At 41.8% G+C, this 111,710-nt stretch overlaps 5 protein-coding genes and 3 non-coding genes across 16 annotated transcripts in view; 5 read left to right on the top strand and 3 right to left on the bottom strand.

The window, feature by feature from the left end:
- Positions 1–23,957, bottom strand: part of HIRA (histone cell cycle regulator) — a 65,787-nt gene extending 41,830 nt beyond the window's left edge. Inside the window, exons 1-8 of one of the 2 annotated variants that reach the window (XM_032777007.2) lie at positions 14,437–14,446; positions 10,728–10,759; positions 8,930–8,987; positions 7,205–7,315; positions 6,309–6,399; positions 5,691–5,785; positions 3,169–3,264; positions 1,959–2,119 (exon numbers count right to left, since the gene is read on the bottom strand). In XM_032777007.2, the coding sequence (XP_032632898.1) occupies positions 1,959–2,119; positions 3,169–3,264; positions 5,691–5,785; positions 6,309–6,399; positions 7,205–7,315; positions 8,930–8,987; positions 10,728–10,759; positions 14,437–14,446 (654 nt within the window). Of the gene's footprint in view, positions 1–1,958; positions 2,120–3,168; positions 3,265–5,690; positions 5,786–6,308; positions 6,400–7,204; positions 7,316–8,929; positions 8,993–10,727; positions 10,760–14,436; positions 14,447–23,872 lie in introns of those variants that run through there. The other variant, XM_032776999.2, reaches the window with a different exon arrangement.
- A 3,233-nt stretch (positions 23,958–27,190) lies between these two features.
- MRPL40 (mitochondrial ribosomal protein L40) lies at positions 27,191–32,307 on the top strand. The gene is made up of 4 exons (XM_032777020.2): positions 27,191–27,334; positions 28,354–28,437; positions 29,402–29,557; positions 31,776–32,307. Exons 1-4 carry the CDS (start codon positions 27,261–27,263, stop codon positions 32,083–32,085), a joined length of 624 nt encoding a protein of 207 aa, XP_032632911.1. The 5' UTR covers positions 27,191–27,260; the 3' UTR covers positions 32,086–32,307.
- On the bottom strand, positions 32,152–36,822 carry C22H22orf39 (chromosome 22 C22orf39 homolog). Of its 5 annotated transcripts, none has more exons than XM_075060161.1 (4): positions 36,494–36,822; positions 35,163–35,330; positions 33,589–33,710; positions 32,152–32,765 (listed from the first exon to the last, which is right to left on the bottom strand). In XM_075060161.1, exons 1-4 carry the CDS (start codon positions 36,554–36,556, stop codon positions 32,747–32,749), a joined length of 372 nt encoding a protein of 123 aa, XP_074916262.1. In that variant the 5' UTR covers positions 36,557–36,822; the 3' UTR covers positions 32,152–32,746. The 5 variants fall into 5 exon arrangements, with proteins under 5 accessions (XP_074916262.1, XP_074916263.1, XP_032632942.2 ...); XM_075060162.1 differs by lacking the exon at positions 36,494–36,822 and adding an exon at positions 36,076–36,240; XM_032777051.2 differs by lacking the exon at positions 36,494–36,822 and adding an exon at positions 35,732–35,999.
- A 538-nt stretch (positions 36,823–37,360) lies between these two features.
- On the top strand, positions 37,361–37,476 carry LOC116823001 (U5 spliceosomal RNA). The gene has a single exon (XR_004373299.1). It is a non-coding gene; the product is annotated as a U5 spliceosomal RNA (small nuclear RNA).
- Positions 37,477–52,569: 15,093 nt separating this feature from the next.
- On the top strand, positions 52,570–52,687 carry LOC116823004 (U5 spliceosomal RNA). Its single transcript, XR_004373301.1, has one exon. It is a non-coding gene; the product is annotated as a U5 spliceosomal RNA (small nuclear RNA).
- A 4,211-nt stretch (positions 52,688–56,898) lies between these two features.
- On the top strand, positions 56,899–57,014 carry LOC116822996 (U5 spliceosomal RNA). Its single transcript, XR_004373298.1, has one exon. It is a non-coding gene; the product is annotated as a U5 spliceosomal RNA (small nuclear RNA).
- A 2,351-nt stretch (positions 57,015–59,365) lies between these two features.
- Positions 59,366–72,961, bottom strand: UFD1 (ubiquitin recognition factor in ER associated degradation 1). Of its 2 annotated transcripts, none has more exons than XM_032777056.2 (12): positions 72,613–72,961; positions 71,250–71,382; positions 70,464–70,496; positions 69,895–70,016; positions 69,389–69,519; positions 68,681–68,753; positions 67,489–67,557; positions 66,673–66,738; positions 66,248–66,295; positions 64,048–64,136; positions 62,100–62,181; positions 59,366–61,078 (listed from the first exon to the last, which is right to left on the bottom strand). In XM_032777056.2, the coding sequence occupies exons 1-12, from the start codon at positions 72,613–72,615 to the stop codon at positions 61,004–61,006; spliced, it is 924 nt and encodes a 307-aa protein (XP_032632947.1). In that variant the 5' UTR covers positions 72,616–72,961; the 3' UTR covers positions 59,366–61,003. The 2 variants fall into 2 exon arrangements, with proteins under 2 accessions (XP_032632947.1, XP_074916078.1); XM_075059977.1 differs by having other exon boundaries at positions 71,276–71,382; positions 72,613–72,896.
- A 179-nt stretch (positions 72,962–73,140) lies between these two features.
- Positions 73,141–93,757, top strand: CDC45 (cell division cycle 45). 3 transcript variants are annotated; one of them, XM_032777076.2, is made up of 19 exons: positions 73,141–73,545; positions 75,780–75,839; positions 76,179–76,271; positions 76,883–77,020; positions 77,712–77,855; positions 78,750–78,805; positions 79,409–79,457; positions 80,457–80,518; positions 81,994–82,044; positions 83,048–83,167; positions 83,698–83,829; positions 84,218–84,316; positions 84,837–84,998; positions 85,195–85,333; positions 86,117–86,200; positions 87,487–87,605; positions 89,376–89,452; positions 90,272–90,338; positions 92,110–93,757. In XM_032777076.2, exons 1-18 carry the CDS (start codon positions 73,495–73,497, stop codon positions 90,334–90,336), a joined length of 1,701 nt encoding a protein of 566 aa, XP_032632967.1. In that variant the 5' UTR covers positions 73,141–73,494; the 3' UTR covers positions 90,337–90,338; positions 92,110–93,757. The 3 variants fall into 3 exon arrangements, with proteins under 3 accessions (XP_032632967.1, XP_074916055.1, XP_074916056.1); XM_075059954.1 differs by having other exon boundaries at positions 90,272–90,342; positions 92,330–93,757; XM_075059955.1 differs by lacking the exons at positions 73,141–73,545; positions 75,780–75,839; positions 76,179–76,271; positions 76,883–77,020 and adding an exon at positions 77,187–77,247 and having other exon boundaries at positions 90,272–90,342; positions 92,330–93,757.
- Positions 93,758–111,710: the final 17,953 nt, after the last annotated feature.

Here is a 111,710-nt window from a genome sequence, read left to right as displayed (position 1 = left end):
GGGGTTGCCTTATATATTAAAATGTACCCCTTGACTGAGGTGGAGATGGACATGGAGACGGAGTATGAAGTCTCTGGTAGGATAAAAGGGTAAAAAACAGGGGAGTCGTGCTAGGAGTCTACTACAGCCACCTAACCAGGTGGAAGAGCTGGATGAGACTTTTTTTAACAACTAACAAAATCATCCAAAGCCCAGTTTGGTGGTGATGGGGGACTTCAACTATCCAGATATATGTGGAAAACCACCACGGGCACAGAGATCCAATAAGTTCCTGGACGCATTGCAGACAACTTTTTTTCGAGCATGAAAACTACTAGGGGAAAGCTGTTCTAGACTTGATTTTAACAAATAGGAGGAACTTGTTGAGATTGAAAGTAGAAGGAAGCTTGGTGAAGTGTCATGAAATCGTAGAGTTGCAATTCTAAGGAAGGGTAGAAGGAGTACACGCAAATAGAGCAATGGATTCAGGAAGGCAGATTCTGGTAAGCTCAGAGAGCTGATAGGTAAGATCGCATGAATCAAGACTGAGGGAAAACAACTGAGAGAGTTGGCGTTTTTCAAAGGGACACTATTAAGGCCAAAGCAAGCTATTCCAAGGTAGAAGATGGAAATGTGGCAAAAGACACCTTGGCTTAACCACGAGATCTTGCATGCCTACAAATAAAAGGAGTCATATCAAAATGGAAACTAGGTCAGTACAAAGGATGAAATAGGCAAACAACACAGGAATGCAGGGCAGATTAGAAAGCAAAGGCACAAAATGAACTCAAACTAGCTATGGGAATAAAGGAAACAGAGCTTTTATCAATACATTAGAACAAGAGGAGAGACCAAGGACAGGGTAGGCCCATGCTCAGTGCAGAGGAGAAACAGTAACAGGAAACTTGGAAATGGCAGAGTTATGACTTCTTTTTCGGTCTTCACTGAGAAGTTTGAAGGAATGTAACATAGTGAATGCTTATGGAAGGGGTAGGTTTAGAGATATAAAAAAAGAGCAAGTTAAAAATCACTTAGAAAGTTAGATGCCTGCAGTCACCAGGCCTGTGAAATGCATCTAGAATACTCAAGGAGTAAATAGAGGGGTATCTGAGCCTCTAGTATTATCTTTGGAAAGTTATGGTAGACAGGAGAGATTCAGAAGACTGGAAAGGGCAAATATAGTTGCCCATCTATAAAACGGAAATAAAAACAATCCAGGAATACTACAGACCAGTTAGTTTAACTTCTGTGCCAGGGAAGATAATGGAGCAAGTATTAAAGACATCATGCAAACACTTGGAAGTGGTAAGGTGATAGGGAACTGCCAGGAAGGATTTGTAAGAACAAAGTGTCAACCAATCTGATAGCTTTCTTTGATAGGATACGAGCCTTGTGGCAAAGGTTAGATAAATGTCTATCAGGGATGGTCTAGACAGTATTTGGTCCTGCCATGAGGGCAGGGGACTGGACTCGATGACCTCTCGAGGTCCCTTCCAGTCCTAGAGTCTATGAATCTATGAATAATGTGCCTCTTTACAGGGATAAGGGAGGGTAGGTGCAATTATTTAGGTTAAGACAGGCTATTCACAAAGGTTTGTTCATATTGTCTGAACACAGTTATTTTATGTTCCCAAATAGTTGAAGCCCCCTTTCTGGACAGAAAGTCACAGGAGAAGCAGAGAGCTAACTTGTACACATAGGTGGTACTAGCCCATCAGGAGCACGAATATTTGTGTGTGCGCGCGGGCGCGAATAGGGGGCCCTCTTGAGCTGCTCGAGGCCCTAAGCAATTGCTTAATCTGCTTATGCCTAGCATCAGCTCCGCTTGTAGAGTTGGGAACTCCAAGAGGGATAAGAGCAGGCACGAACCACACAGCAAGCATTTCAGTCCTGTTTAATTAGCTAATATCTGTACAGACCAGAAGTATTATGAGTTTTTTAATTTGTTCACTATGTGCTCCTTAACGCATGACAGATACCTCATCAAATGGTTTTGTGATGCTGGTTTCTAACTGCCAGTCCATGGTCCGCCACACCTTCAAGCTTCGGTCATCAGCCTGAGAGGCTATATATTTCCCAACAGGATCCCAGGTCAATCCCTTCACCAAGCCAGAGTGTCCCTTCAGAGTGGCAAGAATTTCTGTGCACAGCAAAAAATTAAGAGATAACACTTGGATGCTACCATTCCCTTAAAAAGGTCATTTAACCATAGACAAAAAGTCTAGCGGAGATTTCTAGGATCCTTTTGAAGCACCATATTAAAAGCAGCCTGACATTTTTGTTGGATGGTCAAATACCAAGGTACTAATCAAGCTCAACCTATGTTCAAATTAAGCTTCCTGTACAAATGAAGCAAGAAACAAAAAGGGTATTCTGACAGCATAATGAATGGAAGTCATTGTGCAAGAGATAAATAGATCCAGACCAGCAGAGACCAGCTGATTACAAAATTTTTGTCAAGCACTGGAAAGAAAACAGCAGTTTAATTGGAACCTAGTTAAAATATGCACTTATTCCTCCCTCTGTTCTCAGTAACCATCACAATAGCTTCAACTTGGGGCATTTGTATACATGATCTATGTCCAGGTTACATATTAAGTAATGTTTAAGCCTGACAGGCCCACTAACCTAGGGACAATGGTATTTATACCACCGTGTTGGACAGTGTTCAACTGCCACTCCTGATCTCTTGGCTCTCAGATTGTTTAAGAAGAGGCTGAGAGCACTGTATAACAGCATTTTCAGCTTGGGAGGGTATCACCTCACATCAACTCTTCTAGCCATTTAAAAGTGAGCCTTTGATGGGACCATGTACAAAAGCAGAAAATAGGAAAAGAAGGCATTCTTAGAACTTCTTCAGGATTTGAAATATATATATTTATTTTATGTTTTAAAAACAAGCCAAAAGAGAAAATACAAGTAACGGTGATGTTTATGCAAAATCAGCAGCACGATCTGAACACAACAGCTCTTTCTAGCAGTGGTGTACTATCCTTCTCATTTTCAACATCTGTGACAACAGCTGAGCAGATTCCAAGGTATTAGTCACTATAGTAAGGACAGGATGCCTGCTCCAAAATACACCCTACCTGTTCATAGTCAGTGTCTTTCATTGACACAAACAGCAGTCAGTTTTTGTCACTGATAATTATATTTGTATATACATATCTGAATTAAAAAAGTTCCCACCTGGGAATTTGACAGCATTCCAGATGACAACAGTGTTATCCACACTGCAGGAGGCCAGCCAGGCATCATGAGGAGACCATGCCACATCCATGACATCTATTAAAAAAAAAAGTCCTCTATCTATGTGACAAATTGCACTAGAGCTACAAATTGATGGCCAGATAGATTTAACTGATTTAAGCAATAAGTGCAGCCCCTGTTTCAGAGATGAACTTGCTATGCATGTTACATGAACACGATCTGATTTGAGACTCAAAGAGAAGCTATCACCACTATGGTCCATATAAAGCAAATGAACCAAGGGAGTGAAAAGGGAGCCTTCCTTTGACTGAGCCATACAATAATCCCTTATATCACATCAAATTATTTATATTATTTCCATATTTAATATCTGATTACAAAATGGTTAATAAAAACCATAAGCTATTTCACCTGTAGAACTATTTTTCATTGTTCTATTCCCCTCGAGGTATTCTTTAGTCAAATCTTATTTTTTTAACTTCTGGACAGATCATTTAAATAAGCACAATCAAGTTATATTATATGTAGCTCTGTTACCATCTAGCAGTTGATAGAATACATTTTTATTTTGCTTTTGACAAAAAGCAATAAATATAGAATCAGATTATAAACTCAGCCATAATAAGATTTCCCATCCTGGTGATTTTCCTTTTATTGAAATTCTCTTTTTCCAGTTTCCTCTAATCTTTGTGTCATCTTTAATATGAGACGCAAAGGAAGAGAGAGAGTTAGAAGCAGCTTTACTGCCATCTGAGAAACTGTGCCAGGTTGCAACCCGTGCTGTGTGCTGAGATCCTTCTACATACTGTGTGTCCCAGTTGAGCTGCCAGCAATTCCACAAGAACACTAAAGGTTGTTGACCCTAAAACACACATCTCCTTCCCCCCATATTTCACTTCAACTCCTTTAGTTAAGACAAAGTTGCATTTTTGATTACTTCAAAATTGGTCGCAATATACTGAAGGGGAGGAAAGGTGGTCTTGTGGTTAAGGCACAGGACTAGTTATCAAGACCTCTATTTGACAGCTTCTGCTCATTCTGGTCTAAAATCTTAGGGAAACTAATTACAGACATTCATTACTTGCAGGTTTGTCTGCTTCTACTTCAAAGCTTTTATGCAAACAGGAAGGGTAGTCCAGTGGTTAGGGCACAAGCCCAGGATTTGGAAGATCTGGGATCCAGTCAGTGCTCCACCACAGACTTCCTGTGTGACTCTGGGCAAGTCACATACTCTCTGCCTCAGTTCCCCATCTATTAAAAATGGAAATGACAGCACTCCCCTATCTCACAAGGGTGTTGTGAGGATCAATACATTAAAGCAGGGGTCCCCATTGCGGCACCTACAGGCACTACTGCGCCCACAGGGGCATCTTAATGTGCCCACGTCCTGGCCACCAGGAGAGCACCCGCCGAAATGCCGCCAAATTTCAGCGGCATTTCGGCAAGGACACCTCTCGATGACAATCTTGTCGCCAACAAGTGATGTCATTGACAGGCGTCGCCCCCGAAATTCGGGAGTGACACCTCTCGATGACACCACTTGTCGGCAACAAGTGGTGTCATCGAGAGGCATCGCTCCCGAATTTCGGCGGTGATGCCTCTTGATGACATCACTTGTCAACGGCAAGCGGTGTCATCGAGCGGCGTCGCTGCCGAAATGCTGCCGAAATTCGGCAGCATTTTGGCAGGTGCTCCACCGCCGCAGTGGTCCTTCCTCTGGCGCCCGCAGAGGACCACTGCATTAAAGATTCAGAGGCACTCGCAGTTATTTGGCTTAATGGGGGGCTGTATAAGTACCTAAGATAGAGAGATATAGAAACACGATGGCCAGGGTGTTTACAGGAACCAGAATCTCCTCTGTACAAAGGACCTGATTTGCATTTAGTGAAGCAGCAGCAGGAGATACAACAACACAATATTATTCCAACCCAGATGGAAAATAAGGTCTCACTACCACAGTCCACTGTGAAACACTGATGGAAACCACACAGCTCCTCCGGACAATTACAAAATTAACACATGCTTGTCATTTTTTATAACCAACTTTTTATAATTCATGCCAAAATAACATAATTCCACTATAATAAGATAATAAACAGAATACACTGGTTAAAATAATACTACTAATAAAAAAGTATTATCCACATTTTACAGTTGAGCACACTGACTTGCCCCAGTTAATTTATGTTCTCATCATCACAGAGCAAATCAATGGTAAAGTCAGGAACAACATCCAGGAATTCTGAACCCAGTCCCCAATTCTAGCCATTAGACACATTGCCTCCCTTAAATAAAAGCCACCTTTTTCTCCCCCCTTTTAAGGCTCCTGACACTTGATGTTATCTCCTCATAACCAGTTTTAATAGTTAGTGATTAGCTGTGTAGTGAGGAGTTCTATGACCAACTGATTATATTGTGAACAAGAAAAGTATTATGTTAATTAATACAAAATATTTTTTCAACATGCTCTATTCAGATTTATTCTACACCTTTTCACTTACCCCCTGAATGGCTTCTGAGAATTGAAACACATCTCCACTGTTCTACATTAGCAAGTTTACTACTGGAACCAAACACAGTGCTAGGTCCAATGTACCTAGTTAAAACAGGACCAGAAGAGTTATTAACAGAAACCACCTCAACAAGTTACTCATTAACGGTTTGTCTTAGAATATAGTATAGCTGTACAAGTCTATTTTCTGCTCAGATATTATCACAATGGGGAATGAGACGAAAATAGCAATACTGTTTTAGATGAAAGTGAAACATATAATACGTTTAAAAGCTACATAAATATACTCTATACTACTATACTTCCTGAAGCAAGTTGATAATGCTAATACGTAAAATATCTCTTTGAAGAGTCTAATAATGAAGCTGTCTAAAACCCATGGAGAAAATGGCTCACCTCCTACACACAAGAGAGAACACACTTATGGAAACAGACTATTGTTCAAGACACAGGTTATCAGAACAAAATTCCAATGTATTGATCTGCAACCGTGACTTTCTCCCTGCAAGCTCTTAAAGGAAGGAGCTGGCACTGGAGGAAATTTTGTGAAAATAGACAGATACCTGCTAAAATTAAAATACAAGTTGAACAGGAAAAACATGCTTACGCAGCTCGTTTCCACACCATGATCAGTTTGTCATCGCCCCCTGAAGCCAAATAAACCCCATTGTTTGACCACCGCACACAGTTCACACAGGCTAGAAAATGGAAGAAAAAAAAGTTTATAAGATGAAAAGCCAACAACAAGAAAAAAATGGTTCCATAATGAGAGCAGATTTCATTTTAAACAGAGTTTGGCAGGAGATGCTTGGAATTTGTTAAATAAGCTCACTCCACTCAAAGCAGTTACTCTATCTGCTTTAGATAAATGGATTGGCACTTATCTTTCAATGCCAGTTGAATAACTTATCTAAGTTTCAACAACAACCTATTCTGTCTAAAAAAATTTAACAAAAATACGGTTTAAAGGGGAAATAGTACCTGACTAAGGAAATTGTTTGTGATAAATGAAATTGTATTAAATTACAAGTGCAACCTGGAAATGGTACAATTTTCAAGAAAAGCAAGGAGCATCTTATTCAGATGAGCTCATTTCAAACATTTTGCATGCATGGTACACTATATCTTAAGACTACAATCAATATATTTTATATGGCATCTCCTCTCTCTTCATTCCTTCTCCTGCCCTTCTCTGTAATCCTACTGGTTTACAAAAATTTGTTCTACAAGTTATTTTTTGGCCCCACCAAATTAGATGGAAGAGACTCAAGTGCAAGGGATTTCCAGATGTATCTGAAGAACTGTCCAAAACATATTCTATAGCTTGATGAGGTTTTCTGCTGAACATCTAAAGAAGGCATGGTAGCTGAGGTCTGAGACCCTCTGCAAAACATCATATATTCTTTACTGCTGAACAGAGATTTATATTTTTAAATTTCAAACAGATGTACTAACAGGTAATTTGCCAAGGCTCAAAACCTACAGAGAACCCTTCTATGTTACCTAAGTGATTGTCCATCTGACAAAGCATCTTGGGAATATTTTCATTCTTTTCATCTTCCTCTTTGAGGACAGGAGCCATACTCCAAATCACCACCTTCCCAGAATCCTGTCCTAAAGACAAAGAAGAAATCAATATTTTATAGAGAACAAAAATTTGTCTGAACTCATCTTCAATTTCATAGAAAATATTGGCTCTCTGATACTGCAACAATAGGTGCCCTAAAAATCTTTTTAACACAAAGATATACTTTTAGAGTTCACATTCATTTGCTGGTACTCAAACTGTGCTTTGCTTTCATTTACCACAAAGCTATTACGATGATCACATGTAATTATTCAGAAAAAGTAAAAGTCATACTGTATATAACAGTAATATTTTGACTGTGATTTGTCATGTACACAAAAATTAAATTTAAGTTCAAGGAAAGGGGGCATTTAAACTATTGTTACCCAGTATTATATACAATAGCAGTTTTACACACAACACCAACATTATACTTAATATGACATATTGTATTAATGTTTTGCATAACTATGAAGTGTATGAATATTAAGCTTTTCTCAAAATCCTGTATAATTATGCAAGGACAAAATGTATAATCCATACTTCCAGCATCCTTTGTAGTTAAGCCAAGCCTCTTCTTGGTACATGTAGGTACTGTCAGGAACAAGATGTACTAAGGTACAGAATGCGAAGGATGGATAGTATGGAAATATATCAGAGTGGCAGTATCAAATGGATACTCTTGTTGATACCTACCCAGCATGCATCCTGTACCCAGGTATAGCTAGTATAAGATGCCTATAAGGTTTGGTGACTTCTGGAAAACTATGTTCAAAACTGATAAGAATTGGTGTGTGAATCTTAGGTAATATCTTGAAAGTCATAACCCTCTGGGATATAAATAAAGCAGAAGTCAGCCCACAATTTCGGAGCAGATTTGAAGACTCTGTGGAGCTTCCATCCAGACTTATGAGATATTAACCCTTGCTTTTGTGTACTGGGCTGATCTATCTTTGATTAATAAACTCTAATTGAGCCAAGTTATCTGATGTTTCATTACTCAATACACCTCTACCCCGATATAACAATGAATTCAGATATAATGCAGTGAAGCAGCACTCAGGCGGGGGGAGCTGCGCGCTCCACCGGATCAAAGCAAGTTCGATATAACACGGTTTCACCGATAACGCGGTAAGATTTTTTGGCTCCCGAGGACAGCGTTATATCGGGGTAGAGGTGTAACTGAAATTGAACTCTAACACCACCAAATTCTATTTGTGTATATTAATATATAAAATATTTATGTTGTGTATAAATATATATAAATTTATTAAAATGTTTAATCCCAATTTCCACCAGCTCTCAATATAAAAGGCCAAACTGCATGTTTTATCCCTGTCTAAACAAGAAGATTTTTGGCAAGTAATTCTGTGGAATTAAATACCAATATTAGTAGCAGCAGACACAATACAACTACTGTTCTCCAGTGATGCCCAAGAGAACAAGCATATGAGCATGTCAATAAGCATGAACTTGCCTTAGAAGTCTAATTTATTCACTGTAGCATTTTAAATATGCATATTCAGGTCTTATATCTCCAGGGAATAGATAGTTTTCCTAAATTATGAGTTTAAAATAAATGGATAAAATGAGAAAAATGTGACAAAGACATGAGATTATTATGGCCCAGATCTCTTTCGTCCATTAGTGTGCAAACATACCTTGTCCTCCAGTTGCAAACTTGGTCCCATCTGGGTGAATATCAACTGAAAATATTGGCTTTCCTAGACACAGAGAAAGAAAAACACACACACTGAGATGGACCCATGTTCCTGAGAATACAGTACTGTCAACTGAACCTCAAATGTTCTGGTTAGTCAAGTAGCAATTTTCTTCTTCTAAAAGTTCTAATCAGCATATAACAAATACAGATGACTAGAAAGTATAAAACATCCAACATCATAACAGAAACTACATCTTACCAGATTAAAAACCTCACAGGAATATAGGATCTCTCATACCAGAACAAATCATATCCTGCCTCTGCAATAGCCTAATGCTTCAAAGGAAGATAACCTCCTCCACAATGCACCTGGCCAATCATGTAAAGCTTGGGAAAGAACTTCTTTCTGACCCCTATCAAACTGATGACCTGAAGCAAGAGATTTGGTTTCCCCCTACTTCAGCTTAACAGCAAATATTATTGTTCATATGATCTAGTTCAATTTAAATCCTGCTTTAAATATATACAATCCTGTAACACCCAGAGACTTATCGAGTTATTTATATGGCTTCTATCACCACAATAACAAAGCACTCCATTGGGATACAAATATTAGGAACAAACCAATTCAATCTTAAATACTCAAGTTAAGGTCCCCTAACACCTCTCCTTTCAAAGACAATAATCCTAGTTTTTGTATCCTCTCTCAAGGTCACCCAAATCACTGGCAGAGCTAGGAATAGAATTTGGGAAACAAACAGCCCTGGCTCCCAATCCGCACTGCCCTGCCTGCATCCCTGCTGTAAGCACTAGACTCCCTCCATTCCACCATACTATCAAACAGTTATAATAACCTTTGCAGAGAACATTTTTTAACTTGCAGCCTCCCATGAGGCCAATAAGGATTAGCTGGAAGAAACTGAATAGGAAGTGGACACAGTGGAAATTCAAGCAGCAAAATTCAACAAAAACAAACAAGAGTAACAAAGGATTTATATAGTCAAACAAAACTTCATGCAGCAACTGAAAGATGTCTAAACTTTTTTAAAAATTAAAAATGCTGCCACATGTCAAAATCATCAGCATTCCCGTGGAAAGGAGGGCAATGATGTCATAACCACTCTGTAAATGCTAACCAAGAGTATTAGATTTGGACATTTAAACAGTTTCCCATATTGGTGGAATAGTTATACTGTATCTTCATGATACGTACAAACACAAAAGGGAAAACTAGAGGGACTTATCCATCTTATCTATCCAAGGTATTTGAGTTATTATCCATCATCATAGTATTTGAGTGCCTTTCATGTAAAAATGATAGCAACAGCAAAGCCCATAGTATGTTTTGCGAAGTTTCTGATATTCCTGTTATTGGGGTAAATACACTCCTTAGGGTAGGGCTGTTTATTTGTGTTTGTTTATGATGATTTGTTTCAGGGTAATTTAAAAAAAATATTTATTTTATTCTTTTTGAAATGCTGATGTGATCCCAGTAACATCCTACAGGCAGCGAGGCTGAAGTACAGTAGGATGGCACCCAACTTGCATTCTTTCCAGATCCAAGTCCCATAAAGCACATAAAACACATGAGCTGTAACTTTAAAAACTGTGGCTCTTCTTCAGAGGGGTATGCTTTCATCTGTCCTTTACTCTGCCAAACTGCATGTAACTTTCAGAGATAACCCACATATTTTGGGAAGCACAGGCAGCAAACAAACTTCTGTAAAAAAAATTAAACAAAAAATGGATCTTCAAGGCTCTAAGATTAGAGAACTAGGAGACTAAACTATTTTGACCTTGCCCACATGAGAAAGTTGCAAAGGTTTAACTTAAGGTGTCAGTTAAACTGGTGCAAACCACTGAATGCTTATTTCAGTTAAAGGAGTTTGTAGCAGCTTAACTAACCAAGTTTAAAAACTGATTAAGCTAAATTGACGTAACTTTCTCAGGTATACAAGTTCCTATTCTATTAAACTAATTGTCAGCAACACTTTGCTTGCCTGTCAAACCTCCATCCCCTGCCCCCAACACGCCCCCAAACAAAGGATGGGCACCTGATAAGAAAATTAGAGTTACAGCCAAAGCAAACAATGAGAAGTTTCTTTGATTGGCAGCCATGTTGCCTTCTCCTTTAGATAAAATCAATATGTTAGGGCATTCTGATGCATAATTATAGTATCTACAATTGTGAAACAAGCTGTTCTACTTCTTCCTTTGCTGAAATTACTGGCATTACAATATTTCATATTGTGTTACATAAGATTACCAGATAAAATTTGTTTCTCCTGTGGAGTATATCTGTGAGAGTATGCATGGTTTATCATGAAAAACTATCAACCTGCAGAGTGACCAGTTGCGGGCTACAAAGTCAAACTGCAGCCTGGGGACACGATTGCCCATGAAAGGTAATTTTTTTTTTTTTTTTTTAACACAAAGGACAAATTATGTGAACTAAGCACTTTTTAAAAACTGAGGAAACAGGGTACAATTCTCTCCTTTTCCTTCCCCTGTCACCCTTGCTGCTTCTTAAGCTATCTTAATGTTGCCAATTTCTGCTTTATCCTTAGAAGCAGGGTTTCTTAAGCAATAGCAGCCAGTTTCTGGGTTCTGGGTTCAGGTACAGTTTTGCTGCCAAATTCTGTGCAACTTCCTGTGTGATATTTATGTAAATTATTTAATGAGCTATTCTGCATATATGGAGTTATCTGCATATATCTAAACTGTCTTTAAAAATGGTGTGAATTTCTTTCTGGTGAAAAGCAGCAACGGTGTATGAAGTCATCAGTTTATCTACAAGGTAACAGCAGGCAACTTCCTCAGTGACCAACAGGAGTAGTTCAGTCTCCACAGCCCATTTAGTGTTGGCTTCTCTGCCAAGTCTGCCAGTTAGTGCAAAGCATGACAATGAGTTTGTGATGTGGGAAATGGAATGGAGACCCACCAATCTCATCTCATATAGGAACCAAATATCCATTAGTTGGGAACAACTTTTAATTCGTACTGAGTTAACTGGCTTCAGATTGGTTACCTACAGGCAAAAGGCTGTCATGCTCGTTAGCAATGTCTAGAGGCATCCAGGTTCCTAATAAGTGTTAACACACTTTCCAGAGTCAGGTTTGATTTATGGAAAGCTGTGTTTATTTAATCAAGTTCTAATGTTTTGGAAATTTACACAGGCAGATAGGCAAGCAGCAGACACCACCACCATGCACTGCTGTTGCACCAGAACAGAGGCAACCAGCTCACCCCTCACTGAGTGTAGTGGTCAGCAGCCGAAAGGAGGAAAGCTGAGGCTGCATTCTTCACAGCACCCTGTCTGCGGGGCCAGGTGAGGAAGCATGGGATACGGGGGGAGGGGCAGACAGAGCGGGGCACACAGGGCTGCTGGGGAGTCACAAAGACTGGGGATCAGATGGGCTAGTGGGAGGGCAGACTGAAGCAGGGGTTGAATGGAAGTGGGGGTGCAGGGACGCATGGGGACAGGAGTTGAGGGGTGCAAGGACACATGGGGCAGAGATGTGCCTGACTGATTGGGACAGGTGAGAGCAGGGGTCGGCAACCTTTCAGAAGTGGTGTGCTGAGTCTTCATTTATTCACTCAGATTTAAGGTTCCGCAGGCCAGTAATACATTTTAATGTTTTAGAAGGTCTCTTTCTGTAAGTCTATAATATATAACTAAACTATTGTTGTACGTAAAGTAAATAAGGTTTTAAAAATGTTTAGGAAGCTTCACCTAAAATTCACTTAAAACGCAGAGCCCCCCAGATCGGTGGCCAGGACCCAGGCAGTGTGAGTGCCACTGAAAATCAGGTCACGTGCCATAGGTTGCCTATCCCTGGGTTAGAGGTCAGCCAGGGTCTGCATGAGGGAGGCTCCCCAACTCCCTAACAATCCCCGTGCCCCTCCTCCCCCCCCCAAAAAACACATTTCATACTTCTCGCACCCACATCCAACAACCTCCCAGGCTCTTTCCTGGCAATTACTTCCCTCTCCCTCAGCTCCTTGTTACCCCTGACTCCTCCAAGCCTTTGCATTGTTTCTGAGGAATGCAGGAAATAAGTTTCTGTAATGTAGTTTAAATGAATTATTACTCAAATTCAGTATTAAGCAAGGAATCTGTTTGTCAAAAAATATTTCCTGAATCTTTTCTGTTGTATGTATTGTTACAGACAAACTTGTTGACAGACATTTTGAAATAAATAACCAAAATAATTGAAACTAGTGTGATTATATTGTGTTATTTTGACAAAATATGCAGAACTTTGCAGAATTTTGATATTTTTGGTGCAGAATTCCCCCAGGAGTAGTTAATGAGTGTACAGCAGGAAGGATGTTGCAGAAGTCAGGAGTGAATGTGTCACAAATTGCATGCACAGGTATGAAGAGATGCTTGTCAATTGTGCTGGTAGTGGCACCTGCTTCAATCCACTTTATCTGTGTAATCCATTTTTGGAAACTGGTGAACAGCAAGGACCAAAACATCTGTAGCAGGTGACCTAATGACTGTGGTCCCTTCGACACCTAAAAGCCATGTTGGCACATGCAGCATGCAGAAGCATGCTTGTGTCCGTTTCCTTTTGAGCACTATACCAGTCTTGGGCTTCTTCAACACCTCTACTGGTAATGGACTTTGCTACTTCACCTTTGGCAAAGCATCCAATAAGGAGAAGTGTTTGTACTGGGCGTGCTAATACACTCATGTTCATTTTTAATCATTTATTCACAGAGGAATTTTACAAGTGACTATTGGTTAGATGCCACATTTAGAAACTTTTTCCATGGAGGCACAGGGCATTCACCAAACACCTGGTGTTTCTTGGACTCAGCCTTAGATCCTATCCCATGCTGTCCTTCTATAGTTTTCACAGAGTTATTCTCGTCATATCTGTGTCAAAGACATGGTTTATAGAATTAGCTTTGTCAAATCCTTTAAGGACCTGCCTCAAGTACTCAGCAGCCAATTCTCTAAAAGTGTGGAATTTGTTTCCAGCTATTATTTTATGACTCTGATGTATGCTGTGGTTTCTTTGTTATATGCTCTTAGCTCATGGATTCTTTCAGCTTCAGCTTCCAGCTGATGCCCTAGTTCAGCTTTCTATGTTCTTCTCATTGTTCCATCAGCACTGAAGAGGAACATGGGGCAGGTCCTATTAGGTGACTAAGAACAGTTGCCATTGAAACCTCATTTCTGCATCTTGACAAGGATCTGCGGGAAAAAAGAGACTGGCAGCTGCTGTGAATGTCCTTCCCTCACACACTGCCCCATAGCATAAGGGAAGGTGCTCTGAGCTGCCAGCCTAGAGTCCATTGGTTCTAATTCCAGCTCTTCTATGGACTGTTCTCAATATTTGTATGCACTTCATAGCCCTTATTAACCAAGGCCTTAGTCACCTACTTTAGGGAGTCAGCTATTATTCACCCATTTTACAGGTAAGATAACAGAGGTTGAACAAGGCCACTGCAAGCAGAATTAGGAATAAAACCCAGTTCTCTAATATGACAAACCCAGTTTCATCCATTTTGCCATGCTATCTTTTGGAGAGAAGGGCCCAAATTATGTGCTATTTAACTCATGCTAACATGGTGGGGTTTTGTCCCTCTTTAGTCTAGACCACATATAAAGGTTTATAAGTCTTCTGCTACCTTCATGCTAATGTACACGGTGTTTTAACTCAAGCAGTAGAAGCTCGTTATTTTTAAATCCAAAAATTGTAGTTTCTCATACTCTCACACAAATTTATGACACCTTACCAGGAATGCATCACACACATGAAAATGCAGGAGTGTCACATCATGTCTGGACACATCTCTCAATTTTTTGCATGGCAGTCCCAGCAGTCCCTTTAAAGACCCACATAAGCACTGCTATGGATTCTGGAGTGGCCTTAAGGACTAAGCAGATCCTATCACAAAGATTTGGTGAGGAACATTCTTCCTGACATGTACATTTTCTGTACTTCAGTGAACCATGAAAAAGTAAGAGCTCCTCACAGCATAGGCTACCTCAGAGCTTCATAGAGTTTAGTCACCTGACACTGTCTTGACCAACTGGACTATGTTTGGTGATTGACGAGTATTAAATATGCATAAAAAAGTCAGGTATGAATGACATACAGAGTCTGCAGCAGCAAGAATTATACGGCAGCTGCAAAGCCACTTTCATTCAAAATCTCCCTTTTCATTTATTTGAACTGAAACAACAAATACTTGAACTCAGACCAAAGGGTGAATTTGTTGGAATATTTCAGAAGAACTTATTCAGTTCTTTGAGTTATGCAAGTGAAATGTGGAGGAAATAAACTCCTTTTAACTTGGAAAAGCTGTTTCAATTTTTTTTCTTCAAAATAATCCCTTACAAAATGGTTGAATCTACTGTAGAGAAATGGTTAAAAGAATATGAGAGGCTTTGAGTACAGAAAAATTCACACACCAGTTACGAAGACAGATACTGAGATGTTTGATTCCCTTTTACATTCAAGACTTAAAAGTACATTCACTTGCCAAAAAAAAAAAAAAAAGCACACTTGCCCAATATTTTGAAATATTACATTTAATAGATATGCCTGATCTGTTACAAATGTGTAATCAGAAGTTTCATTCAATTTAATTAAATCACTAGACACAACACGCCTTTGGTGTTGTAATGATGCTCACTCTTTAATGTGGTAACACTTAGTTAAACAGGGAGATCTGATTACTATACTCCTGCGTAATGTATCATTAAACAACAGCTCACTGTTGTAATGATTGTTGTTTTGCCATCTTTTTACATGGCAAAGAGTTGTAAACCTCTCAATACTTCCTAAATAAATAGTACCCCAAAAAAGGCTGACCGTTAAATATGAACTATGGTTAATCTTCAGTAAGGAGTCATCATTTTGACAAATTTAAAAAAAACATATCAAAGTTATAATCTATTACAGATTTTAATTGGCATAAGCACAGACTGAAATTACTGCTACGATTTTAGTGGGATAGTCATATGCACAAGCATAGTTCGACAAAACAAATGTGCACCTTCAGAACTCCAAAACTAGAGGTTCTGGGTCAGCAGTAGCAAGTGCTGGATTTCTGAAGCATATTAGAGAGATTTTCCTTATCACCTCAGCAGCACAGTTCCAGGGCTGTGCATTCTCACAATTGCTTCAGTATGGAATCAGACTGTTACTGTGTTATTCTTTGATTAAACTGGATAAAATCAGTACTAAAACTGCACACTGTGAATGTACATTAATTCCTTTACCATACAGAGATTCCCTTTAGATAATGGCACCTTATCTCTGTTTTGTTGAGTTAGACCCAGTAACACTTGGTTCTTCTCTATCCCTTAAAATACGGAACACTTCAACAATCATCAGATTCTCTATCTTCAGTTTTCCAATCATTTCCAGTAAGTACATCTGCTTCCAGTATTATGAAGTTACAGATGTAAAATGATTTAAAAAAGAGAAAAATGTATAAATGTAGTACAGGAAGGAAACTCAGCAAGACAGAGTTGTTGCCATCACCATGCTCTATTTCTTTTGTCTGTTAAAGTTATTATTCACTTTAGTGGGCACCATGAAATAAAGATTAAAGCATTTAAGAACTGCTTCACTGTATTTGTGAACAGTTTACAAACCACATTGTCTCATTTTGTCAAAATTACACAAAAAAGAGCCATTATTAGATTTGTTAGTAACTGCTTTCTTCCTGAATTCTCTCTGAATTACTTTGTTGTATCCTGTTGGAATTAGCCAAAAGGTAAAGTGTTCCTGTTTGCAAGTGGATGAATGCTTTTCCTTTTGCCAGAAACTCAAGTAACTGGTGGGAAATTCAGGACTTCTTCATTAATGAAACAACAAACCAAAACACCAGGGACATATTAATGTGGGGAATATTTAAATTTGACAGACTAAGTTCCAGGATATTTTTTATACAGTTACAATGATCTCTAACAGTTTAAACGATCAAAGTCCCAAAATCACATGGTGTTAAGAGCCAAACTAGGTTTAACTAAAAAAAACTTTCCTAAGGATTTTTCTCAAAGGATAAGGAGTCCAAAACATGACAATACAACTTAGAAACTTCAGGAGTCAAAAGGAGCTTGGAAAATCTTATCATATAGATTTTGGTTTTTCCTGAACTTAAGGGAATTTAAATTACAGCCACCACAGCTAAAGAAAACACACTCAATTGTTTGCAAACACGTCTCTTTTGTTGATAAACTTTAAATGGACATCTTTTTGTTTAGCTTGAGGCACAAATAAGTGAAACAAAGTTGTCAACATCCTGTGTGAGTTTCTACCATAATATGGGTGAGTTTCCATTAATTTTATTTCTCTCCAACCCTTTTAATATAGAACATTCAACAAGATTCACAAATCTATTCAAATATTTACATTCAGTGAGGTGGCTTGAAGAGGTAATAAATTGTATGCCTAAATTAAACTAAAGTAGGGATTGGAGGAGGACTGAGTTTATGAGCTCTTTTTTTAGGCATGTTAAGTTTGATCTGACAGCTAGACATCCATGAGGAGATGTTAGAGACAGGCTGAGATTTTAGTTTGGACAGAAGATGACAAGTCTGGAGTAGAGGGGTAGATCCGAGAGTTGTCAACATAGAGATAGTAGTTGAATTTGTGTTTGTGGATAAGATTACCCAGAGATAAAATGTAAAGGGAGAGAGAAAGAAAAAGGGATCAAGAACAGAGCCCTGCAGAACCCTCAGAAGGTTGTGAGGGGGGAAGAGATGAAGAGTATTCTCCAAAGCAGTGCTTCTCAAAGCCAGTCCGCCACTTGTTCAGGGAAAACCCCTGGTGGTCCAGGCCGGTTTGTTTACCTACCGCGTCCGCAGGTTCGGCCAATCATGGCTCCCACTGGCCGCAGTTTGCCGCTCCAGGCCAATGGGAGCTGCGGGAAGGGCGGCCAGCACATCCCTCAGCCCGCACCGCTTCTCACAGCCCCCATTGGCCTGGAGCGGCAAACCGCGGCCAGTGGGAGCAGTGATCGGCCGAACCTGAGGATGCGTTAGGTAAACAAACCGGCCCGGACCGCCAGGGTCTTTCCCTGAACAAGCGGCGGCCCGACTTTGAGAAGCACTGCTCCAAAGGACATGCCGAAGGATCGATTAGAGAGAGGAAGAGGAGGAGATTCCTGGTCTCTTGCTTCCCCAGCAACTGCTATGGAAGGAGCTCTTCTGATAGTGGGGAGGAAAAGGTAAAAATAGTCACCTAAGGTTTCTGATATATACAGCAGAAACAATTTATGCCTCCTATCCAGTCAACACTAACACACAAGTAGTCCTGTTAAACTCACTGGGATTACTCATATGCCTCAATGTTTGCAGGATCAGGATCTTAATATTACATTTAGGTTGTAAAAGCTACATTTGTAATACTAACCTAGCAGAACTTTTTAAAAGGAAATCAAGCCAAGTATCTCAAATGAAAATGCTTTCACTTTCTTTCAGATCAATGTGACCTTTCATTTAGAAGATATGTTTGCTTGGTAATTAACTGTTTCAAGATGAAAGTAAATATTTTTAATGTACACTGATTAAAAGTTCTCTTTATATTGAGGCTACACTCATGCAGACACTTACCCACATGCTTAATTTTACTACCATTTTCATTTACTTCAATGGACCACTCAGTAGTGAATGAGACAAGTATGTCCAAACTGGGTCAGAGTAATGGTCCATCAAGCCCAGTATCCTGTCTTCTAGCAGTGGACTGTGCTAGATGCATCAGAAGGAACGAACAGAACAAGGCAGTTATGAAGTGATCCATCTTCGTTGTCCAGTCCCAGCTTCTGACAGTCAGAGGTTTAGAGATACCCAGAGCAAGGAGCTGCATCTCTGACCATCTTGGCTAATAACCATTAACATATCTCATTCTTTTTTTAACCCAATTATACTTTTGGCCCTCACAACTTCCCATGGCAATGAGTTCCACAGGGTGACTTCATTTTGTTTGCTTCAAACCTACTATTAATTTCACTGACACCTAGTTCTTGTGTCATGTGAAAGGGTAAATAACCCTTATTCACTTTCTCCACACTACTCATGATTTTGTAGATCTTTATCATATTCCCCCTTAGTCACCTCCTTTCCAAGTTGAACAATCCCAGTCTTCTTAATCTCTTCTCATATGAAAGCTATTCCATAGCCCTACTAATTTCTGATGCCCTTTGCAGTACTTTCTCAAGATGGGGTGACCAGAAGAGCATTCAGTATTCAAGGTGTGGGTATACAATGGATTTATACAGTGGCAATATGATATTTTCTGTCTAATTATTTATCACTTTGCTAATGGCTCCTAACATTGTTAGCTTTTTTAACTGCTACTGCACATTGAGCAAATATTTTCAGAGAACTATCCATGATGACTCAAAGATCGCTTTCTTGAGTGGAGGTAACTAGTTTAGACCACATCATTTTGTATGTATAGTTGGGGTTATGTTTTCCAATGTGCATTACTTTGCATTTATCAACAGTGAACTTCATTTCTCATTTGGTTGCTCAGTCACCCACTTTTGTCAGATCCCTTTGTAACTCTCTGCAGTTTGCTTTGGATTTAACTACCTTGATTAATTTTGTATCATCTGAAAACTTCATCACCTCATTGTTTACTCCATTTTCCAAATCATTTCTCAATATGTTGAACCTCCCTGGTCCTCACAGATCGTTGAGGGACCCCACTATTTACCTCACTCCACTGTGAAAACTGACCATTTATTCCTATCATTTGTTTCTTGTCTTTTAACAAGTTATTGATCTGTGAAAGGACCTTCCCTCTTATTCCATGACTGCCCACTTTGCTTAACACCCTTCGGTGACAGACCTTATCAAAGGCTTTCTCAAAGTCCAAGTACACTACCACTGGATCACCATTCTCCACATCTTTCTTGTCCCCCACAAAAGAGTTCTAATAGATTGGTGACTCATGATTTCATTTTACAAAAACTGTGTTGACTCTTCCAAAGTATTTTGTTCATTTATGTGTCCGATAATTTTCATCTTTACTATAGCTTCAACCAATTTGCCTGGTACTGAAGGTAGGATTACTGGCCTGTAATTGCCAGGATTGCCTCTGGAGCCTTTTTTAAAAATTGTCATTACATTAGCTATCTGCCACTCATCTAATACAGAGGCTGATTTAAGCAGTAGGTTATATACCACAATTATTAGTTCTGAAATTTCAAATCTGAGTTCCTTCAGAACTTTTGGGTGAATATCATCCTGGTGTTTGGTGACTTATTACTATTTAACTTATCCATTTGTTTCAAAATCTGCTCTATTGATGCCTCAATCTGGGATTGTTCCTCAGATGTATCACCTAAAAAGAATAGCTCACATGTAAGAATCTCCCTCACATCCTCTGCAGAGAAGACTCATGGAAAGAATTAATTTAGCTGCTCTGTAATGGCCTTGTCTTCCTGGAGTGCTCCTTTAGCACCTTGATCATCCAGTGGCACTACTGATTGTTTGCTAGACGTCCTGCCTATGATATACTTCAAAAAAAATTGCTGTTAGTTTGTCTCTTAATAGTTGCTCTTCAAATCTTTTTTGGTCTGCCTAATTATACTTTTGCACTTGACTTGCCAGAGTTTATATTCCTTTCTATTTTCCTCAGTACGATTTGACTTCCAATTTGTAAAATATGCCTTTTTGTCTCTAAACACCTCTTTTACTCTGTTGGTTAGCCATGGTGGCTGTTTTATTTTTCTTCCCATTTGGGTTATACATATAATTTGAGCCTCTGTTACAGTGATTTTTTAAAAGTTTCCATCCAGCTTGCAGGCATTTTACTCTCGTGACTGTTCCTTTTAGTTTCTGTTCAACTGGGCTCCTCATTTTCGTGTAGTTCAATGCTACTGTGGTGGGCTTCTTTGACATCCTCCCTTTCCCCCGCCACCATAGAATATTAAATTAATCACATTATGGTTGCTATTACCAAATGGTTCAGTTACAGTCACCTCTTGGACCAGATCCCGCGCGTCACTTAGGACTAAATCAAAAATTCCCTCTCTGTTTGTTGGTTCCAGGACTAGCTGCTCCAAGAAGCAGTCATTAATAGTGTCTAGAAATTTTCTCTCTTCATCCCATCCTGAGGTGACATGTTCCCAGTCAATATGGGTTAGTTGAAATCCCCCATTATTATTGGGTTTTCTGTTTTTATAACCTTTCTAATCTCCCTGGGTCTTTCACAATCACTGTCACCATCCTAGTCAGGTGGTCGGTAGTATATTCCTACTGTTGTACTCGTTTTATTCAAGCATGGAATATCTATCCAAGTTAAGCATGTCTGTAAGTGTCTGCAGGATTGAGGTCAAAATTAATCATAAAACCTACAATTTAACTACAGTTTTATGCTAACTTAGAAGACCAGAAGAACTCTGTGAAGCTCAAAAGCATGTCTCTCTCACCAACAAAAGTTGGCCCAATAAAAGATATTACCTCACCTACTTGGTCTCTCTAATAAACCATACAATAAACCAGCTTTAAGAACCCCAACATTGTCCAATTTGAACAATACTCAGTTTACTCTAGATATCAGTCACCTGAAAGAAATGAGTTCAAGTTTCTAAAACTTTATATTATGGTGTAAATTGCATTGTCAAAATAAAAGTATATGCAGAACAAATTATAAAAAAGTACCTGTATATGGGCAGAGTTTGAACATGCAAAATTAACTCTTTACATGACCAATACTTGTTCCACTCACATCATTGTGATGTAATAATTTAGACACTAAGTTGTTTGTTTGCTACTGATTGTACTCTGATAAAAAAATGTTGGTAAGAAATTACAGCATTCCTCTGCAAATGTACATTAACTTATATCTCACTAGGAACACTTTATTCTTGAAGATCAAGATATATCATAGCTCGCAAACCACTATGAGAATGTAATTACAGAAGTGGCAGACAAGACAGTTTAAAAGCAATGACTTCTTAATCTTAGTATAGAATCTGATGCTACTGTTCATGTGCACATACATTCTGAAAAATATATAGTATGTGGGGCAATATATCAGGATACTATTCTTCCACAACTATGTATTATGGGCTGAATTACAGGAAGTATAATGGGCAAGTGCAGCAACTTGACACATCTGGAGACATAAATATACAAAACAACTGATTAAAACAAAAATTATTTTGGTGGCCTCAGGTTAGTACCCATTTGTGCAGAACTTCTATAAATTTTAAGCACAAGGCCCAGAATGGAATAGAGGTATGTGGAAATCTGTACATCTCTTGCATGCTAATTCAAAGTATGCTTTGTTCAACCGACTACTCTTCACTTTCATAAGCACTAAATTCATGAATATTTGTACTGAATACTTATAACCAGCTCAGGCTTCTTACAATGCAGCCACTGAATGACACCATTTCACTATCCAGTGTGAAAGCCAAGAAATCCACAATTTGGTGCCTTTATATTCTTTTCACTATGTCAAAGGTTTCCCTGAATGAAAACTGCAACTATGCTTGTGAAACAAAATAGAGTACATCATTCTGTTTTTCACAGCAGTAGTTCTCAACTAAGGGTCCGGGGCCCACTGGAGGGCTACGAGCAGGTTTTGGGGATCCACCAAAATAAACCAGAGATCGGGGCTAGGTTAAACTTTCTGGGGCCCAGGGCAAAGAGTCAAAGCCCAAGACCCACCAACAGCTGAAAACTGAAGCCAGAGCAACTTAGGGTATGTCTGTACTCCCCACGTTACAGCACGGCTACGGCAGCATTGTGATGTGGGCAGAGTAGTCACGCTTTATCACTGGGGGAGAGCTTTCCCGGTGATTAAAAAAAAACCCACCCAGAATGGTAGCTTTATCACCAAGAGCTGCTGTCTAAAACTTTTGTCGCTCAAGGGGGTGTTTTTTCACACCCCTGAATAACTAAAGTTTTAGCGCTGAAAATGGCAGTGTAGGCACAGTCTAAGCTTCACGAGGCCCTCTGGGCAACTGCCCTGCTTCCTATCACCTAACGCTGGCCTTGGCTTTTAATCTACTGGATATGTAGGAAAACTGTTGTTGTGGCACAGATGGGCCCTGGAATTTTTTTCAGCATGTTGAGGGGCCTCGGAAAGAAACAGATTAGCCCTGCTTGACAGAACAGCTCACAGATCTCCTGGCAGACATTTTTGCTATGCAGAGTTGCAAGCCAATGTCTGAATTTTGGAAACCATGTTTCTCTAGCAAACATAGTTTCGTTTTATTTTCATTCCATTTACTTTAGCAAGCTATCTGCATCTTATTTCTCTCAACCTTCCAAATGTATAAAAATCCACAACGAGCCAAGAAAAGCAGATTTCCAGACACTTTACTCATGCCAAAGAATGTATCCTTATCTTGTTATTTGGAAACAAGCTATACCACATCTCTTCATATCTGCTACAGTGTTGCAGCTGCTAAAAACAGATGCGCTTAGGGATTAGTTTACGCTCAGTAACAGCTACATCTCATTCGCTTTAGAGGAAAAGCAAAATCACAAACCCCATGGGCTATTAAAGTGCAAAACGCTTGTAAATGTTTAACTTTAACTAAGAGTAACAAAGTAGCTTCAAATCTGCACAGTGCATTCGTCTTTTCACACATACACCCTCGCGATCAAAGACTGGCATGCCCCTTAACCACGAAGATCCTATCACGACAGCTTTCCCCACCAAACCAAACTGTCCCTCTTTCCAAGCGCAGCGTCTCATCCTCCAATGAGAGTCGCTCTCGGGGGGCGCACAGAGCACTGGGGCTGGAGTCAAGGGCGCTGCTTTGGGACACGGGGCGGGGGGTTGTTACTTTCAGCGGGTTCACGGCGAAGTTCACGCGCGCAGAGCCCTCCCCGGGCCCGGTGCCCCCGCACGCACCCACGGGACTCGCCCCTTGGGGCGCCCCGGCACCGGCTCCGCCCCGCCGGCCAGGGACAACGAGCCCGGGACACCCCGGGCCCCGCACTCACCATTGTGATTGACCCAGGTCGGCTTCAGGAGCTTCATTGTCCCCCGGCCCGTGCCCCCCCCCCGGCCCGTGCCCCCGGGACCCCCGGGCGGCGGCGGCTCCGGGCTGTCCGAGAGGCGGCGGCTTGCTCAGCAGCAGCCAGCAGCCTGGTTCGCCTCGCTCCGCTCTCCGCGCTGGCCGGCCCCTGCCCCGGCCGGAGCCGCCTTAGCGCCGCTCCATCCCCAGGCCACGGCCCCGGCCCCGGCCCTGCCCCAGGCACCTCCTCCCGGCCGCATCCCCCGCTCGGGTCCCAGCGGCTCCCCGGCAACGCCGGAAGTCTGCGCCGGGCAACCGCCTAACTGGCCCGGCGAGAAACAGCCGCCCCGAGCCCGGCTCCCCCCGCCTGCAGAAGGCGGGAGAAACCAGCGCCCCGGACCGCCGCCGCTCCCGCGTGGGGCCAGGGGTCGGTCTGGGCGGAGCGACGCGCTGCGGGGAGTCCGGCCCCAGTGCCCCTCCCGGGCAAAGATGGGGCGGGTCCGGGTTGAGGGACCCCCAACAGCAGAGATGCACAGGTCTAGGTTGGGAGGAGTGACACCCCCTCCCCCGAGCAGAGATGGGGCAAGTCTGGCTTGAGTGACCCCCCGGCAGAGATGAGGGAAGGTCTGAGCTGGGGTTAGAAATGGGGGCAAATCTGGGGGTTGAACGATATCCCTCTCCCCCTGCAGAGATGGGAGAAGGTGTCGACTGATTGACACAAACATTCCCCAGGCAGAGATGAGGGAAGATCTGGGTTGCGTGACCCACCCCTGGGGCAGAGATGGGGTGTGGGGAGGTCTGGGCTGAGTGACCCCCCGGTACAGTTGGCGGAAGATCTGGGTTGAGTGACAATTGCATTGTGCTGTAAGTGAAACTGACTAGTCCATTGTCACTGGCAAAGCTGAGAGAAATGCAAAAATCAAACCAACAACATGAACAGGAAAAAGAACATTTAGATACTAAAAGGAAAATAACTTTCAATAACCTGGACTTCAATCCTGCAAACACTACACTCCTTCAGTTCACGGGGACCACAGGTGTGCAAGTGTTTGCAGGACCAGGGCAAAAGGTGAGGTATATGTTGAATTTTTAATTATGTAAAACAGTGTCCCTTTATCATGGGTCTCTAAATAGGCCGAATTTAGCAGCACTAGGTAAATATCCCTATAATGGGACATTGGGTACCCAGTGTGAAACTTTATGCTACCACATACATCATTATGTAACTGTATCAAGAACATAATAAACTTGCCAGTACATACTCTTAACTATGTCTAGACACAAGATATATGTTATTACCTTTGTAGCTGATGCTCACATAATTTACTTTGCTATAATGTTGTTTTCTCTACAGTTATTTCATAAACAAAAATGTTTGTTAGATGAATAACTACACTTTGCATTTACTGTTCTTTTTTCATAAGCTAGGGCAATTTTACTTTCTTTAGGGAAACTTTGTGATTGTCCATAAATTGTTCATAGTTCTAAGCATCAGAAAATCAGAGACAAAAACACGCAGTAGATCATCTAGTCTGCCCTCTTCTGCTTGCCTCTCTCTTCCCCTACAAATAATGTACAATGCTGTGAAGCTGGAGGAGTCTGGTTGTTTACTTTTTCATGAGTGGCCTAAGTAGCATATTAATCACACTCACTTTTAACTCTTTTGTAGCATATTCCCATTAATGTGTTGCCCTGTTTTTGCATGATAAAAACTTTGGAATTGTGCAAAACTTTAAATCATGTGATAAGACTCTAGATTTATCTCCCTTAAAGTCCTGTGTAAATAGGTATTTATGCTCTATTTATTGGTGACTGTCCAGTGCTAGGTACTGGTATTGGAATTCAGGGGTGAAATCCTAGTCCCACTGAAGTCAGTGGCAAAACTTCCATTGATTTACATGAAGCCATGATTTAACTCCAGGAATGGGATGTCAGACACAATTTTAATTTATGCTCCAAATTCTGTATTTTCAGTTATCTCCATTTCAGCTAAAGAATCCTGCACAATGAGTTTCAATGAAGTATTTTGAATTCTTCCTTTTTTTATATTTAAAAAGCTGAGAGCATTGTGTGGAGGAGGAGGAAGGGAAACTGACTTTGAATACTTATACATCATCATCCAAATGGTAGGAAAAAAGTAGGTGTGTTGGAACATAATGTGTCCAGCTACAGGATTAAAGAATTTGTGTGCCAGTCACGTCAAAGGGGGTGGAGGATTATATGTAGCATCCCAGCATTCAATTCTCTAAACACAGATGTATGTGAGTGATTATGTACACAGTTAAAGTCTTGTGGGGTCAGGCCCTATATTTGGTAACCAGTAGCTCAAATTTGATCCCTTCAGTGGCTTATTTCCAGAAAGCCAGTTTGAAAACTGCTAACTAATTTCAGAAAGGCCTTCAGTGAAGGACTTGAATTATTCAAATATTTTGGAAGAGCAGTTGAAGGAAAACGTTTTTATTTTGATACTCAGGATGAATTAGTGACCCTATTGGCATTACAGTCAATACTCCCATTTACTTGAATGGGTTCAGGATTTCATCTGTGGGAGTCTAATCTGTGCATCGTTCATAGTCAGATATTTAATTAAGATTTTTTTCCATGCAAATATATTAATCCTCTTGATTTTTTTTAGCTCATTCCACCTCCCTCAATCACTGTAGCCCATGAAAGCTTATGCTCAAATTAATTTGTTAGTCTCTAAGGTGCCACTCCTGTACTTTTCAGATTGTCACCTGATTCCCCACCCACACCCCCTCGGTACTTGCTACTAGCTTTTGTTTTATTTCAAATATTAATAGCTGTGTTTGGGGACACCCTTGGAGTACAAGGGTAAGACATGCTGTATCATATTCTCAAACAGGGGCAGCTACTGACTGCAGGGGGTTTAGGGAGCCAAGTATTTGGTGATTACTCCAGAGGCATTGGGTTTAAGAGGGTTTCAGATGTCCAGACTGCAGGGACTGGACTCTAGGGTTCCGTGTGTTTGGGCTGCAGGTGGGTCAGTGACCAGTCACTAGAGGAGTTGAGAGGATTCTAGGTTTTCAGGATCCAGGGGTTCAGCATCAGACTCGCCTGTACTTTCTCCTCGAGCGCCCCCTTCAGCCCCACGTGAGTCCTGCACTGTCCCGTAGCAGCCCTGCTACCAATGTAAAGCGCCTCTTTCCCCCGCTTTAAGCCACTGGCCCTCCTCAGGCAGTGAGATTCTGCGCCGGCTTCCCACGCTGCTCTGCGCCCAGGGCCGGATTCCTCGCGAGGCGGAACTAGGGGTGGGGGGGATCAGGTTTGCAGCCGGCCGCAGTTGCTGGCGCACCGCACTGGCGGGGCGCTAAGAGGAGCCGCTGCTGGAGAGGTGCCCAGGCCCCGCACGAACCATGCTGGCGGCAGCCTGCGGGGCGGTGCGCCTGCTCCCCAGAGTCCGGGGCGGAGCGGGGAGCTCCCTGCTCAGGTAGGGCCAGGGATCCCCCCGGGCTCCTGCCCTGGGGCTCGCCGGCCGGTCCCCACCCTGGCCTCCTCTAGCCGGCACATGTGGCCGCCGTGACACCACCTCCTGCCCGGCCCGAGCCCCCCGGCAACGCCCCCTCGCTGCACGGGGTGTCCTGGCGCGAGGAATGCCGGGCACGCGGGGCCCCCTTGGGCAGAGCGGCCACGCCCGTGAGTGATGGAGAGGCGTAGTAGCCACTAAGCCCCTGCAGGCGATGCTCTGATCCGAGCCCGGAGCCAGCAGGGCCCGCCCGGGCGTCATGTCCCGCCGGTGCCTTCCATAAGCGCGGCCCTGGTTGATATTCCTGGCCTTTCGTTTGGTGCACCGTCTGGATCTGCCTGGCTATCCTCACTGCCAATTGTGGGTGTTTTGCCTTCCTGGAAGCAGCAGTCCCAGCATGTGATACATGTTCCTTGTCATCAGGATGGAGCTTTTGGAAAAGAGTTGGACACCTGCTTGGATTGAGAGGGACGGTCGTGGTACCAGCAGACTTAATCTGTGCTTAAGCAGAAGGGCACAGACAAATTGGTGACCCAAACTTTGACAGATTGTGTTTCTTTTGTAGCAGACTTCATATCCTCTGTAGACCTTGAGAAACTGCATCACTCTGTTCCTAAAAATGAAGCTGAAAATACTGCCTAGTTTGTAGAATCAGTTATTTTTATTTTTCAAATACAGTCATTTGAATTTGAGACATAATTAAGTTGTGATTTTTTTTTTAAAAGGGATTTTCCCCCCTTGTGGTTTTAGACTTTCATACAGTGCAAAATTTGGACTGTTATTGAGCTGAAAGGGTTAATGTTTGTTACAGTTGAGTTTGTGCCATGCCCCGCTACTGGCTCAAACAGTTGAGGATGGACTGAAGCTTATTCATTATAATGTATGCCTGCAAGTGGAATCACTAATAAAAGGCAGTATACAAAAGCTATATATTAACATAATTTGATTCTTCTCATGCTTTGTATTCCTTTTTGTCTTTTTAGTTTTCAGCTGTCCTGGACCATTCATTTTCGGGGAAACCATTGGCAGACTTCTATGCTGGCATTTCAGGCGTCCCTCCCCATGAGGTAAAATGCAACTTACATTGTCTTTCATAGAATAGTTTTCAGATGTTCCCATCCTCCTTACAGGAAGTTAGGAAAATTTAAATTATTCAAATGAATATGTGCACATATATATTTCTACATTATGAGGCATAGGTATTAAAAAAGGTAGAACTATTAGGCTCAGTGTAGTGTTTAATTCCCATATATGTAGCTAATGCTCTGAATAAAATTTTAGTTTACAGTTAGTTGTATTTACTCATAATTCCTCAGTTATGAAGGCATGTAATGTAAAAGTGTATGTTTGGAGATTTTCTGGTTTAAACAGCATTCCGGTTTTTCCATTTGAACAGTAGTTGAAATGTGGCACTAGTTGCACTAAAAAATATTTTAATGCACTTTTTTACATTTATAGATGTGTAGTATCAGTTTGCATGCCACCCTTTTCTTAATACAACTTGGTTAAAATGACTCTGTAGTTAGCAGCTAAAATACTGTATGACTTCTGTTTCAAGCCAACATCTAAATATAAAACCTGTCTGCCTATACTGTGTGTGTGGTACAATCCACCAAGCCTGCTGCTTCCTTAAACACCAACCAGGAACACGGGAGTTCTACGACTGACTGCCATTGACTTATTCTGTAGCATTGTGCAAGTCACTGACCCACTCTCTTGGTTTCCCTATCTGTAAAATGGGCATGATACTTCATAGGAGTGCTGTGAGGACTACTTTGTTAATGTTTGATTGTAAAGTGTTAAGTATTATTCTTCTGTGTATAGATTGATATAAGAAAAGGTACTATATTACAGTTTATATTGATTTGCTGCAAGAATGCTTCTCAAATTTCCAGTATGTATAGAAAAATATTCCCTATTAGACACAGCCTTTTATTCTGGGATGGGTTTAATATAGAAATGAAAATAAAGTATTAAGTATTACATGTGTATACACAGATACAAAATTTTTAAATTAATTTCCTCCACTAGAGCAGAACCGAGGAAGAAAAAGAAGGTAGATCCAAGGAGAGAACAAGCACAAAAGGACCGTATGAAGAAAAAGATAAAAAAGATGGAAAAAGCTGCCCAGGAAATGATTCCCATTGAGGATTTTGTAACACCATTCAAGTTTTTGGATGCTTCACGGTATAGAGAACTGCCACCTTTTACCTTGGGGTTGATAATGAACTGGAGAGGTGCAGATAATAGTGAACTACCCCCTACAGTAACTCCTCACTTAATGTTGTAGTTATGTTTCTGAAAAAATGCAACTTTAAGTGAAACGATGTTAAACGAATCCAATTCTCCCATAAGATTTAATATAAATGTGGGGGGTTAGGTTCCAAGGACATTTTTGGGGGGCAGACAAAGGCATTATATACTGTGGTGGGGAGGTGCCCCTGTCTAACCCTGGGGTCGGGGGTGCGGGGTCTGGGAAGGAGTTAGGGTGTGGGAGGGCACTCAGGATGTGGTGTGGGGTCTGGGAGGGAGTTAGGGTGTGGGAGGGTGCTCAGGGTGGGATGCGGGGTGTGGGAGGGTGCTCAGAGTGGAGGTGGGGGAGGAGGCTCAGGTCTGACATAGGCAGGAGGTGCAGAGCACTTACCTGGGCAGCTCCTGTTTTGGTGCTGGGCATGTGCAGGTAGCTCTGCGCAGTGCGGCACCGCCCCTATGGCTGTGATTCTGGGAGCTGCCCCCCACCCCCAACAGGCAGGGCCACCCAGAACGCAGGGGCTTTAGGGGCTGCAGGGCCCTCGGCTAAGGGGTCCCTGCCCTGCAGCTCTAAAGCCCCTTTTGGAATGCAGTCCTGCAAGCACAGGCCAGAGGACTTTCTCCTTCAAAGCACCACTTCTCTCCGGCCAGCTTTGAAGGTTGAAAGCGCCACTTCTGTCCGGCCGCTGGCTGCACGGCTGCCCCTGCTCCTCCTGAGTCCTCTGGCCCATGCTCGCAGGGCCGCATTCTGAAAGGGGCTTTAGGGCTGCAGGCCAGGGCCCCGGGGTCCCCTTAGCCCAGAGCCCTGCAGCCCCTAAAACTCCTGCGTTCTGGGTGGCCCTGCCTGCCGGGGGAGGGGGCAGCTTCCCCGTTCGCTCCCTTCCTCCCTCCTAGAAAGTCCCCAGAAACACCTGGGGACACTGAGTCCCACTCCCTCTGAATGCAACCCACTAGAAAACAAAAAAAAAAAACCAAGAAAACCCCCCACTCCGTCACAGGGACCATTCAAGATAGAGAAGCCCATTAACACCTATGCAGTCATAAAACAAAAATATGGGGTTAATGCAGTGGGCAGCCTGTGGGCAGGCTGTATGCAGCCCAGTTAGCACAGAGCTGTAGCCCAGCTGCATGCTAAAAAAAATAAAAATTCAAAATTTGCCATTCTGGTCTGAATGGAGGCAGGTCTGGCTGAGGGGGAGACAGCATCTGGCAGCCTGCTGGAGCACTTCTGCCAGCAGGGGGCTGGTGAGTGCTGCAGGGGACAGGGTGTGGAAGAGCAGGTCTCTGGGCAGGTTTGTGGGGCTGGGGGGAGCACTGGAAAGTAGGGATTTGTGAGGGTGCTGCAGCAGGCTTTAGGCAGCCGAGCCTCATGGGGTGCGGGTGCCAGCTGCTCGCTCCTGTCCCCCCTCTGTGGATGGGTGTCTGGGCAGGGGGTGCTGGGCAAAGGGGATTTTGGGTTGGGGAGGGGCGCTGTGGTTCTCAAACTCCATGGGCCCACAATGATAGATAGGTTGAGAACCCCTGGGTTAGTGGGTTACAGATTGTTATAATGAGCCATAAATCATTATTTGTAGAATCTAGCAGAATAATGAATTTAAGCTCCCTTACATTATGTGCTAACTACTTATGCTAAACCATCTGTTCCACCCTGCATTTTTCTGTGACCTGGGAGTTCCTTTCCCAGACCTGAAGAAAAGCTGTGTGGCTTGAAAGCGTATATTACCTCACCCACCTGGTCTCTCTAATTACCTTGGGCAAGTCTTTAACCTCCTGTTTTCTTACCTTTAAAAAAGGTAACTACCTCAGGTGTATTGAGGAATGTTTGTAAAGGAATCTTGCAAATTGCCACAAAATGCATCAGCTTAGATACAAAATCTTCTCACCCACTCTCCCTGTGGTGGCAATTGAAATAATATGAATGATATGTTACTTGTTCATTTAGAAACAAACAGATCAATGGGCAAGTGGAATTTGCTCTTAGATAGTGCTGTAGTATCCTCCAATGAAAGACCCTACATAAAGGCAATCCAGAGTACTGTGTGTTTGGGCCAACTTGCCTTTTTGTATCTCACTGTAGTTTTTGTTAAATGCTTGCTCTTTGGGATGCGAGCAGCTTCTGTGTTATAATGTTATCTTGTTCTTTCATGTTTGTCAGAGTGCGAGAGATCTCCCCATTGTCCTTTGAGGAGAATGAAAGGCGAGCCCTGCTCCTGAAGAAATGGGCCCTGTACAAGCAGAAAGAACATGAGGCAGAGATGGAAACACTGAAGTCTCTTATGGCAGCTCAGCAGGAGGCACTAGAGGAATTGCGTCTCGAATCAGAAGAACTTTACCAAGCAGCAATAAGACGAGATAAGGACTTGTTTCCCTTTGAGAAAGAGGGGCCTAGTTACACACCACAGGTTCCTGGCTATGAGGCTCCTGAAGGGAAATGCATCGACATTACCAAAGTGTACACACAGTGAGATCGGAAGAGACTGCCATGCAGCTGACAGGAGATACGCAGTGCATTAAAGGATGACACAGTGGGATGCGACTAGACTATTTATTTTGCTTTTTCAAACATCCCTAGGCAGATGGCTGTCAAAAGAAAAGAAAAACACCACCTGTCCTTGTTCCCTTTCTTCTTATAACTGGCCATCTTGACAATAAAACTTCCAATAAAAACAAAATACTTTAGAACTCCATTGATCTAACCTTCCCTTAGCCGGCTCTCTGCATTTACCAAACAATCGTGACCCCAGGGCCAGAAGTGGGCAATCTCTCCTGTAGCCATTAGATGGTGCTGCGGCATAGCATTTTCCCATTCCCTGGTTTATTCAGTTTTGATTATCTGATCTGGCCCTGGTCCCAATTAGACCAGTTAAACAGGGTTCTACAGTACTGTATTTTTGTGCCAGAAACTGAAGCACAGTCCCATGTAGAGAACTGTGGCTTTAGTGAACATTATTTTTTCACTTATAGAATATTTTTTCCCCTTTCATTTATTCCTGAGTAACAATTCCTCACTCTGGACAAACCATAGTTCCTGAGAGTATAATTATGCGATGAAGAAAAATTGTTAAAGCAATCATGTCAGTCTAGTGTACTGGGAAGATAACTGTCAATTTCTCCTTTAGCTCCAATTCAGGTTTTGTTGAGATGCCTGTGTACAAGTCAAGGGGAAAACAGATATGATATATATCACAACAAAGTAAATATAGCTTTTCATACTGCATGTGATAAGAGATTCCATTTAACTAATTTGCTTAAAGCCATCAGACTTATCTTTGAAAGTCACTGCAGTCTTTATTTTTGTGATAACTTTTAATGCTTTCACAAACATATTTAAGAACAAAAACAGCCTGAGAATAACTTTGCAGGGGCAAACAGCTGGTATAGGTCAACTTTATTTTCTGTCTGCTGCCCCATAGCACTCTGTTAAGGATGACAGTAGTGCATCTGTACAAACTTTCAAATACCAGCTGCGTGGGCTGTCCTGATGACTCTAATCTCTATTGCCAATGGAGAGGGCTAGCTTGGTTTTTTAATTCCTCATCTGGCTAGTCTGGTCTTGGGCATGCCATAAATGGCAGCATGCTTAGCCCATGTGAAGCAAGTGAGGGGTGGGCTCTAATAGCAAGATCAGCCAGGCTCCGTGAATGTGTGCTGCTTCAAAGCAGCAGGCATTGTCCTTGTCTGGATGAATGGGAAAGGCAGAGGACTGTAGTAGACAAGAATTAAACTGCGCACCTGAACTATCCTTTTAAAATATTTACATCTCAGTAAGACATTTCTTAAACACCATTAAATGTACTCCAAAATAGGCATTAATGAGGTGAGGGACTGCTGTGAGCAGAAGTATAAGCTGAGAAGTTTTTCTCCTTTAGAGGCTACAGTCTTGTTTCACCGTCACATGGCAGAAAAATAGCATTGGCCTCACATCTTCTGGTATATGAGGGCCAAAATATGGTAGGTAGTCTTATTACTTTGGTTTATCTTGACCAAGAGGAAGGTACCAGTCCCTTGGTGGGCTCTTCCTCAGCTGCCACACTGGATCATACTTCTGTTTTTCCAGAATCCGGACTCTTTCACTCTTGCATAGGGATTCCTGCGATGCATGACAATATAATACTCAGCATTCGGTGTGCTGCATTTTCAAAGCACATTATAAACATTAGCTACTCACACACTCAAGTTACTTCTACCAATGATCTTTTTCCAAGATGCATATAAAATTAATTTGCCATATTAAAATGAAAGCAGCTTGGAATGGCAACAAAAGGAAAGGTCATAGCAGAAAATGTTTGCTATTAAAAGTTTAAAAGCATACACAGATAGCAAAAGGCCAAAAGTATGACTATTCCTGTACAAATAATTCTTTTTTATGGCAAAAACCCAAACCTTAAGGCCTTCATGTTCAAAAGTAGCTATTGGTTTTGAATGCCTCAATTTTGGGGCATTCGGTGTCGATGCTTTCAAAGTGCCTTGTTTTCAGACAGTGCTGGATGTCCACCCTCTTAAAATCAGGCCCCTCTACTGTCTCAAGTTGGCAACACAATTGTTATTTTGAAATTTTAGGGTTAATGATTCTGATAAACAAAACTTTAATAATAGTAGCACTAACACCACTATGATTTATTTCTGCTTTAATAGCATTCTATTAAGTTAGGGTGTGTTTTTTCAAATTCTCTTTTCATTGGCAAGACAGTACAACTGAGGTTTCTAGGAGAGATTTGAATGATGCAAGAAATATAGAGAACTGATGTGAGATTGTGAGCACAGGCGATAGAAGCATAAAAAAGGCAGGCACTGGAGAAGGAAACGGGAAAATTAAGACCGACATTGTTTATGGAGTGGAAGGGAGAAGGTGGAGAACATGAAAGGTTCCAAAGTCAGAGCTGTATACTGTGATGAATGAATGATGGATGTTGGCTCTTAAAAGCAATGACAAAAATTTTAATTTGAAATAAGATAATGGGGAGCTAGTGGAGAGAGATGAAGAAGGGATGATATAGTCAAAACAACAGGAGAGGAAGATGATTTTAGTGGCAACATTTTGTGTGGATTAGCATGGGGAAGAAAGCAAGACATTTTCCCCTCTACAGTTTTGAAGAAAAGGTTGTGGATTGAAAAGGACAGTGGCAGGCAATTAGGCTCAACATTTTATTATTTTTAAAGGATTTGTAAAATCTTAAAATATTACAGTTGTTAGTCCCCTCTCCCAGAAACAAAACAAACCCAAGAGTTACATGTATTGGAAAATTATCCAACATCTACATAGTACCTCACAAACATGGAAACGGCCTGTTCTCATCACTGACATAACTATTCTTATATATATATTACACCAGCCTTGTGACATTCTTGCCCACTCAGTTGTGGAAGTACTTTATATTGATAAATTAGAAAAAATCTACTTCTTTTTCTTTACTGTGGTATGAGTGGCTGAGTAGATTTTTTGTGGGGGAAGGTTAATGCTGATGACCATGTTGCATGCATGATGCACAATTTATTTTTTCTACCATTCTTAATACTGTCTTCAGTTTGGCATTCATCATACCTTAGCATCTGGACTTTTGCTTTTTTCCCACTTTCTGCAATTGCCATAGTCTATTTTCCACTGTTCACAGGAGGGAGCTTCCCCATACGTATAATAATTATGGAATAAATTACGGATGCCCTTACAGTGTTTCCATTCAGACCAATAATCCTCACATGTTCGTGGAGGCTGGTAAAATAGCAAAAAATACATTAAGAAGACACCTGCAGGAGAAGAATCCTGATATTTGATCTTAGTAGTAAAGAACAAGAGAGTTTAAAAATGCCTGATCTATGTTGTCATGGTGGGAAATCAAACCTGTCCCATTCATTTCAGCTGCCTTGATGGGGGTATTTTCCCCACATGCCGTCTCAGTGTATTGTGTTTTGAGGTTAAATACTGTGCTGTTGTTACATCTTTACTCCTCTAACTGGAACCAAGAGTCCGACTGTACAGAGGTTGGGACAAAGCGGCCCTGTCTCGTGAGGCGGTGCCATAGGCTATTGCATTACTACCAATTCAGTGGTAAACAGCTCAAGGTAAGACTCTTTTTTTTAAGGGACAGAATTTGGATACTAATATTCTTCTACCTTATCAGCTTCATCCTGAAACATGCAACAGGGAGTTTCCTACTGCTCAGAACACCTGAGCCAGTAGCCAGAGCGCTGGGCCCTGTTCTTGCACCCTCTGCACACTGGGGTAATGCTCCTGCCCTCGCAGGAGCGGGGCTGGCAGCCCGCATGGAGGAGGTCAGGCGCCCGGGGGCAGTATTAGCAGGAGTCCCGTGACCCCGCTGCAGGCCACCGCGCCCAGCTAGGCCGCTTAGAGACGGAGGGGGATGGCCTGGCCCAGGAGCGGACCCCTCCCCCCCGCTGTCATCACCACTCGACGGGCCCCAGGCGGTGCGCGCGTCCGCACGCCCCCGTTCACTCACCCTCCACGCGCCGCGGTCCGCCATGCCGCTACCCGCCACCGTGAGCCCAGCCCCACACTGAGCTCATCGAACCAATTGGACAAGGGTGAATGACGGACAACTCAATTCCAGCCAATCGCCAGGGAGCGCGTAAAAGTACGTTTTCCGGCCGCGTGAGCCGGTGTGGCCTGAAGGCCGAAACTGAGCCCGTTGTTGCCACGGTTACCTATGCTCCGCCCTGGCTGGGCAAAGCCACTGAAGAGACAAGAGCGCCTCTGAGCGACACAGCGCTGAGCCACTCAGCATCCTCCTGCCTCTGGCGTGGAACAAACAGGAGATTGGGCAACCTGGGCAGAGGTAGAATGATACGAAGCGTGAGTGGGCGCTGCGCCAGGGGCAGATGCCATGTGCAGCCTTATTAAAAATATTCATTGTCTACCTCTTTGTCTAGCCCCAGAGCAGTGGGGCCCTGATCCTGATTGGAGCTGCTGGGTGTAGCCATATTAAAAATATTAAATAATAGTCATTAATAACTTGCTGCGCCTAACTGCAGTTCTTAGTCTGAGAACCCTGGAGCTAGACTGGGCAACCATTACCTGGGTGAGCACTTACGTGAGGAGTCCTAGTCAGGAACGTAAGTGCTCATAACCGGAGTAACTATTGCAGAATCAGCCCCAAGAGACCATTTCCCGGAGCCTCAGAGCACGTTGCTGGGCACAAGCCGGGAGCTCTCTGCTGCTCCGGGCGGGCTGTACTGATCACAGGGGGCGGGACCCCCTGCAGGCTCCGGGCAATGGCCGGTCCGGCCCTACCAGCTCACTGGCCCTTGCACTGGCCCTTTCCCGCGGGCAAACGGGAGCGACCAGCGCCCCGAGCCCGGCTGCACCGCCCGCCCCGCAGGCTCCCGGCCTGAGGCGTCTCCCGCGCGGCCCCGGGTGCCCCCGGTAACCAGTGCGCGGGGCTGCGCCCGGGCAGCTGCTGGGATCCCGGGAGCCGCCGCCCCGCCCGGAGCCGCGTCCCAGGAGCGGCAGCCGCAGCTCAGAGGCTGGGCTCCTCCTGCGCTCTCCCACCTCCCCGGCAATGCTAATTTCCATCCCCAGAATGCATTGCGCACCCTCCGCCGCCGCCCTGGTGCGCGGGCCGGGTTTGGTCCCGGAGAGCCTGGTTCCGAGGAGCGACCGCGCGGTGTGATCGGGCCGGTGCGCTGGGCTGTAAACAGGCGGGGTTCCGGCCGCGGTCAGTGAAGTCACCGTGAGATGGTAAAATGTGGCTCTTGCCCTGGCAGCCCTTCTGCGGAGTGCGAGGTATACTCTGGTTTCTCTTCAGATCGCATAAATCTTTCGCCTTTTACTAAAGATTTCCGTGGAGAGGAACATTTATGAGTTTCTACCCAATTTTTTGAGGTTTCATTTCGGTGAAGCTACCCAATGTTGTTAAAAAAACAGAAAAAAATGTGTCTTTTACGTTGAAAGAAGTGGTGTTTGTTGTAATATGGTTTTGTTTAGATAGAATAGAGGAAGTAAGCAAAGACAAAAGTAATAGTCTTTTTGGGTCAGACTGTGTTATGTAAAATACATGGAAGATTTCATATATTACAGAGCTTTTTTCTAAATGGGGTGTATTTTGTGTTCCATATTGCTGTTAGGTTGAACATGTGTTCTTTAGCATTGATTTACCAAGCCAATGCTCGTGTAACTAATAACTTGCACATCTATTTTAAATGGTGCATTGTTTCATTTCCAAGTTAAGGATTTAGAATATTAACTAATCACTGTCTACTAGGCACAGAATTTAACTCTAGTTGCATGTTTTGTGTTATTTAATGGTGGAAAAAAATATTCATATTGGCCTAAATCAGGGGTCTCAAACTCCCAGCCTGCAGGCCAGCTGCAGCTCGCAAATTTCCCTAATGTGGCCAGTGGGACTCCAGCACTTTTGGGGCTGGGTTTCTCCCTTGGCCCCACCTGCTGCACCCTGGCACTCCCCAGAGGATTTACCAGGGCCCAGGCAGTGCAATATTTGCCTGCTCACTCCAGGTGTCTGCCGGCCTCTCCCTATGGCCCCAGGGTGGGGTGGGGCTGTGCCTCTGTGCGCTGACCCTGCCCCAAGCACTCCTGCAGCCAATGGGAAGCTGCAGGGGCATTGCCTTGGGGCAGCAAGGCATGGAGTCCCTCCAGCCTGCCCCACCTTAGAGTGCCAGGTAAGCGCAACAGTCTCCAACCCTCGCCCAGAGCCGGCACCCGCATCCCCTCAGCACATATCTCCTCCTGCCCCCCTCCTCAATCCTGCACCCGCACCACCTCCTCCTGCACCCCTGCCCCAGCCCAGAGCCTGCACCCAGCACCCAAACTCCCTCCGAGACTCCTGCCCCTCACATTCTTCTGCAGCCAAACTTCCTCCCAGAGCCTTAGGTAGGTAGGGGGCGGAGTTAGGGGGGAAGGAGTTTTGGGGGCAGGCTCTGGGTGGCATGAGTGACGTTATTGGCCCGCTGGGAGGATTTGAGGACTGGCACTGGCCCTAAGGTAAATTGCATTTGAGACTCCTGGCCTAAATTATGTTATGCAGAAATCACAATTAATTCTTTGACCCCAGATTTACCTGTAAGAACATCAGAACTGCCATACTGGGTCAGACCAATGGTTGATCTAGCCCAGTATCCTGTCTCTGATCGTGGCCAGTACCAGAGCTTCAGAGGGAGTATGCAGAACAGGGCAGCTGGAGTGTTCCCCTGTCTTCCCCCTCCCAGTCTCCGTAGTCAGAGGTTTAGGGTTGCCTCAAGCATGGTGTTGTATCCCTGGCCATCTTGGCTAATAGCCTGTCCTCCATTAACTTATCTAGTTCTTATCTGAACCCAGTTATACTTTTGGCCATCGGAACAAACCATGGCAATGAGTTCCAGGGGTCAGTTTAATTGCATGAAGGCCCCTTTCCCTCTGTTTTGCTTCTTTGTTTTTTTTTATTATGGGAAAAGGTGAATAATACTTCTCGATTCACTTTTTCTACACTTTTCAGCATGTTATAGACGACTATGAGATTCCTCTTTAGTTGCCTCTTCTCTAAACTGAACAGCACTAATGTTTTTAGTCTCTCCTCATAGGAAAGCCATTCCATGCTCTTCATCATCATTGCTCCCCTGCTCTGAATGTTTTCCAGTTCCATTATACCCTTTTTCAGGTGGGGCCACCAGAACTGGGCACAGTATTCAAGGTGTGGGTGCACCAACGATTATATAGTGGCATTTCGATATTTTCTCTTATTTTTCTGTCCCTTTCCTGATAGTTACTAGCATTCTGTTAGCCTATTTGACTGCTACTGTGCGTTGAGCTGAAGTTTTCAGAGAAGTATCCATGGTGACTCCAAGATCTCTTTCTTGAGTGGTTAACAGCTAATATAGAACACATCATTTTATATGTGTAGTTGGGATTATTTTTTTCCAATGTGCATCACTTTGCATTTCTCAACATTGAATTTAATCGGGCAGTTTGTTGCCCACATTTGTGACATGCCATGCAATGCTTTGCAGTCAGCGTCGGACGGGACTGTCTTGAATAATTTTGTATTATCTTCAAACTTTTCCTCTACACTGTTCACTCCCGTTTCCAGATCATTTATTAATATGTTGAACAGCACAGATCCCAGTGCAGGTACAAGCTGTACTTATACTGATTGGTTGATTTTAGATCTTTAACTTTGATTGGTAGCTGAGAAGATGGTAAATTGGACAAAAAAAGCCTCAACAAACCTCTTCATGTCCTTGTTATTTCCTGACTTCTTTATAAATTTCCTTTTCCTTATTTCCCAGCAGACTGATTATATGCCAGTTTTGGGTGCTAGCAGGGGGACCTGACGGGCTCCTTATTTTCTTAATTCTTTCAGATGCATTGAACTTGCTAGGGCACCATTAGATTCTGGGTGCTGAGGTGTCTCAGCTTTATTTCTGTTTCTTAGCTCTTTGGGGAGATCGATTATTGGTCTGACAATGCATGATCCCTGCACTAGTAGGTGGGTAATGAGGCCGTATACCTTGGAAAATCACTGACAATCAAATGAAACCTGAAGTCAATAGAAGACCCTGAAAGGCCCTTGGGGAGTTGAGTGCAAGTTGAGGAAGCATGAAGTTGAGGAATCCTTCCCTACACAGCTTACCTCTCAATTCTTGTTTTCCTGAGTTGAGTGAAAGTCAGGAATCAGCTCTACCAACTGTGCAGTGGTTAGACAAGAAACAGCAAGGGACTGGACTGGTAATGAGTGAAACTGCAAATATCTTATGTATGCCTGATGACTGTATGTTTGAGATTGATATGTGAGAGCAGACAAGATCATTGGGGCTGTGATATAGCACTTGCATATGTTCTCTTTGAACTGTTTTGCTGTAAGAGTTAACAGTGAGAGATTGCTAGTCACAGGTCAGCGGGTGGGTTTATGCAAATTAGGAGTGTGTGGTGACAGCCAGGGAAACCTGCAGCAGCTTGTCATGGTGAAGTGGAAAGCTTTGGGGGCAGTGTGGTGGTGGTGAAGCATGCCAGCTTTTCACTATTGCTTCTCTGCTATTTTTGTCTAAGATCAAGTGGAGGTGTCTGCTTTTATCAGTTGTCCTTTATTTGAGAACTGTATATTAAATTGATTTTTAATTAAGTAGAATAACAGCTTACTCTGTCCACCATGTGCATCAACCTGATACTTGAGTACTTCTGGGAATGGTACATCTCCTTTTGAGGGAATATTTTGGTTAGAAAAACAGAAAGAGTTTCACCGTGGAGAAGTTGTTTTTGTTTGGCTTTGTTGAAGTAACTTTTTACAGTAGTTGAAATGCATTGGTTTGTTTATGATGAAATGTAGTTAAAGTTTCTTGTAGTGTACAGTGAATTTATAGATGTGAGTTTCTTTGTTTTACTGGAGACTTGTTTAAAAAGCTGGGCTTTTCCTTTCTGCTATGAATCCTTTTGACAATATGAAGAATTAATGCTTTCCAGACTTGAGGGTCTGTGGGGGAGTTTTTCTTTATTTTTGTTGTTTGTAATGTTGACTCTCAGGTATATAAATAACTGTCCGAGTTACACAGACTTTTCCCCATCCAGCACATGCTCCATGTATCTTGATTTGTAAAATCAAGTGAAGGCACTAGGTGTCATGCTGCACCCAGCACACAGGGGTCGCAGTCCTGATGAGATTTTTTTCAAACATACTCTAATGTCAATTCTAACTAATAATCCTTATTGGTGTTGCCAACCCTCACCATTGGAAATCATGAGTAACCCCCCTGAAAATCATGAGATTGGCTTAAAAATCATGAGGATTTTTGTTTTTTAATGTCACATGGGTTCTCTTCGTTTCCCTTCCGGTTTCTGAGCTTTTAAGGTGCTCTCAGGTCCCGTTTACTTTTACTCTGCCACCGGGGAAGCTAGAAACTTACCTTTCTAGTACAGCCAGAGCCCCAGAAAGCAGGAGCCCGGGCACCCGGGGCTGGCAGACATCGGGAGCCCTGGGCACCTGGGGCTGGCAGACAGCGGAGCTCCTCGCAGTTGTATATTCTATATTTAGATTTCACCAACCAAGTATCAAGTGTGAACTCCTCAGGCTCTAAAACAGCCTTAAAGGAGTCCACGACAGGGTCCCTTTGTGCACGCTGGTCTATCTGCACCCCAGATTGAGCTTGTCTTGTGACAGCAGTGGTGCCTACATTAAAAACGAAACAGCATTCGGGTCATTCCGGTCACTCTCTGCATCAATATGCCCTCAATCTCAAACCGCAGACAAACTCATAAGCATCTAATAAACTAACTAAATAGTTATTAACTAGGAAAAGAAATAAGAAACTTATTTACCAAGTTAAAGCAGGTAAACATACACACAAATGAAGCCTTATTTTGATGAGATTGCTTTCTGATGTAAAAGATACAATGATTTCAGGAATTTTATCATAAGTTAATGAGGTTTATTGTCCATGCAGAAAATGAAAGGAACAAAGTTTGTGCTCGAAGGTTTCCCTTGTTTTGGGTAGATCTTTTTAGGAAATTACATAGCATAACTGATGCTGCTGAAAGGCCTTGTTCAAAAACTATTTATTTTTGAATGAGATTGTAGGTAATATCTGACATTAGTTCTAGAATTCATGGCTGAGAAGTTCTGGGCAAACAGCTTGCCGGGTGGATTCAAACTGAAGCACTGATATTGCAGAGTCTTCCATTTCTGCCAAAGCGATAGCCACAGCAGCTCATCTATTTGTCTAGTGTAGCAACTTTGTGATTTTAATGTCACATGGGTTCTTTGTGAAGTTGCTACACTACTTACTCCATTTATATTTTACTCCTGAGGGAATTCTGTGCTACTGCTTGCATGCATAATTAATGTGCCATGTGTATTTTTTATTTTTTTGCACAGAGAAAAGCTTCTGCCAAAATGTTATTGCAGTTCCACCTTTTTCCCACCAGAGGGCCCTGTGGTGATCAAAGAAAGCAGCAGCTCCCGGCCAGCTAAGGAAGAGAGAGCCTGCATTCTTCAAATCTCCTGTTAGGCCAGGTCAGGAGACAGACAGCATGGGGTGTTGGGGGTGTGTGTGTCAGACTGGGGCTCTTAAGGGCTAGTGGGGGAGGACAGATTGGGTAGGGGCTGAATGGGAGTGGAGGCACAGGGCCACAGAGATTAGGGAAGTGCAGGGCCACATGGTGATGGGGGAGGGGTGCAGAGCTACTTAGGAACAGGGGGTGGCTGGCTGGGGGCAAAGAGACACATGGGGCCAGGGGGAGGGGGCACAGGGATATATGGGGACAGAGTGACTGGGTGGGGGCACATAGACACATGGGGACAGAGGGAGGGAGGATAGGGACAGAGGAGTGGCTAGGTAGGGACACAGAGACACATGGGGCTAGGGGAGGGGGGACAGAGATACATAGGGACGGGATGGCTGGGTGGGGGCACAAGATACATAGGGACAGGGGCACATAGGGAAAGGAGTGTGGCCTGGGTGGAGGCAAAAAGACACATGGGGGAGCGGGGGAGGGCTGCAGGGCCACATGGGCGATGGGGGGAATTTGCTGTCTGAGGGGGTGTGGAGGGAACCCTGTGGAACAGAGGGGTTCAAGGACACATGGGGGTGCATGTGTATTTCATGGGGACAGGGGCAGATGGGACTGAACTGAATGGGGAGGCTAAGGTCAATCCAGGGTCTGCATGGGGAAGCCCAAAAAACCCTCCCCGCCCCTCTAAAAAACATGTTCCAAAACTTTTTCCACCCAATCCAACAACCCTCCAAGTTCACACCGCAGGTCTCTGCGCAGCAATTTACTTCCCGCTCCGCTTGAGGCTCCGTGCTTGTTGAGCGTCGCTGGGAGCCTCGGCAGGCTTTGCACTGGCTCGTCTGGGTTGTTGGGAATACGGTTCCTGGGTAATGTATAGGTAGGAGGAGTTGAGGTTATTTACGGTTCATCAGGTTGCTGGGTGTATGTAATTGTTATGATCGCCTAGTGAGGAATCTGTTGTCAAAAACATTTCTCTGTGGTTCTTTTTGGGTGTTGTCCTGTATTGTTACATGGGGAGCTATGTGGGTTAGGATACCTGCTGAAGGGATATGGTTTGAGAGAGGAGATAGATTGGTGCGCATGGGAAATTATTATTGAACTACTGTGTGAATTTATTTTTTTGTGTATTTGGGAAGAATGAGTGGGTTTTGCTACGGGTAGATTAGATGAGGTTGTGCATATTGAATTGGTTATTTTTGGTTTGCAATCTTGGTTTGTTTTGTAGTTTGTTGTATTGGTTACATAGTGATGAGCACCAGTGAATGTTCTCCCTTGGTGTTCTTAGGGTATAAAGTTTTTTGGTTTTTTTTTTTTTTCGTTGGGGGAAAGTGCTGGTTTTTTGGCGTCCCAAATAACAAAAAAGTGCGTTTTCAGTGGACTCCTGGTTACGTACTGAGAGTTTGGATGTTTCCTGGTGGTTTATGTCAGTCATGGCCCATTGTCATTGTGGCGACTGAGTATACCATAGGTTACATGGTTAGTGTGGTAGCAACATATACAAAAATGGCACACGTTCCGTTCTAGCGATGCAACTTTAACGAGAAGGTCTCTTTGCCGCTTTTTTTTTTCTCGGACTTTAAGCCATGAGAAATAACTAAAGCTATACCTTGCAGCGTCTCTCAGCTGTGGTGTCTGGCCTGACAGCATAAGGCAGTGAATGCCTCCTGGTGGAGTGGTGATTCCTGCAATTTCAGTTCGCGGTGGAAGGAGAATCCAACAAGAACTGGGGGTAAGAGCGCAGCCCTCTCCACTGGGTATCGTACTTCAGAGGGATGAGTGATTATGGGAATTCTCTACGCGTTAAGGGTCTAAGCCAAACGGTGTCCTTTGGTGGTGGTTCGTATGATGCTCTTTATATGTAAGTATCATGTCCTGGGCGAACTTTATTGCAACACAGCGTTCGACTTAAACGCCCAAATAGGATATAACAGAGAGGCAATACGTCTCTCCAGTTGGCAGCACGGCGCAACTGTGGTTACAGTTTTTATTGGTGTAGGCTCAGAGGCGCTTTTCCTCATTATGAGGTTGCTTTCCTTGCTTGTTTAGTAGTGCATAGCTAAGTGATCTGCTGCTAGAAACAGCAGGGATGATCATGGAAGTGGGAAGGTTTACTTAGCGTTATGGTGGTGTCTTCATTACCATGGCGTTTCGGGCGGATTGGCGGCAGCGATTGTGGTGCCAGGGCGAGGTTATTTGATTATCATGTCTAGTTAGACACGATATGAATCATTCCACCAGTCGCTTCTTGCTGCCATGATTCAACTCTCTTTATTCTCGCAGCTGGGGTCCGCAAGTAGACGCAGCGGCAAGCGGAGTCGGGATTGGGGGAACGGAGCTAGTTGACTCACAGTAGTGAAGACATCCACGGGCAGTTTGATTCTAGGTTTTATGTTGCGTCTGTGATCTTTCATGTCGTGAGCGTTAGTCGATGGTTGGTTAGATGTGCGTACGTAGATCTTATTTTCCTCAGTCTAGGGCGCGCAGTGTGGACCAGACCTTAAAGATTGGGGCCGGCAAGTGCTGAGTTGTTGAGCGACTCATATATAGTTTATCGACAATATAGTGCAAGTAGTGCTTTAGAACAGGCTGGGGAGTTTAGGTAGGGGGTGTTCTTGGATTCCTATTGTTGACTTTGTCTGTATTGTTATCGCTTTGTCAGTGATTTTTTGAAGCTGTCTTTCCTTGTCTATCCATGTTCCCGTGATCCTTGTATCGGTGGAGGTATTAAGATGAAGAGGCTGGGAGCTGCGGTGCGTGGTGCCTCTGCAGCTTTGGGTGCTAGGAGCGCTAGATATTGTAAGGCCTTCTTCAAGTTCACGAGCAAGGAGCGAGGAGCGATCCTCTGCCAGTTGTTGCCATAGTGGTGGCTAGCCTATGGCTTCCGTCCTCTGGGTCGCTGGGCAGGAAGCGCGAGGTTGAATGTGGGATGGAAGCAGAGAGGCTGGTCTGATGACACAGCCCTGAGACGGTCGACTCAGCATTTCTCCTGGTCGCGTTGGCGTGGAACAGAACAGGGAGATTGGCAAGCCTGGGCAGAGGTAGAATGGTGCCAAAGGTGTGAGCTTGGCTGTGCGAGGTAATCGACGTGCTGTTCTCTCAGCAGCATTGGTGCACGTTATCCAACACAGTGCCGTGGCAGGTGTGGGGCGTGCCGGTGGTGTGCATGTGTATGTGTCGGGCTGTGGAGTGTGGTGTAGCTGAGTATTTGGGAGGGATGTTTTGGCGCTGTTGGAGGTCGCTGTGGCTTGTCTGGGGGTGAGAAATGCTCTGTGCCGGTGCTGGGAGAGAGAGGGGTGCCTCGGCCGGTGGGGTGATCCGCAAGGGGCGTCTTGGCAGGGGGAGGGGCACTTCCGGGTGGTCTGAGGTGAGTCTTTCCTTCCCAGAGTGTCCGGCTAGGGCGACCAGCCCACAAGTCAGTTCCGTGACTCGTTCCTCCACTGTTTGGGTTCGTGTGTTGTGTGTGTTGGTTGGGGCCCGGTGAGTGGGGGTCTTTTTGTGTGTCGAGAACTGCGCGCTCTGGAGTGATGTCATTTGAAGGTATTGCCGATGTGCATGCGGGTTGCAACTGCGATGCTGTTACAAGTTGCAGAAAAAGTTTTTCCGATTTAGGACGGCTAATTGTGTTGGGCCGGTCACGCTGTGACCTGGGGTTGGGTTGTGCTAAAACTTTGCGGCTCGGTTTGGTTGGGGTAAAGGTTTTTCTTGGAGTGATTGGTAGCTGGTTTGAAAATGATCTTAATGACATTAGTCCTGTCCGCTACTCTGGGAATGCTGGTCGATAAGGGAAGCCATGCAGATTAATAATGAGGTTGGGGCGAGTGCTTGTCTGTTGAAATCGCTGGTACTTGTGGTTGTGCTGATCTTTTTTTTAATGAGGAATGGGGTGGTTGGTCTTCTTGTAGCCTTTTTAAGCTCGTCCCTTGTGCTGGAAATATGCACTCTACATAAAAAAAAATTCCTTAGGCAGTATGTTATTACCCGAACTAAGATAGAGTTAAGCAATGAGGTAGGCTAGTAACTCTGGTGTGCATTCTGATTGTTTGGAATTAAATTCAATTATTTTGCGCATGCTTTTCTCGCCATTTGAAATTCAGGACCTTAGTCATTAATGGGGGTGGGGGTTGTGCGGGCTGAGGCTTGGCCCCATTGCGCGCGGGGTCAGGCGGCGAAAAATCGGGCAGGAACGGATGGTAGTCTTTGGTGGAACGGTGAGAAGTCAGAAAAGGAATGCGGCTTCTGCTCGGTGGGTGTGACTCCGTAAGTAGGAGAGAGATGTGGCCGGGCTAGGCTACAGCTGTGGGATTATGATCGGATCGGAGTAGCTAAAAGGTTTCTTAAACTGAATATTATAGGAACTCTTGGAGTGTGCGCGTTTGGGGGTCTACGACTAGGGTGCATCGTTAATTCGATGGTGGTGGGGCATGCGCAGGGTCTCGAGGGGTCCTGAGGCGTCGATTTGCTGGGGCGGTGGACGAGGGGCGGAGTGAGGAGGCTGATTTCCGTAGCTGGATCCATAGTTCGTCTGTCCTCGGCCCTGCTGTCCTTTGGAATGCTGGGTTTTGAGAGCCCGAGGGGCGGCTGACTGGGCGGCAAGTGATATCGGTAGTCGTGGTGGTGGGTTCTGGTACAGCCTTCACCCTTTCCTTTGTGGGAAAGGGTTCACTAGATCTCGAGGAGCGCGTGTGTGGTGCGGTGCGCTGCTGTGGGTGGTTCCTGGTGTGTGGAACTGAGCACGACTGCCATGCACAGCAAGTCATGGCACTCCTGCTGAAGGATCAGTGAACTCTTGGTGGTTGGGAGACGTGTGGTGTAGACGAGCCTGTTGTGGTCGCGCACTTGGGGGTTTTGTGGTAAGGTTGCGTGTGGTGGCAGGGGCTTTTGGGGGTGTGTGGTGGCTGTGTGGTTGGGGGTGGGTATCTGTTGTGTGTGCTGGTTGGGATTTTTTGGTCTCGGGTTGCTGCTATGCTGCTGGGAGGGCCATGAAACTCACATAGGCAGGAGAGAGAGGAGCGAGGCAGCTACGGCATGTCCGGCGGACGAGAGCGAATGATGACAGTGGACTACGTTTTGAATTCGTGCCCAACCATGGGCCCTGCGTGTGGAGCTACTGCTGGTAATGGGGTCAGGTGTTCTACTCCAATTGAACGGCGATTTTTGGGACATGGGAACAAGGCACAGACTGGGGAACCGTGGCAGTAGTTGTTTGCAGGCGTTGTGTGGGAGCGGATTCGCGCGTGGTTCGCAGTGAGAGCGTGTTCGCGATGGTGTAAGGAGGCAGCTGTTCTTGAGGGACTTGTGGTGACATGCGTGTCCCGGCTGTCGTCGGAAACGCCATAATACTAAGCTGAGCAGGCCCTTCACCGTGGAGTATGGCGAGGGTGCACTGATGCGCTTCTGTGAGAGCTTCATGGTGTTTGGTTGTACTGCGCAGCAGGTACGCGGGTTGCAGTTCGGTTTTTGTAATTCAATTTGGAGTTGTGGCAATTCTACTTGTGGGGGTGCTGTGATGCAAGTAAGCCAAAGGCAATGCGGTTAAAGTTGGTTCGGGTTCTGCTGTCTACGAAATGGTCTTTGACTTCTTTGGTAAACATTGCGGTGATTAGTGGATGGCTGTTTGGTCTGTAGATGGAAGTTCCTAACTGGTGGGGCTGGGCCAGTAGATGGAACCGATGATCCTATCTTTTTTGGCCAGAGCGCTCAGGGGCCAGGTCTTCCGAGTTATCGTAAACCGAGGTGGTACTTTTGCAGTGTGCTGCAAAGCGACTGGTGATCTATCAGGGACGTTTCACCAAATCCACGTGTTTGGGATTGTGCTCAGGAAGGGTTCAAGTGACGCTCGCGTCTTTCAGGAAGCACTACTTTCGTTTAAACGGCTGCAGGCAAGGAATTTACTCCACAGACCAGAAAAATATACCGTTTTTCCTATACCGTCGGATTGTTGAATTAGCCGTTTCGTTATGCGCTGAAGGGCCCAGTCGCTCTCTCTTGATGCTAGGGCTCAATGAAGCCATACACAGGAACCTGACAGTGGTCAGAGCGTCAACTACAGCTGACAAGTGCAGGAGGGGTTAGATGTGCATTTGGCCGTTTAAAAAGGGAGGCTGGCGAACATTACTTACTTGGTCCGACCTTAATTTTTGGCAGTCCAAACCAATTGCATTTGTTATTCGCTGCTCTGCTGTGTGCTCCACAATCTCGTGAGAGTAAAGGGGGAGACACTTTATGGCGGGATGGGAGGATGAGGCAAATCCACCTGGCCGCTGAGTATGAGCAGTTCCAGAGAGACTAGGGCGATTAGAAGGTCACACTAGGAGTGTTGTTGTGCTACATGAGAAGTGTGCCTGAAAAACCGGAGTTTTCAGTCCAGGCCTATTGGGTACGGGTGGAGGCGTGGGCTGTGGGTTTGTGGGCCTGCCTTATGGAAGCGGGGCCCGTTGGGGCCCCCGGTGTGTTGGATGTGACTGGGGTCATTCGGCTGTAGCGAGCCACGCCTGCTTGTCCCGTTGACTTAGCGCTTGCGTGAAGGGAGATAAGCGAGTGAGTCTGTGGTTAAAAAATCATGTGGATTCGTTGAGTGAATGACAGTCATGTCAGTATTGTTTAAGAAATGCATGTAGTTTGGCTTCGATAATAGTAGGTTCATTCCCTTCTAAACACAGGGCGCACTTCTCTTCTGGGTCCCCTTGGGATGTGTTCTTTATGAGGAATAGCTAGATGTAATAAGAATGAGGCAGAGAACTTAAATCAGGTGATTTCAGTCCGCCTGCGGTGTGCTTGGTGTAGAAGGATATGAGTAGTAAGGAAAAGGGCTATTATAGCTCTTGGTCACTCGTACATGACAGTCCTTTTGCGTTGGATCTGGTTCTCTAGGTGGGGGGTTGTAGTGGCAGGTGCAGAAAGCCTGTCTCCCTCTACGTGGTGTTTTGGCAGTGTCATGAGCATGTGTTTGTGTTAGTGTTTGACGTCCGTGGTGAGTGTAGGGGAGAATATGGATACGGGTGGGGTAGCTTTGATGTGTGTGTTAACATGGCTGCAGCGGCACTTCTGTCAGCTCCGCTGCCTTCTGCTGAGTAGTTCACGATTTGGTTTGGAGGTATTATCAGTGTTGATTGTGCACGCAGTCAAGCTGCATTGTTGTTGCGTGGGTTGTGGTGTGCGGAGCATCTTTCTTTCCGCCACCTGGAGGTGTGCCTGATTTGCGTTCTGGCCTTTTATTGCGGTGGGTCTGGGTCTGAGCGTCTGGGCGTCCTAGCCCTGCGTTTTGGGTGTGGTATTTGGTTTGTTTTTTTTTTGGTCCGTTGGTCCTGTTGTGGTGTTTGTGATTTTGTTTGGCTTTTCGTTTGTTCCGTGTACTTTTTTTGCTAGCCGGTTCTTTTTTGGTGTGGTGATGTGTGGGTGGTTTTCACTCATTCTGATTGACGTCTCGTCTATTGCGTGTATCTTGTGCGAATGATGTCCTGAGAACAGTTCATTTCGTGCGGTTCTCGGTCTTCTTCGCTTTCCTTTCGGTTATCTGAGCTATTGCCGTCGGGATGGCGTAGGAGGCGACATTCTGTAGCTAATGTTTTGGCGGGCCATGGAGGGAGGGTGTATACAACAGGATGAGAAGTAAATGTTAAGGAGATAGATATGCATTTTATTGCTAGAATCGAGTATCGGTGCTTGTACTTGGTTGGGTGTCTTGCGGTACAGTGATATAGACTTGTATCACTGCTACATTATGACTAAATAATGTGATGGGTTCATCTACAAGGTCTGCATTGGTTGCATGTGTCGTTTGGAATGTAAGTGTGGTGCTCTTGTGGCTTTCGGTGGTGTTGCAGGGAGTCTCGAGGGCGATGCTGCATGGAGTTGCGCAGGGCATCCATAGTATTAACGCTTCGCATTGGCAGGCCATGGTAATAGTGCGGTTTTCTTGTTTGACGTGGCTCCTGCGTTCATGTGGGTGTGTTTTGATACAATGCTAGTTTAGCTATGTTGGATGGGAACGCAGCATTATATCTCCTAAATGGCCCCCCTGCTTTGCTCTCGCTCCCCCAGGCGGTTGCAGGTGCTATCAGTTAGATCACTGGTAATCGGGTTCGTTGTGCTTGTTAGCTTTTTTGGGTGGTTGGAAAGTGATGTCTCTGGGCTGCCATAGCGCTGATGGGATATATACTTCGGAGCTTGGCTATCAGTCTCGTGTTCCCCGCCTGGTTTTGGTTGTGGTGGTTTGGCTGCTGCTTTTTTCTTTGCTACGAGCAAGGAAGTAGGAGGTGAAGACGGATGCGGCGCGATGGGTGGCACTCCGTGTCAGTGTCGCCGTAATTAAAAATTTTAAAGAGGTCACAAAAAGAATAAACATTTGTATAATTTAAAAAATTTAATAAAAATAAATAAAAAAAGACAAAATATAATAAAATTAAATAAGAAATTATTTAAAAAAAGCGGCTGCCCAGTAGGAAAAATCGCCCATGTCTGCCCCCTAATTAAAAGTCCTGAAATTTCAACAAGTTACAATAAAAATGATATAACTCTCTGAGAATACCACCGCAGGATGCAGAACGTATGTTTCTGGGAATGCCAGCAGTCACTGGGCCATACGCGCTGTGGTTCAGTTTGAGGAGTCTTGAGAAGGAGGAAGATGGGGATCTTAAGAGATTTTGTATCCCTTTTCCTCCCTCACACTTTGTATAACACTTGTCTTCTTATCACTGTATGCGTCAGGGCAGGAACTTTTCTACCTCTTTGTCTAGCCCAAGAGCAGTAGGGCTCTGATCCCGATCGGGCTTCTCGGTGCATTGCCAAAAATATTAAATATAGTCATTATAATTTTGCTGTCCCATAACTGCAGTGCTTAGTCTGAGAACCCTGGAGCTAGACTGGGCACCAATTACATGGGTGAGCACTTACGTGAAGGAGTTCCTATGCCTGGTCACACTAACGCTGTTAAACCGCTTTTAGACACGTTAAATCGATTTAAAACGCTGCTCCCAATCCACACTACCACTGCTCTTTAATATGATTTAAAGGGCTCTTTAAATCGATTCTAATACTCCTTACACGAGAGTAAGTGAACGCTAAAATCGATGGTTTCATTACTTAATATCGGATTAGGCTTAGTGTTTGGATGCAAATCGACGTTATTGGCCTCATTATTTTACAGTAGCTACCGCACAGTGCACTGCTCCAAGAAAAATTCGATGCTAGCCTCGGACCATGGGACGCACCCAGCGAATTAATGTGCCTAGTGTGGACGCGATTCAACTTTATAATATGTTTTATAAAATCGGTTTAAGTTAAATTGGAATTTGTCCTGTAAGTGTAACGACCACAGAACGTAAGTGCTCAATCACGGAGTAAACTATTGGCAAAGAATCAGCCCCAAGAGACCCATTTCCCGGAGCCTCAAGAGGCACGTTGCTGGCACAAAGCCGGGAGCCTCTCTGCTGCTCGCGGGCGGGGCTGTACTGATCCAGGGGGCGGGACCCCTGCCAGGCTCGGCAAGGCCGGTCCGCCCTACCAGCTTCACTGGCCCTTGCACTGGCCCTGTTCCCGAGCGGGCAAACGGAGCGACCAGCGCCCCGACCCGGCTGCACCGCCCGCCGCGCAGGTCCCGGCCGAGGCGTCCTCCCGCGCGGCCCGGGTGCCCCCGGTAACCATGCGCGGGCTGCGCGCCGGGCACTGCTGGGATCCCGGGAGCCGCCGCCCCGCCGGAGCCGCGTCCCAGGAGCGGCAGCCGCAGCTACAGAGGCTGGGCTCCTCCTGCGCTCTACCCACCATCACCGGCAATGCTAATATTCCATCCAGAAGCATTGCGCACCTCCCGCCCGCCGCCCTGGTGGCGCGGGCCGGGTTTGGTCGCCGAGAGCCTGGTTCCGAGGAGCGACCGCGCGGTGTGATCGGGCCGGTGCGCTGGGCTGTAAACAGGCGGGGTTCCGGCTGGGTCAGTGAAGTCACCGTGAGATGGTAAAATGTGGCTCTTGCCCCTGGCAGCACCTCCTGCGAGTGCGAGGGTATACTCTGGTTTCTCCTTCAGGATCGCTATAAATCTTTCGCCTTTTACTAAAGATTTCCGTGGAGAGGAACTTTAGATGTTTCTACTTTCATTTTTTGAGGCTTACTTCGGTGAAGCTACGCCAATGTGCAAAAATAGAAAAAAAGCATTTATGATATCCAAAAATTTTGTTTATTTTTATAAGGTTATGTTTGTTGTTATTGGGTTTTATGTAGAAAAAAATTTTGTAGGCAATCGGGGGGTTTTGAGAGAATTTTTTATATTTAACAGATTTAAATGTTTATGTGGGATTATTTAAATAATAGATGATACAAAAGAGTTTGATAATGTCAGTCAGTATCACAGGGAACATACAGAGTATGGGGGGATGCTTGGTAGTTGGTTATGGTTAGGCATATATGATATGTCAGTCTGTAATGTCCCCAATGCAGGGTGTATGTTGGGGGGGTCAAGATACAGGTAGGGGAGCCAGTGAGGGTACATCACTCATATAATGGCTTACCGCTCAGCCATGATTAAAGTAAGCGGGTTGGGTAATGCGGACAAGGATGACTCCTCACATGGTGGGGATCCCAGGTAGTTGGGTTAGGACTACAGGGGATATATGTTTAGTGGGGGTTTTAGAGGGTTCTCCTCCCCCTGTGGGTGCGTGAAGGCACATCGCCTCACTCCCTGGTATTGGCAGGGCCGGTGATGTGTTCAGATGTAAATGTCCCAGGAACCACCAGATAGTGTCCGAGACCATCAACACGTCTCATGAGTCGCACAAAGCGACGGCCCAGCCCAGAGGCCCTAAGTATAACGTTATACAGGAGTCCCAGGCGCCTAGCGCCCGAACGATCAGGCGCGTCGTGTAAACCTTGTAGGCCGTTTGCTGCCAAGTGTCAGTCAGGGGGGCGTATTTTCGAGTTTATGGGCTCGGGCTTCGCAGAACGCCGGGTCCTGTTTCTCGAACGGGAAATCGTCACGCTCGACGAGGAGCATCTTTTTCCGCTCCTCGTCCGTGACGACGATGTCTGGGTGCAGCGGGCTGTCGGTGTCGGGGATGGTATAAATACGTTTAGAATTTAGTGTTACTGAGGTTGTTTCTAAACTGGGTCTATTTTGTGTCCCCTGTTGCTGTTAGGTTGAGTATGTTTGTTTAGTATATCAACACGATACTTGTATAATGTAAAAATAACTTGCAATTTATATATTAAATGGTAATTTTCTTTGTGCATTGTTTCATTTCCAAATTAACTAATCTGTGTGCCCTAGGCACAGAATTTAGCTCTAGCTGCGTGTTTTCTCTTATTTAATGGTGGAAAAAGAGGTTACTCATATTGGGCTAAATGAAGGGGTCTCAAACTCTCAGCCCAGAGGCCACCTGCGGCCCGCAAACCTCCCCAACATGGTCGGCTGGGCTCCAGCAGTTTTGGGGCTGGGTCTCTCCCTTGGCTCCACGTGCTGCCCCCAGGCACTCCCCTTCTGCCCAGGAGGTTTACAGTGGCCCAGGGCCCCAGCAGCACAGCTGAGCAGGGTCTACCTGCTCGCTCCAGGTGCCTGTCGGCACCCCCCTGCGGCCCTGGGGCGGGGCTGTGCCTTCGCGCTATTGCATCCTGAGCACCCCTGCGGCCAATGGGAATCTGTGCCCTGGCCCAACCCACCTTGGAGCCCCAGGTAAGCGCTGCCCCCACCCGACCTGCTCCCAGAGACTGCACCCTCCTCCCCACATATCCCCTCTTGCTGCCAAACTCCCTCCCAGAGCCTGCACCCCGACCTTCTCCCTCCCAGAGCCCAACCTCTCACCCTTTTGCACCCAAACTCCCTCCCAGAGCCTGCACCCCAATCACCTACCCCAGAACTCTTCCCCTACTCAAGCTCCCTCACAGAACCTTAGATAGTTGGGGGGCAGAGTTTCGGGGGAAGGAGTTTTGGGGGGTGGGTTCTGGGGAGCATGAGTGACATTTTTGTCCAGCTGGGAGGATTTGAGGACCGGCACTGGCCCTAAGGTAAATTGAGTTTGAGACTCTTGGCCTAAATTATGTTATGCAGAAATCACAATTAATTCTTTGACCCCAGATTTTCCTGTAAGAACATCAGAACTGCCATACTGGGTCAGACCAATGGTTGATCTAGCCCAGTATCCTGTCTCTGATCGTGGCCAGTACCANTCACTTTTTCTACACCTTTCAGCATGTTATAGACGGCTATGAGATTCCTCTTTAGTTGCCTCTTCTCTAAACTGAACAGCACTAATGTTTTTAGTCTCTCCTCATAGGGAAGCCATTCCATGCTCTTCATCATCATTGCTCCCCTGCTCTGAATGTTTTCCAGTTCCATTATACCCTTTTTCAGGTGGGGCCACCAGAACTGGGCACAGTATTCAAGGTGTGGGTGCACCAACGATTATATAGTGGCATTTTGATATTTTCTCTTATTTTTCTATCCCTTTCCTGACAGCCTCTTTGACTGCTGTTATGCATTAAGCTGAAGTTTTCAGAGAATTATCCATGGTGACTCCAAGATCTCTTTCTTGAGTGGTTAACAGCTAATTCAGAACACATCATTTTATATGTATAGTTGGGATTATTTCTTTCCAGTGTGCATCACTTTGCATTTCTCAACATTTGAATTTAATTGGCCAGTTTGTAAACCAGCCCCCCCTCCCTGGCTGACATCCTGAGAGCGATGGGCTATAAGGTGCAGACGGACGCCCTGATTGTCGAAGCCCTGGGCACCTGGGACCCCTGCAACGAGCGTGTGCTGCGGACCTGCGGGATCGGTTGCATTATGCACGGCTCATGCAGCCCCTCATGGTCTCGGACACTATCCAGTTGTCCAGGGACATCTACATCGTACACATCACTGGCCACTGACAGTACCAGGAGGTGTGAGCCAGAGCGACATTGTTCTTTGACTATGAGAAAGGGACCAAGAGGCTTTGTCTGTTGGATCACATTACCTGGAACCATAAACTCCCTGAACATTAAATCTCACCAAATGAGGGTCAATCCATCCTCGTAATCATATGCACTCATTATATTCCACACCCAAACATAGCCATTATATGAACAACATACCCTCATATCTCAGTGTCTATACTTTGATGCATCAACCTTTGCCCCCCAATCAGGGATATTACAGATTATGTATTCCTTATGCCACCTGTTCTTAAACCAGACTTCGCATGCCTCGATAATCTGTATGTTATTCCCTGATAACCAGAAATTTCTATGCTTAAACTCTGTACCGTTCACTTTTTTTAAACATCATTTTAATAAAAATTTTAAACTTAAAATCTCAAAGCTGTCCTAGTGCCTCAATTAGCTGGAGATCAATTGATCTCATGCTCAGGTTTCAAGAGTCCTGACAGGAGGAGAGGATTTTATGGGGATTTTTAAGAGATTTTGTCTCCCTTTCCCCCACATTTTGTATAACACTTGTCTTCTTTCACTGTAAACTCTGCGGGGCCGGGACTTTTCCTACCTCTTTGTCAAGCCCCAGAGCAGTGGAGCCCTGATTGGAGCTGCTGGGTGTAGCCATATTAAAAATATTAAATAATAGTCATTAATAACTTGCTGCGCCTAACTGCAGTTCTTAGTCTGAGAACCCTGGAGCTAGACTGGGCAACCATTACCTGGGTGAGCACTTACGTGAGGAGTCCTAGTCAGGAACGTAAGTGCTCATAACCGGAGTAACTATTGCAGAATCAGCCCCAAGAGACCATTTCCCGGAGCCTCAGAGCACGTTGCTGGGCACAAGCCGGGAGCTCTCTGCTGCTCCGGGCGGGCTGTACTGATCACAGGGGGCGGGACCCCCTGCAGGCTCCGGGCAATGGCCGGTCCGGCCCTACCAGCTCACTGGCCCTTGCACTGGCCCTTTCCCGCGGGCAAACGGGAGCGACCAGCGCCCCGAGCCCGGCTGCACCGCCCGCCCCGCAGGCTCCCGGCCTGAGGCGTCTCCCGCGCGGCCCCGGGTGCCCCCGGTAACCAGTGCGCGGGGCTGCGCCCGGGCAGCTGCTGGGATCCCGGGAGCCGCCGCCCCGCCCGGAGCCGCGTCCCAGGAGCGGCAGCCGCAGCTCAGAGGCTGGGCTCCTCCTGCGCTCTCCCACCTCCCCGGCAATGCTAATTTCCATCCCCAGAATGCATTGCGCACCCTCCGCCGCCGCCCTGGTGCGCGGGCCGGGTTTGGTCCCGGAGAGCCTGGTTCCGAGGAGCGACCGCGCGGTGTGATCGGGCCGGTGCGCTGGGCTGTAAACAGGCGGGGTTCCGGCCGCGGTCAGTGAAGTCACCGTGAGATGGTAAAATGTGGCTCTTGCCCTGGCAGCCCTTCTGCGGAGTGCGAGGTATACTCTGGTTTCTCTTCAGATCGCATAAATCTTTCGCCTTTTACTAAAGATTTCCGTGGAGAGGAACATTTATGAGTTTCTATTCAATTTTTTGAGGCTTCACTTCGGTGAAGCTATCCAATGTTGTTAAAGAATAGAAAAAATCTTTTTGGTTTGTTTGGTTAAAGAATTACCTCAAATATGTTTGAAATTTAAAATATGCATGAGATTCTAAACTGCTAGTATTTTGTTATTTGTGTTTCTGTTAGGTTGAATATATTTGGTTAGTACAGTAACTTTCTTGCTCAAATAGCACTTTAAGGGAAATGATGGTAAGTGAATTCTATTTTCCCATAAGAATTAATGTAAATGGAAAAGAAGGTTAGATTCTAGACAAATTGTCTTCACCAGACAAAAGTCTTTCTCTCTCTCTCTCTAACTTTTAAACAAACAATTTAAGACTACACAGCTATGATGCTTTTGAAGCTTGGTTGAGGTGGTGAAGTCAGAGGGTGGAAGAGGAGGAGTATTTCCCAGGCAATGCCTTGCTGTTAAATGATGAACTAGCACTCTGCTGAGCCCTCAAGGGTTAACCCGTTGTTCATGTAACCTCACACTCTACAAGACAGCACAAATGGAGAGAGAGGAGATAGCATGGCAGACAGGGACAGAGAAATACATTTTGTGTGAGAAAGCGATGCACATTGCTCCTTTATGTACGCTGACCCCACTCTAAGTACGTTGCCTTTTTTTGTAGATCAGCAAGTTGAGACAGCAGCTGCTGCCAGCAAGCTCCCTCCGTCCTGAACCCTGTGGTATTCCCCCCTGCTCTATGGAGATGGGGTAAGCTGGGTGCAGGATCAGGGGGAAGAGGGACACCCTGACATTAGCCCTCCCTCTTCCTGCCTCTGCACAGCAAGCAGGAGACTCCCAGGAGCAGCTCCAAGGCAGAGGGCAGGAGCAGCACATGACAGTGAGGGGTGGGACAGCTGAACTGCTTGACAATTGATAGCCTGCTGGGCAGCTGCCACGTGGGGAGCTGACAGGGGGGCTGGCGGTCCACATTGACTATCTAGTTCTTAGCTGAACCCAGTTATACTTTTGGCCATCAGAACAAACCATGGCAATAAGTTCCATGCGTCAGTTTAATCAGGTGAGGACCCCTTTCCCTCTGTTTCATTTCTTTGTTTTTTTGTATTATGGGAAAAGGTAAATAATACTTCTCTACTCACTTTTTCTACACCTTTCAGCATGTTATAGACATCTATCAGATCTCTCTTTAGTTGCCTCTTCTCTAAACTGAACAGCGCTAATGTTTTTAGTCTCTCCTCATAGGGAAGCTATTTCCATGCTTTTCATCATCATATAAAAGCAGCAGAGTCCTGTGGCACCTTATAGACTAACTGTTAGCCTTTAAGGTGCTACATACTCTTTGTGGCTTTTACAGATCCAAACTAACACAGCTACCCCTCTGATACTTTTCATCATCATAGTCCCCCTGCTCTGAATGTTTTCCAGTTCTATTATATCCTTTTTCAGATGGGGCCACCAGAACTGGACTCAGTATTCAAGATGTGGGTGCACTAAGGATTATAAAGTGGCATTATGATCTTTTCTCTTATTTTTCTATCCCTTTCATGATAGTTACTAATATTCTGTTAGCCTCTTTGACTGCTGCTATGCATTGAGCTGAAGTTTTCAGAGAATTATCCATGGTGACTCCAAGATCTCTTTCTTAACTGGTTAACAGCTAATTTACAACACATAATTTCATGTGTGTAGTTGGGATTATTTTTTCTAATGTGCATCACTTTGCATTTCTCAACACTGAATTTGATCATCCAGTTTGTGACATCCCCTGCAATGCTTTGCAGTCAGCGTTGGACGGGACTTTCTTAAATAATTTTGTATTATCTGCAAACTTTTCCTCTTCACTGTTCACTCCCGTTTCCAGATCATTTATTAATTACTTCTCCAAAGTAACACATGCAAGGAGTCATCTAACTCCCTCTGCAGCTCTGAGAAGGCATTTATCCTTCCCATTTCTGCATAGCCATATCACCACCAGTGACCCATCTCCACAGCCTGGGAAACAGGATTGCCAAACCGGAAGACAGGAAGAGCAGTTAGGAGATGTCATCGCCGACAGGACTATAGACTAAGAAATAGGGGATAATGCTTTGGCCAGAAGATCCATGAGGGGCAATAGCCTTAGAGCTGAGAGGAGCCACATGACTGCGTAGCCCAAAGGGGAGCTCTGTTCACACCAGGGAAGATTAAACAAATGTTATAAAGCACTTTGCACTATTGCTCTGTTCAACAAAGTACTTCATATTTGATATAGTGGGAAAGGGCCCTGCTGCCTTCTCCCCTCACCCCAGACACCTGTTTTCCCCACAGTGCACAGATTCAGCATCCACGCTAAGGGATGTTACATTCACCCCACAAGGAAAGACTTACTACAAAGCAATTATAGCTCAAACAAAATAACTTGTTATAATGTTTATTATATACGCTTAATTATAAATTGTTAGCAAAACCTATAATTAAAATGAAGTTTTTCATGAACCACACACAAGTTGCAAACCTTTGATTATGTGGTCTCCTTTGATAAGGGTAAAACTGCCTTACTAAGAAGATTTAAGAAGTCTTATAAATGCAACAGGCATGGCTAACAGAGATGAGCCCAAAGCAAACTCCCCAGCTCCAGCTATCGCTGCACTCCAGGTCACTTCAGACCTGAACGGGGTAAATCAGGTCCATTGCTTTTGGTACCAATCCTCTTACTCAGCAAATGAGAGTCACTGTGGGGAGATAAATGTTGTTTTGCTTTTGGCATAACAGATAGATCCAATTTCTAATATGTGATGAAGGAAGTGGTTGTAGGCAGCTATGAATGATCAGTCACTGTTGTCTATTATATGTTTCTAGGTTGTCAGTTCTGGCAGATGATTGCACCATTCTTGTTATGACTCACCTCTGGAGTGATAAAGGTAGTAGCCCAACTCCCACAGGCCCGCAGATGTGGAATGGTTTTTATCTAAAAACAGGTTCTTTCAAAATGCATGTTTTTCTATCAACCTTCTCTTGGTGTAGGTCACATTGTAGGGAAATAGTGTGTTGGCTTTAGAGAAGGGCAGGATGCGGTGGATTTTTCTGATGTAGCATTTTTTTAAATGTCTGTTGCTTTATTAGAGAGTAATCAAACATGGACAGCCCCTGGGCCTTACCTTAAGGCAGGCTTGAGGAAAAGGCATAGCTGAGTAAAGAAGAGTTTCACCATTTTTAGGAGGCTGAACACACTAGATCATGTCAGGAAGAGGAAAAGAAGATTAAAGAGCCTGTGTGTCGGATGCGGGAAACACACCACTGTTCTAAAAGAAGAGGGAGCTGGATGTCTGTACTTAGTTATCCAGCACAACTCACAAGAAGCCATGTCCTTACCATCCATACCCATGCTACTGATTCACTTGTAATTGCTGGGTATTATGCTGACCTGTTGTGTCTTAACAATTAGAAGGGTATGAAGCCATGTATTTAATTACAACTGACAAGGCAAGTATTTGGTTCTCTGTCAGAGCTTGCAACTTCTTTAGGTTTGTTTCTAACTTAACTTCTAAGAAAACAAGATTAGATCAAAGTCCTCCCATGGAGATCTTATGCCACCTAAACATGTGCCTTGGTTTGTGGATAACATGGCTTTCGAAAGGTTGTTTGAAAGTGTGGTAAACAAATGTACAAGGAAAATTAACAAGCTCAGAGCAACTTGATACCATCCTCATAGGGGATATCAATGAAAGTTGAATGTAGTCTTCAGAATTGAGCCAGCAGAAACACATTGACCCTTTGAATAAGGTACAGCTTGGTGGTTTTGTTTCTTAGGTTTCTCTAACAAATTCCCCTCTTTCCAGCATACAAAATAACCACTACAAGCTCCTGGAGCTTAGTTTTCAATTGAAAAGTAAGAATTCCTAAATTGCTAACTTGACTTTAAAGTAAAATCAAAGCCAAAGGGTCCCTGTGTTACATATGACCAATAGCCTCCCTCCTCTCAAACCCAATAACTAAAGTCCAATGCGCTGCAATGTTATTTTATTCTCCCCAATTGGCCAAAGGTTCCATAACTTATGGTTTTCTTCCCTTCTTGCGCAAGGACTGGCCTTCTCCTGAAAATGCAATGAACCGGCTGCCAGAGTCATCCTGAATGTAGGAGGGAGAAGAGACATTTGTTTAGGTTCAGCTTTTGTTATTACTGAACAAAGAGAAGACCTGCTTCAGTCAACATTCCATCATAAAAGCACTACTGCACTGGCTATTGACATTTCACATCCATAGTTTACACAGAAAACAGTTTCCTTCCCCAAAAGTTGCTAGTGTTTCAGTGACCTTTTGTAGATTTAATTCAAAATCCCTTTGTATCACTTCCATTTTATATTTTCCTCCTCCAGGCTTATACAAGGCACACCTTTTTATGTCAGCTAATAAAGATCAGAGCTTTCTGTCCTGTAGATAGTATTCAATATCATTGAGTAGTTTTAAAATGTAAGTTCTCCATGAACAATCACAGGCTGTGAATTGGCAAAGCCAGGGAACCTAAACATTGGATCTGATCATGCTCAGCAAGAAGCTCTTGATTTTTACTGCCAGTAAGCCCCCCCACAGTTATTCACCATTTCAGAGATAAAAGAGATTAAGATCCATCACACTAAAATGCTACCATACAGACTTTTAGTAGCAAACGTGGGTGACTGCACAATAGTTACGGTGCTACAAACGGGCCCAATTTTCCCACAGGGGACAAATAACTCCCACTGCTTTGAACAGGAGTTACTCACACCCTATGGTGGAAGAGAAGGGCCCAGCAGTTAATAGTCCCCACTGTTGAAGATTTATCATGAGATAAGGGATCACATGCTAAATGGAAGCCACACATCAAGGACCACAATATTCCCTAAAAAACCCTTCCATGAAGGGAACTTTGCTCATGAAATTAAAAAATTATTTAAACTAGGTTTCAGTGATTTATAACACTTAACATTAGCATATTTTTTCTTAATTGTTCTGACCTAAGATGGGTCTGCAGCATCAGAGTCAACAAGCGTAGTATTCGAGCAGGTTTGCTGGAGCTGGGGCCCACTAGCAATGCAGACCCTTTCAACAACTGTTACTTTCACTGTATTAAGTTCTCTACAAATATGGCTAGGTACAGAGGTCTACTCACCTCTTCAACTTTCTTGACTAGTGGTCGTGAATTTCTGATGAATGTGATCCTACCGATTCTGAAGTCATAATTGGGTATTCCTCTGGGAAAGGAAGATTGAGCTGTTAAGGTACTGAATAAACCTTTAGAGTCTTGTCATGGGAATAAATGTGACAAGCAATAGCAAGGACTGTTCTCTACGGTGGTTTTTGTTGTTTTTCTTGAGTCTCACTCTAACCATTCCTTTTGAAGAGCTGTCATTAGGATTATTTTGCTAGCACATCAGACTCAGACCATTGATTTATTTACTAGAGCTGAGCAAATGTTGTAAAGAAATATCTGTGATGATTCATTTTAGGTAAGTTGATGCATGCACATGGCTGCAGACATGTCTGCACTTTCCAAGAGGGATCAGATTTTACTGGTACAAGCATATGTGGAAAATGAAGGTCGAAGCTGGATGCACACATCTTCATAGGACCACTACTATACTGAGTATTAATTCAGAAGCAGGGTGGATGAAAATTGATTTTTTTTAAAATTTCAATTGGAAATTTTTTATTTAAAATAAATATGGTTTAAAAATAAATCTATTTAAATTTTTTTTTGAAATTGATAACAGAATAAGGCCTAAATTCACTATAATCTACTAAAATAATTTAAATTAAATACAAAAAATAATATTAAGTAGCACGTTTGTTGCCAAGTTTTAAAGAAAATCAAATGATTGACTTGGTGGAAATCACTGGCTAAGCATCTGGAACCAGAGTTTGTTTAAGTGCTAAACCAGCTTTTGACAGCAGTGGCCTCTTCTGCAGTTGCAGGGAGAATATTTTCGTAAAGTTCAGTTTATTCAACTAATTCAATCACATCTGTTCATCCAAAGTTGAGAGACCAACTGGAAGTTAAAAAGCAAGAAAACTTGTTTTCCTGTTCTAATCTATGAATAAAACTAGGTGTGAGAGAGTAAGATCTACTAGTTCTAAAATTTTGAAGGAAATATTACCGAAAGAATCACATCAATTCCTTACCTACACACAATACTTCCTTTGTTTAATAAATATATTAGTTTTAAATGTAAAATATGTTTTGATAAGCCTTTTGATAAACTTTTTTCTTATGTATCCATCACTTTTAAGGTAGTTTTTTAATTAAAAAAAAATGCTGCTGTTGTGCATTTTTAATTGAGTTTGAATTTCCATGCAGCTAGAACTTGATACAAATGACAAGGGGAAAAAATCATCTAGTAAATAAGAAATGCATCTTTCACAGTTTTCTAAAATACTAAAAACAAAAACAAAAAAACTCGTAAAGATGAAGAATCTGAATAAATGTAAATTAAGCTATAGCCTCCTCTTTAGAAAGAACCACCAAATTTAGTGTAAAGTCTATATTTAATTGCAAATCAATATGTTTTAATGGTTATCATTCTAGGAGAATCAACTTTTCTTTAGGAAAATAACTAAAAGTACAGATGCAAAATACAATTAAAATTGAGGATTTAAATCAAGGTTTCCTGATTGCTCATTTAAATCCTGATTAAAATTGGTGATTTACATTGCTTTGAATTAAATCAATCTGCCCTGTTTAGAAACGCTTGTGCAGTTATCCTGTCAGGAAATAAAACAAGACCATGGCCAAGTTTTGTAAAAGTATTTATACTGATAGTTGATGGGATTTATACTCAAGTGCCTAAATGCCTTTTGAAAATGAAATATAGGCTCCTAATCAGTTAGGCGTTCGTTGTAATGCTGAGAGCAGCAACATCTAAATACCTTTACAGATCTGAGTCCATGTGATTTATCTGACCACTCTCAAAGCAACATATATTACATATTTGGCAATCAAATACATTTGGGGAAATCAGGATCTCATGGATATTATAGCAGCGGACAAATACATCAAGAATGATTCATTCTGCTCAAACATTGACCTTCCACCTGTAGAATCCTGAAGGAAATGGGCTAACCTTCGAATGTCTCCTGGTTTAATTGGCGAGGGACTAGGCTCAACACCTTTCTTCTTGCCATCTAGCCTGTTCCCAGAGCCAGAGAATGCCTACAGGTACAAAGCAGAAAGTCATTTCTACACATGTTCTGCATTATTGTTGAAGAAGAGCACTGCAAGCATGTGTTTTAGTTTTTTTAAAAAGCCTGATCAAAGATTGGTGCTGATCTAGTGGACTAGAGTTAGTATTCTGCACTGCCATGCAAGAGATTAGAATGGTATTTCAGTTCCCATCACTTGGCTCCTCAGGCACAGTAGAGAGCACCCACCATCACCTCTCCAGCCAATCAAAAAGCATTGACTGCTTATAGAATCGTAGGACTGGACGGGATCTTCTAGTTCAATCCCCTGCACTTAAGTCAGGGCTCAGTATTATCTAGACCATCCCGACAGGTGTTTGTCTAACCTGCTCTTAAAAATCTCCAATGACGGAGGTTCCACAGTCTCCCTAGGCAATTTATTCTAGTGCTTAATCACCCCGGATAGTTAGGAAGTTTTTCCTAATGTCCAACCCAAACTGCCCTTCCTTGACTGAAAGGACAGTGACTACAGTACAGAGTCTAGACAACTGGACTGGGACAGAGACTGAAGGCCAGGGGCAGTGATTTTTTATAGGGCTGTGATTTGTGCCCTAGCTTAGAACACTGGAAATTTTCCCACATTATTAATCGCATGCAATTTGCACGAGTACCTCTGTAAAAGTATATACGGGGGTCTGTTCTACAATGTGCACAGATCCCTGCACAGTACTGGATGGAATGTCAGACTGGCTTAAAGATGTTTGTGGCTGAATCTCAGAAGGGCTAAACACATGAATACTATAAAAGCATGATTGTTTCACAGGTCAGTCCATCATTTTATGACATTTACAATGGAAGAAAATTTTACTCTAAATTTTAGTTATTGATATGCAAGCCTCTTGGACAGTAGTGCCGATGCTAAGCAAGTCTCCAGAGGGGACGCCTAGTTTGTGCTCCCGATAACATTTTATCAAACAATTTACTTCCCTCAGGTACTGTTAGATACTTAAGTGCTACTTCCATTGCTCACAAGCCATCGGAGTCTTGAGTAGTAATATTTACTATGGATTCAGAACACAAGTTACTGCTGTTTTTAACATTAGAAACTCCTGAGAAAATGCCTTGCAGTGAGAACGTATTACACAGAATCTTACAGATTTTGTTTGGGACGTGCAGCAACATGATTAGTGCCTGTGATTTATTTATTTTTTAAATAAATTTTTAAGATTTTTTTTTTTAATAGTTTTGTATTATTTCGTTTAATTCACGCTAGAGGGGGAGATTGCACGTTTGCCCCCGGAGGGGTTGGGAGGTCCTGAGGTGGGGCAGGGGGTTGCAGACAGTGGGAAGGGGGGTTGCAGAGCAAGCCCACCCTGCACTCACCCTGCAGCAGTGGCTCCTGTCCTGCAGGGCTGGGTCAGCTGCCCGCTCTGGGGATGACATGATGACAGAAGAGTGAACGGGCCAAACGTGAGCAGTGCTGCAACCCCATGCACCAGGTCACATCATCACTCACTCAAATCATGATAGAAGGGTGGCTGGGCCAAACGTGAGCAGTGCTGTGACCTCTTGCACCAGGTTGAAATGCCTGGTGCAGGGAGCCAGACCCTGTCCAGTGGGATAGAAGTCACAGGCACAGCAGCTCCAGGATGAGTTTTTCATTTTGTATGTTTTTCCATTTTATTTTGCGTTATTTCCTATTTGTGAAAATCACAGGGCTCCAGTGTTGGTCCTAGGGTGCATGTGCATATCTCAGTGTTCCAAGGCCAGGCTGTCATGTGATTACATATTTTAAGCAGCATCTGCTACAAACAGAGGCAGCCTAGCCTCAGGAAAGGAGGACCTAAGCCCAGGAAAGGGGCCTGTCACACCTGGAAGTTCTGAAAAGGAAACACCTGCAGCAAGCAGGAGCTGGCTGGGAGAAGCCTCATCCGGGAAAGGCTGGGAAGCCCTGAGATGAAGGCTAAGACAAACCTCTGTGAGGTGGTGACACTGGGTCTTTGTTTCTAAGTAAAAGAGAAGCCCTGAGCAAAGGAACTGGATTTGTGCAGTTGTACGGAATGGGTTTTCACCTTCCCAGCTGTTAGATTTGCCCACAAGCTTCGAGCGTTCAACACTACCAGACCAAAAGAAGATACTTACACGAAATCCTAGGTCACTCACATAGCCACTGTGGTCTGCTTCAACATCCTAAGAAGCAGAGGAGAAACAAGCTGTTTCATTACATTCATTCTGTGTTATGCAAATTAACATGAATGGTTTCATGGATTTCCTACAGAATGAAACTTTTACAGGTATTTTATAAAGTTCACTGAACATGAATTTTTTTGACAAAGTTTTTGTCCTGGAAATAGGTTGTTCTACATGAACAATCTCCATAGGGTGGGATAAGGGAGGAATATAGGCAAGAGCATCTTGGAAATACAATTTATGGCTGAACTGTCTGATCTCAAGACCTTTTCAGAAAGAGGCTTCCATTAGTGATCTTTGCTCCATAACAGCCACAGTAAGACGAGAAGGCAACTAGAGAGAATACACTGTAGAGAAGAAGAAGGAACTTAACTTACTGTGCTCTCCTCATGTTGTGTGTGTCTTTCTGGTTCTTTGTATCCCAAAGGTGCATCAAAATCCACCTATTTTTATAGCAAGAACAGTTTTGTTTGTTTTTTTTTAAACAGATCCACATTTTTTTTAAATCATCATCATCATATGCTATCCCTAAAATCTCTACAAACTCTACCATTCTAGTTTGAACTAGAGGGAATGGATCTTTTAAAAAAAGCTCAATTAGCAAAAATGTTACAATTGGAATGTGGGAGACTCATGTCTAAAGGGTGCTTCTCCAGCACATGATTTTAACATGCTGGCAGGGCAGCATGGAACATCACACTGCAGCTGTTCTAACTTTACAGTCTCCAGGCTGTCAAATGGGCCACCATCTTTCATAAGTACATAAAACAAAGTGCCCAAGAGAACAATTTGCAAGTAAGGCTCTACAAGAATTCTAGGCACTTCAGACACCTCCGGGCATATGATAGGGTTGCCAACCCTCCAGGATTGGCCTGGAATCGCCAGATTCCTGGTAACTTTTGAAAGCAATCCAGAAGATTTTAATACGATATTTTAAGAACATGACATTCCCTCCTGTTGAGGAGAAAAAAAAATCTCCCAGAATAGCTTCAGTCAGAGTTGGCAGCCCTAGTATATGACCTGTGGTCTTCATCTTGCAACTCACTTCTGGTTACAGGATCTGTATTATCGAATGCTCACCTTTCCCACAGCATAGATAATGCTGCATTACAGAAATGTCATGATCAGATGCCCCTTCTCAAAAGAATAATTTAAGTGAAAATAAAGATCCTGCCACAAAGACTTCAACTTACATTCATATCACACTCTATGATGGACACAGCTTTATCAGGCTTGGTCTCCATTACCCGAAGCTCGTAGATCTGAAACAGGAGCATGTATAATATAAAGCCATTCCTCTTAGTATGCGAATTAATGATTAAAGAAACTTGGGCAAAATTCTCCCACCAGAGAGCTTTAGTTTCAATGAAGAGAAAGCTCTTCAGATCAGGGGCTGTGTCTACCTCTGTGATTTGTACAGCATGTAGCACAACAAGGCTTCAGTCAGATCAGGGCCTCTGGGTGCCACTATCATGACTATATTTCAAAATGGAAGACTTCTTCCACATTAGAGATTTTCATTGCCCCTCAACATAGCTGGAGGGATTTATTTGGTCAGAGCCCAGTTATCTGGTTCTGAATCTCCTGACTTCCAGTTTCCAAAAAACCAGCTCCAAGTTGGGGTGAGGTAGGATATATGTACGGTCTTGTACTCATTTACGATAAAATGGTCCTTTATAGTTTTACTGTTGCTAAGAATCCCTTTTGCTCCTAATAATCCTTTGTCTGAAATGGTTTATGATTTACCCATAAGTTATCCAAGCTGAGCCAAAACATGGCAAATAAGTACTTTTACATTTTCAAATTTTGTTTCTGGGCAAAGTTGTTCAGTAATCAAAAGGGTCAGAGCTCAGAATTTAATATTAAGACCAGCACCAAGGCTACTGAACTGATTAATGAATTCTGAGAATGAATAATGCAAAGACCTTTTAAAAAAAAAAAATGTAAGTGAAGCTACTACAGAATTTTGCATTTGTAGCTCCTGAAAATCTGGGTCCCACTTGCCATGGGGTACACAAGGCCCTGGGTAAGGTCTCACCTATGAACCTGCCTCCCTGAGATGGCCGAAGTCCCTCTGTGGCTGTTTTCAGAACTCTTACATCTTTCCTGTCTGCGTCTGTTTGCTCTTGACATTTAGCTCCTACTGTGTCCATTTATGCATATGTGCAGAAATATGGATGGACCAGGATGGTGGTTTAAGCTGAACACATGGTGTGTCCCATGTTCAGCTACTACTGACACTCAAATGAGAGTATCTGTAAATTATGTGATTCTATAAATGTCTTTTTAGGGTTCCATGTGAAACATATGCAGAGTTGGGATTTATGTTTCCTGGGACTGCACACAGGTTTAGTTACATAGTGTTATTTACATTAGATACTGTACCTTCTCATTGTAGTTGATGGCAATAACATCCCCAGTGGTTAGACAAGCAAAGTTTCTCAAAGCATTTTCTAATCTTTGAATTATGTTAAGAAGAACTGTATAGTTGTTTTCAGTGTAATATTCAAGTTATACATCAACAAGTTCATATTTTCTGGTTCCAGGTCTATCTTACATGTGACTTAAAATATAAGTACCACAGACAGTTTAACAAGCATTAAGCATTGAACATCCCTTATAAAGTTCTCTAGATAGTAATAAATAAATAAATAGAATAAAATAAAATTGTCGACAGTTAGGCTCCTGAAGCAGTGGCCTGATTTTTTAGATGCGCCAAGTACCTAGCTGCCTTCATTAAGTAATTTTAAGGAAAAATCCTTTATTCTTTACTTTAGACTTTTATTCTTTGGTGCAAAAACTATTTGCCTGAGCAAGGACTACAGGATTTGGCCCCATTTCATTAGGCCTTTATTTAGAAGAATGCTAGACTTCCTGCAGGGAATTCACATCTCTCCTCTCTTGCTCTGGCTCCTACCAGATTCCATCCTCTTACCTCTTAGTTTTCAGAGGTGGCACTTGTAACAATAAGCTGGTATTGGAAGTATATGAGCAATGCTTGAAAATCTGTCCCACCCTTTCCTCCCCTGTTTAGGGTAAGCTAGTGCCAAAAGCCCCTTCTGTTGCTTCCTCTGGGATGAAGTGAAAGGATACACAGCTTTGGGATTGGTGATGTCAAGGAAATCTGGACTTTGTGGTTGGAATTTTGAGTAAGTAGCCACTTGAAGGTTAACACTCTCTACTTGCACCAGGCCTCCTTCCTCCAGAAGCAAGTTCTGCATCATCTGCAAAGAAACATTGGTGACAAAGACAGAACACTATACCAGTATCTATGCAACAGAAACAGGTAACTTTTAGATGGAACTTCCCTTGAGAATATGGAAATATATTGGGCCATATTCTGCCCTGAATTCTGTGGGTTTGCACTGGGTATAATTACAGGAAAAACTTAGTCCTTTATTATGTCTCAGTAACAACATAGTACATGCAGCAACTTACTTTGATTAACTTAGAGGAGAGCTTTAGCTGTGACTGAAACACTAAAAACTGCTGACTGTGCAACTGAAATGCAATTTCAGCAAATATTCTACTTTAATATTAACCAACACCACACTAATCCTAGACTTTAAATTCTGTCAGTTTGGCGTAAGGCCACTTACCCAGTGTGGAAGGTAACAAATGCCTTCATCAGCCACAAATTCTAGCACACCACAATGCGTCATTCGATCTGAATTTTTATTAGTCAGCTTAAATAACATAGGGTATGTAATGTTAAGTCGACCTGGCAGAAGGGGAAAAAGATACAATTTGTTATAAAACTCATGGCACATTTATAAAGTTGCAGAGACTGAACATTAGCAGGAGACTGAGCCAATATCCTGGCAAACACCAAATTATTTGCAACCATCAAAAAAAATAAAGGCTGATCATTTCATTAATGTAAATGTTGATACTTACATTAATGTAAGTGTCAAACAGCTGCTAGAAAGCTCACACTGTCAGCCTAGCACCTGAACTGTGCATAGATAAGGGAAAATTAAACCCTTTGACAAAAAAAATGTTAAAAGAACAAACAACATACAATTTTTACCCTCAATATGGATTTTCCTGGTATATCTTGATTTAAACCACATCTTAATGGATACATAAAGCACTTTTTGATGTTTGCCTACACATATATACAGCACAATATTTCTAGTGTTCTTACAGTAGAATAAACATTACTTACTGAGTTGATCCAAGGCGGATGGTGGCATAATTACTGCAGAAATTAATCAGAAAGTTACAGTAAGATTAGGAACATCATGGCTATGGAAAGCAAATGCAGTGTACAGTTTTATCATTCCTTCTTGGCAGACAGCATTTTACCCTGGTTCCGACTTTGTGAGCTACAAAATCTATTGGAATCAATCAATGTAGACAAGCAATATGTGGTACTTTTAATTCAAAATGTAGATTCTGAGTGAGGCAAATGCGAGAAGTTAGTGTATTAGGTTTCGTAAAACTTTCTAACAAAAATATTTCCCAAAAGTCATTTGGTTGTTTAACTATAACCAAATAAAAGTGCTGACAACTCAAACACAGCATTGGACTAACATATGGGAGCCTGAAAGTGGAGCGGACAAATCTATTCTCCTTATTCAAGCTGAGTGAAGCCTAAAGAGGAAAAAAAACATATATGGCGAAGACAGCAGATTTTTAAATCTTATTTGCTTAAATGGCTTATTTTATTAGTGACAGGTAAAGACATTTGTTTTTAAAAATAATGGGCCTTCTAATTTACTTGTAGGTAAATCAGGAACTCCAACATCAATTAGATGATATTAAAGTGAGAAGAGCATTTATTTAATCTGAGAGTGCCCTTTTAACTCAAGTCACAAAGCCATCAATAAGTTTCCATGCTTTATGTTTGTGGCCTTATACTGTTTCTGCAACCACCTGCCATAAACAATACAACTGAACAGTCACATATAGTATTCAACAGTGTATTATTCAAAATAAAACATGCACATACTCTTCCCGCCTTTCTCCACATCTGACCTGTCATTAGGTCCTGCAAGCATGGACACTGAGAAGCAACGATACTGGGTTGAGAAGCGGTTCTGGAAAACCCGGGGGATTGGATGATCAAACATATTAAAAGAAAACTGGGGGAGGAAAAATGACAGTGTGTTAGCAAACATCGATCCACTTTACTACAACACCTGCAGACTAAGATTTTCAGGAGGTTGTTCTCTAATGCAATCATCATAATCAATGCTGTGTGCTTATTTTTCCTAATATAAATATGGTTTAGACATATATATGTATCAATGAAACACATAAAATAAAGTGAAAATTCATCTGTAATTTACCACCACAATCAATTTTGATTGATTCTACAAACTGTAGAACAGACATGGACTTCAATATGAAATAAGCATACACATCCTAAAAACCATTTATCTGCACAGTGCTGCAGCGAGTGTACAGTACAGATTATTAATTTAAATTCAACAAGGAATACAAGTGATTGTCATTTCTTTAACTCTTCAGCACAGGACAAGAGATATTCAACACAGGGGTGGCAGAAGGATGTTTTTGTACCCTTGCACTTTTATTTTAATGATTAAAGAGATGACAGTGCACATAGCCTATGGATAAACACAGACTGAAGTCTTCATCATCCCTGAGAGAGAATCATTCCTAGGTATCCAATGGGGTAGCAGCCTCACTTGTAAACCAAAGGCAGAGGAGAACGCTGAGTCAGCACCTCCCAGGAAATGCCCAGGATCGCACAGGATAAGGGATGAGGGAGCCTCAGATTGTAAACTCTTTAAGATTATGCCATATATTACTACCATACCCCACACTTAACCATCTGTGAGAGAGCGGGGACACTAAATTGGGGGGGCTTTATTAAACCATTCTCTGCTGTCTGAGAGTAGGGTTACCAGATAGCAAGAGTGAAAAATCGGGACAGGGCGTCGGGGTAATAGGAGCCTATATAAGAAAAAGCTCCATATACCGGGACTGTCCCTATAAAATCGGGACATCTGGTCACCCTACATGGGAGCAAAGATTTTGCTGGGGGGAGGGGAGGCTCCAGAGAGAGCTTTAAAAATCTCTCCTCTCTCAGCTGGCTCCCTCTGAGAGGAAGGGCTGGGGGGACCTTACATATGTCCCAGACAGACACCCTGAAGGGTCCCCCCCCCATTGCCCTAGAGCCAGGGGGACAAACCCCGACCCTGTCGCAGAGCAGTGCGGTCTTTGGTGCGTAGCTGCTCCCCGAGCGCGTCCCTGTCTGTGTAAACAATCCAGCCAGGATGACTCCGCAGGTTTCCCCGGCTCTCCCCAAGCTCTAAGACACCCACACAAGGGCCCTTTCAGGCACTTACCATCCTGGCGGCTGTTACTCCTGCCCCCGTCTCAGAGATCTCAGCAAGGGACACCAGAGAACCCCCTTTAGACGGCTCGGAGAAGGATCAATACAGCAGCTGCTTCCCCTCCCCCACAGGAAACCGTCTGGCTGAGGGAAATGGTGGGCAGGGAGGGGGAAATCCCTTAGCCCAGCCCCTCTATTTTAGGGTGACTTTTAATTTCTACAGACGTGGCGCTATTTTCACAGTGGTGAATGTGGTTAGCAAAAACGAGCACTTTCATCGCTAGCAAAGGAGCGAAAAATGTTTGGGGTCTTTCGCCCTCTGTCCCGACAAAACCACATTTCCCAGAATGCAACGTGTTTACACTGGCACCCATCGAGGAAGTAAAGAAACGTCCGCTGCGGCCATTTTAGGAAAGGGCGGAAGGCGGAACTTCACAGGCATCAACATAGTTTTTTCTTTAAATAATTCATTTGCCCATTCACTCCCGAAACGGTTATATTTTTATAGCCAATGGTTTGTTTATACCTTATATGTGGGGGGCTGGTGTAGCTGATTTGCCCATATCAAAAATGGCGCTGTACACGGCCGAACAAAATGGCGGTCCCAGGAGGACTTCGTATGGATTGGCCCATCGCCCAGCTCAGTGATCGCTCTAATCGCTATATGGTTGGTGGAGGGCTGAGATGATCGCAAAGCTAGTCCAATCAGCACTGTAGAGATACAATGTAGCGGGATTCTATTGGATGGAGGCCTGGAAGCTGAGACCAATGGCAAAGGACGCGATTTGGCGCCTGCTTTGACTGTGGCGGAGAACGGACCAGTCGCCGCTGCTGCAGCCATCCCGCCACTGTTCTCGGCTTCTCGTAGCGCGGCGGTAGCGGCCCGGCTTCGGCTATGTTCCTCTCCGACTTCCGCAAGGAGTTCTACGAGGTGATTGTGGCGCAGGTGAGCGTTCTCCGGGCAGGGGAAGCGGGGCTGGAGGGGACGCGAAACTTGAGCGGGGCCTGCCTGCTAACCCCTCGCCTACGAAGCGAGAGGCCGCCTGGCTAGATTGTGGAGGAACCCGCGTCTCCCTGGTGCTCCAGCTTCGCGCCTTCCTTCTCACAGCGCTTTGCCACTGCGGGCCCCGGTGTCCCCGTAGGCCGGGCTGGATCCTCGCTCCGCACGGCCTAGACAGCGCGGGACTGTGTCACCCAGGGAGCGGCCACACGGAGCCGGGGGCAGAGCCCTGCTCCTGGGCTGGGCATTGCCCTGCTTTCAGCTTCATGGCCAAGCTGTGGTAAGCGCTAGCCCGCCCCCATTCCTTCGTGCTTGACCCCACACACCAGGGAGAGCGCGCAGCCCAGCACCCTGCTGGCTTCACACCGAACTCCACAGAGCAGGTAGGTTTGCTTTGAACATCTGGCTCCGTAGCCCTCGGTAGGGTAGTGGAATAGGAGTCCCCAGCTAGGTACATCGCAATTCAGAGTGTGCTTTGCTTTGTTGTATGGGTTTCTTATAGTGCACCCGGAGCAGAGGCTCTAAAAGTGGCAGAATCAGCGACGATGTTTTGAGTTGGTGATATGGACATAGCGATCCTCGGAAGACAAGGAGCTGGAGCTGTTACTGGGTCTAGCTAGTTGAGATTGAACACAACTAGCTATATGAAAGTGAAAGCTACCAGTGCCTTGTGTCCAGTAGGATTTTACGTTGAGTTAGCTGTCTTGATGTAAAAATGCCTCTTTGTTTTCAGTGAAGACATAGGCCACAGTACAGGGTAAGCTCGATGTAAGCTGCCTTGCATTGACTTAGCTTTGGAAATGTCTTCACTTAAATTTGGCTTGCAGCACCCATTGATAAGTGCTTCTCTATGTCGATTTCATAGTATCACCTCCCTGAGTGTCAGGCACAGAGTCACAGTTGATGTAATTAGATCAATACAGTGTCACTGCATTGCTTACATCGACAGTTATGACTTTCAGGAGCTGTCCCATGGTGTCCCACACTGACAACACAATCAATGCAAACACTCCTGGTAAGGATGTCCACCGCCGATACAAGGAGCCAAGTGTGCACACACACAAGCAATTTTATAACTGCAGTGGCTGTATGCCAACCTCAGTTAGGTTCACATAATTTTGTAGTGTAGACATTTCCAAAGTCTGATTGCACTGAGAGATCTTCAGTGCTATAAAATGACACTAACTAGTTCATGTGCACTAAGCACTGTTGAGGGTTGTCCATTTTGTTGCAGATTATCATGATCCATTAAATTAGGATTAGAAATTACTTATTTGAAAGATACACTTAGGTTGCAAAATGTTTAAAGAACAATCTTGTAATAAAATTAATTTACAATTGTCATAAGATTACCAGCTTTTGATAAATGCTTAACATAATTTCAGACTAGTGAATGCTGAAAATGTTGACAGGTTAATCTTTACATTTTGAGATACAGAAGAACAGATTTATTGAACTTTGTCAAAGGGTCGATAAATCATATGTCAAAGCTACTGTCTGTGATAAAACAAGGATGCCAACTAGAAACTGGCAAGCCTTTTCACAGTGGAGACCCTTTTCTTATGAGTTTAGAGCTTCTGGTTAAATCTTTCTTGCAAAAAACATGATGTTGCTAGAACTTCTTTGAAAAACAATCCTGATTTAGTTCCCAATGCTGCAATGATCTCTGTCCAGACAGACCCCCATTGATTTAAAGTGGCTGTGTGCATGGATTTGCCTGCATAGAGCTCATTGCTAGATAAGCCTTTACTGAGCAACCCAATACAATCAAACAAGACAAGATGATGGTTTGCACAGGTTTGTTTACTCTCTGCATTCTGTTGAGTGATTCTTCTAGGCTATGCTAACAAGCTAGATTAAGCAGAAATAAATATGTCTTTGGAGACATTAATATGAAACATACCATGTGAAACAATTATCAGATAAGGGACATCAGTGATAGATTCCTCTTTTAAAAATTACTCTTCACTTGTCTAATTGAGTACCTTATATAGATAATGGTAATATGAGGCTCTCATCTTTACTTTATTTCGTTTGTATTGTTTGTTGCACTGAAAGATTTTACATTTTACTGGTGGAAAATGATGCTTTTGCAAATGACCTAGTATGCCTACATTTCTATACAATAGCAAGCCATATGCACTAATTAATATATTAATACTGTCTTCAATTTTTTTCAGCGTGTTCTTCTTCTTGTTGCTTCAGATGTAGATGCATTATGTGCTTGTAAAATACTCCAAGTAAGTTTAACTATAATTATGTACCACAACAGAAGGGGAGAGGGGCACATTTAAAAGATATATACAGCACTATGTAGAAAGAAAAGTGACAGAGAAATTTTTATAAAATTAGTTCAGTTTCAAATGTTGTAATTTTTTATTTTTCTAACTTTTTTACTAATAATTTTTTCCTAACATGATACTGAGACTTGATAATTCATGCCTAAATATTTATATAGAAATGTAGTTTGGGATACTTTTGATGTACCTCTAAAGAGCAATAGGAGGACTTGGATGAGCCAGAGTTGCAGTAGTTGCTGCTGCTGTTCCTCATCTGTTAAAGCCTTTCTTTCTTTCTAGGCTTTGTTTCAATGTGATCACGTACAATATACACTTGTCCCAGTATCTGGGTGGCAAGAACTTGAAACTGCATTTCTTGAACATAAAGATCAGGTAAAAAAAAAACATAGTGCATAGAGTGTTCTATATGATCCTACTATATAGTTGTAATTTTTAAATACACTTTTTCCTCAGATCTAAGTTTTAGGTTGAGATTTAAGTGGTTGCCCAAATAACATTGGATAAAGTTAGATGTACGAGGGACAAATGCGTGGCAAGTTCCCACACCTTGTTCTGCTAATGTGCCATAATTCTGGTTTAGCAAATATTTCTGCTATTTTAGATATGGATCAATTCTAAAGAGAACTGCCAAATGCATCCTAGTGTGGTGGTTTTATGAGGTGGGCCAAGACAACACGAGTAAACTAATTTCACTTTTGATCTATATAAACTAAATTTAAACCCATCTTCAACTATGAAAGGTTAGATTATTAGCTCTCTTAGCAGTCTCCACACCGCAAACCCCAGCACATTTTCCTTGTATGCAAAACTTGTTTATGTTTTCCCTGAGGTGTTGTAGATTAGGAGTCTAATGTAAATTGGTACAAGAGAAAATGCTTTGTAGACAGAATAGTTTGCAAAGCTTGCTTTGTTTGGGGAGTTTGTTAGTTTGGAAAACAAACGATCCGCTAAGTTAGGTACGATATATTGTTTTTCTTTCGCAGTTCCAATATTTTGTTCTTATAAACTGTGGTGCCAATGTTGACCTCCTGGAGATCCTGCAGCCTGAGGAAGATACATTTTTCTTTATCTGTGACACCCACAGGCCTATCAATGTAGTGAATGTTTACAATGAGACACAGGTAAATCAAGCTGTTCAACAGAATATGCAATATCCTGTACTGAGCTAGGTGATCTACCACTCTTCTATACCTTTCAACATAGGTAACTTCCACAGTGCTAGCAGGAAAGCAGAAAACAAATTATTACTAATTTGCAGTAGTAGTTTGTATGGTCAAAAGGGGGAAAATCTGCTATCCCCCAATAAAAGGTGCCTGTGGTAGCTGTTATGAGTTTCACAGAGATGAATGTAAGTTCTGTACCATTGAAGAGGACATGTTACTGTTAGGTTGATTTCTTTTAGGATGTAGAATTTATTATCTCAGTAACTAGTGACATCATATTAAATGAAGAATACTGACATTTTGTTTATAGTCTAAAATTACTTGGTAATGTTCCTTAAAAGATGTGCTTTGTTTTTACAGTGAAAGTCATTATAATTCCAGTTTCTTTTATAGTGCTACACTTACCTTGTGTTGATACAGAAGAATAAACATATTTATCTTAAGTCATGGATACAGTACCATTGTTCTAGCCCGTGTATATGGATTCTAATAGAGTGACATTTTGATGCTCTAGTATGAGTAGATCAAAGCAAGAGTGATTGGATTAGTCTGTTGTACTAAAAGGAATAAGTGATGTATATTTGTTGGTTGAACAATTTTTTCAGTTGTTAAAATGAGTTGTTTTATTTAAAATACACTTTGTTGTTAGATTAAGCTGTTGGTTAAGCAGGATGATGACCTTGAAATTCCTGCCTATGATGATATCTTCAGAGATGAAGAGGAGGATGAAGATGACTCTGGGAATGAAAGTGATGGATCAGAGCCTTCAGGGAAGCGCAAACGATTTGAAGAGGTGTTTTTCTTACAGCTTTGTTGTGAAAAGGGAGAAAAATCCATATGCATATCCTGATGTAGTTCAGCAAATATGATAACACCATTTGGGCTTTAGGGGCAAATGAAGCCTAAACAAAAGTCAGTGCTGCATTAGAAGATCAAAAGGCCTAGATGCAAGTTTAACGAATAAACCAAGTTGAAAGGATACTCTAGCATATCTCCAGACAAAAAAACTTTAATGTGAAGGTCAGGTTGAGAGTATATATCAATTTAAGGATAAAAATCTTCATAGTTAAACAAAAAATTTAGAGTTAATGTTAAACTCTCAAGAATCTGAACATTTGAATATATAGAAATTCATAGATTGGATAAACTAGTCTTAATTTTGCCCTTGTACAATGCCCTAAGAAAAGTTTAAAAAACAAAACCTCAGACTACCTCATCCCTTAGTGTAGGAGGAGGTGGTTTGGCTTTTTAAAATCTTATAGTGAGCTCAAAACTCAACACACATGCTTTACTCTTAGTTGCACAATAGGTGTTCTGTCTTTGACCACCTTTATGGCCAGGGCACAAACTCTTGTTCAGACAATATACCGGGTTGTGAAAAGGTGAAGGCTCTTGGCATCCTAAGGGATCAGTCCTGTAATTCTAAATGCCAGCCAGTTATCAAAATATCATTTAAAAACTTCCAGCTTACAAAATTATAATATAAATTACACTATAGAAAGGTGCCATTTCTTTAATCTTGTTACTGTGGAAATGTTTTGAAAATACGTATCCTATTAGGTTTACTAAATGTTTATTTTGACAAAGCCTAAAAGTTGTGGGCCTATACTGACTGGATTGGCACTTACCTTTTGAGCAATTCTGTTCTTTGGCCATCTTATGTTTTGATATCTAAACCTATCTGCAGGATATTATGGAGAGAACAATGAGAAGAAGACAGAGGAGAGAGTGGGAGGCACGTAGGTAGGTGTTTGTACTCTTGATGTTTTTTATACCTTTTTTCTCTCCCTCCCCTTTTGATAGTAATCTTCACATTGAGACCACAAAAATCTATTCTTTACTGCTAGACCTGCAATAATGCTGCAGTTCACATTTCATTCAGAAATTGGAAGGTAAAAGTTGTGTAAGTCATATCTAGCAAGTAATCTTGCTATTTTGTAGTATAGCTGTAAGTTTATTATATTAATAATTTTGTAAATTTGCATTGTATGTACCCTTTATGTCATCTATCATATGACCACATCCTGCCCTGATTTGCTCCCTGTGCAATCCTATGTGTCAATGGGATTGTATAGGTTGCTAATCAGGGAAAAATGTGGATGATATAATTTGATAAGATCGCTTTTAAAATAGAAGCTACATTGCAGTCTCATAAATTTCAGTGTTACTAAAGCATAACTCCCTTACCAAAAAAAGTTTGGTTTAGCCCTGAGTTTGATTTCATATTTGCAGTATACTAATTTTAAAACAATGTAATTGCTACTTTACTTTTTTACTTCCTTGTATAAGGAACTTGAAGCAAATCTTGCTACTTAAGCAAACACTTTTTCCCTCCCCCCCTTTTAGACGAGAAATTCTCTTTGATTATGAGCAATATGAATACCATGGGACCTCGGTAAGTATGAAGTGCTGCTTGCTGTAAACGCTAAACTACCACAAAGAAAGTATCCTCCTGCAATAGGAATACAGTATCTCCAATATGTTGTAGAAAGTTCTTTGACTTATTTATACTGCATTAAGTTGTTGTTGCATTATGTTTCATTGGTTTACTGCAAGGTGTAACAAATAGCCTCTATGGTATATTCTCCTACCTATGCCTCTATTAATCAATTCTGAGTTCTGGGATTTCCTTAGGCATTCAGAGACGTAAACTAGAAATTCTGTGGCACAGCCATCAGTGCCACAACTTGCCAATAGTGGGTTTCCATGAGTTCCCATCTTTGCACGACTAATGAGTGTCACCTTACCACATAAGTCTTAATGTTAAAATACAAAAATTGCATCCCAAAGTACTTCACAAATAATATGTACAGCAGTGAAGTGCAACCAAACTGATGCATAGCATGCCCCACAATAGAGAAGAAGGAGAAATTTTGGCTGACAACAGGTCAAATAAATCCCTAATAATAAGCTTTCTGTTGTACGGGATCTTTAATGTTTATTAAAAAAAACAAAAACATACGGGGCCACCTTCAGATCTACTCACACATGCATGGCCTCAGTTTATTTTTTAGAAAGAGAAATAAGGGTTGATATGACCTTGCTTGGTTTTATTCCTCTATTTTCAAGGAAAGTAGGTATTTCAAACCCAAAGTTTAGATTACTGAGCTGTTTCTCAGAACTAGCATATTATCTATCAAATTATTTTAAATCTTGTTGTTAAATGCAATTTATATGTAAATAGAGAAGGATGATTGAGTCATAAAAGGCACTTTTGCTCTTCTTCCCGGTTTAGGGAGTAAGAGACTAGAATTCAGATTAAAACTTGTCTGTCCTGCAGAAGATCTGCTACTAAGCTGGTGCATGAGAGATTTTTCAAAAGTGTTCTGCTATTTTTTTTCTCCTAATTGTGAAGTTTGATATGGCAATTCATCAGCCCTCTGTTCTCTTGTAGTCTGCCATGGTGATGTTTGACTTGGCATGGATAATGTCTAAAGACTTGAATGACATGTTGTGGTATGTAGTCCAGTTGTGGTGTCAACGTTCATTATTTATAGTAATAGTACCAGCTAATTCCATAGTAAAATCTACAAAAATCCTCAATAGTATTTGTATCCAATGTGTGTGCATGACTTTTTAATTTTATGTTGGAGAAAAATTATGTCTTAGGCTTGGGGAAAGGTACTTCCACTACAAACCGAGCTGTTGTATTTCAAAAATTTACTATGTGGGACCACTGAAATTATTTCTGTGGCTATGTATGTGAAGTATCTTGTCAAGTAAAAATACAGCTATGTTCCCATGTTGTCATAAGTAGATAGGTAAGGTAAGGGTTAAGTTTCTTTTACCTGGAAAGGGTAACCAAACACCTGACCAGAGGACCAATCAGAGAACTGGATTGTTTAAAGTCAGGGGCGGGAATTTGTATACTCGGGGTCTTTGTTGTTTTCTCGGCTATGGGTAAACAAGTTTCCTTCTAACTCCCTCTTATCTCAAATATTCTACTAAAAGTCTGTGAGTACAAAGGAAAGCAAAGTAATTCGGCTATGAAGAGCTTTGTGTTGTATGTACAGATGTGGATTGCTGTGTCTTTGTTGCTTCCTCGGCTGTGAGGGACAAGCTTTCTTCTAACTCCATCTTATCTCAAAGTTTCTCCTAAACATCTGTGAGTACAAGGGAAAGCAAAGTAATTCGGCTATGATGAGCTTTGTGTTGTATTTACATGTATGTTGATTTGTTGGACTGGTTTAATCGGGCTATCTTTTAAATCAGACTGTTTATTTATATTTTCTTATAAGCAAGAGCCTGTATTGAGTTTCTTAATGCAAGATTGTTGTTTTATATTTTCTTTCTTTTTTTTCTATAAAGTTTTCTTGTTAAACCTTGTGGAAGTTTCTTTTCCTAGTGAGGCAGAGGGGGGAGGGAAAAGCCCAAACTCTGTGTCTCACCTTCCTATTGTCCCAGGGCGGGAAAGGCTGCAGGACAAAGGGAGGGGGAATCTCTTGTGTGAGCTGACTAGGTGAATGCCTAGCCTCGGGGAAGCTAGATTGCCTCTCCGGTTGTATTCAAGGAGTGAAGTATAGCATTGCACCGGCTAACCCAGGAAAGGGGGGGAAGCTGGGAGAGGAGAGAGAGAGAGAGACCCAGGGGTCTGGGTCTTGGGGGTCCCCCAAAGGAAGGGTTGGGGACACCAGAGAGAGAAAAGGGGGGTCAGGCCCTATAATTCCTGATCTGGTGGCAGCGAGAATATCCAAGCTGGTAGTGAGCTTGGGGGAGTTTCAGGTAAGCCCCAGATTTTGGACGCTAAAGTCCAGGTTTGGGACAGGAGACTATTACCACACATGTGAACATGTTCTGTGATTAATTTAGTTCAGAAGTGTTTGTATACCTGCTGCACACAGTCCTCTTCTAAATGTCGTAGATGTCTGTTCTTTGATGTATTTATAGTTTTTTCCTACCTGACTTTTTTCCCCTCCCCCCATTTTTTTTAGGTGGGCTATTGTTGGGCTTACGGACCAGTGGGTTCAAGATAAAATCACACAGTAAGCAAGCTGTTCGTCCATTTTTATTTAATAGCTAATATGCATCAGGGAATCTGCATGTTAATGTACTCAGCAACACGAGTCAGGCTGTTGTATTAGTGAGTGAATGTGGTGTACGTATTATTCAAACAAATTGTATTTTTAATTGAAAAAAGCATTCCAACAATAGAAAGCATTTCTAATCAACTTTATTTTCTTCCAGATTATTCATTTTATAAAATGATCACTGCTAATATTCCATAGAAAAGCAGGGCTTAACTGTGGCTAATTTAAAGATGTCTGTTTTTACAGTAGCTTCATTAAAGGAAAAATCCCAGTATAGTCTATAGTTTTGAAAGTTCTCTTGCTTGTTTCACTTTTTAAAAGCTTGAACCATTTCTCTCTAACTCATTGTTTTTCCTATTTTTCAGATATAGATCTATCTCCCGATAGCCACTGAGTTTCTGTATCTTGCATTGTACAAAATTTTGATATGTATGATAGATTTCAGTTTGTGTATTCTGCTCTCCCTACACCTACCTGCATTCATATCTCTTTTGTGAGGTTGAGAGTAATTTTAATAACTACATCCACTTTTGTATGTGTTATATTGGAATAAATACACTTCTACCCTGATATAACGCAACCCGATATAACACGAATTCGGATATAATGTGGTAAAGCAGCGCTCCGGGGGGTGGTGCTGCGTGCTCTGGTGGATCAAAGCAAGTTTGATATAACGCAGTAAGATTTTTTTTTGGCTCCCAAGGACAACGTTATATCGGGGTAGAGGTGTATATTTGTTTTAATTTACTTTGTATACTACCAAGTTTTTTTTGAGGGGTGGAGCTGATCACTAAGTGGTGCCAATTTTTTTAAAAAACATATCTTTTATCTTTTCATAATAAGATTTCATTTTTGTGAAGCTGGCTAGCCAAGGTTTAAGTAATAGGAAAGAATTTTATAGTCAACGAGGCTACAAGTACCAAGGGAAAGAAAAATTACTATTTTTTTTCCTTTAAAGAATGAAGTATGTGACTGATATTGGAACTTTACAACGTCATGTGTCCCGGCATAACCACCGCAATGAAGATGAAGAGAACTCCCTTTCTATTGATTGCATGAGAATAGCATTTGAGTATGAGTATCCTTATGTCTGATCTATAAATATTAAGGGTTAAAAAAAACTGGCCTGATTTGACAGACTGAAGGCTTAATCTAGGAAGAGGAATCTTATTAAGGCTCCCTATGAGGTAGAAATTGAATTGGAAGAAACAGATACTTGAATGACTTTTATTGCAGGTGAATCCCTGTTCCAATATTTGAGCATAACTCCAGCAACACAATCTAACCTTCCAGAACTGTGGAACTGGACTACAAATGCAAACCCTGGAAAAACAGAGGTGGGGAGGGAAATGACAGCTACACCAGTTAGTCCACCTGGAAAAATAGAGGCGGGGAGGGAAATGACAACTACACTGGTTAGTCCTCACTGTGATAATCTTATGCACATCTGGAAATTTTTATTCCAGTGAGGTGTAGTTAATGTAGATTTAAATAGTATGTGTGGGGAGGGAATAATAAACAATTGTTAAGTTCATTACTAGTTTGTAAATATATAAATATATATGCTCTAAATCACTATTTTTCCCTAATTCCTGTTAATGTCCTCAGTTTGCGCCTGGCTCTTTATCAACATTGGTCCCTATTTGAAAGCCTCTGTAATACTTGTTATACTTCTGCCAGTCTCAAACTTTGGTCTGTACAAGGGCAGAAGAGGCTTCAGGAGTTTTTTGCTGACATGGGGTGAGTTATAAAGATTCGTTGGGAAAAGGGAACACTACATTGTACTTTTCAATAAGGAAGCATATGAAAAATATTCAGGACATAACAGTAAAGATTAGAATTTTGAGGTGGGCGGTTATGTTAAATATGGAAATGTTGTTATGGGCACAGGGTGGATTGCCCTTCCACTGCATTACTTCTGCTCTGCTGACACTACTGTATTCACTAGTTTTAAGATATGTGCTTTTATTGGACAGTAGATATATGAAGTGACTCTTGCACATCCACTCATCAGTGTTTCGGGTAGATGAATATGAAGAGCTGTTGAATGCTTATAGGGCAATCTCCTTTCCATTAGGTGAAGACATGTTTAACTGCATGTTTAAAAAATGACTTTCTCATTTTGTAGTTTGCCTTTGAAGCAGGTGAAACAAAAGTTTAATTCCATGGACATTTCCTTAAAGGATAACCTACAGGAAATGATTGAAGAATCTGCTAGCAAATTTGGGTAAAATCCTATTCTATTTATTAAATTTCTGTTAACTACTATTGTGTATTAGAAATATTACAAAGCTTCACAACAGCCATATATATATAATCATTCATACTGATTGTACAGACTTGTAACCTGATGCTGAGGATCTGACTTTACAAGATGCTTAGGCCCCTTACTTCATTTGACCAATTATAGAAGCTTAGCATCTCTCAGAATCAGGCTTTGAGAGACTTCCTGATGGTATCACATCAGGTATAAACCCAGAACTTCTGACTCCTAGTGCTGTGCTCTAACTATTAACATGCAGTTTAGTAGTTTACTAGCAGTTTAAAGAGGATGCCACAACTTGTTTAAAAAGGCATAACAATAATGCTAGATAGGAATAAGACTAGTCAGAAAAGTTAATGTGAGATTTACCCTTGTGCTTCTAATTTCAAACTTCTTAATGGATAGCAATACATTTTAATAGTATCATATAGATTATAAGAAGTTTGTCATAACTTCTTTCCATTGATTTGGTCCGCTTTTACAGAATGAAAAACTTAAGAGTACAGACCTTCAGCATTCACTTTGGTTTTAAGAACAAGTTCTTAGCAAGTGACATTGTCTATGCAACAGCTTCTCTAATGGAGAATATAGAGAAAGATGACCCTGGAACTGATAATTTTATCAAGGCTTTGGATAGTCTTTCCAGGTATTGTGCATATGTTTTCTCCCCTCTCACAATTTTTCTTAATCATTAGTTATGAAAACCATGTTAAGTTGATGAAAATACTTCTCTCAGAAGATTCAAAGCAAATATCTTTATGATTAGTATTTAGAAATAACTCCATTTAACAAGAATTTTCTTTTTATTTGAAAATATTTCTCTTCTCTATGTACCATTATAGGAGTAACCTGGACAAACTGCATCAAGGGCTGGAACTAGCCAAAAAACAACTTCGTGCCACTCAGCAGACTGTAGCCAGCTGTATTTGCACCAATCTTGTAATCTCTCAGGGGCCTTTTCTTTATTGCTATCTAATGGAGGTCAGAATTATGTACTTGTTCCTCCTCATTTGACTTCTTGTACTGTAACTGTCACCATTGGTATGTCAAGTAGATATGAAAGCTTGATCAGAAAGCTTGGAAGAGCTTAGCTTTCTACATTGCACTGATTTCGAATCAGCCTATATTGACACTCCTTCTCCCCTGACTTTTCCCCATTTTAAGAATCAGTCTTGTCATGGTACTATCTTGATATTCAAGTCAGCAAGGCAATCAATCCCTCTGGAGTTTTGCCTTGTAAAAATTAAGGCAAGGTTCCTTAGGGTTATTTTATATGCAAATGAAAAGTGCTTTTAAAGTAGAAACACTTTTTTTTGTTAATGTTTCTAGAGCAGGGGTAGGCAACCTATGGCACGTGTGCCAAAGGCGGCACACGAGCTGATTTTTCAGTGGCACTCACTGCCCAGGTCCTGGCCATCAGGCGGGGGGGCTCTGTATTTTAATTTAATTTTAAATGAAGCTTCTTAAACATTTTAAAAGCCTTATTTACTTTACATACAACAATAGTTTAGTTATATATTATAGACTTATAGAAAGAGACCTTCTAAAAACATTAAAATGTATTACCGGCACACGAAACCTGAAATCAGAGTGAATAAATGAAGACTCTGCACACCACTTCTGAAAGGTTACTGATCCCTGTTCTAGAGTGTCATGAGTTTTAGTTTTGTTTTTTATTTTTAAACTGCCATTCATCCTAAAGATGAGCTGAGAATGTTACTATCTCTTGTTTAGATATGATTGAGTTAACTTTTCTTTTCCCAGGGCACTCCAGATGTGAAACTGTTCTCCAAACCAGTGTCTCTGTGCCTACTCAGTAAATATTTACTCAAGTCTTTTGTTTGCTCTGTAAGTAAATCAAAGGCTTACAGCTGGCTAACTCTTGCTCTGAATTCATAGTTATAATTATTCTGTGGATTATTTAAGAAATAGATCACCAGATAAAGTATTAAAATATACAAGTTACTTTTTCAGCTAACTGAATGCACCAATGTACAGATGATGCAATGTGGAAGATTCCAGTTTGCAGACCTGTTTAACACTAGTGAGAGTTTTCATCTGAGATGCTGACATCCAACAATAGAGGGAGATCATAGTAATTACATTTACAATTGTTATACCTTTTTTAACAAACTTACTGTGGCAGAGAAATTAGCTTAAGTTTGTAACACTGAAAACACTGAAAATGCAGGATTGATTAAGTTATCTAAACACGTGAAACATTTTAATTTATTTTTGGAAACATATATTTAAAATAGTAAACTTCTTTTCACAACAAACCAAATTGAATTTTAAGCAGTATTTACTAAAATGGTTATCTTTTAAACTACATAAAAGTAGTACTCAATTCAGATAAAACACAGGGCTTAGTATTAGATTAACATATCACCCAGTTAGTGAACATTCTCCTACTGTACAAATAACATTATTGTGAGCAATCTTCACTATGTTCATATCTTACTTCTCTTCTGAAAATTAGACTAAGATCCCTACCCTCCAATGAGTTCCACATGGGCCTACTCCTCTATGGAGCTAGTTGCAGGATTGGAGCTTTAATCAAAGCTTTTTTCCTAAGGGGTTGTCTTCCTAATTTCTTTAGATCCCTAGCTCTCAACCAAGGTGACTGTTATGCCCAGAGTTATCAGACAGAGTTATCAGTGCAACAGGATGGCAATCTCAAAGTTAACTGCCAAAGAATTATGTATAGGGATTTATGCCATACCAAACAGTTGATTTAGTGCAATAGATATTCCTACAAAATAGCCAAAATCCTTAAATCACTCCCTGACTTTGAAGAGCTTAATTAAAGAGGGTAAGGTTATCTAAGTGCTAACATGATAAAAGTGGCAGTTTTATCTTTGATAAATACAGATCAGATAACTTTCTCAGGAGCTCTCTACTACTGCAGACCTGTGGAAGGGTGAAGTAATACCACACTAATGAGGAAGGGAATGTGTTTGGTGGAGTCAAACTTACTTTTCAAGCTTAGTGTCTTCTATTATTTTATAGAAAATTAACTTTGTGCAAAATTTTTCACTTATGCAGAGCACACATTTTACTTTGCATGGAGGACTGAAGGTTGATTGTATCATCTTTGAGCTCGTTGTCTAACCGAGGGACTCTCTGTCTTCCAGACAAAAAACAAGCGCTGTAAGCTGCTGCCACTAATAGTAGCAGCGCCGATGGATGTTGAACAGGGTACAGTGATCATGGTGGGAATTCCTCCAGAGACAGAAAGCTCCGACAAAAAGAAGTGAGTGTTTTTTGTTTAGTATCCATTCTAAATGACATCAAAAAGCTTAGCCTCTTTCCTGATATAAACCTATCTAAGATATTTTTAACATCAAATGTTTTGATCCCAATGTTAGTTTTAATGATCAATTGTACACATTTTAAGTATTTTGCTATGGGAATTTAGCTGTAACAGTGAAGTACCTTTCACAGACCTGAGGAAGAGCTCTATGTAGCTCAAAAACATGTCTGTCACCATCAGATGTTAATCCAAAAGAAGATATTATCTCACTCACCTCGTCTCTTGCTATGGATATCAAATATAGGCACACATTTCCCCAATTCCTCCTCTTCTTTTTTTTCCTGATTGGTTTGTTCATTTATCTTTTGAACAATAAATATATCCTTTCAGTAATGTTTAAATATAATAATCCCAACTATCCATATAAAGTGATGAGGTCTAAATTAGCTGTTACCACTCAAGAAAGAAATCTTGGAGTCATTGTGGATAGTTCTCTGAAAACATCCAATCAATATGCAGTGGCAGTCAAAAAAGTCAACAGAATGTTGGGAATATCATTAAAAGGATAGATAAGACAGGAAATATCATATTGCCTCTATATAAATCCATGGTACACCCACATCTTGAATACTGCGTGCAGATGTGGTCGCCTCATCTCAAAAAAGATTATAGTGAAATTGGAAAAGGTACAGAAAAGGGCAACAAAAATGGTTACTGGTATGGAGCAGCTTCCATATATGGAGAGATTAATAAGACTGGGACTTTTCAGCTTGGAAAAGAGACGACTAAGGGGGGATGTGAGAGATCTATAAAATCATGACTGGTTTGGAGACAGTCAAGTGGTGTTTACTCCTTCTCATAACACAAGAACTAGGGGTTGCCAAATGAAATTAATAGACTGCAGGTTTAAAACAAACAAAAAAGGAAGTACTTCTTCACACAACACACAGTCAACCTGTGGACCTTTGCCAGAAGGTATTGTGCAGGCCAAGACTATAATAGGTTTTTAAAAAGAATTAGATAAATTCATGGAGGACAGGTCCATCAATGTCTATTAGCCAGGATGGACAGGGATGGTATTCCTAGCCTCTGTTTGCCGGAAGCTGAGAATGGGCAACAGGGGATAGATCACTTGATGATTACCTGTTCTGTTCATTCCCTCTGGGGCACCTGGCCCTGGCCACTGTTGGAAGACAGGATAACTCGACTAGTTGGACCTTTTATCTGACCCAGTATGGCCGTTCTTATGTTCTTATTATTTGTCACACTGCTAAAAAATAAAAGTAGTGGACGTTTTTTGTGGCTATACTTTTTGTGTAGGTCCTGACATTTTTCAGTGTGCTTGCAAATTATATTCAAGTTGCTCAATCACTGGGCCTTTTGCGGATCCTTTTTAAAAATTACTGTCACAGTCAATAGGATTAAATCCTGCTAAAGCTCAGGGTTTGCATGGGAGGAGTAGTTATATTCATATGGCAGGAGTTTTAATCTTGACTACTTTTGAGGTTTTCCCCTAATTTAAAATTTTAATCTGCTTCCTGGGAGACAAAGCGGATGTTTGGCCACAGTGACTAACTGGAGCCCATGCACTCTGGACTGTTGTGACTGCATGCGTGTAGGATATAATGTGCGTTGTCCAGGAAGGATAGGGTGGAAAGGGAAGGATATTTTGTCTTCTCTGTAACATTTCGAGTGTTAGAAAAATGAATAAACTTGCTGCTAATTAATGAGGTGATATTCCTAATGTGTGGGTTTGGGTTTTTTTTAAAGCTTTTTTGGGAGAGCATTTGAAAAAGCTGCAGAAAGCACAAATTCTAGGACTTTACATAACCACTTCGACATGTCTAGTAAGTAACTTTTTATCTTTTCACTTCCACATAATTGCATTTGACAGGCAAATCCTTTAGGGGTCAGTGTTTCTACTGTTTCAGACAGACTCCCTAAAAGATCTCAGTCATTTTACAAAGTGGCAGTTCTTGTAATTTTAATATATACGTAGATGATGAGATGTGGTGTGCTTCACAAGCAGGCTGCAATATAACACAATCCAGATTTTAGTACTTAAATTGGCATTTTGGTGTACTGAAAGTATAAAGACTGCTAGCTGTAAGTGTGCAAACCTCTTAATTATTATTGAGAAAAGTTGAAATATATTTTGCCTGGAATGACAATTTTTACCTGAATTGACTTGGAGCTCTCAAATGTAACCATAAACAGTTATAGTTGTTAGTTTATGATGTAGGCTTATCTGCATTAACATTTGTTTTGAAATACGTTTGGTATGTGAAAGAGACATCAGCACAAAAAGAGAGATTTCTCACCTCCTTGTTTTTAGCTAACACAAAAAGGAGTAGTATTCTGGGAAGGTTTGTATGTGTTTTTGCAAAGAAGGCAAAATTTAAACTTTGAAAATTATGATGTGGGTATTTGCTCTGCAATGTCTGATGTAAACCTAGCATCTATCAAGCCCACAGAATTAAAAATGGAGACCATATTTAAAGGGTGAGAATCTGGAATTCTGAATTTGCTCAGATCTACTGTATTACCCAGGCTTCAAAAAAACAAGATAAATAATTTGATAAAAAATACTAGTATATAATCCCAGAGTCTGAGACTTGATATATCCGCAGTTGTCTCCTGTACTAATAAATCTTTCATTATTTTAGTAATTGAACTGAAAATGGAAGATCGGAGCAAATTTCTGGATGCACTTATTTCTCTCTTGTCCTAATGGTAAGTGTGCATGAAAGGAGAATTAATTCTTGAATGTGGTTTATTGGTAGGATGTTCTCAGATGCTGCAGCAAATTTTAGTGAAAGTATAAATTGTAGATAAGTTACAATTTCAAACAAAGCCAACTCATTTTCCTTTTGAGTCTGGGGTCTATCTACCCAAAAAAAGATACTATAAGTTGAAACTTGCCATGGAATGCAGATGTCAGAAATAGTACTTAAAATTTATTTAGTTGTGTTTTTAAATTGTACAAGTCCAAATGAATGGATGATTTTTAGTTTAGACCTGTTATTTTCTACTTACTATAGTCTAACTGCTTTTACACATGTATATGAAGTGCCTTAAAAACACACAATAGGTTGATGACCTATCAGTTAAATAATATGCCTTCTGAGAACATTAACAAATCTATTTTAATCCGGATGGAACGCACAAGCTGTATGCATGGTTTTTTGTATATAATAGCAAGTTTTCCCTGAAAGACTAACTCAAGCTCTTCTCATCTGTTAAATAGCGTTTTATCTTTCATTAATTTATTTTGTGGATTTTTTTGTTTTAAACTAAGAAAGTAAACAGACTAAGTTTTGAAATACTGACAAGAAGCCAGGATAGTCAAAATGAAGGTTAATACTCTGTCCTTGACTCATACTTTTTTAAAATTCTCTTTAATCCTCACAGCAGTTTTGAGTTCAAGGCAGAATCCTGGACCTAACAGTGCATTTCCTGGCTTTGAAAATTTGTGATAACCTTAACATTATTTAAACAAAATTTGCATTTATTATGGCCTGCATCCATAATATTTAGGTTGTTGACTAGAACAAAAAGTTGGGACAATTTAATACTTCACAGGTGGTCATTACAAAGGTATTCTCTAGCGGTCTTGTTAATATACCAAAATAAGACAGGATATTTGTAAATAAACAACATATTCATTTCATATTTTTTAAATAATCAGCTAAGAAGTCTGCCCTGTAGTTCTTTCTACACTAGCAATCTGTATTTCATTCCATTGTTGTGTTTGTTTCAGTTTAGATAGATAATGTCTATTTTAGTTTTCCGTTAAGGCTGGCCTACCCTATTAAATTTTCTGTCTCCTGAATCTAGCTTTCAAGAACTTAGTGTTACCCAGAATGGTTAAAGGTGTGACAGCTGGTATGGCTGGGGCAACCTAAACCCTTGCTCTCCCTTGTAATCTTTTTTTTGGTAATACTTTCTCCCCATCCATAATGGCCTCTACTGGACAGTGCAACAGTATTAGCCACAAAACAGTTAAAAATCAGTTGCTGAATTATTTTGAGGCAGGCCAGATTTAATAGTGAATTGTTGCCACCTCTACTTCTTGAATAGCCACAATTCCTCAGTATTCTGAACCCTTTTTTATAAGAGTTTTTTGTGTAGCTTTTGTACTGTGTGAGCCTAACCTTCTTGAGATAAATTTTATTAGTGTGCTCAGTGGCTTTGGAATACACATTTGGAAGTATGTGGTTGATTGGATCTCTAGAAGTGTTTAAAAGGGACCTTGGAAAACTTTAATACCAGGAATTGATCCTTATTATACAACTGTGAGGTAACGAAGTATTGTCCCCATTTTATAGATGTGGAAACTGAGGCATGAAGTTAAGACTTGCTGAAGGTGTTAGTGACAGGAAGGGTCATTCATTGTCCGGAAGGACTTCTGGGTTTTATTCACACATCTGACAGCCTGCATGTCCTTCAACAAGTACCAGAGGCACTAATCATTTCCTACTTGTTCAAAACTTTGGACCAGCAGGTTACCAGCTGCTGTTGGGATCTGTAAGGCAGAGTGACCAATTGCTGGCCTCCCAGACTTCTTTCCCTGCCCTGCTGCACTTTGCAGACAAGCAAAAAATATCACTGAAGTCTCAAATGTTGTCTTCATTCATGGTGTTGCAATTGTGATGCTCCATCTTGCTGTCCTTCTTGACATACTGCAACAGGCTTCAACTTAAATCTTCTTTCTCTCATAGCAGACAGAAGGACGTCGCCTGTGGCACGTGGGTGCTGAGCACTCTCTTTGTAAAGACCCTAGCCTCCTGATTTAGGAACTAGTTGGACCCCACTGGTCCAGATTGTCATATGAGTAGGAGCAGAAAGACTACCTGTAAACTGCATTTCTATGACCAAGCATTTGACAATCTGGAACTCTCCTATGCCTTTCTGTGTTGATACAGATAATAAGTTTAGGATTTTCTAAAAATTCACACTCTACTGAACTGTTGTTGTTTGTTGTTCAATTGACCTTTTTTCCTAAGTGCCTTTTTAAAAGCTAAGGAAGAATTCATCTGAATAAAATGTATATAGAGGAAGTTCAGTTTTGTGGGGAGAAAAAAATCTTGCATCCAGGAATTGGTCTCTGCCTAGCATGTTTGAGAAGCAAAGGAAAACCTATTGGTCCAGGCTATTAAATGCTTTGTTGCAGAAACCTGATTTGCAGGTATCGGAAAAACACTTCTTGAGTTTCTAGTATAAACCTCTCCAAAATCAGCTCTTAATACATGTCACCAGGAGTAGCTCTGTGTAGTTTTAATTTCTAAAAATCTCTGTTCTGTGAGGCATGGATTTAATATTGTAGGTCTCTTAAAATCCAAATACCGATCAACCACAAGTACTGAAAGAGAACCTGTACTAGCCGTATAGAATAATTGTTCTTTGACAGCACTCCTGTTAATAGCATCTCCTGAAGAGGTGATTCCTGTATCAACACCATGTCCTTAGCCAGTCACTTTGATACTGCAGTGTCACTTTTAAAATGGCTTTTGGAGTGGCACTTTCAGTGAGTGTGCTATTATGCATGGACTACAGTATTTTAAATATAGACAAGTTAGATCAAACCCATCCTGCTGTCAGGGGAGGATATGGTTTCTCAAATAGGGAAGGTTTCAGTTCTCATATAGAACTGATGTTGCACTTGATCTTAGTCACACAAAATGGTTGTCAAACCAACTGAACTTCCCCTTTTCAGCCCTCAACAATGTATTGTTACTTTAATTTCTAAGCAGCGAATGAATTGTGAAGATATGATCAGTGTCTCATGATGTCCCATATATTCAGATCATCTGATACAGTTCTGAATAAAACTCCAAACTCTTGTATTACACAACGTACCACTTTATTAGATGTATTCTGTGTGTTTCTGTGTTGTGTTTAGATTATTGTACATTTTAAGAAAGGGTGAGGTTTTTTCCACCTTTTTCAGTGTCTGCCTGGATTCCTTACACATGTGATTTTTATTTCTTTGAGTATTATATTGACTGTGTAAATGTTTTGTTACCTGGATTTTATCTTATGTTGTGTAGATTTTGTGTAGATTAATTTTTAACTAATGGGATTTTAAATGTAGCCAATGCAAAATTTTTATTGTATATTTCTACTCAAATAAAATAACTCTTGTTATTTTATTAAATAGTCTTGTTTGGTCAATATGATCCATGTGCCAAATTGTAAAAGCCATAGCACTTGACTACATAACATCAAATGCACTTTTTTTTTCCTCTTGCATATTTAATAGGTCACACTGTGCCATGAGTATAGTCAAAAAGAACAGGTGTACTTGTGGCACCTTAAGAGACCAACAAATTTATTTGGGCATAAGCTTTTGTGGGCTACAGCTCACTTCATCGGATGCATTGAATGGAACATATAGTGAGGAGATAGGGAAGAAACACACACACACGCTCGCTCTCTCGCTCTCTCTCTCTCTCTCTACTCTGAAACATGAGTATAGAGTTTCCCTTTTCCTTACCTTCCTCCACCCCATCCCAGCATACGTCAGGTGATGCCTGTGATGCGATGCAATGCTTAACAGTATACTATCACTTCATTAACCAGCTAATTTTCACAGCACCTCTGAAGTAGATATCCTTACTTGAAGCATGGGGAAACTGAAACACACAGAGGTGTTGTGACTTTTTGCTGTGTAAATCAGTATTGGAGCCAGGATTAAAACATTGAATTCATGGATCCTAGTGTCATGCTTTAGTCACTGGACCGTATCTCTTGGTATTTATAATACATGTTAAATTTGAGAATTTAAAGTTTAAATTTATTCTCACAGTACTTGTAATTCAGCAGTTGTAATTTTGGTCTCAGATATACAATACCAAGCTCTTACAGCATTTTTTCATTTGAAGGTCTCAAAACAATTTACAAAGGAGGTCCATATCATTATCCCCATTTGATAGGGATGCTGAGACCCAGAAAGTATGTTGTATTATGGTATCTGGGGTTAGTTTTAATGCCATACTATATATGCACAATATCTGACATTGTTATAAAAAACTGTGGGAACCTTAAATAGATTTCCTGACTTAATCTGCTTAAGATTTCAACTTTACTACATTAATGAAATTTTTGGATTTAATGTCTTTTTCATATTGCATATTCAAATAACATTCTTACAGTAAGATTGCATATTACTTGAATTTTTTAAAAAGTCTATTGGGTGCATACACAGATATACACCTGCCTGTATCTGACATTTAATAGTTCAGAGCATGTTTACTGGGAAGGGAAATAATATAGTGTCAAAACATATCACCGTGCAGTAATGACCACACAGAGAGCTGGAGATTCTGTAAAGTTCTCTTCAGTTCCTGCTTTTTTCTTCCATCCAGGGTGAGGGTTGAGAGAAGGTGAAGAGAGTGAAAACGGAAGCATTGTTCATCAATGGTATGCGCTCTTGTATCAGAAATGACACCATTGGATTTCATTAAACTTTCCTGAAACTCAGGTTTGCACAGAGAACAAGCATGAGAAATTTATCCCAAAGAGCTGCTTTTTCAGAAAGATTCAGACATGCTTAACAAGCTTCTGATGCTTTGTCTACTGAAATTGATGTAGTGGTAGTATGGCACTATAATAGAAATTCTTTTGACAATGAGTGACACTGCTGCCTGCCCTGTATCTTTCTGGGCTGTGGAACTTGTAGACTAATATGGTGTTAACCTAGTCAGTTACTTGCTCCAGAGCCCATGTATAGGAAAGGCAGTAAAACTGTGTAGCCCTATAGTGAGTCTACATAAAACATAAACTCTTAATGGCAGTAAATTGGTGCCATGACGTGTAGCAGCCACTAGTGTGAAATCACCTGCTCTGTAGTTCAATCAAAAATGTTAAGAACCACCATGATTTTGCAGACTTAACCCCTTACATGGGAATGCTGGATACAGGATGCGTGCCAAGAACTCTTGACTTCCCTTTGTTAAGGGATGAATACGCTTTCGGCTATTTGACCAAATAGAAAATTTTGGTTACACGAGTTAGTGCCTTAACCATTGTATTTAAAAATAACTAACTAATCGGATTACCCTATTTATGTATGGTAACATTCCATTTTAGCTGGGTCTGAATGCAAATAGAAATATTCCCTCAGGATTATATTTGAGCTGCAGCAACTTTTTTTCCCCTCCAGTGCACTCATTTATTATAATAGCACCGGGACAAACAGTTTCTGTTTATCTGCTTGTTCCTTATTCATTTCAGAGAACAATTCTTTAAAAATAGAGAATTGCAAAAATTCCTTGAGGGCGGGGGGTGGGGGAGTCACATTTTTCTTAAGAGGATAAAATACAGTGGAAATTATTAGATAATTAAAAAGTTATTTGGCAAAGCAAGGTAACTGAATTAACTACTGCCATACAGTGACTCATTAACTTGGAAAAGAAATCCTATTTCCTGTACCTACTTTTTTGCTAGGTGGGCAAAGTTGCACATAATTGAAACAAAATCTTAAAGACCTCATTGGAATTGAAGTGTCTTGTCAGCCCAGAAGGATCACAATAATTGAAAAGACTTATGCTGCGCCTAATTTGGACACTGTGTGGTAACAGAGCCTGAGAAAAGGAGTTGAGTCTGACTTATCTTGCTGCCATTGCTTCGCTAAATCCTGAAATATATTAAAATGGTCTGGTACGAATGAAAATGAAAGATCTAAATCAGCTGGCTCTGTGTTTGCCCAATGCTTGGTTTTCATAAATCACAAATGACAATGGTATTAGTTCTGAGGAACTGAAAAACTGATAGGTGGGAGTGAAGAGCCAGAAGAAACATTTTGGCTCTTTTGAGGGCCTGTATGAAATAGATGTTGATGCACTGGAGGGTGATGGTGATCGAGCCCATAAAGCCTCTGGTCATTAGATGACATAATATGGCTAAAAAATTAGAAATATCTGTACTGGTAAAATAAATGTTGCAAAAACAGACCACTGGCGTAGGATGATCAGCGGTAAAGTAAACAACCCAAAAGACTGCTGATTCTTTCTTTATACCTCTGAGTGAAGGCAAAGGCCCCGTAGAGTGTTAGGGGTTTTTTGTGCCATCCCCTTTTCAGATACCTAATAACTGTTCTTATCAGCTTCTGTAAAGCTTTACTATATCTAAAGGATGGTAACAATTCCTGGTCTTTCTTATCTAATCTTTACTTAGCCTGTTTTTTATGCTGCAGTGTTTAAATACTACTGTGATTGGCAATACAATCCTGGACCCTTAAAATTTCAACTCACTTGCAGGGAGTTGTCATTTGTTTAATACATAAACTCAGTACTGTTCAGTAGAATTCACTCTGGAGAGTTCCTGCAGGACGAAGGGAATTTTATAGATTCCAGGATAGTAAATGCAGAAGTCTTGAAGCCTAACAGAGGTGCCAGTTACAACACTTGAGGCTGACATAAATTTCATCCAGTCACGTAGTTTGGGAGGGTGAACAAAACTGTGAAGAGTGGCCAAAGAATATGCTACGAGGTTGATGATTTTCTGAAGTTTGCCTACCTGGAACTGATTGGGTGACACACATTTGTTCCTTCTGTCAGTATGGGACTTACTTTAAAAATAAGTTAAATTACCAAAAAAATCAGGTTTTCAGAACCTGTATAAAACTGATGTCTGTTTTTATGTTTTTAGTTGATCTATCCATATACGGGTGGATTAAAAAGCTATCTTAAGATGAAAAAGAGACATATTGGCGCTGGGACACTTTCAGGGTTTGTTCTCCCTTGCCCTCAGGTACTGGAGAGGTAAAGTGCTGCTCCTTTCTAAGAAGGGAATGAAATTTATATTTTTAACACTGGCCTGGATTGTGCTGGTTTTGGAAGGCAGGGAAGAGAGTACTTAAAATCAGCTTCCTACCTAGGGGGTTTGTGCTGTGAAGGTGATGTCATCTTGGGGTGAGTGGAGAGATGAAAAGGAGATAGTGATGCTCTGAGCATGAAGTAACTGCAGAAAAGAATGCCACTAGAGTAGCCATGCAAAAAGGGGGTAAAGTAGGTAATAGAAAAATGGCAACTAAGCAGGAAGAGGAGGGCAAAAACACCAATTCTATCCTTTCAGTAGTCATAGCACCCCTTTATTCAAGGGTTTCCAGCATGCATCTGTTGTATTGGGTTTGGTTTCCCCACATTAGGTATCCTGGTTAGTTTTGGGGAATTTTGGATTTATTTTTCTAAATGGAATTCTACTGTCATCTTCACTGTTCTGGGGAACCTGTCCTCCACCCCCAAACCATGTTAACCTGTGGAGAGCACTAAGAGACCCTTCTTTCCAGACCCCAAGAAATCCTGGTATGGCTGAATTGGGTATGGCCAAGAGGGGAAAAACAACAGCAAGATGTTTATTTTTGTTAAATGGAAAACTGGAAGAAAGAGTTCCCATTGGCAATTGTTTATCATTTGTTGATTTCAAGGTGGTACAGAAAGTTCTACTTGGACTAAATTCAAGGACTAAGAAAATTGCTGCTCAAGGATGGAGTTGTAAAGCACAGTGCCACCTTAAAACACTTAAAGTTTTGGAAATAAACAGTTTCTCAGCAGGAAACATTAAGCAACATTCAGTATAAAAGGACAATGTGGATTAAAAAAAACAAAACGATCTTTCCCTTGATTTCAGGCTGGGCTCCAGTCCTCTGCAAATGTTTAGGCTCTATAATTGTCTTTCATAATTTGGCAGTAGAAGTGAGACATCAAATACAGCAGCTGGATTGATTTCCCTGAATGCCCTTTACTCAACCATACACAACTGCCTATGGAGTCTGGCAACCACAGAGAGCAAGGAATGTAAGCTTCCCTATCACTGGTATCATGTGGGCGAAAACCAGAACTTCCTAAACTAGAATGAGGCCAGAATTAGGCCTGAATTAAATGATTGTAAGGGTAAAATGTTTAATTACAATATTTTTATTTTTTACAACCTTTTCATGGATAGAGAGGTAAGCATTTTTTAAATTGCTTCACAGCCCTGCAGTGAGCTAATCCAGATGCACAAAGCATTTAACTGGTCTTAATTTTTATTTTATTAATTATAATATAATTTATTATATATTTTTATAATTTTTATTATTATAGACTAGCTAGGAACTCAACTCTAGGTTGGACTTTAAAGGTCTGGAATGTATTGCCTATATTCAGGCTACAGTCTATCAAAGTCTAATAGCTCTTTGATCTGGGATGACTTTGGAAATCAAATAATAAAACTCCCAAACCATGACTAGCTGTATAAAATATTTGCCTTAAACCAGAATTTTTCATTTGAAGCAAATTTGAAAGGAGGATGTTCACATAAAATATATGTGCCTGGCCAGAATGTCCTTGTGTTTTTTTGCTATTGATCGTATTTGTGTGTTTGAAAGCTCTCTTCTCTCACAACCAGCTAACTTGCATGATCCTGCACAGGACTTATACTTCTGTATTTACGCAATCAAAATTCTGTGAAGGCATCTTGATATTTTTGAGAACCACATTACACATCTGGACAAACGTTCTGAAGGGTGCGGGAAGTGATTTATTTGGGGCATTCAATTTTCCTATACGAAGTTTTGCGGAGTTAAGATCATATGTGCGCAACCAGGCATGAGACCTGTATCTTGTGGTAATTAATGTGTCAATTGTAGACTCGGAAAATCTTTAGGCCCCAATCTCAAAGAGATGACTTAGTGCATGTGGCTTACGTTAAGCATGTGATTTAGGCCATTTTTGTGGTTGAAGACCTAAGTTTTCTGTATGAAAGTCCTTAAGGATAGGTCAACTTTCGTGTTCTCAATTGAGTGAACTCCCTGGACGTCAATGTGTGTTTAACTGATAAGATGCCAGAATGTTTCTCGTTGAGGTTTGTTTAATGGGTGTTAGCTAGTAGTCCATTTTAAATTTAATCTCCACTTTTCTGCCTTTTATTTTCTATCGTTATACTTAGTTTTTATTTAGGTGGATAGCCTTATTTCAAATTTATGTGCATTGCCTTTTTTTTTTTTTTTTTTTATCAGGCCGAGACTTATTTAGAATCTTTCCTTCTAGCTGGCCAGCTTGTGTGTGTCTTTCCATGTTACCATAGTGTTCAACTTGTGTGGATTTACTTTTATTTATCGGACCTCGCGCCTGTCAGTGGAAATCGGGTACACCTGCCATATAGGTTGGAAAGAATTCACAGGAGATTCGGCTTCTGGTGTTGTTTTACATTTGCTTGAAATCCAAAGGGCTGCAGAAATAATTCTGCTACCCTGAACGTTTTATTCCTGTGTGCTCTGAAGATGTAGTGCAGACATCTGGATAAAGGAGAGGTAGCGAAACAACAATAACTTATTTTAAAATGTTTTTTCTGTCTTATCCCTCCTATAGAAAATAGTGTCAATGGAACCAATATAGATTGTCAAATTACTCCATGTCACTTTCTCATCTTTCTGTGACAGGTTTTTGCGGTTGTGATTTGCCTAAGGTTTAATTGTAGTTAAATAACCGTTTTTTGTGATTCATTTGTGCTGCATCATGGGTAACTGAGATGACCAATGAGTCCTTACGCTCCAAAAAGAACACGCAGTTTTATCGTTTGTACATACCAACACAAAGGGGAAGATGGGTGTGTAACTGCCTGTTGCCTTTGAATTCTCGCTTTGGTTGTGTTACAGCTTTATTAGCGAGTCCTGTGACTTGGGATATTAGAGAATTTTGTATTGAAAGAGGTCACTGTCAAACATTTAGGCTTCGGTTTCCATTCAGAAGTATATTTGAGATACTGATATTTATGTTTTCAAGCCAATTCAACACCATGCTGGTTTAATCAATCACAGATTTATTTTTTATTGGGTAGTGTTTTGCCAACGGATGTTTCCTGTAGGAAATATCACTCGTTCTGACTTTCACAGAGACATGTTAGAGCAGCACAGTGTTTGTTTATTATATGCAATTGTACTACCTTACAGCTCTATTGTTTTTTCTCAGAAAAAGATGGGCACTCAGAGGACTGACTGGGCTAGCTTTATGGGACAACTGCCTCAAGATGGACAGAAAAGGTCCTTCAAGTATGTATCGTAGGGATATCCTTAGTGGCGGCGCAACCACCCTTCCTGTTAGAGAGTGTGTTCTTTACATAACTGTGTCATTTGGGCCATGCGCGGCAGTGTGCCGCTGCAATCCTATTGTGAAGACGTTCTAACAGGTGAGCACTGTGATCCTTCCCTCTTACATATCATGGAAGTAAGTGTTTACCCACGTACTCCTGGGGTTGGCAACCTTATCAGAAGACTGTGTGCCAAATCGCACATATTCTACATCTAATTAAATGAGTTTCGGCCAGTCTAATAAATTCTAAACATTTTAGGAGAGCTCATTTCTTAAGTCTATAATAATATCAAACAAACAGTGTATGTAAGTAAATAAGCGTTTTAACATGCTTAAGAAGCTTCATTTAAAATAATTAATAATTCAGAAGCCCCGCCGCCGACTGTGTCCAGACCAGATAGGTGCTACTAGAAACATACTCGCGTGCTGCCCTTCCCTCCGGAGCCCCGTTGCGCATAGCCGATGCCGCTATCTCCCTGATCTTCTCTTAACATCCTTAAACTGTTCTTCTTCAACAGATTTCGGTTAAGTCGGAATTCTGAACCGTTCGCATGTTTTTTCTTCAAGAGGAGGTTTTCTGTAAAAAATTAAGGGGGTGGAGGGGGGGAGGACCATCGATTTCTCATGTGCACTCCTCCTTACCCTGCCTCCACGAAGCGGTGAGCGATTGCGTGCTAACTTGCCATGCCTCATGGTGGAGTTCCGAATCCTACAGGTCAAATCCTGCCTGTCCGTGTTGTATTGGATTCATCCGTAAGGAGGACCTCTAGCATGATTCTCAATACTGCTGACTGTGATGGAGCCAAGTGGAGACCTCAGATATGCTGTAGAGGCATCTCTGTCACACTCAGAGACATTCCTGGTACCCAACAGGATTGCCGTTACTGGCCCTGTACTATCCCCTGGCATCGCTGTTCAATGAAGAAAGAAATTCCTTCTCTCCATTGCCAGTGTATTCATTCTCAACAGCATTGAACAGATAATAATGCAAAATGACTAGCAGTTCAAGTACATTTACGCTTAAGGAAAACATTTCATATCTACTGCCTCACAAATACTAAAATATAGGTTTCACTAAAACCCCATTGCTGTTTTTATTTTGTTTGTTAAATCTAAGTTAAATCATTTTAATAACTTTTCATTCCATATGGGTACTTTAATTTCTGGAAGAGTTACAGATATACCTTAAACAAAGCCAAGTAAAAAGAATTTTGCACAGAATAATTTAAATTAGACCTGCTTGTTTATTTGTATTCTTAAGGTGATTTATCTGTAGACTAGCATACAATTTTCCTTGAATGAATACTTTATTGTTTTGGAAAGGAGGAGGTGGATGTGGTACAGACGGGAGGGTAATGTATTCCCTTGCATATATACCCTTGCTACTTGTCCTTCAGAAAGTGATGAACGTTTTCTCTCTATTTTACACAAATTATGTAAGTCTATTGTCTAGCATCACAGGTCCTGAAGCTGCCCTGAGGATTTCAGGGGGAAATACCTTTTTCCTCTAGGGCTTTTTCTTAGGAGTTTGGGACAGTTTAAACAGGGTTTCTCTGCAATTCTGTTTTGATTTGTTAGCAGCCACAACTGAGCGACTTTGCGTGGGTGAATATATGCTTAATTGTTTTGGGAAGGAGGAGTGGATGCTGGTGCTATGTATGTCTGGTGGTGTATGTTTTTCTAAGATATTTTTTAATTGCTATTCTTCAAACATGTTACTAAAATTGAGGCCTTTCATACAATTTAAGCTAGTAAGAGCTGTCTTCCAGCAAATATAAAAGGTTATGAAGAAACACATTACTTTAAATCAGTAGAATAAGGGAAATTGCAATACAGGTTTGGCATGTAATTCCATTAGAATGTGTCTAGTACTTTTTAAAGACAAATATTGTATAGAATTACTTGGAAAGAGGAAATTTTATTCCTAGTCCAAAATTATTAACAAAAAATGCTATTTGGTAAACTAAAATTTTGTAAAAAAGGGGGGGGAGGGTAAAGAAATCTAACATTCATGTTCTTTTTCTCTAAAAATGAGGGAAATACCTGATTATATATTAAAACTTCTCCTTTATTCCTCTGTCATTAAGATTTAGTACAATTCTAAATAAAATCTTAAATATTTATACAAACTGCATAAAATCATATTTCCCCCTTTAAAAAGGAACAGGCATAAAATCTATGTTAATGCTTCCTGTAAATAGAGACATTTTTAAAATAAAAATCTAATTTTTTAAATGGCAGATGGCATCAAAAATGCAAATGTCCAAAAAAGATTCTGATGGGTGCTGGAAAGGATGGGAAAGTAGGAAGGAATTCCAAAATGCTATGGCCAACTCATTGGTCAAAAAGGGAGTGGGGGGAAAAAGGAAGGGCATGTGGAAACCTGTCAAAAACACATTAAGAAAGGTATACAGTTATTACTAACAGTGCTTTCTCTCCCCCATCATCGGAGAAGGACGCCAAAGAGGATATCAAGGATCCCCTCTGTTCAGAGCACAGGTGTGAGTGGCACTTGGGCAGTCAGCCCCAACCTGGCCAATACCTGTACAAAATGCCACTTATGTTCTCAGTTAGGCCAGTGTGGCCATCCTCCCATATGTTAAGGAGCAGGTCACCCTCAAATGCATTTTAAAAAAGGAGGATATTGCACTTCATGGTGGCATTTCTGTCTAGGCCACCCACAGCAGAACTGGATGTGGGCCCATAGGAACAGGAGATGATACCAGGGTTTGCTGATGTCCCCCTATCCTGCCAATAAATACTACCCATTGCTGGACAAGGCAGTAACAGCAGCACCCATCCCAGCAACAGATGACTTTAAATCCTTCCAGGACTTCCTGCCCCAATTATGAACACCCTGATCAACTGAGACTATGTTTGTACAAGTAAAGTCTCATAAGATCTTTGATGCTCTGAGTGTGATGACGCAAGTCAGACTATATGGAGATATACTTATGTCATAGAACTGGAAGGGACCCTGAAAGGTCATCGAGTCCAACCCCCTGCCTTCACTAGGAGGACCAAGTACTGATTTTTGCCCCAGATACCTAAGTGGCCCTCTCAAAGACTGAACTCACAATGCTGGGTTTAGCAGGCCAATGCTCAAACCACTGAGCTATTATCCCTCTCCCCCTCCCTATTAATGAAGGGATCCTAAAGCCAGCCAATGGGCTGTAACAGACCCCATCCTCTCTTCCTCCCATCTCCACGTGTGTGGAGATATGGTATCAAGTGCCAACAAAAAGTTTTGAGCGCTTTTACTTCCAGATGAACCCAGGGTCCTTGCTCATTTCTGCTCGCTTGCGCTTATGCCTCTATATTCCATGTGGAACATAAGGCCTTCAGCACTACCTTCCATCTTTGACAGTCACTTGCTGCAGTTTTAACTTCTTGCCATGTAATTTTAATAGGTTTCCTGCTTCTCTCTTGTGTTTCTGTGTTGTCCTTGGTCTAACTCATTGCTTCTTACAACATGAGAAATTGAAGTCTAATGAAGGCACTCCTAAGGACAAGGACCTCAGAAGTTAGACTTGTTGGGCAAAAGGCATATTCATCAGCCTCATTGCCACTCTGGGTGTTGAACTATCAAGCACTGTTCATCAAATACAATTACCTAGTGTGATAGGGAGTCATCCTCTTCCTTTAAAAAAGAAATCCTGCTGGATGGCAGAGAGGAAATGAAATGCATCTTCAAGGAAGGGTAGAAAGTCATGAGAACATAGTGGCCATGGCGGCCTGTGATAGGCATATACATACATTGCCTCAGATGCAGGATGGCCACATTTGCCCTCCATTATTCCGTCTCTGGAGGCTTAGGACTGGTACATGGATCTCAACCTCAACTTCCATGTGTCCATCCATCTGGCCTACAGGAAGTACCAATGATTCACAGTGGGACCCAACTAATTTTAATTGTGGGGGATAAACCTCAACGTGCATGCAAAACATTGATTATGAAAATTGAAATAATTTATCAATGTTAGGTTTGTAAAAACTTTTTCTGCATGTTGGTGTATTTTAAGAAATATTTACAATTATTTTCATATACATTATGCTTGGTGACTATAATATACATACCTGTGCTCTAATTGTTTATTTAATTATATGAAAGATTTAAGGTGGCTAAGGTAATTTCTAGGAGGAATTCCATTTTCTGTTAGCATGAGAAGCCTCAAGAGGTAATGGAGATAACACCCACTGATTACACAGGCTCCAACTGCCTTTATAATTTCTATTTAACATTTTATACTATTTTCTTTTTATATTACGTTTTCAAAGATGGATATAAGTGTTATAATTGTGCTATTAATAGAATATTTTATGGAAGTCTTTAATTGCAAGTTGTGAATGTAATGCAAATAGCAGGTTGTAAATCCAAAAATTTGGGCAAAAGGCAAATAAGCCACAAGATTTGTCTTATCAAAGAACAGGACACATCTTCTTGTATAAGATACCAGCTCGTATCGATATGATCTTTGCTGAAAAACAAACTTTGTAAGATCTGTTTTAGAAAAACTCCTAACTTCAAAAGAATGGAAGAAAGCTCATTAGTCAGGATACTTCAAAGAGGAGTGGTCCATCAGAGATGTTATCAGAGCTCTAAACATAAGTAGTTTAATTGGGGCTTCTTCACCCCCTTGAAAGAAAGAGAGAGCTTGATTTCAATCAGACGCATGCACGCACACACACACACACACACGGCAATTATAAAAACACTGAGCTTAAAAGTCATAATTTAATTTTAAGGAAAAATGTTATAATAGGCTGTCCAGCGATTAAAAATATTATCACGATTAATTGCCAGCAATTAAAAAATTGATCGTGATTATCATACAATTAATCACTCTGTTAAACAATGATGGAATACCATTTGAAAAAATTTTTGGATGTTTTCTTCATTTTCAAATATATTGATTTTAATTACAACACAGAATACCAAATGACACTGCTCACTGTATATTTTTATTACAAATATTTGCACTGTGACAAAACATGAAATAATATTTTTCAATTCCCTCATTACACAGTACTATAGTTCAATTTCTTTATCATGAAAGTGTGAATTCACAAATATAGAATTACTGACAAAAAACCCACATTAAAATTTAAAAACTTTAGTGCCTACAAGTCCACTTAGTCCTACTCTTTGTTCAGCCAGTCCGCTCAGACAAACAAGTTTGTTTACATTTGCAGGAGATAATGCTGCCATTCTGGTTTACAATGTACTGAAAGTGAGAACAGGATTATGCATGGCACTGTCATAACTGGCATCAGCAATATTTACATGACAGATGCGCTAAAGCATTCATATGCCCTAATGCTTCAGCCACCATTCCAGAGGACATTGTCCATGCTGATATGGGTTCCGCTCAGTGTGATCCAAAGCATGTTCATTTTCATCATCTGAGTCAGATGCCACCAGCAGAGATTAATTTTCTTTTTTGGTGGTTTAGGTTCTGCATTGGAGTATATGCGTCTCTTAAGAACTTCTGAAAGCATGTTCCATTAACCTCATCCTTCTCAGATTTTGGAGGCACTTCAGATTCTTAACCTTGGGTCGAGTGCCAATCCATCTTTAGAATCTCAATTTGGTACTCTTCTTTGCATTTTGTTAAATCTGCAGTGGAGTGTTCTTTAAAATGACATGTGCTGGGTCATCATCCAAGACTGCTATAACATGAAATATATGTCAGACTGCGTTATAGCAGAGCAGAGGCCATTAATTCTCCCCCAAGGAGTTCAGTCACAAATATAATTTCACACCATTATTTTTTTTAACGAGCGTCATCAGCATGGAAGCATGTTCTCTGGAATGGCAGCCAAAGCATGAAGGGGCATACAATGTTTAGATATCTGGCATGTAAATACCTTGTAAAGCCAGTTACAGAAGTGCCATGCGAACACCCGTTCTCACATTGAGGTGACGTAAATAGAAGAGGGCAGCATTATCACCCATAAATGTAATCAACCTTGTTTGTCTTAGCATTGGGCTAACAAGAAGTAGGACTGAGTGGACTTGTAGGCTCTAAAAGTTTACATTGTTTTGTTTTTGAGTGCAGTTATGTATAAAAAAAAATCTATATTTGTAAGTTGCACTTTCATGATAAAGAGATTGCACTACAGTACTTGTATGAGGTGAACTGAAAAATACTATTTCTTTTGTTTATAATTTTTACAGTGCAAATACTTGTAATAAAAAAGTGAGCCGTGTACACTTTGTATTCTGTGTTATAACTGAAATCAATATATTTGAAAATGTAGAAAAACATCCACGAATATTTAATAAATTCTATTGTTTAACAGTGCAATTAAAACAGCGATTAATCACGATTATTTTTTTGAGTTAATTGTGTGAGTTAACTACAATTAATCAACTACGATTAATCAACAGCCCTAATGCATAGTTGGGAAATGTTTTTGGGTTATGTCTAACTCATGCTTTCTCTCAGTTGTGAAAACCTTATTAAAGATGCCACAAGCTTTTTTTGAGAAGCATATTTGCAAATATTTTGCAAGTAAATGCAAGCCTTTATGCTACCAGTGTTTAAGTAGATTGCATATTCATGAGCTAAAGCTGTTACTAAAGACCTGCCCATGAAGGCATTAAGCCATTGAATGGATAACAGCTAATTTTTGAATCTAGCTAAGCCTTGAAATAGGTACGCCTTCCTCCTTCAGTGAAGAATCATAAATCTCCTTGAGAAACCAGCAGCGCACACTGTGCCCGTTCCTCAACTTTACAGCGCTCATCAGTGCTTACTCTGTTCATCTAATCTATACAAGAAAACTGCAGCAGCAACCAGACAGTGGAGGAGGAGGAGGAAGGAAAAACACATCAGAAAAAAATAAGCCATAACATAGCCTCATGGAGTAGCAACCTTCCAGTTCAGCATGGTTTCTGCAACATCATTGGTGAGCTATTTGCAAAGCACTGCCAAAGAATTAGACTTAAATTTTTCTTGTGATAATTTTAATGGAATAGGAAAATGCTACTATTTAGAGTAGGTATTCCTGGAAAGAAGACACAAGTTAACCTGGGCAAACAGAGAGAAAGAGTAGGATTTAATTTGGATTTAAGATTCTTAGTAGTTATTAATTGGTTGTCTTAAGACTGCTGCTTGAATGGCTTCTTTTAAGTAATTAATTTTAATATTTTCTTAGGTTTCATGGCATCTAATTAAGATTGCTCACTTTGTCATTTATAAAATGTTTAACCATGATAAATTGAACCGGACTCCCTGGCCTTCAAGGACAAGTACTTTGCCCATCTATATACTGTGTAGCTATGATCCACTGAGACAGGACTCATTACTGACTTGAGGAATAATGTACTTTGGTTGAAAACCCTTTTTAAGCCCCACATAATTCGAGGTTTTGCCACTTGATCTCTCAACAACACTGCCAATCTTTGAGATGCATAGTAGTGGTGGTGCATTTCAGAAGAAAAGTCATTCCCGTCTACCATCACCTGGGCAACTGGCTGATGGGGCAGATCTCAGCAGGAACCTGCAGCACACTTAAAGTACACCCTCTTCCTTGTTCTCTCCGCTGGGTCTCTTATCTCATCACAGATAACTGCGTTCACAGAAACCCTGTTTACCTGCTTTGGACATGCAATGGATGTCTCTTGACGGTCAGTTTGTCCCATTCTGTGAACAGCACTATTATATCGATTATAGTGTATACTTTAGTGTAAACAGAATAGTAATGTTATTTCAACAAGCTTATTTCCCTGCGAACTCTGTTTAAGTGGATTAGATTGTATTAGCATTAAGTGTAGAGTAGCTGGGACAATACTTTAATAAACAGAGGGCAGAGGGTATCCTCATTATAAGGTTCTTCCTGCTAAAGCTACTTAATCCTGACTCTCAGTCCTGCTGGCTTCTATTGTTAATGTCCCTTTTGCAAACTCACTAAGCATAGCATGCACAGTGTAAGAAAAGTTTTCAAGCTATTGGATACACAGCTGGAAAGAGAACCTGAAAAGGACTGAAAATGACAAGGTGGAATACAGAAATAGAAAATGAACGTACTAACAGGAAAAAAGAGTGAATAACAACAGAGCACGAGTGATCAGTCTGGTTTGGTTTTCTGGGCTCAGGAAGAAGGTGTCTTGGAATCTGTGTTTGAAGGCACCTCCTGGGCGGTCACCAAAGCTCTTTTCAGTGTGTGAAATGAAATGGAAAACAATAGTTCTGCAGCAATTGCTTTTATCTCTTCTGCTCAAGTGTTTCCTGAATTTGTCAGCAAGATGCCTGACTCCTTTAGCAGTGTAAACAGTTTGGCATTTCCTGAAATGACGGCACCATGTGGCATTATTCAAAAGGCAAAGTGAAAGGTTCCGCTATGAATAAGGGAGTTCAATCTTTTTCCTTTCCCATGTTCCACTTCATGGCTTCCACAAGGAAAATGAGAACACAAATTTTAATGCAGCTGTGGAGGATTCCTACCCAATCCNCTAGCCTAAAAATATCCATAAAGCAAGAATTTTACAATGTTGAGTATTTTGTTGGAGCTAACAAGAAATTCTCAGGTTTTTCCAGTGATTTTTGTTTTCATTCCTTCTCATGGGGCAAGGTTTTCATGGGAAGCTGTGTGCAGATAGAGCTGTACCATTTTGAGGTTTCATGTGTGCTCCAACCATAGAGTACTTTATTTTTCTTTCTCAGATGGATTATTTTGTGCCCCAACCTGCACTCATTTGAGACCTATTCTCCCTCGATGTGCGCACATTATAATGGCCCTTAGTGTTAATGAGTTGTGTGTGTACACATCGGGGGAGAATAGACCTTATTGTTGAGTGTGTTTGAAAGCCAGGGTAGAATCCACAGGTACCTATACAGAGGGAGATTAACTGACATGGAAGTTGGAAAGAGTTCAAGAGAAATTATAGAATCATAGGGTTGGAAGGGATCTCAGGAGGTCATCTAGTCTAACCCCCTGCTCAAAGCAGGACCTAATCCTCAACTAAATCGTCCCAGCCAGGGCTTTGTTAAGCCTGATCTTAAAAACCTCTAAGGAAGGAGATTCCACCATCTCCCTAGGTAACCCATTCCAGTACTTCACCACCCTCCTAAAGTTTATCCTAATATACAACCTCCCCCACTGCAACTTGAGACCATTATGCCTTGTTCTATTAAATACCAGTCAGAGCTCAACCAGCTAACCATTCTGCATAATGTTGATTGGCTGAAACTTAAGAAAAATACACTGTTGATACATAAGAACTTAAAGAATAAGCAGAGCCCTGCACGGATACAAAATTTATATCCACAGATATAAATTGGTATCTACAGAGCTGCAGGGCTCTACTGGGAACTGCAGTAGGGAAAGCAGCAGCATGTCAGGCTGATGCTCCCAGGAGCCCACACTCCACGCCAGCAGCTCCTCTGGCTAGCATGGCTGTTCTGCTCCAGCCCTGCCAACTGCATTGGCACTATGTCCATCGGCAGCTGTCCCTGGTTGTGCTAGTGTGTGCAAGTGGCTCTCACGCTCCCAGACAGGATTCCCTTCCATGCTGCGGTCTGTGTCTCCTGCCCGGGAGTGTGCCAGGGACAGCTATCGTTAAGCTTGGTGCCTGCCCCAGTGCGTGGGGCTGGGGGCAGTACAGCCAGGCTGGAGGAGCTGTCTGCGTTGGGTGCTGGCTTCTGAGAATGGCGACCCGACATGCTGCTGCCTTCTCTGCTGCAGTTCCCAGTAGAGCCCTGCAGTGCCGCAGATAGCAATTTACATCTCTGGATATAGATTTTGTATCCACCCAGGGCTCTAAGAATAAGGCTTCTGATGTAATCCTGGCAATTATAGGCTGATTAACCTAACTTCAGTACCAGGCAAATTGGTTGAAACTATAATAAAGAACAGAAAGGTCAGACACATAGATGAACACACGATGTTGGGGAAGAGTCAACACAACTTTTGTAAAGGGGAATCACCAATCTATTAGAATTCTTTGAGGGTGTCAGCAAATACATAGTCAAGGGTCATCTAGTTGATACAGTTTACATGGACTTTCAGACAGCCTTTGACCAGGTTGCTCACCAAAGGCTCTTAAGCAAACTAAGCAGTCATAGGGTAAGAAGGAAGGTCCACTCATGGATCAGTAACTGATTGAAAGATAGGAAACAAAGGATAGGAATAAATGGTCATTTCACAGTGGAGAGAGGTAAATAGCAGGGTCCCCAAGGATCTGTACTGGGACCTGTGCTGTTCATCATATTCATAAATGATCTGGAAAAGGGGGTAAACAGTGAGATAGCAAAGTCTGTAGACAATACAGAATTACTTAAGATAGTTAAGCATGCTACAAAGAATTACAAAGAGATCTCACAAAACTGCATGACTGAGCAACAAAATGGCAGATGAACTTCAGTGTTGATAATTGCAAAGTAATGCACATTGGAAAATATAATTCCACCTACATACCCAAAATAATGAAAGTCTAAATTAGCTGCTACCACTCAAGAAAAAAGAGCTCTTGGAGTCATCATGGATAGTTCTCTGAAAACAGCTGCTTAATGTGCAGCAACAGTCAAAAAAGCTAACAGAATGTTAGGAACCATTAGGAGAGAGATAGATAATAAGACAGAAAATATCATAATGCCACTGTATAAATCCATGATATACCTGCACCTGGAGTACTCTGTGCAGTTCCAGTTGCCCCATCTCAAAAAAGTTATATTGGAATTGGAAAAAGTACAGTGAAGGGCAACAAAAATGAGTAGGGGTTTGGAACAGCTTTCATATGAGGAGAGACTACAAAGGCTGGGACTGAGATTTAGATTCAGTTTAGAACAGAGATGACTAAGGGGGAGGGATATGATAGAGGTCTACAAAATCATGAATGGTGTGGAGAAAGTGAAAAAGAGTTATTTACCCCTTCACATAACACAAGAACCAGGGATCGCCCAATGAAATTAATAGGCAGCAAGTTTAAAACAAACGTTAGGAAGTAGTTCTTCACATAATGCACAGTCAACCTATGGAACTCCATGCCAGGGAATGTTGGGAAGGTTTAAAGGATAACTATTCAAAA

This window comes from Chelonoidis abingdonii, chromosome 22, assembly GCF_003597395.2.
Source record: "Chelonoidis abingdonii isolate Lonesome George chromosome 22, CheloAbing_2.0, whole genome shotgun sequence".
Taxonomy (NCBI): Eukaryota; Metazoa; Chordata; order Testudines; family Testudinidae; genus Chelonoidis; species Chelonoidis abingdonii.
The sequence above is the reverse complement of the archived record's forward strand: the minus strand, read 5'-3'. Positions and strand labels throughout refer to the sequence as shown.

Coding starts and splice junctions, on each gene's coding strand:
- MRPL40 (XM_032777020.2), top strand. CDS start 27,261: ATGCTGGCGGCAGCCTGCGGGGCGGTGCGCCTGCTCCCCAGAGTCCGG. Junction 28,438..29,401: donor CAGGCGTCCCTCCCCATGAG/GTAAAATGCAAC, acceptor TTCCTCCACTAG/AGCAGAACCGAGGAAGAAAA. Junction 29,558..31,775: donor AAGTTTTTGGATGCTTCACG/GTATAGAGAACT, acceptor CATGTTTGTCAG/AGTGCGAGAGATCTCCCCAT.
- C22H22orf39 (XM_075060161.1), bottom strand. CDS start 36,556: ATGGCTACACCCAGCAGCTCCAATCAGGATCAGGGCCCCACTGCTCTG. Junction 35,331..36,493: donor CTCTGGGGCTAGACAAAGAG/GTAGACAATGAA, acceptor CTATTTTACCAG/CCTCCACGAACATGTGAGGA. Junction 33,711..35,162: donor GCAAAAGTCCAGATGCTAAG/GTATGATGAATG, acceptor CATGCATCGCAG/GAATCCCTATGCAAGAGTGA.
- CDC45 (XM_032777076.2), top strand. CDS start 73,495: ATGTTCCTCTCCGACTTCCGCAAGGAGTTCTACGAGGTGATTGTGGCG. Junction 73,546..75,779: donor ACGAGGTGATTGTGGCGCAG/GTGAGCGTTCTC, acceptor AATTTTTTTCAG/CGTGTTCTTCTTCTTGTTGC. Junction 76,272..76,882: donor TTCTTGAACATAAAGATCAG/GTAAAAAAAAAA, acceptor TTTCTTTCGCAG/TTCCAATATTTTGTTCTTAT.
- UFD1 (XM_032777056.2), bottom strand. Junction 69,520..69,894: donor TTTGTTACCTTCCACACTGG/GTAAGTGGCCTT, acceptor GTTTCTTTGCAG/ATGATGCAGAACTTGCTTCT. Junction 66,739..67,488: donor TCATAGAGTGTGATATGAAT/GTAAGTTGAAGT, acceptor CTATAAAAATAG/GTGGATTTTGATGCACCTTT.